The 144,179-nt window shown below is 42.0% G+C and overlaps 2 protein-coding genes across 3 annotated transcripts; one reads left to right on the forward strand and one right to left on the reverse strand.

The window, feature by feature from the left end:
• The first annotated feature begins 17,241 nt into the window (after nucleotides 1–17,241).
• On the forward strand, nucleotides 17,242–43,520 carry SERINC1 (serine incorporator 1). The gene is made up of 10 exons (XM_054022750.1): nucleotides 17,242–17,380; nucleotides 24,121–24,282; nucleotides 25,931–26,124; nucleotides 30,346–30,425; nucleotides 30,607–30,744; nucleotides 32,464–32,633; nucleotides 32,757–32,847; nucleotides 35,014–35,155; nucleotides 35,255–35,485; nucleotides 38,967–43,520. The coding sequence occupies exons 1-10, from the start codon at nucleotides 17,342–17,344 to the stop codon at nucleotides 39,103–39,105; spliced, it is 1,386 nt and encodes a 461-aa protein (XP_053878725.1). The 5' UTR covers nucleotides 17,242–17,341; the 3' UTR covers nucleotides 39,106–43,520.
• HSF2 (heat shock transcription factor 2) lies at nucleotides 43,162–81,912 on the reverse strand. 2 transcript variants are annotated; one of them, XM_054022749.1, is made up of 14 exons: nucleotides 81,720–81,806; nucleotides 70,032–70,097; nucleotides 63,928–64,036; nucleotides 63,629–63,756; nucleotides 62,689–62,813; nucleotides 56,881–56,956; nucleotides 55,324–55,385; nucleotides 55,079–55,163; nucleotides 54,236–54,405; nucleotides 51,993–52,262; nucleotides 48,223–48,328; nucleotides 45,929–45,983; nucleotides 44,574–44,654; nucleotides 43,162–44,131 (listed from the first exon to the last, which is right to left on the reverse strand). In XM_054022749.1, exons 3-14 carry the CDS (start codon nucleotides 63,956–63,958, stop codon nucleotides 43,842–43,844), a joined length of 1,479 nt encoding a protein of 492 aa, XP_053878724.1. In that variant the 5' UTR covers nucleotides 63,959–64,036; nucleotides 70,032–70,097; nucleotides 81,720–81,806; the 3' UTR covers nucleotides 43,162–43,841. The 2 variants fall into 2 exon arrangements, with proteins under 2 accessions (XP_053878724.1, XP_053878723.1); XM_054022748.1 differs by lacking the exon at nucleotides 70,032–70,097 and having other exon boundaries at nucleotides 44,574–44,652; nucleotides 45,930–45,983; nucleotides 81,720–81,912.
• Nucleotides 81,913–144,179: the final 62,267 nt, after the last annotated feature.

The following is a 144,179-nucleotide window of genomic DNA, read 5'->3' on the forward strand; positions in this document are numbered from 1 at the left end:
TCAGATAATTTGTGACATTCTTTTCAAAATATCCCTGTTAAATAAAGAAGGATAATTTGAGGTTCTGATTTCTTTCATTATAATAAACTTCAGTGTGTAGAATGGTTAATCACACTAAAATAGATTTGCTCTGCTCAGTTTTTTCTTTTTGTGTATAATAAATTAAAGATAGAGATATTCCAAAGCCCTCTTAGAAATATGTTCTTGGAGACTTTTTCTACCCTGTGGCTATTCCATCATTATAATGCTATCATGTCACTACCATTGCTCCAGTGCAGAATACCAGGAATGATTTAACAGTGCAAAAAACGCTGTTCAAACCAGCTTGTTAAGCCACTGATATGAAAAGGAAGGTGGAAGTGTGCATGCTTGTGTATGCTTTTTTTTTCTTCTCTTCCTTAGTATCAAATCAGTTTAACTTTGAAATGAGCTAGGAAAGCTCCTGTCTTACCTGATAGTTAACTTTTAGGGTCAAATTCTGTTTTACACAACTCCACTTTCCAGTCAAGTTTCATAGGGTGTAAACCAGGTCAGAACTGGATTCTTAGGCTAACGTTTTAAAATATGGGTACCTTAAATCAGGTGCATAATCTGAACACCTAATTTCTGGAGATCCAAAGCACCAACAAATTCCACTGAAGTCAATTGAAACAACTAGTCTATCAGCACTCCTGAAAATCAGACCACTTTTTTTTTTTATGTGCCTAATTTTAAGCACCCATGTTTGAATATGTTGGACCTAATGTCTCCAACATACTTAAAGAACAATGGTTCCTTAAGGAGACAATAGATTCTGAAAATAAACACGGAGTTTCTTCCTTGAATATATTGATCAGTTTGCCTGTGGACTCTATTACTATTAGATTTCACAAGAACAATTTGTTCTACTATAAGAGATGACAATGAACCATTATGTTTTGCCCAAACAGAGAAAATGCTGACAGCTTAATAGTCTGACATCATTTTTTCCATTTAGTACATAGTTTTAAAACATTTCTCTTAGTAATTTTGTCTGAGGCAGGACTCTGGTTCTATACCTGGCTACACAGTTCGTGACTTTGGGAGAAAATGTTTTGTTTTGCTTAAGTTTTCCCCTTTTTTCTAGAAAAACTGGAATAATACTTTCCTCTCTCACAGGAGTGTTTGGTACAGAAACAAAGGTCGGAGTTGCACCCAAACTTTAGCCAAGTTTAGTGGGGATTACATGTTTTGGTTTCTCTAGTTGAGGTTTAACTAAGGTCCCGTCTACACTGGCAAGTTTCTGCACAGTAAAGCAGCTTTCTGCACTGTAACTCCTGAGGTGTACATACTGCTAAGCCACTTAATGTGCAGAAAGTGCACAGTCGTAGCGCTATTAAAAAGAACACCCTGACGAGAGGTGTAGAGCTTTCTGCGCCGGGGCTACAGCACTGTGGTGCCAGTGTAGACACCATGGCAATTATAGTGCTGTCATTGGCCTCTGGGAGGTGTCCCACAATTCCTGTTCTTGGCTCTCTGGTCATCGGTTTGAACTCTACTGCCCTGCCCCCAGATGACCAACCGTCATCCCTACCCTGTACATTCCTTTGCAAATTTGAAAGTCACCTTCCTGTTTGCTCGCTGATGTGTGCAGTGGTCTCACCACATCTTTCCAGGTGGCCACCTGCTCCATGCACCAGGCGATTCCCCTCTTGGAACAATTCCGAGCTGCTGGACCTCATTGGCATTTGGGAAGAGGAGGCTGTGCAGTTCCAGCTGCACTCCAGCCATAGGAATTATGATACCTCTGGACAGATTTCACGATGCATGATAGAAAGGGGCCATGACCGGGACACATTGCAGTGTAGGGTAAAAGTAAAGGAGCAGCGGAACACCTACCACAAGGTGCGGGAGGCAAACCGCCGCTCTAGTGCGGCGCCCATGAGCTGCCTGTTCTACAAAGAGCTGGACGGGATACTCGGTGGCGACCCCACCTCCATTGTGAAGGAGCCTGTGGATACTTCGTTGGCTCGCGTGCCAGTAGAGAGTGGACCGAGCCAAGAGGAGGAAATCTTGGACGAAGAGGGGGAGGGGGACCCAGAACCAGAGGACAACTTGGAGGCAAGAGATGCATGCAGCCAAGAGCTCTTTTCTACCCTTAGCCAGTCACAGCTGTCAGATCTTGGCGAAGCACAAACAGGAGAGGAGGCCCCTGGTAAATGGATCTGATTTGGGAAATTGCTGAAGTGATTTGTTGGGGGCAGGAGGGTTGCAGAAAGCAGGCCTGCCTCCCACTGCATGCCTATTCTGAGTGGCAGAACAGGCTGTTGATAGACTCCCTCACTTCACGGGAATTGCCCTCAGAGATCTCCAGGAAACTCTTGTGTAGATTCTGAGCGATCCGCTGCCACAGGTTCCTCAGCAGAGCCGCTTTGTTTCTTGCCCCATTAACGGTAACCTTCCCACGCCACTGTGCCATCATGCGGGGGGGAGGCGACCATTGTTGCACACAGTCGAGCCGCAGAGGGGCCAGGGCAGAAGGCTTGGAGAAGACCCTCCCTTGATTCCCTGTTCACCTTCTGCAGTGAGATCTTCCATAATAATATATGGAGATATCCTATCTCCTAGAACTGGAAGGGCCCTCGAAAGGTCATTGAGTCCAGCCCCCTACCTTTACTAGCAGGACTAAGTACTGATTTTGCCCCAGATCGTTAAGTGACCTCCTCAAGGATTGAGCTCACAACCCTGGGTTTAGTAGGGCAATGCTCAAACCACTGAGCTATCCCTCCCCCCCATGATCACATTCTGTGGAAAGTGTGGGGACAGGAATGATTATCAGGCCCCCACTACAGTGCTAGCTCTTCCCAAGAGCCACATGCCCAGTGTACAGCAGGGTCTGGGAAGAGTGCTTTATCCTGCCCCTGCGGCTACTCACCATTTTGGGGGTCTTGTGGCTCATGTGTGCTTGCCTGGGGTCAGCCAGTTAGTGACATGTGTGTGAATACTGGTTGTGCTTTAAAGCACTGAATCAGTGTTGTCTGTGTTGCAATCAATACTGCTTCTGTAAAATGTTACATTTAAACTTCACAGAGATGATCTTGGGAGCCCAGCCTCCCTCTTTGTTATAGGCGGCAGAACGGCTGCGCAGAATTAGAAAGTGGCCAAGAAGAACTAAGGAGGGCTCTCTGCATGAGGTTATGATGCATTCCACCGCCAAGAAACAAGAGTTGAAGGAGTGGTGGGACAGTGAGAAGAGGGACTGAAAGGAGAACGCGGCACACCAGAAAGAAGCCACGGAGCGGCTCTTAAACATTATGGCGCACCAAGTGGACGCACTCCAGGCGATACTAGCTCTTCAAACCAAACAGCTCCACACCTCTCTCCCCTGCAGCCGCTGTTGCAAAACTCCCCCCCCCACACACACACACACCGCCAACACGCTGTTATCAACCTCCTGGCTCCACATTCTACCCACAGCATTCTACTCCTCCCTCCTCACAGTCCAGCACTGTGGACTCCCACTACCCACTGCACTCAACACCCATCCCTCTGCAGTCTGGCCCTGCTGAAGTACAGCACCCGCTGCATTGTACTCCGAAGGAGAAGGTTGGGTATGATCCCTAGACATACACAAATCTGTAGCTGTCCCGGGACCCCTCCTCCTCTTTAGACCTTCCCTTCCCCATCCCCCTCCCTGCTGATGATGTTTTTCATTTGACTCTCTCCTCTGATTGTTGTCTTTTAATAAAAGAATTGTTTGCTTGAAAGCAATCTTTATTCTATTATGTGAAAGCAAAAAGAGCACTGCAAAGCAACATACTATTATGTTAAGTTCACTTCTTGCATCATGTATCAGAGGGGTAGCCGTGTTAATCTGGATCTGTAAAAAGCAACAAAGAGTCCTGTGGCACCTTATAGACCAGGGGTCTCAAACCCACGAGGGCCACATGAGGATTAGTACATTGGCCCGAGGGCCGCATTACTGACACTTCCCCCGCACTGCCCTTGGCCCCGCCCCCACTCCACCCCTTCCATGAGGCCCCACCCCTGCCTTGCCTCTTCCCACCCCTTCCCTGCCCCCATTCAAACCCCTTCCCCAGGGCTCACAATGGGCATTTTGACTTCCCCTGTGGTGATCTTCTGGTCTGGGAAGAAAGTCCCTGCTTGCAGCTTCCTGAACAGGCCAGTGTTCTGAAAGATGCGTGCATCATGCACCTTTCTGGACCAGCCTGCACTAATGTCTGTGAAATGCCCACGGTGATCCACAAGCACCTGGAGAACCACTGAGAAATACCCCTTGCAATTAATGTACTCAGTGGCTGGGTGGTCTGATGCCAGAATTGGAATGTGCGTGCCATCTATCGCCCCTCCACATTTAGGGAAGCCCATTTGTGGAAAGCCATCCAGGATGCTATTAATGGCCCTGCACACTTCCATCAACATGACTCCAGTGGTGGACTTTCCCACTCTGAACTGGTTAGCGACTGATCGGTAGCAGTCTGGAGTAGCCAGCTTCCATAGTGCAATAGCCACGCGCTTCTCCAATGGCAGGACAGCTCTCATTTTTATGTCCTTGTACCGCAGGGTTGGGGCAAGCTCATCTCACAATCCCCTGAATGTGGCTCTCCTCATGCGAAAGTTCTGCAGCCACTGCTTGTCATCCCAGACGTGCACCATGATGTCATCCCGCCACTCAGTGCTTGTTTCCCGAGCCCAAAAGTGACATTCCACTATGGTCAGCACCTCTGTGAATGCCACAAGCAATCTTGTGTCATAGCTACTTCGCGTGGCGAGATCAAGATCGCACTCCTCTTGCCTTTGCAGTTTAAGGAATAACTCTACTACCACTCGTGACGTGTTGGTCAGAGCGAGCAGCATACTGGTTAGCAGTTTGGGATCCATTCCTGCAGCCCGAAAGAGACGTGCAGTACACAAACCATTGAAAGATGGGGCCAAATGTGGACAAAAGCACAGGGATTGCTGGCATGCAAAGCAATGCATCACAGGGCATTGGGCCTGGACCCAAGATGCCCCGCAAACCACTCCATGTCTTAGCGGCAAAAGAGAAAGAGGTGTTCTGTGGGATAGTTGCCCAGAGCGCACTGCTCCACATAGCGCTGCAAGTTTGAACACACTATTGCACAGGCAGCTGTCAGTGTGAACACACAACCGCGCTTTTCCTTCTGCACTCTCTGAGCGGTGCTGTAACTGCCGGCGCTGTAACTTTGCCAGTGTAGACTTCCCTAAGGCTCAATTGTTCCCAGCCCTGATCTGCAATGGGGAGAGGATGCAAGGAATCACTCCCTCTTCCCTGGCAGAACAGCAGCCCTTGTACTCAAGGATTGCTCCAGATTCACTACTACTGCTAGCCTTGCTAGAGCTGTGCAGAGCAGGCCCTCACAGAGCCAAACTGCAGTAGTGGTACAGAAGCGATGTTCCTATCTGCTCCTGTAGGCATTTTGCCTTCCTGAAGATACAGGCAATGTAACTCCACATTGCCCCCTACTATTAGTTCTGCTGTAATGTAACACTTGGAACCCTTAATGCCTGTGAAAAGCTTTGGTATCCTCCAATGAAACATGCTATACAAGAGAATATTGGATGGTATTGTTAAACAACAAAGTTATTAAGTTACTGAAAGAAATTTCCTTTTAGCATTTAAAAACAAAGTAAAATATATTTTTATAGCGTTAATGCCAAGAATGTATTTATACATCTAACAGACATTAATCTAATAAACCCTCTGAGAACTTCCTCTTCAACCATTACAGTAGAATGGTCCCTAACCTTTGGTGCCATGTCACTTCACCCAAAACAGCTACAGCAGTTGATGGCAAAATATTTTCTTCAGGACCTCTGAAAAATTAAATGAAAATATAAACAGAGGCCAGACCTCTGCTGGTGTAAATTGGCTTAGCTCCACTGACTCTGATAGTTATGCTGAGTTACACCAGCTGAAGATCTGACCCAAGATGCTGTCCTCTTCTTCATAAATGCTTGGACTCTCTGTAACAGTTTTGTGTTTGTGTATGCATTTTTCAAGGTCTACTGTAAGAACCCAGTTTTAATAATCAACTGGCTCAGTAATCTACTATCCAGAAAACAGATTAACTCAAGCACCATCTGGTCCTGCTGCTTGCATACAACCTAGGTCTTAATTAAGAGATGCAAAACTGCAAGGCCATTTAGTATTAAACTGTCTCCTTTGCAACTGGCCTATTAATCCATGGCTAAAAATAGCCAGATTCCCTGGCCTATTTTTAGATGATACATTTAACTGCATATTTTTTGTCAAATAAAGAGCTTATTTCTATAAAAGATACAACTGATCTCACGGTACATGCTGCCTACTGCATACCAAATGCCAGATTCTCAGCTGGTGTAAATTGGCATATGTAGCTCCACTGATTTCAATAAAGTTATGTCAATTTGCACTAATGCAAACTGTGTGTGTGCCTTGTACACATACACACACCTCTTTAACATCACTGCTGAGCTAACAATTTGAAATGACCAATTCAGTATTTTCCGTTTTGATTTATACAAATTTGCTCACTGTTAGAAACTGAATGTGTCATGCAACCATTAATCAGCATATGGATTGCTTGCAAAGTGTACTCTGCAAGCACTGTTGAATAATCAATATTTGTGATGCATTTCAGTTACCTGATTGGATGGGAGTAACTCATCAAATTGGGTTTCCAGAGCAAATATGAGTATAAATTTGAAATTCACTCTACAAATATTCTGCAGTATTGACTGAAGATTTTCTGTTTTGGCAAATTTTCTACTTAAAAATGTACATCTAGCTCATTGCCTACATTCCTGCCAGTAAACTTGCTCACTACGACATGCATAGAGAACAAACACGAGTGCAACCATACTTGATGTACGGCCCCCTCCCTTCCCCCGTGACATTCCCCAGGGCGAAGCCTTAGCTGCTGTGTCCCCTTAGCTCTCTAGCCTGGGACACTTTTTACATTGCTTTGCTAGTGAACAACAAACCTCTTCAGGTGCTGGTCACTCAGTCGCCATCATGCAAAGTCAAAGTTTTCCCAGCTGAGTACATTAATGCTATACCCAGTCATCCATGAATAGATACAGGGTTACACCCGAATATCCCTCAGTCACAGCTTTTCTTCCCAGAAATGTGCATCTTGCACCGTTCACTAGCCCACTGGACCCTACAAGCTCATAAATTAGTTTGTCATTCCAAAAAATGGTAATGCTGGTGAATTTCTGATTAGGCCGGTAATGGTCTTTTAGCACCTAGCTGGCATGTCAGTGTACCTTTGTCTTTGAGAAAATGGTCTCATTTGTGACCCATGTGACCCAATGCTGACCCAGAACTACAGCATATTTCAGTAACAATCATATAATAAAATCACATAGCTCCATATACAATGTTGAGACACACATTTTAAAAAGACAGTGATGTTCAGTAGATTGTTTTCAAATGATACATTACAAGGCATACTTTGAACAAAATATATCACCATATAAAAGTGGTGAACCTGGGGTACAGGTGTCACATGGGTAGGGCCCTACCAAATTCATGGCCATGAAAAATGCATCATGGACCACGAAATCTGGTCTTTTGTGTGCTTTTACCCTATACTATACAGATTTCATGGGGGAGACCAGCGTTTCTCAAACTGGGAGTCCTGACCCTAAAGGAAGTTACAGAGGGGTCGCAAAGTTATTTTTGGGGGGTTGCACTATTGCCACCCTTACTTCTGCGCTGCCTTCAGACCTGGGTGGCTGGAGAGCAGCAGCTGTTGGTCGGATGCCCAGCTCTAAAGGCAGCACCCCACCAGCATCAGGAATGCAGACGTAAGGGTAGCAATACCATATTATGCCATCCTTACTTCTGCGCTGCTGCTGGCAGCAGCTCTGCTTTCAGAGCTGGGATCTTGGTAGTAGCTGCTGCTCTCCAGCTGCCCAGCTCTGAAGGCAGCACCGCCACCAGCAGCAGTACAGAAGTAAGGGCAGCAGTCCCCCCCTACAATAACCTTGTGGGACCCCAAATCCTTTTTGGGTCAGGACCCCTACAATTACAACACTGTGAAATTTCAGATTTAAATAGCTGAAATCATGAAATTTACAATTTTTAAAATCCTATGACCATGAAATTGACCAAAATGGACTGTGAATTTGTTGGGTCCTGAACGTGGGGTAGTCTGTGTCTCTCAAACCCCACAAAAGTGAGAACTAGGAAGTCATTTATAGCGCACATATGAAGGGCCAGATTCTGCCTTCACTTAACAGGAAGGAGAAGGGGAGAACTTGGGAAACAACTGAATATCTACAGCATCAAGATGAAAACAATGGTTCCAAGGCTAAGAGAAAGCTATACAGTACTGATTTAGCATGGCAGAACAGTCTGATATTTTGCCAGTTGAGAAGAACATCATGCTGTGAAATATATTTCAAATGATGTTTAATTAAAATTTCCTTTCAGAACCTCTTGCTGGCAACATCTATCTTGCTGAAAAAACGGCATGTTTTGTGATGGGTGGAAGCCCAATATAACAGACTGAAAAAAGTTTCCATCAATTGTAGGTATGGTACTGATAATTTATTGGATTCTCAAAGCACAAATTGGAGTTATGCCCTTGAAAATCTCTCCTGTTGACATGAAATAACAGGTCAAATTCATTCCTGGTATAATTTCACTGGCATCAGTAGATTTACACCAAGGATGAATAATATAAACACAAAGGTTCAGATTGTTAAACCAGTAGCAAAGCAAAATGGGAACTGCCACAGATGATGTCCCTATCCACTAGACCATCCTTATGATTGCTGCAGAAATGCAAAATATTATTAAAACCAGTGGTTTGGCTTGGCTAAAAAATGATAGTATGAATTAACATTGCTTTTAATAGCAGAGTTGTGCCAGCATTGAATCACATTCAAGTAAATGGGGCACCATGATGATGTCATAGTTGTCATGAAAGTCATGACCATTAAACATTCAGCCTTAAAATTTCATCATAGAATTGCATATACAGTAGAACCTCAGTTACGAACATCTCGGGAATGGAGGTGGTTCATAACTCTGAAATGTTTGTAATTCTGAATAAAATGTTATGTTCCTTTCAAAAGTTTATAATTGAACATTGACTTAGTACAGCTTGAAACTTTACTATGTAGAAAAAAAACAATCTTAATTTAAATGAAACAAGCACAGAAACAGTTTCTTTATCTTGTCAATTTTTTTTTGTAAACTTAAGTTTAACACAGTACTGTCCTGTATTTGTGTGGCGTTTTTCCTTTTTGTTGTTGTTGTTGTTTTTTTGATCTTATCTCTGCTGCTGCCTGATTGTGTACTTCAGGTTCCAAATGAGGGGTGCAGTTGACCAGTCAGTTTGTAACTCTGAGCATTTGATGTACTTACTATAAATCCTAGAAAATGTTCAAAAGAGCATTTGTAAAACAAAAGAAGTTTAATCAGAGAGAAGTTTCTTTAGTTACATTACCTCCCTCCCCCATTTCTTCTAACAGGCATTTCTTTCAATACTAATGTAATTCTAGGTCAGACTTTAAAAACACAGCATTTGAACTCGTTTTAACTCTATAAATTTGCATCATGATTTCTTGTATGCTCTACTTGAAACAAGAGCTTTAGTCTCTTATAATCCACTCCTCCCACTATGAAGACTTAATCCTGCATATCAATCTGTTGTCATGGAAATTATTGAAATATTACAAATGCTGGGATGAGTCTTCAATACAGGATCAAGCAAAAGGAAATGAGTTGCAGACAAGGAAGGTTCACTTAAATGTGGTTTAAATATAAGTAAATGAAATATACAAGAGTATTGTACACACAAATTTATCCTAGAGAATATGTACTTATGGATTGCTTAAGGTGAAAAATCCCATCTTCAAATTGGCAATTGCAATTTAAATGCTGTCATCATAGTTCTGGCTCTTGTAGATGTTTCCATTTGTTAGTTTACACTGACCTCTAGGGGACACCATCCTCCGATATATTTCAGAGGCTACTTTTTATACATATAATATAGAATAGCATTGTAAAAGCTTTACTCCTTATTCATCAGGTTTGGAGTCAGGGAGAGTAATTTTTTCCATCTCAGACACAGACACTGTTTTTATATGGATATAAGAGAAATGTTGTATAATTACCTCAACCACTAAGCCTCTTGCCACTTAAAACAACAAATTAATGAAGTCTGAGAACTCAGCTGCTGAGGGCAGGAACCAATTAATACATATATCAACTTGTTGGTGCCACTAGTCATAGCTACCAGGTAACTCGGGGAAGTGGAAGGCCATAAGTGCCGATGAAACTCCCCTGCTCTGGGTCTAAGTGAGCCACAGTAACTCCATCTTGTGAACTTTCAACAGCCTCCATGCTAGCAGCCTAATGCTGACGCAGAATATGTAATGGTTAGCTTTTTAGCAGACAGCTGCAGTTTCGCTCACACTAGCAAACGTAGTGATAAGGACGGGGAAGAAAGGAGGAGGGAAAGGCCTATTACGTAGAGCTTGCAAGGCCGAAGATAAGCATGCGAATGGGAATTTTTCTAACAAGCCACAATGTGTACCTGCTGTAACTGCTCGGGACGGGAGGGGTAGGAGGAAGAAACCAGAACAAAGGAACAGAGGGTCCTGTGGCACCTTTAAGACTAACAGGAGTATTGGGAGCATAAGGTGCCACATGACCCTCTGTTGCTTTTTACAGATTCAGACTAACACGGCTACCCCTCTGATACAGAACAAAGGCTTACTCAAAACAGCTTGGAATATAAAAGGGAAAACTTGCTTGTATTTGCTGCGCTTCTGATTTGAGACATGCTGGTCTCCTGAGTGCCTTTTCGAGATCTTGAATAAATTTGGTTTGCTTCTCCACCCTGGTGTGTCTATTGGTGTGGTGCACACCGGGCAATGAACCCTGTTGCCCCCTTGGGGCCCTCGGGGCCGGCAACAAACTTCTTATGGAAATTATAAGGAAATGATGGCTTTTTTAACATTTAAGGGCCATATGTCCTAATGAGAAGGTGCAGAAAGAAAGCAACTCCGGAGAATCGCTAGCTTCTCCCTTTAGGGTTTCCATGTATTGATCCATCCTGACCAACTGTGAAAGTATCAAGGATACCATTCCTCTGGGGTCAGAGGCCTGCACCTGGCTGATTAGACCCATCTGCTGCACTTGAGAAAAGAGCTGGAAATTAATTGGCTGATGCTCATAAAAGAGGGCAACAGGAAGTGAAGGTGGGAGATAGTAATGCCCTTTGGAAAGCTGAGGGGGCTGGGTACCCAATGGACTGCTAGTGGAGCAACTGCAGTGAGGAATTGCTCCAGAAACCAAATGGACATCAGGGGGATGGTGTGAAGACAAGTCCTTTTATTACTGAGGCTCTGAGGTAAGAGTTAGGATGTTTTGGGTTGCTGAACTTACTGGTATGAGGGACAAACTTGGAGAAGGGACTACTCAGCCTACACCGACTTTGAGGGAGGAATCTGTGAGGTTTTGATAGCTTTTGTTAAGAAGGCTTAAAATAAAAACTAACCCTGTTGGAAACTGCTTCTCTGGGCTCTAAGAGAGAGCTTCAGGCAGAATCACCCCAGGGAGTGAGCTGGCTCAGCAAGAGGAGGAGGGCACTATAAGATAGGTCCCAGTTTTTCACAGATGGTGCCTGAATAGGGACGTGGCCTGAACTCTTCCATCAAGAAAGGCTAGAGAGGAGATACTCTGACTAATGGTGAATCTCCTGCAGATGGAGAATGAAAGGAACCACCAGTTCCAGGTGGGCACTCTTGGGCATGCAGCAGCACCTGCAGGAAGCCCAGCTGGCTAAGCATGACCAGGACAGTTCCAAGTAGAAATGGCCTACTTGCTCTCACAGCAACCACTGGGATATGGGAACAACCACGGAAGGGAGGCCTGCTCTGGAGCTTTACCCAGTCTTACCTTGACCAAGGTGGGTAGCATTATTGACCCAGAAGCTTACCTGACCACGTGCGAGCATGTCATCACCACAGTGGGCTGGGAAAGGAGGTCTTGGGGTGGGGTGCTACTAGCCTAGTACTTCACTGGAGAGGCCCAACCAGCTGACCAGGCCTTGAGTGTGAATCAGGCACAAGTCTATACAATGTTAAAGGCCATCATCATGGACCACCTTGGCCTTTCTAAAGGCTTAATGAAAGAAAGTTCAGTCAGAGCCATTCCTTAAGGCGGCATGCCCCTGGGCGGTAGCTCAGCAGAGCTGGGACCTGGCTACTCAATGGTTAAACCTAGAGGCTAAGACAGTGGTGGAGGTCATGGACAATATTGTCCTAGAAAAAAACCCTGCACATTTCCCCTGTGGTGTTATAAACCTGGGTTCAATGGTTTTGTCCCACATCCACTGAGGAGGCAGCTGAGACAACTGAGAGGTTCTTGGAGGCTGAATTACCTAGGAGTGGGAAGGCTAGTGTCATGGTAGGCTGGCTACACTTAGAATGTTGGTGAGAGACAACCTACCAACCCAGGGAGGGTTGTTGTAATGGTCATCCTTGAGCAACTGAAACTTTACCCTCATCAGAGGCCCATCGACAAAGAACAAGGGCCCTAAAGTCCCAGACTTTCAAGGGATCATCACCGTCCTATGGTGAAAGGCCAGTAGTATGTTATTGCTGTGGGCAACCTGGGCATATCCAACAGGAATGCCCTATGTTGGAATATTACTACTTAGGATGCCTTTGACCAAATTGTGGAGAACCCAAACCAACCAACAGAACTGACCCTGAGACCCTTTGTGGTCCTGTCTAAAAATAGGGCCAAACACAGAGGGATTGATAGACTCGAGGTGTGGGTAAATTCTACTTCACCAGGACTTAGACTCACTCACAGCCTTGGATCCAGAGAGAGCCATTCAGATTTCCTGCATATGTGGAGAAACTTCTACACACCCAATGGCTTCTGCCATTTTACAGGTAGCAGATCAGATAGGGCACCTCTGAGTAGGAGTGGCAGATCACCTATCCTGGCCAGTGACGCTGGGATGCAACTGGAAACATCTTTGGATGCTCCTGGCACGAGAATCAGTTCCCTCCATTCCCAGACCCTGTTCAGATGCAAGAAAAGAACCCCTCCCCCCAAAATGCCTCTCCATCACTCAGTCTGATCTTTTAGAAGTCTCATGAGGGTACCAGGGCTCACAAAAACAGCCAAAGAAATCTTGGAAGGGAGGACAAGCCTATGCGTGCCGGAGGCAACTCCATGGAGCCAGGAGAAAAATCTTCTGAAAGGGTAGACCCTAGGGAGGGAACATCCCAGCAATTGGTAGATTATCCCCCACCCAAGGACACTGCAGAGCCCCTTCCCATCCTAGACTACAGCATCCTGAGCAACTGCTTTGATGTTGTAGCAGCTCAACCCGACAGTCAGATGCTCTGGGAATGTTTCAACCAATTCACCACAGTCAACAAGGTGGTCATATCTGTACACTCACCAGTTTCCCCACTTTGAATTATGGGATTAGATTTTATTTTTTTAACCAAGAAGAGAGACATCCCAAAACTAAAGAACCCAGTTTATCAATTCCTAGTTCCCAGGCCTGCCTGTTGGGAGCTCCTACAGCTAGCCCATGCTTTGCCATGTCCAGACACTTACCTAAGGTGAAAACCTGAAAAAATATTGTTGGCCCAATTATTTTGGTCAGGGATAGATAAGGAAGTATATGATTTTTGCTTATCATCCTTAATTGATATCCAAATACTGAAGCAGCCTGGTTGCATTGTGAGCTCTCTGGAAGAAAACACCACCCATAGCCAAGAGAGATCAGCTCCTATTGTCTAGCCTAAAGAAAACCCTTGAGTCCGAAGAAGTGGGCTGTAGTCCACGAAAGCTTATGCTCTAATAAATTTGTTAGTCTCTAAGGTGCCACAAGTACTCCTGTTCTTCTTGAGTCATCAGTTTACCTATAAACAAATCTAGTGTTTTCCCTTGAACCATTGTATTTTTTTCTACAAAAATCCCTACTCACCCTCCAGTAAGTGTTCTGATGCTTAGATCCAAACTATGCATTAGTTCCACTGGGACTCCATCTTCTCCTGACTGATTGTGCTGGGGGCTCTGGCCTGTCTCCAGCACTCACGACCCTCTGCAACCACCATCACCTGGAAACCCCGACCAGTTCAAGCCTCATAGAGTGGGTGAGATCCCCCTGTTTCTCTCTCTCTCTGTTTTCCTTTCTACCTTAGGTATCAACTTTTAATAATGTATGTTATGTTGGTTTAGCCCTCCTTGTGTAGTTATCACTATTATTCAATAAATAACTTGTATGGTTAAGTTGGTTGCTTCTCTCTCTCTCTTGCTGACCTTTACTCTTTTGTGTTTTTAGTTTCCCCCATTCACTCTACAGCAACACTTCTTTTACCTATGTTAAAGATCCCTGCAGCACCCAAAATACTGTGGGGTTTGCTCACCAAGTAGGTTACTGCCAGTACAATTGTGATGTGAGAGTGGGAATAGGGACGTGCTGAATCTGGGACTCATAAGGGTAACAGCTTGAAAGTGCTGCTTGACCCAGTCCCTGGAGGCCAGGGGCATATAAGGAGAGGCAGCTTGAAAGTGCTGCTTCCTCCAGCCTGGTGAGCCCAAAAACATATAAGGGGTTAGCTTGACAATTCTGATTGACCTGGTCCTCTCAGACTTGCTGTGTGTGTGCGCGCGCATCTGGCTCTGGGGTTGGAGAAACCCAGCCCTAGGGAACCTAGGTCCTGCAGGATAGCTCCGTTGGGAGGGGACTTGCAGAAGGGAGAAGCAGAGCTCCATATGAAGACACAAGCAGTACATTGATAGAATTACAGAACTCCTCCCCGCCCCAGAAGAGTAATCTGAATAAATGAGCACACCCCCAAAGTAATGGGCAAATCTGGTAACAGTCCATAGGCATCGAGATCGGTGATCTCTTGCTCACAGACCTTAACTATGCTGCTGATGTTGCTCTTTTAGTACAGAGCCCCATCAGGTTTTGTGAGGCACTCCAGCATATGGAGGAGGAGTCAGCTAAGATTGGTCTCCATGTTTCATGGTCAAAGACAAAACTGCAAAATCTGGGACCAGGTCCATCCGTGACTCCAGTCTCTTTGAACAATGAAACCGTAAAACCAGTTTCCAGCTTTTGCTATCTGGGTTCTATACTTACCAGCTCTTCCAATTCTCACATGGAGGCTCTTCCTCGGATTGGCATTGCAGCATCTGCCATGGTCCATTTACAACAGGTATGGAATCAACATCATCTTAGTAGGACGACCAACTTCAGGATTTATTCGAGATGTATCCTTCCCATACAGTTGTACGGTTGTGAAACATAGACACTACACCGCTCAGACTGGACAAAGCTGGAGACAAAATGTCCACTTCATATATTGGGCATAAAGTGGAATGACTTCATCTGTAATGCAGATGTTTATGGTCGCCTAGGTCTACAGACTATTAGGGCCATTGTCTGCAGGCGGTGCCTTATGCTTTTTGGACATGTTACAAGGATGCCACAAGACATTCCAGCGAATGCCGTTCTCCGGGTGGCTTGTAACATCTGGGATAAAATTCCACCAAGTTAGGGGTGGAGGTGGCCCAAAGACAGATCCCCTATTACATGGGTTCATCAAGTCTGTTCCGATGTTGGACTCTCAGGCCATCAAAAAAACCTTTGTGTTTGTGCAGGAATGGACCAAATGGCAAACGATCGCTACAGCCAACTGTCTGGCTAAGCGTTGAAAAAAGTAGTATTGCACAGCCCCGATTTCTCTCAAGAATTCATCCTACAGATACCTCGCACGGTGCCATAGATGCTGTGCTATCCCAAACCTTCCATGTATAAGAGCACGCTATCCTTAATAAGTAGAAAACTCTTAGACCAGGAAACCTGGTACTCTGTCCTCGAGAAGGAATGCCTGTATACACTGGGCTGTAGAGGCGCTGAGACACCACCTATATGTGGTAAGTGCCCTAGCAGGCCCATTCAAGATGGGTGAAAGTATAAGGGATACCATTTTTTCTGGAGCCAGAGGCCTGCAGTTGGCTGGCTGATTAGCCTCACCTGCTGAATCAGAGAAATGAGCTGGAACTTAATTGGCAGATTCTCATAAAAGAGGGCAGCAGGAACAGGACGGGGGAGATGACAATGCCATCCAGAAAGTTGAGGGGCCAGGCAATACAGGTGACATATTAAACAATATTCTTAGATTTTTAACACCAGAAAGGACCATAATGACCTCCTGCATAACACAGGCCATAGAACCTCACCCAATACTTTTTATTTGTTAGTTTTGTTTAGAGAAACATGCAACTATTCAGTAATCAATTTTTTTTTATTTTGGGGAAAAACCAAGTCACACAATGTTTATTCCCTATACAGTTCAGTATTCCATGTTTCTAGATACTCTATTAAAAACTAAAAGATAATTCCTTCTCAACATTTTTAACAATTAAGTAGGACAGATTTGACTTATCAATAATCAAAGAAATTTGACAAATACAAGGGTTGGTCATTTGCAGGTGCATGTAACATCAAATTTATGATAACCAAGTATTTAACTCTGAGGTGAACAAACAAAGCATACACACAGTTGGGCCTCGATCCTACTGTGCGTTCGACAGTGGTGGATTTCTGGGTACATGTGGTGCACACTGCAAGACTGGAACCTGTTTTCATTTTCCCATAACAAGAACTTCTCATGTTGTCTGAAATCAGGCTTCTCACTTTGGGCAATTTTCTTTTCCATTATTATCAATTAATTTCTCACCTGGTAGTAGCTGCTAGATTAGTGGCAGTTTAGGGAGAAGGGACAATATCACCTCTGGTACCTGAAGGTAGGGAATAACCAGCTAGAGCAGGGCTGCTGGGCACATGCAGGAGACCACACAGAGCTGTGCCAAGGGCAGAAACTCTCAGCTGCAGTTCATGGTTGTCTGGGATCCTCACCCCAAGTTCCCCCCATATCACAGCCCACCCTCCTCCTGGAGCCCCAACCTCTTCCCAGAGCTTCTCCCCTCTGCCCAAGCACCGCCCCTCGCTATACCTTGCTCTGAAGCCCCGCCCTGCACAAAACTCCGCCCCTCGCTGGGGTTAGTTCTACTCTGAAGCCCGGCCCACTCCCCCGCCCACTCCTCTGAAGTCCCACCTCCTTGCGGCGCCCCTCCCGGCTCTGCACGCGATGCCCCCTCAACGCCTGCGCAGTGAGATTTCTCCTTCCGCGGCGCCGCTCGTTTTTAGTGGGTGACGCCTTCCGGAAGTGACGAATGCGCTAGCGTCAAAGAGGCCGGAAGTGCCCGTCTGGAGGGTAAACAACAAGCTGACTGAGGAAGAAGCTGCGGGACTCGCCTCCATCTTTAACGCTCCAGAGTCCGCCGCCCGCCTGGGAGATGGGGGGCGTCCTGGGCCTGTGCTCCATGGCGAGCTGGGTAACGTGGGGGCGGGTAGAGCGCGGTGTCTGGGCCCCGGCGCGGGGCGCGGTAATCCCCGGGCTCTGCGGGGGCCTCCGCGAACTGCGCCTGGCCCCGAGCTCCCGCCCAATGGGCCTCACGGAGCCTTTGCCGGGACTTTGCCCAGGCGGGATTTAATTCCCGAAAGCGGCGCTGCCGCCCCAGCGGAGCCGCGTGTCGCTGCAGGGCCGCGCTCCCTGCTCCGCCGTTACACTTCCCTTCAGTCCTCCTCGGACTCCGGATCGTCTCCCTCGCTGCTGCCGCCCTCAACACAGGGAAACGGCTTAACTCGGCGTGTCAGGCTGGCCACATGCCGGCTTGGGTCTTAGCCTAACTGCCCTGGCCGTTTGTCAGGAGATAGGGACATTTACTGCCCAGGAAAATGTGCTGGCTTTTCTTCAGATCTGCAAAAATAGTGAAAATGTAACTGATCCCAGTATTGAGTTTCACAGTGTTCTTCACCCTTACTGTGGGTACCCTGCAAAAATGCTACCTCCATCTTATTGAAATTAGACATGTCTAGTCTTTCCTCATGGCTCACTTAGCAGCAGCTGCATCCTCTGTAGCATCTTCTCTCTCACCAAGACTCTTCGGTTACTGCAGCACAGTCTACAATGATGTCACCATCACACTGAGCATTGTTAGGTGCCAGAAATTAATCCTGATTACTTAAAAATATGCTACTTAAAAACTGCTCTACTTAAGACTTAAAAACTCAGTGGAAAAATATATGAACTATTACAACTCCTCTGTGTGGAAAAGATTTTTTTTTTCTTAAGATATTACCTGCTTGCTAATTATCTTGAAGTCAGCTGTGTACCACTGCAATTTAGTTGCTGTGCAAATAGGAAGAATAGGGAAAAGAGTGGTTTTGGAGATCTTGGGTAAATATTTTTTTTTTAAAATCAATGGGACTTAGTGTCCTGAGTAACTTGGGTGCATTTAAAAAGTTTTTGCACCTTGTTTTGAATGAAATACCATTGGTTTAAAAACAAAAATGTGATGTACAGAATTCCATTTCTTTCTGTCTTCTGAAAAAAGTAAATATATGTACTAAGTGTAGAAATAAAACTAGTGAAAGTGAAGTGAGGGAAATACAGTAACTGTAATGAGGTTCTTGTAGGACATTTGTTGTTGGTTGTTTAGTAAAATCCATTTACAATTAACTGATCTGCCATTTATTTTCTCACTCATGCTTGCATGTGCAGCACACTATCATGATGCAAAAATCAACAGTGGGTCTCCCTTATTCAGGATTAGTTAAGGAAAGTAGAAACTTGAATTTTCTAATTTCTTGTTAAATTGATATGGTACTCATAGAATTGTTAAATTAATAAATGTAAGCTTTCTTGCTGATGTAGGTGTAAATATATTTGTTATATTATATAGATGTTATATTTCTAACGAGGCACAGATCCTTTTTAAGTGTGTGCAGTAGAAAAATGAAGTGTTAGAAAATATGTTAACTCACGTGTTAATGTGCTAAACAGCTTAGAGATGGTGACATGATTAGACATAGTCATGTTTAAAAATATGCTTCTTGGTCCTGCTTAACCCTTGGGTAACACTGTTTTTAAAATGACTATATTAGCCGCTAATGGTGTTACTAACATAAATCATGCTTTAATTCACTTTTGCTAACATAACTTATTTGCACAGTGTAGACTCAGCCTTTCTGACCTCTGAATTCTAGCTCTAACAAGGCCAGGATATTTAGATAAGTGTATGTTGAAAGTGACCCTTGTGCACTCTCTGCATGCAGTGTATGATGTCTTGTTAAAGTTACAGAGTTAGCTGTACCTCTCTCTGGTCTCTGTGAGACCTTTTGATGTCTTGCCCTCTTGCTTTTTCCTCTCCTGCGGTAGAATCACAAATTTCTCCCACTTTTAGAAGTGAATCAACCTGCTGACCCAGCATGTCTGACTGACGACATGTCTGACTGAGGCCATGTCTACACTTAGATTGACTCTGCTGTGATTGATGCAGCAGGGGTCGATTTAGCCGGTCTAATGAAGACCCACTGAATTGACTGCAGAGCGCTCTCTGTTCTAGTCTGGTACTCACCTTAATCTTTTCGTTCCAGTAGAGTCGACGGGAGAGCATCTCCCTTTGACGCAGTGTGGTGTAGACACCGCAGTAAGTCGACCTAAGCTACGTCAACTCTAGCTACGTTATTCACATAGCTGGAGTAAAGTAACATAGGTCAACTTTCCGCAGTAGTGTAGACAAGGCCTGAGTAAGAACGTGAGGTTCTCTCCTTCAGGAGTATGTGAATAGGTTAACCAGACTGCCTTTTAAACCAACGTATTGTTCAATCTTAATTGTAGGAACAAAGCATAACAAGAAGAAAATACTTTTAAAACAGTAAGCAGTCTGCATATATGTCTGTTACTTAAAGCCATACCATCCTCTGGTGGGTTCAAGACCTAACTTCTTCAGATACTTCAGCAGGTCCTGGATGTTTGTTTTTGTTCCTCTGAACAGCTCCCCAACAGTTGCCTTCCTCCTTAGAGAATCACTTTTTATCCATCCAGAGTTCTTTGGTCTCTTAGTTCCTGGGCTTTTTGGCCCTGCTGTCCTAAACCAGTTTGGTGGGCCTGAATGGGAGGTCAGTTCAGTTGCCTGGCCAATGGCTCTCCCATTGTCCTGGAATAACCCTCTGTGTTTGCTGAGGGAGAGTCATTGTTTCGCTTTCCTGTTAGTTTCGCAACAGCCCTGTTGATTTAACCCAGATAGTCATATAGTAAACATCCCAATATTTAACCGAATATTGTCATATGGTAACATTCCAATAACCAGATCAACATACAGCATACATAAATTGTTACAGAGCAGCTCCATGTCCACCACAATAACTATGTGGCTGATGAGTTCACTTGAAGTACAATAATTGCAGAATGAATCATAGCTGTGTGCCATGGACAAAAATTCTTTAAATCCTAAATTTAGGGCATTCTTACTACATATCATAAAATAATGCAAATGATAACAAGTTAGCTCATTTGTTGATACGTTCTTCCCAGATATGAGTGGAATTCAGTACATGAAGCACATACTTTGCCTGCTCAATTTGCACAAACACATTTACTTTCTAAAAACTGCTAATGGCCAATGAATTCCTTTTTGCTGTATTTCCCTGAAAACAGAGTGGCCTCAAGAAGCAATTGTAATATGATCTCTATTATAAACACATAATTTGCATGTCTTCACTTTCAAGGCCCTTCACAGCCTATCCCTACCCTCCCTGTCTCCTCTTATTCAGTTTCAAAAGGTCGGCTCCCACTGCTAATTGACCAATGATGCCAATCTCCATTGCCTGCTTGTTAAATTTTCAAACAAGCACCTTCATATTTTCTCCCATGCTCCCTTTCACACTTGGAACGAACTCCCTGTAAATGGCTGCAAAACTAACTCATTATCCCTCTTCAAATCCCTTCTTAAAATTCTCCTTTACCGTGGTGCCTGCAAAAAACTTGACAATGCTTAGGCTGCTGGTATGATGAGACCACTGCCTATTATGCTGACCAGTATTGTCTCTCTGTTTCCTTGTATTCCCCCGTTGGTTTGTCTGTATCCATACGGAGTCTCTTGTCTTATACATAGATTGTAAGTTCTTTGAGGTAGGGACAGTCTTTTTGTTCTGTTTACACAGTACCTAGCACAGTGTAGTCCTAGTTCATGGCTGGGTTTCACAGGTACTGTGATGCTACAACAATAAATACAGTAGAACCTAAAAGTTACGAACACAGTTGTGAACTGACCAGTCAACCACACACCTCATTTGGAACCAGAAGTATGCAATCAGGCAGCAGCAGAGACACTCCCCACTTCCCTTCCCTTCCCTTCCCTTCCCCCCCAAGCAAGTACAGTACTGTGTTAAATGTAAACAACTAAAAAAGGGAAAGCAGCATTTTTCCTCTGCATAGTAAAGCTGTATTAAGTTAATGTTCAGTTGTAAACGTCTTAACTTTGAACAAAATGTTTTGGTTGTTCTTTCATGAACATTTCAGAGTTATGAAAATATCCATTCCCAAGGTGCTCATAACTCTGAGGTTCTACTGTAATGTGTATGAGTAGTGTGCCTAGGAATCTCTTGTTCTGTGATGTGCATGTGTAATTGCTATTGACGCAAGCATGAACAATGTCAGGACATGATTTTTCAGAGTGAGGTTGTGGCCAAAAGTCACGATTTTAAAAAAAGAAAGCATCTGCCTGTGTGATAGTCAGGCATTGGGACCCAGGGACAAGGAGAAAATTGTTCTTTATTTATGCTACTGCTTTACACTTTTGCATTCTTAGTTACGGTAGGAGCAAGGTGCAGCAGTCACTTGAGCACTGAGTGAGTGACTTATGACAAAGGATCCTAGTTTTCTGTGATAAAAAGCCCAAAATTCTCCAATTAAAAAAATCCATTAAAATTCGTGTTTTCCTGTGATTAAAATGAATAGCTGAACTTTAGTTCCCCGTGCCACAATATGTATAGGTATCGGTTGAACGCAATGTTTCTTGGTATATAGTAGAACTCCATTTATCCAAATGTCCATTATCCATCTCTCTGTATTAACTGAAACATCAGCCGCATAGAGCTGGCAGTATCTGGGGCTCGGGCAGTCAGTCGGAGCCCCCTCCCATCGTAAATAAGGGAAAGAAAGCTCTTTGCCAATTCTCCTGATTATCTCAATTTTTGATGATCTGATCTGGCCCCAGTTCCAATTAGATCAGCTAAATAGGGTTCCACTGTAAATTTAAAGCGCATTCAAAAATCAACCACAAGAAGTGGAGGTTGCACACATTGAATAAGTGACACTGGTACTTTAAGTAAAATTTAGTTAATCGTTAATGTTTTTATTTTTTCACAAAATGTGAATACTAAAGATCTCTGTACAAACACAAATTCCACTTTTTTCCATGGAAAATTGATTTCTAGGATCCCTGCTTATGACCCAGGGCTTCATCAGAGCAGTGATTCTTGCACAGATAGTCCCTGCAGCGAGTCCCTAGCAGAAGCTGGTGAAGCAATTCCTTCTCTGCCAAGCCCCCATTCAGCCCAACAGCAGCCAAAAATCTTGGAAAAAGGATTCGGTGCAAATGACTCAGATGTGGAAAAAATAATCTGGGTTATGGGTGTTGCTTGAGGAACAAGTTGGTTTTGGAGCATCATGTAGGGAAAGGTTAAGATCTATGTTAGAGCATCAAGTGTTGGCTATATAGCTTAAGCCAGTGTTTGTCATACCCTATCACATTACCAGTCTGTTGCCTGCCATCTGCCCAAACACATCTTGAGATGTAGCTTTTAGTGGAAAAATCAATAGCAGAAGCAAAAGATTATTGCAGCCTTTTATGTGCGGAAGTGGAGGGGAAATGGACTAGGATTGTGCTCTCTAAGTGCTGTAACTCTCCTTCTGTGGCTTTATTTATACTCTCTGAAAGGTGTTTCTCTAGTAGAGTACTGTGATAGCTCTTGGCTGCTCCAACCTTGAAGAACAGCAAATACAGATGAAGAGGGTAAAAAAGATTGGGGATGACTACAAGACCACAGGAAACACTGAGCTAGCATTGAGTGATTCTGATATGGGTAACCTAACATTTCCACTGGAAACTACATGACCACCAAAGTTTAGATATTAATCACCCGCCCGCACTACCTACCATAGAATAAAACAATGTTATTCCCTTTTAACTAAGTTATGAAGAAAACTACATTTAAAAAGAAAATATCTTGGGGTGATCCATATTCCTAGATATTTGTTATCTGATTGACATTCACTTGTGCAGTCCCAACCACATTTAATGCAATCTGTGGGTGGGAGAACCCTGCTAAGAGATAAAACGTTATAGGTTTACAATGAAATAATATATATTTTCCTATTTAAGAGCAAACTGCATCTAGATGTGCTAAAGCAATGAGTGAGTTATTTTGTCCTCAAATATAACACTTTTTCTCAAGATATCTGCAAAGGTAGAGAGGAATACCGTACAACTGAAAATACTTGCTAGATATGAACTAATTATGTATGTGTTCCATTTTTGTTTTACTCTTGGATTTTTGAATCCTTTCTATATTGTGCAAATTAATCAAGTAATTGGGAATTACCTGATGTGTCTTGGTTTGAATAGCTACCAAACTCTGTCAATAAGCAATATTTTTTTAACAGAAGGATTGGACCATTTTATTTCTATTACAGAGGTGCTGAGAAAGCTAAGTAACTGGCATGAATAGCCCTTAAACTGTAATGTACAAGCATATAGAAACTGACAGTCCTTCCCTAAAATATCTGAGTATATAAATAAAAAACCCCTAGAACAGCAAAATGTTAAACAGATTTCACAGGCAGAGATTTCCTTAGCTAAATAAGAACTGACCATGGTGCAACATTTAGGGCCCCCTCTGCACCAAAATAACCCCAAACCTGTGAACTTCCCCCAAAGAAGTTAACTAGTGTCCTTGGAAAAACAGAAGTAATCTGCCTTGTGCATTGATGCAGACTTTAACATTTGCAATGGTAGGTTTTAGTGTAGAAACCTAATTCCTTGGAACATTCACTGGGCTAGACAAAACAATGTAACATGCTATAGGGAATGATCTTGCATTGTTAAGGAGGTGGGCTAGATTTTTCCATCACTAAAAATCCACACACCCTGCGTAAATCTTTGAATAACGTAATAAACAGCTCATAATTGTTTAAAGTAAACTGTTCTATAATCTATCTTTCCTCCAGATACCATGTTTATGTGGCAGTGCCCCATGTCTGCTGTGCCGATGCTGCCCCAGTGGAAACAACTCCACCATAACTAGGCTGATTTATGCTTTCATCTTGCTCCTTGGAGTGAGTGTTGCCTGTGTCATGCTAATGCCAGGAATGGAGGAACAGCTGAAGAAGGTCATTATTTTTCTGCTTTCATGTTTTGGTAGAACAGATGTTGCAAAATAGTTAAGAGTCACATACTTTCATGGTGTCATGCTTCATGCTGTGAAGTACTTGCATTGCTACTAGTAAACATGCTTGTAATATTATTTGGAGTCATCAGATAATCTTACAAGTTCTGTTTAAGTATAAGCAGCTAAATCTTGGAAGAAGGGCAAAGTTAATTGGTATGCAGTTGTCATATAAGCCGCAGCCTTCAGAAGTAAAGTTTAGTCTCTTGAATTACTACTTAGGTCCATGAGCTGCTCCAACACAACACATTTGTATGTAGAATAATAAATTGTCTGATTTCATTGTGTTCTACTTGCTAAATTTTAGCTTTTAAATCTGGGAATATATAAAGTGAAATCATTTTTCTTAGTGACACATTTTTCTAATGGTAATAAGTAATTTGTACTGAAATTAATTCAACTGATTAAAAGAATTGTGACTTTTCTAATATGGCTTGCTAGTCATGTATTGAACAGACTGCTGTAATTACATCAGAGGTCCCTAAACTGGGGCATCCCTCCCCCCGCTCCGGGGTGCATGTGAAGGAACATCTGGGGGCATGGTGGGGCCCAGGCCAGCCCCCACCGGGAATTGGGGAGGGAGCACCATTCAGCCCCGCCTCTGGCTCCCGGCCCTGCACCTGTCCCTGTCCCCAGCCTTGGCTGTGGCCCCAGACCCACCCCCAGCTGCAACCCCAGCCTCAGCCCCCTTACTTCATCCATGTTGCAGATAGGAGTAAGGGGGGGCATGACCCTCAAAAGTTTGGGGACCACTGTCCATTTAAATACTTAATCGATTCTAGTATCCTTCATTTTGTTGAATCTTAATTTTCCGAATTAAATGTTACACTCCTTAACCCACATCAGATGTGTATCTTGTGGTCTCGTCCTTTGTTAAAATCAAAGTGTTTGTAAATGCTCTTTATGCTATGGGAGAGTAACCACTTTAGAACTTGGGGAAAGCCATTTTAACCACTTGGGAAAGATATAGTATGGCTTTGTAAAGTGTGGTTTACAGTACATCAGACTTTAAAGAGTTGTGGCTAATATCCTGATATGGACAGAAACAGCTACTATCAGCTATATTTTTGTAGTTGTCCCTGGTACTTTGCTCTTAATTGACTGCAGTGCCTTTTTGGAGGCTTTTATTTTTCGTGTGTCCAAATAGACCTAAGAATGTCTGCCTTTTGTTTTGTTTCATTACCATCATAATAGTTGTCATCAGTACGCAACTCTGGGGCTGTTATTAGTGTTGTTTCAGACCAGCAAATGGAACTTAAGTTACCTTGTGAGTCCCAAAAGATTGATGGTGGCTCAGTTGTGTTGTTTGAATTCTCTTGGGGGGGTGTGTGTGTGTGATTTTTAGTAAGTTTGTTTTATAATTCTAACCCACACATTAAATTAATTGTTTTTAAAGCAAACCTAATCTGTTTAGTGGACTGTCTGTTTGCATAATTCATGCAGCTATGCAATGTTTGTATTTTTAAGTGATGTATTGTGGTGTAAATAATTTTACAGAATTAAATGATGTATATTTTTATTAATAAAATGAAAAATATGTATTTCTTCAGAAGCATCTAAGAGATCATTGAAACATATTGTGTTAATCATAGATTCCTGGATTTTGTGATGGAGGGATTGGAACAACCATTCCTGGTGTGCATGGTCATGTGAATTGTGATGTCTTAGTCGGATACAAAGCGGTGTACCGTGTGTGCTTTGGTATGGCCATGTTCTTCCTTCTGTTCTCCTTGTTGATGATCAAAGTAAAGAGCAGCAATGATCCAAGAGCAGCAGTGCACAATGGGTAAGATACGAGAACAACAACTGTGACTGTTTGGTGTGTATGTATGATATAGCTGTTTGTGAAAATAATAACTATTAGGTAAACACTCCAGTGAGATTGACTGTGATATGAAAAAGGAATTCTTTAGCAGATGGAAGTATAGTTCAGGCCAAATCAAATATTTTAACGAAGTGAGGGAGGAGGGAGATGAACATGAACACACCCTTCAGTTGTAAAAGCTTACTATCAGAATTTGAATTATAGTTATGGAAGATCTGAAGGTGAGGGATAGCTCAGTGGTTTGAGTATTGGCCTGTTAAACCCAGGGTTGTGAGTTTAATCCTTGAGGGGGCCATTTAGGGATCTGGGGCAAAAATCTGTCTGGGGATTGGTCCTGCTTTGAGCAGGGGGTTGGACTAGATGACCTCCTGAGGTCCCTTCCAACCCTGATATTCTATGAGTCTGTTCAAAGTCATCTTGAAATTATAGTTATTTCCACCCCATTCAATAACAAGTCTGCAAAAAGAAGAACAGGAGTACTTGTGGCACCTTAGAGACTAACAAATTTATTAGAGCATAAGCTTATGCTCTCTGTATGTGTGTATATATATCTCCTCATTATATGTTCCATTCTATATGCATCCGAAGAAGTGGGCTGTAGTCCACGAAAGCTTATGCTCTAATAAATTTGTTAGTCTCTAAGGTGCCACAAGTACTCCTGTTCTTCTTTTTGCGGATACAGACTAACACGGCTGTTACTCTGAAATAACAAGTCTGTTATTCTTCCCCTTCTTTCTTTTTTTGATAGAGAGAAATTATTTTGTACTTTTTGAACTTCCAGATGGTTTTCCCCCCATATTTTATTATATTCATATCTAGGATAACCTAACCAAACATAATGGTAAAATACTAGTTCTTTGAGAAGCTGGCTGATTCTATTGGAGGTCTTTCCATGGCTCCGCTTGTGCACAGTATAGTTGTTAAAACAGTGGAATCCAAACTGCTGTCATTAGAACATGGCTCAAAACACATAAGACAGTTTCTACAGTGCAAACTCTTAGCACCCATAGTGATAGCTGCTGAACAGAGTGTTTACAAGATGTTTATATCGCGGAAGATGAAGATTCACCTGCTGTTACCCACAAACAACCGCATAATATGGAAAAAGTGATTCATTAAAATAGGAAAGACTAGGCAATCTCCAGGGATTAGCTGCTTGGGTTCTACTGAGCTCACTTTGACAATTTGGACTTCATTGTATAAATCTCCTGAAATTAATAAAGCTGTACAGAATTGCATTCCCATGTTGCAGGGGGAAAATCAGTTTAGACAGACCACGACAGCCAACTATGCTTTATTTACTTGTGTTTTTTTTTTTTGTTTCTTTAGATTTAAATAATAAAAAGACACCTATACAGGTTCTAGGTTCTATATTGTAAATGCAATGGTCAGAGTAATATCCTCTGCATTAAAAAGCAGATATGAACAACAATGAGACATGAACAATAATTCAACTAAGCCAGCCATGTACAAAAATCTCCTTTCTACTTCCCATCATTCTTGGACCATACCCTCAAACCTTTCTAAAATAAATGGCTTTTGCAGCATGCCTTTTATATAAGCAAGAGGAGGAAGTATCCACCATCCCAGGAGATGATTTAGCATCTTTGATTTTGCATACTAATTATGGCAAACTCACACTGTGGTATAGGTACTTAGGAGTACCAACAACTGTTGCATCCCTTGAGCTGTCATCTTTCTTGCACATATATCATCTTCTGGCATGGATGAAATTGAAAAGGACACCTTTTAACAGTGCATTTTTTAAGGCATTTTTCTTATTAAAAATATATACAAATTCTGCATGGTGTGAAACCTTTTAACCTAAGAGACCACTTCTCAAATAACCTGTTGTGGCAGATGTCTTTGTCCTGGAGGCTCATGTTGTCTGCTCCTGAGGCTGAACTGTCAAATCAATTGCTGTCCTGTTTCAGTCCTACCACTGGAATTTACTCCTCGTGGTAGCCTGTCAGAGTTAGTCTAGCAAGATTCTGGGGTAAAAATCTGTCTGGGGATTGGTCCTGCTTTGAGCAGGGGGTTGGACTAGATGACCTCCCAAGGTCCCTTCCAAACCTAATACTCTATGATTCTATGAAAAGCCTACAGAACTCCAGCAGTAATCCTTGGAATGCTTAGCAATTTTAGATTGTAGGAATATAGTATTCTTCCCCAAAGTTAAACCAGGTAGGTACACATAGGTACTCTAAACTTTTAGGTAATCTGAAAAGGATCTGGAATTAAGCATGTTATTTATGCAAAGCTTGGACCTACTCTTCGTTTATCAAGGTTATTCTTCCAAGTCGATGAGGAGGAAATCAAATTCCTCACATGGATACAGAAACTGGAATTAATGCATTATTAGATTGTGTGATTAGTGCACTGAACCATCCAGATTTTAAAATAAGCTTTGCTTGCTTTTAAAACTCAAATAGAGCCCCTCTCCTTCTATGTGCTCCTCCCCCACTCAGTTTGATAATGTTAAAAAAAATCCCCCCAAATTGAAATTTATTCCTCTATAGAACTGGATCATGTTCTCTCAAGCTGGGGTGTCGGAGAATCTCATCATGGAAAGGTGAAGAACCACTCAACTAGATTTTTACCTCTGATATTCTTGCTTGTTGCTTTGTATGTGTTACTGGACATATACCTCTGTATTATTATTATTTATGTTACCATACTACTTAAGAACCCTAGGCATGGACCAGGACCCTATTATTTTGCTTTGTCTTTTGAGCTATATTAATTTTTTATAGATGGAACTGGTAGTACCACCTATAGTTAAGGTTGCCGAACACTTCCTATTATAACAAACTGGAGACAGGATTTTATAACTTTGCCCAGCTTTGACTATTCAGACTGAAATTTTCCATGCTGGGTGTCTACCTGAGGCTGAATTTTTAAAGAAAATTTAGCAAAAGTGTTCAGCCAGTTCTGAGAACAAGATTAGGGAAATACCCACACACACAGGCAAAACAATGTGTTACAGCCATTTTGTTGAAGATCTAGTCCCTCCTTGCTTTGGAGTAGGGGCTTGGAATTTGGAGGGCAGTTTTCTATGTGATTAGATGTTCCTTTTGTTGTACCTGTGGAGGGGAAATACCAAAGTATAGCTAAATTACAAGCCTTTCAAAAATCTGCTTGTGTATGCTCAGGAGACACTTGCTGGTTTGGCAGCTAAATTCTTCAGATTCCATCTGCACTGAGCATGCTCCCTTTCACTCCAGGTCTGCAGGGGCTGAGAAGAACTTTCCCTACAGTTGCTATTGCTGGTTGTGGGCACAGAAACTGAGAGCAGGTAGACTTTCTGTCCTGGGAGCCAAAAGGGGAAGGGAACTGGAACTAAGGGCCATTTCGGGTGAAGACAGATTTCATGAGGTGGAGTGAGGGGAAGATTGGAACTGGTTGGTCAGGGAGATTGGGTGAAGGAGTCTGAACAGGGTGTGGGGGATTGGGATGAGAAGCCTAGAGAGGGAGACCGTCAATGGGAGTGGGTGGGGGTTGTGGGAGTGGACCGCCAACGTGGAGCCTATGGGGTAGAATAGAACTGTCTAGATTAGGAGTCTAGGAAACAAGTACAAAAATCCACTTTAGCAATTTAAGATTCTAAAATGGCAAGACAGTGTTAACCCCCCGTCCCTGCACTCCCTAGCAATGTGTAAATAAATACAAAAAAAAATTAAAAAAGGGAATCAAATAAAAGTGGATTTTTTTTTTTAAATTAAAAACATTGTAATTTTTATCCACCCTGGATTCAACTGTATGGTACTATGGGTGGGGCATCAGAACAGGAGTTTGAACTAACATCACTCAGAAGCTGTGTGTGTACACTCGGGAGTAAGAACAAAAACTGCCTAGTCTAAACTTTTCTCTTCTTGATGCTTCTCTTTGCCTCATTACAAAAGATATTTTAATTTAGTGAGCAGTATCTCCTGTGTTTTGCAGGAGTAGTTAATGAATACATTTCTCAGATATGCACAAACAAGGAAGCAAAGATTATGTATTTGAAATGAAAGCTAAAATAGGCAAACTTTAAATCCTGTCATTTCAAATCATTAACTTTCATCTAAATTGTCCTCTTTTGAATGCTTATAAAATACATCAGTTATGTGAGCACAAACACAGATTAAAGTTTTTTTTACCCTAAATCCCTTGATGTCTTTTTGTTTTTGATTTCTTCTTTAGATTCTGGTTCTTCAAATTTGCTATAGCAGTAGCAATTAATGTTGGAGCTTTTTTCATCCCAGAGGGACCCTTTACGACTGGTAAGATAACACTGAATTACATCTTATTGCATGTGATGCAGTATAACTTACTTTAAAATAAACCTCTTTAAATGTAGCTGCAAACCCTCTTTCTCACTACTGTTTTTTCCCCCCTACCCCTAAGATTGAGCGGTAAAACTTCCATTGCTCTGACTGGATTGCATCTGATTTTTCTTTACAGTGTGGTTTTATGTCGGCATGGCTGGGGCCTTCTGCTTCATTCTTATTCAGCTGGTCTTGCTTATTGACTTTGCTCACTCTTGGAATGAATCTTGGGTTGAAAAAATGGAGGAAGGAAATTCAAGATGTTGGTATGCAGGTAACAGAACTTTTATACCATTTCGGTGTACATTTTGAAAGCCTAGTGGAGGTGAGATGTACCAGTGTAGTATATAATGCCATTTTGCCAGGAATGTAATGTACAGAAGAGATTCTGCTTTCATAAACAGCATTTTCTCTCATTCCATAAATTCCAGCCCTATTGTTTGTTATATCTGTATTTTTACCTGATACCAAAAAACTTCAGTAATCAAATGTAACCTAAAATAAATCTACATTGTTGCAGAGGTTAATGTTAACTATGAAACTTTATAGTGCTTTTTTAATTCACAAGCCTTGACTTTCAACACTTCACTGTTCTGTTTAGTGATTATAAAAATAAAGCAGGCTATAGCTGCTCCCTATTGATGATGAACATTATCATTAGGGTGACAAGATATCCCATTTTTATGTGGGCAGGAAGGGACAAGCTGCTTCCAGCCACAGGGGAGCGGGGGGAGGGGTGGGAGGGAGGAAGAGATGAGCTCTGCAAACACGGGCCGGGCCAGGTCATCCCTCCCCTGCTCCCCTGTGGCTGGAAGCAGTGTTCCTTCCCTCCTGCACATTGCCAAAAGGCTGCTGCTGGCCATATTCTGGTGTGAACTCTAGCAGAAATCTGGAGGGGGGCATGTGACTCTGTGTGGTGCCGCCCGCCCCTCCCCCATCCCCCAGAGAGGTGTCCGGGAGTGTGGGTGTGTCACTTCTCCTCGTGTGTCGGGGAGGGGAGGAGTGGGAGGGTGACCCCTCCCTGTGTGAACCCTAGGGCCTTAAAGATAAGGTAAATAAAAAAAAAAATCCAACTAGGCAGTATTTCTTTTTAACACGGGCTCAGTCAACTTGATGTTAATTTGAACGTTTGTACTGCGTAGTTTTGATTGATTACCATTGATATCACTTCAATATGAGTAATTTTACCAGGTGTCCTGTATTCAGCATAGAGAAATATGGTCACCCTAATTATCACAACTAATTTTTTTTCTGTAAGACCTTTCCTCTTTGGGTATGTATGGTGAGTGGGGCAAAATAGAGGAAGACAGTTAAAATCACTGCACTGGAGTAATGAGATCGTAAAACTTACGCTTTAGTTTATTTCAGGAGGCAAAAATGGCCTAGTTAGCTAGTTTTCTGTTTGCCTGGCAAGTCTGCTTTTTGAAAATGTGATTTAACAGATTCTTATAAGCCTACATAATTCTACAGAAGATATGTTGAATAAGTATATTGAGAAATAAGCTGCTTATAAATTCTTCTCAACAGATCCAGATTTTATTGATTTTATTTGGGGACAGTGCTGTTAATTAAATTAAATGTAGATACATTGCTACTGGTTTGCCTATCTTGCTTTAACAAACTCCTTGGTAAAGAAGCCTGTACAAATACCCAGTTGAAGTGTTGGAGCATAACTAAAGCCTCAAGTTTCCCATTGGTGGTGGTACTTGTCTTTATGATAGCGCCTTGAGGCATCAGGCAGAATTGGGGACCCATTGTGCTAGGTGCTATTCAAACAATGTAAAAAAATATCCCTACCCTAAAGAATGTATCTAATTTAAATTTTTAAAACATTTTTCTTTAAGTTTCAGTGTTTTAAATGTGTCCATAACCATTATCTGATACAATTTTGTGGATTCTTAATATAGCAGCATAATCATAAAATATTCTTTAAAGCTAATAATGTATACTTCTTTTAAGCAAATTTAACTGTCTTGTTTGTCTCCCTTCACAGCTCTGCTGTCAGCTACGGCTCTAAATTACCTGCTGTCTCTGGTTGCTGTTGTCTTGTTTTATGTTTATTACACTCGTCCAGAAGACTGCTCCGAAAATAAGGCATTCATCAGTGTTAATATGTTGCTGTGTATTGGTGCCTCTGTAATGTCAATTCTGCCTAAGATCCAGGTATGCTATGTTATTCAGTGAATGTTTGGTTTTTTTAACCCAGAAGCATCTCTCTAGCTAACATTTTAACCATGGACATTTTGTCAGCTGCCCAATTTAGTTTTCTCTGTTTCTTGCATATAGGAATCTCAGCCAAGATCTGGTTTGTTGCAGTCCTCAGTGATCACAATTTATACAATGTATCTAACCTGGTCAGCTATGACTAATGAACCAGGTAAGCTTGGCAGACTTCATTTTTTTTTAAAAAAAGGTTATATTCTTTGTAAAGCTGTCATTTACCATTTTGAACAGGAAGAAAATTCTAGACTAAGAAGAAAATACTCTCCATCATAGTCTTCTCTTCCTGCCTATATACATCAAAAACCTTAACTTATATTTCTCATATATTTGGGGGACCCATTTCATAGAAATGTAAGGTTAGAATGGGTCCATCCCTCTGCACTGAAGTAGGATAAAATATACCTACACCAGCCCTCTCAGGTGTTTTTCTAACATATTCATAAATAGGGAGTCTTGGACCGCTCTAGGTAACTTTTTCTAATACTTAACTATCCTTTACAGTTAGAAAGCTTTTCCTAAAACTGAATCTCCTTTGCTGTAAAGTAAGTACATATGTTGCCTTGTGGATAAAATAGTATGTGAAAATGTAATGAAAGACTATCATGCATAAGGGCAGTTAAGAGTGTTCAGGGCTTTTTCATTTCTCAACTTCCCGGAACTTCATTTTGCAACCTTAATGTTCTTTTAATGTGATGTGAAGGAAGGGAGAGTATGTATGGAATTTCCTAGTGTTCTTAAAAGAAAAACAAGAAACAAAAATTCCACCATGTTCAACTCTTTGCTAGATAGCATTAAAACGCAGTATTGTGCAATACGTATAGTCAGAGGCAGGACCCTTGTCTCAGTCCATGCACAACTTTCTATACCTTAGCTCTGAAGGAGTCTTATTTTCTTCAGTTTGTCCTTTCATATGTATCTATGCTTTATTGTATGGAAGGATGCAGACTCACTACAGATGTTCCTATTCTTTCTCTCAAAAAAACAGAGATCTTTGGCTAACTGTTAAGAGATCATATGACATCGTTTTTGTACATAGGAAAATTCTTTTAAAAACAAACCCAAACCTCTAGAAATTACATAAATTGCAAAATTTTACGAGAACACTAGATGGCCTCTTTCCCTGGTAAATTTTTAAGTTCCTACTTGGGTACTACAGCTGTTTAAAAAAAAAGTGTCATTTTTTTATATTAATGGATAAATGCAGGGGGTTTATGCTCTTTTCAGTTTGAAACAACTGAACTCTTTGCTCAAACATTCAAAAATTCCACTGTAGAAAACAGATTTGAAAATCTGCCAAATACTAGCCTTCAGGGTAAAAAACAAACAAAAAAAAAATCATGACTTTTTAGAATGTAAGGCTTATGCATCCTTAACTATAGGTATTACTTTATGCTTCACCTATGCTGGTGCCATTCGGAGACGCTAGCCATGGGCTATAACTGCAATAATTACAGGAAAGTAGGAGCACATATTCACTTAGGTTTCTCTCTTCTGTGTTTTATCAGAGCTCACTGCAGTTTGGTAAGTTAGTGTGTGTATATATAGTTGAGCTTTTAAAAACATTTATAGCATTCTTTCACGTAGCTTAAATCTTCAAAATGAGTGTATTTGAGGTAATACTGGTTAGTACTTACTGGCTAGCCTAAACAGAGCAGGAATGCGCATCACGAAAGTGTGATTTCTAAAGCGCACAAATAGATCTGCGTAGACCCTACTGGCATGTATTAAAAGTTCCCTAGTGCATTTTAACATAGTGTGACATAGTATAAGCATGTTAAAGTGCACTAGGGAAATTTTAATGCATGTCAGGAGGGTCTACACAGATCTATTAATGTTCTTGCACTTCAGAAATCACACCCCCTTAGCATACATGAATATTGCTGCTCTGTGTAAACAACCCCTAAATGACTGTCATGTTTGGCTGCTGGTGGTGTAAAATTTTAGGAATTCTGAAGAAAATGCGGTGTATTTTTGCCACAGTTCAGAAAAGGAATGGAACAGGATCAGTAAAACACTTCATGCATCTTTTAAATGAAGAAACATTAACTTCAGAATATTTCCTTGTCTCCTCTAACACTTATCTTGTATTGACGTGACATAATTATCACTAGCTTGCTTTACTTTTTTTGTCCTATCCATGATCTTTAAGTCATCTTTATGTTTCACAAAGTTCTGAACTTTCAAAACTTTTGCATTTACGTTGGACATGAAAATTCCTTGTATTACTGTGTGTTCAGTGTGGAAATAAAAATATTTTCCAAAACCATTTACCCTGTTCTTGTTTTGTTTAATTTCTAATGTAATCTCCTTCCCAACTCAGAAAGGAAGTGCAATCCAAGCTTGCTGCGCATAATTGGCTACAACATCACCACCATTCCAAGCCAAGGTCAGGTTGTCCAGTGGTGGGATGCACAAGGAATTGTAGGACTTATTCTGTTTTTGCTGTGTGTTCTGTATTCAAGGTGAGATGAATTAATTGGGATTTAAGTGACTTGTGCTACTGCTAATGATCAGATTACTACAATTTTATTTTTATTTGTATTCATTCCCCTGAAATACAGCATCCGGACATCCAGTAACAGCCAGGTGAACAAATTGACGCTAACCAATGATGAATCAACACTGATAGAAGATGGGGTACCCAGAAGTGATGGCTCTTTGGATGATGGAGATGATAGCCACCGTGCTGTAGATAATGAAAGGGATGGAGTTACTTACAGTTATTCCTTCTTTCACTTCATGCTTTTCCTGGCCTCATTGTATATCATGATGACCCTCACCAACTGGTACAGGTACACACACTTGAGATGTTGTACTAGTAATGAATGCGCAAGATACTACAGTTTTTGGGATTCAAGTTATATTTTCAGATGTCTCAAAAGAGATGCATCCTTTAGTATACGTACCGGTGTGACAGGAATTCTCAAGGGGTAGCATTTATTGCTATGTATGAAATGAATTTGTAGTTAAAAACTAAGCTCTTATTTAATGGCAATGGTCATCATTGTTAAGGGTGAGGTTCTGCCAACCTCAGTTAAGTGGAGTAGTCCCAGTAGATCAATGGAACTTCTATTGTAGTAAGGTACTACCTGAATAAGGATGGTAGAGCCACATTTAACTTGTGACCAACTCACTGAGAGTTCATTATAACATATAGGAAACTATTAAAGAGTCTATTTTGAACAAAAGGAATTTTTTGTTTAAAAACAAACCAATTAAATTGTAGACCGTTATGTGGGATTATGGCTAAATGTTTGTCTTGGGTTTCACAGAATACTCAGAACTCAAAAAGGTGTGAGTGTTTAAAAAGAAAAAACACAAACATACACAAACATAAATTTAATGCTAGGGAAAAGAGTAGGAAAAGAGACCGACAGAATCAGGAAGATTATAGATATCTGCACAGTGAAATAATTATATGTATTCTGAAATTTCATTGCAAAAGATGCATATACATATATATGGTGTGTGTGTATACTTTTCTATTTATATAAATAAATATAATTGTGAATCATGGGGCAGTAATTCCATCAACGGGATCAACCAATATAATGTAGAAGCAATAACTAAGATTGTGCAAGAACAGCAAAGAGAAACTTAAAAAAAAAAAAAAATTCTAAAGAAAATAACTTGCAGTATAGTCCCACTCTGGATCTGTTGCTTCTGAGTCATTATTGGTTTGATTTGACTTACCCCAAAGTGTTCAGCATCTTTGGAACACCTTTTGAAAAGGGCAAAAGTCATCCTGCATGATTGTTGTTTCATAGCCAGTAAATACCATTCAGGTCTTGTCTGTCCACAAGTTCCTTGCAGCTACATTTGCTTTTGTGCCTGGTTCATTTTTGCAGTTGTTTGACTAGCCTGTTGTGTTATCTTACACTCCACTGACATTCTTCAATTTTATTTCTAATTTTCTTAACTTAGATTTGAAAGCTGGGCTATGTTTGCCCCATGTGTCTAGACTGATGCACTGCTTGTTGATTTTCTATTTTTTACTGTTGCTGGTTGTTTTGTATTGTGTCTTGTTTCTTTGGAATTTTTTAGTTTAGGAAAGCTTCTGAGGGGTTTCAAAACGTAGCTCAGTGTACAATTTGAAAATATCTGTACCTGACCAACATAACTGGTATTTGCATCTTGAGGATGATAGAAAGTACACATGAAGATGTTGTCCCAGGCTGTCAATACCTTGGGCAAGCACTTTGCTGTCTTCCCTTGAAGTTTTTTCAGTAAATCTAAGTTGGCATTGAGTGTTTTGAAGAGTAAGGGAGACTAGCTTAATATGAGTTATCAAGAGCTTCCCATGAAGTAGTCTGTTTAAAACAGGCTTGTAGTGCCTTGAGGCATTGGAACGCTATTATTCAGAGGGATTCCTCTTAAGGGGATACCAAGGCAGCTGATTCTTGCTACCTAGGAAATCAAAGTAGAATCTGGAGGTACTCCTCAGGTACTATTTCTCTTTCTGCACAAAGGAGAAGGAAGAAAAAGCTGACCCATCTTCAGGGGGCTTAAGGTTCCCACTTTTTTCTATGAGAATCTTAGAATTCCTATGGAAATTGGAAAGGTCAAATAACTCTAGGGTGGGTATCATGGGGTTTCTTGTAACTTTGATCCTCGAGGATCTGATATCCAAGCTCCTTTATCTAATCGTAGACCAGATGGTGCGGGTGTAGGATTGCACTCTGAATACAGCAGACTGCCACTTCCAAAGTACTGAGTGTAGTTGATGGGTGTTCTTCCCAACCTTCTAATGAGAGGCAAAGTAGAGAAAGTATTATCCAATTTCACTGTCTGTTTGGCATCCCTGGACCTTGCGGTTAGACGTTACCACCCAGAAGGTGTACCCATCTTTTTCAATTGGTGGTCTCAAAAACCTCTAACTACCTGCAATAGTGACTTCATAATAAAGTGGGTTTATAGTTATCATAGACTCTTGCCACGAGGATTTTTCAGAATTTCACTCTAATCATTCCGTTAATTTTTTCATGTCTGTGCTGTTGAAACTCTTCACCATAAATGTTGATGTAAAAACACTTTTCTGATTAACTGTTGTGCACCTAGCCCCTGAATGTTCCAGCAAACAGGTTTTTTTTTTTGACATTTTGTTGCTGAGAAAATGTCAGAGAACTGTATTTAAATAACTGGATGATCATATCCCTCATAATAGTTCTTCAGGTCTACAACTCCAAGATGGTGTAATGGCAAACTCAGTCAGAAGATGGTTGTTAGCCTCAGATCTCTTCCCATTCAGGAGATTTGTAGGGAAGCCAAATAGAGCTCTGTGCGCAGTTGACGTTTTGAAGTTTATTTATAATTACAGGGATCAGATTCTTTATTTTTGAGACATCTTAATCTGAGACTATGCCTATTGTTCATAACAGTAATGCTAAGGTATCACATTTAAGGGGAAAGTTTATACTAGGTAACTGCAAGAACATTGAACTGATACTAGGATTTTAGGATATGTTCGCAAATCCTTTATCTGCAAATTTGCTTTGGCAAGGAATTGACTTCTATAATGAGTTGAAATTAATAATATGCTAACCTATAGGGTAAAGATACTCCAACATTATTAGTTAAATATGGACAAGGGAGGCTGGGCATTTGTATGACTATTCATGACAGCCCCTCGGTCCCATAATAGGTGAGACCACCATGTAAGAGGGAGACCTGGTCCATCAGACTCGTTTGGTATGCCAGGTTAGAGGGCTGGACCCTTGCCTCTTACCACCAGATCCCCAAGGAAGGGTGTAAATATATGATCTTGTGTGTGAGGAATGGTTAAGATAGCAAAAATATAATTAAAAGTGATATCTTTTGATGTGGTTTGGAGCTTTTTTCTTTGCTAATTGAGCTAATAAAAGTAGTTACACTGTGGGCATAGCAAAGCTTTATCTCCAGTGTGCACACCTCCCAAATAGACATTGAATGTAATAACCTTGATTCTATTGTGCTGATTCTTGAACTAAATCTTACAATCCCCCAGTTCTGTAAATCAGTAATAATCAATAACCACTAATGAATCAGTCTGTTTGAAAGGAACAGGGAAAAAGCAGTTATTGATAATGGAATTGTCATGCAGGCTTGCTTGTGCTTCCTGAAGAACAGGGAAGGTATTATAGGGGTTTAAAACTTTGAGCTAAATCAAACCCAATGTATAATGAGCCTGAGGCACAGAGGTAATCTATTACACCAGTTTACCTTCAGAGAACAAAAATCACAGATAAGTGACTCTGCCTGTAACCAACTTTTTTTTTTTCTTTTCTTCTTTTTCAGTCCTGACTCTTCCTATGAGACTATGATTAGTAAATGGCCATCTGTCTGGGTGAAGATATCTTCCAGCTGGATTGGCATTGTGCTGTATGTGTGGACTCTGGTGGCTCCGCTGGTTCTTACAAACCGTGACTTCGACTGAGCTGTGCTTCTCCTTGAACGCTTCAGTTCATTTCACCATTTGTTGAAATTAACAGTATTCCAGACTAAAATGTAGTTGTAAATATGTGCGTGCTTGCTGCCCATGTAGTAGACCGTGCCTTGTTCTGCATGATTACCATTAGATCATGTCCTCTTGCCATTTCACTAAATGACTTTTCTAGCCAAGCTCAGTGATTAATTACTATGCCATTGGTTTTCATAGGAGTACTTTAGGTTTAGTGCTGTGGGTGAGGTAGATGTAAAATCAGTCAGTTTGTTGTATTCCCCTCCCTCCCCCAATGCTGCGAGTAGCAAAGGGTACAAGAACAATTGGGTTGGAACTTTATTTAATTAGATGGAGTTAAAAACAGGTTTTATAGGAGGAATTTTAAGCAAATTAGGGCTACTTTTGACAATTCGTGTTGCCTTGTTTTCAAAGTCAGCCTTCAGTAAGTATTGAGCATTTAGGTCAATTCAAAAGGTGCATGTTACACTTCTGTCTGATATCTTGCAGCCTTTTGGCTATGTCTTGTTTTCACCACGTAATATTATGTTAATGTATTTAGCTTGAGTCCTAAATGGAAGGAATTTGAACCTACACTTCTCTGAACATTCTCTTCGGAGCTAGTGTATTAGATGTGCCCTATTCCTGACAAAAGGACACAGAAAAAATAAACATGCTGTGAAGGTTTGGCCCCAGGAGTCAAAGATGTATATTGTAAACCTGTCTTAAAGTATTTAAAAAATACTTTATATATTGCTAAGTTATACTCTGACTCTAATCAAGCTGAGAGGTTGCAAGGAAAGTAGCAAACCTGTTCGCAAAGGATAATGTGTCACTGGCTGGGTGTGACAGCACATGCTTATGATCAGAAGTTTGGAGAAAAAGGAGTACTGAAGTTAGTCATTAGAGACTTGCATTTTATAGCTGGCTTCTACAAAATTATTTAATCTTTAAGTTCAGGGTATTAGAAACTGATCTGATCTGTTTTAATATCTTATGGTACCTGTTTCTGCTGGTGTGGACATGTGCCTGGAAAATAGATGTGGGCATCAAGTTAACTAGTTGGGCTGATTTAAAAAAAACCAACTTGTACAGTTTTGTGCAGTTCTTGAAAATTTTAAATGCTATTGTGCTTGTTGCTTTGTAATTAAATAAGCTGTGGTGTGTGTATGTATGTGTGCATGCTCTGCTGGTGGTTATGTTGAGACTGACAATCTCAGTGGGAGTGAACCCAGAGCTGTACTTCAGCAGTCATCATATAAACTACCATATGGTGTTTCTACTGCTGTCTCATGTAGCTAATTCTTATCTCATATAAGAGTTTTATTTTAAATTGCTCAAACACATTGGCATAGGCTAAGTAAGACTGACTTGTTAGTCAGAGCCAGTGACATTTGGAGGCAGCTGAAGCCAATACTGTGTACAGTCATTTTGAATATATTACCTATCAATAAACAACTTCAGATAAAGATGTGGTTTTATTTTCTGATGGCTACAAATTAGTCAGGGGATGCAGTTTGTATTGAAGACTAAACTACTAGGGTAAAAAGTGCTACAAACTGGTGTTTAGAAAGTTCATATTACATGAAGAGCTTTTTCAACAGCAGGGTTCATGAGGGGTTCCACCCCTTTCTGCCTCCCAGTGTAGTGACTTGCACCCAATGGGGATAAACTGCTATAGTGCAAATTGCCTGCACTCAACATTTGCATAGGTGGTTAACTTCCTACTCCAGATAAGGCTATAGGTAGATGACACCATCTGACACTTGGTTTATAATTGTAGCTTGAATCACATACTTCATTAACATTAAATAGTGGCAACAAATTAGGCTGCTGATTAAAGGAAGGATAAATGGAGCATTGTATGATTGAGGGACAGGCTTTAAGTCCTGAGCCACTGAAAACAGAAGCAAATATGTCTTGACTCATGTTTACTGTTATTAGACTACACTTATTGGGCTCATTTGGTTCCATCTAGTACAATTAGCAGTAGCAACAAAGGAGCAGTGCTCACTTTCATTTGGAATGACTTTTCAGTCTTTCCTTTACTGCTTCCAGGTTCTATACTCCTACCTAGCTTAAATAGCTAAGGGTTTTCTTCACTGCACTAGTTACCTCAAGCTTTTTAATTATACATTGAGTAATATTAAGGACAGCAAGAGAACACTTAAGTTGCATTTCAGCCAGCTGTCTGTACCTTCACTACATTCAAATTAAATGTCATCTTGTACATCATCCCCCTGAGGACAGGTGCCCAAACTTTGGTTTTAACCACTTCTTATGGTTTGAACTCCCTTCTTTAAATAGAAGGGATAGAATAAACTCACCCAATGTTAGGTGACCTTATGCAGGAGCAGTGAACAACCTGAACACTGTGAAAACTACTAAGCACATGCAGCTCTTCAACATGCTATGCCTAGTCTCTGGGTTGTAATGAACACTGCAGGTGTGGTGCTACCATATTTGGAGGAGGGGAATATGTGTAATTAAAACAAATCTCTTAAATGGTCTAACCTCCATCAATATACCTTTCCATTCAATTGTTTCTTCTAGGTCTGCCTTTCATTAGATACTCTAAGCCAGTGGTTCTCAAACTTTTGTACTGGTGACCCTTTTCACATAGTAAGCCTGAGTACACCCCCCCTTATAAATTAAACACTAATTTCACACAATTATAAATGCTGGATGCAAAGTGGAATGTTGTGTGCTGTTGAAGAGCTACTTCCTTCAAACCCAGAGGTGGCTGTATTTCAGTGGAGGCTGAAAACTTTCATGTGCATACTGGCTTCATATAGAGTCTCATAGTATTACAAATACCCACTGCTAACTCAAATGCAGGTCTCTTGCCAGAGCAAGAGACTCAGTTCTCTACTCAGGCAAATATCCATTGACATCAAGGGTTTGGGGTGGAGGCTGACAGCTTGTGACCTTCTGAGGGGTCCCAACCCCCGGTCTGAGAACCTCTGCTCTAAGCAATATTTAGTGAAATTAACTTGATAAACTAGCAACTCAGCTAACCCATTAAGAATGTTTAAATAGCACATCTTTTCATGCCACAACATCAAAGTTGTTTACAAGGTGAGTCCTCCTGTGGTACAACAGTACATATACCAAATAGAGGCACCCTCAAGAGGTGAAGCCAGTGGCCTCTGATAGTGAGGAGTGCTATATACTGAGCTGCTTCCATGTTAGTTGACTTATTTTTTGACTAGCTGAGAGGAAACTAAGTGCTATATGAACTTTTATTTACCAGTAGGTCTTAATGTATTAAGAGCACTTACTGCTATGCTTGCCAAAAGGTACTTGTTTGAATAGGATAGTGCCTTCTGAATGAGTATACAGTAGTAGCTTTCTAGATACATTTTACAAATTCCATTAATGAAAATATACTCAGTTACTATGGTTACATCTACACAGGGATAACCCCCCTCCCCATGGCTGGCTGGCTCAGGCTCAGAGTGAAAGGTCCCAGAGCATAGGTTCCAGTCCAAGCCCAATTTTTAGCCCTATGAGTTCAAGTCCACTGACCTGAGCCAACTCCAGCCATGCTATTTTATCCTTGAGCAGATGTACTCTACATCTACAATACATTTGTTTACTGGTGATAGAAGATGAGTCAATGCACAGAAACTGGTGAGAATGAGATTTTTCTCTGCCTGATTCAAGTAGCTTGAAAACAGGTATTTAACTCAAATGCTACAAGATCCCTACCTAACAGGTAACACAGTATTATCTATATATAAAAAACAGCATATTTCATGCTCAATGGTATCAAAACAACCTATTTTTATTACTCTCTCAGCATATTAATGGAGTAAAGTGTACATCTTTCACTTAATACATAGCTCATGTAGAGTCTGACCTGACCTCTTGAAATTTATCCTACCCAATTACTGGTTTTAAAAAAAAATTGTTCTGAAACTGAAAACAGAGTATTTTGTGGCATATACTAGCATGAATTAAAGTTATTTCATGTACAGTAGTTCATCTGAAAATATGTTCTAAGCATTGACTCAAAGTGTAGACAATGTAAAAGATGACCTCTAACAAAAGTCACACCTAGATAACATTTATTTTATCAAAGTGGATGGTTCAGGTTAGAACTCATGCATGCAAGTGGCTCCTGTCTTAATAAATAAAAACTTCCATTTCTCTCCTATCATGTATGATTACACTCACTGAAAAAACTAAGGCAGAACCAAAGAGTCAACTAGGTAACAGGCACTTTGTTCCCAATTCAACCAGAAAAAAATACAGCTCAACTCAGGTCTTGATGCGCCCCTCCCCCCCCAATCCATTTTTTAAACAAAAGGTTGTAAAAATAGAAAACCAAAATACAGAAAACATTCAGAGTTCTACACGATACAGAGTTATTCTACTCAATCATACATAGAACCAAAAAGTCTAAGAGTGTAAAACAATGGTCATTCTGACATGAATTTTCATTACTTGGGATATTTTGTATTCTCTATAAATACCAAATATTTAAGAAATTAAAAAGGTTGGTAACTTAGTTGCATATACCAAGTCATACTGTGTCTATGATGTCTTGTATAAGTACACAACTACTTACACATATTCAAAGAGCAGTTTGTGGGGAGAAGGATAGGAGAGAGATTCCACAATAGCTGGTTATACTAACCAAAGAATTTACCAAAAAACCCAGGAAGATACCAAATGATATCCTAAATAAATAGTTTGTTTTGATGAATATATACAAAGTTCCTGCTATGTTAGTTATCCAAGAATGGCATATCTGTGTCCATGGGTGCAGGAGCAAGTTCACATAAATAAAACAGTGTGGCTTCACTTGCTTCCGCCTCAGTCAGTGGCTCCAGCCGCACTAACTTGCTTTGAGTTGGTTCAGGGTCCAGGCTGCTTTCCAGAAGCTCATCCACTTCTAAGGGTTTGTCTAGGGAGGACATTGTTTCAGATGTGGAATTTCCACCCTCAACAGTTGCACCTGGACTCCCATCAAGGAATGCAAGGAGTGGAAAGGCAGTATATTGAATGAGCTGTTTATCTACAAGGGAAGAAAAATAATACTTCAGAAACTCACTGTTAGTTTACATGCACAGTCCTAATTCCAAAAATTTTAGTGTACTTTTTACAAAGCAAACCACATTATAAAAATATTTTTGAACAAAAATGGTTACTTTTTAAAAAAATTGGGCATACTATTGAAGTGTTGCAAGAAACAAAGTAAACAATTTATTGTCCAGATTTGTCAGAAACACCAACATTTAATCAGTTTTGTCTTTGCATCTGGTGCAATGCAAATTCTTCACAGTTAACATGACAAGAACCAAAATAGTTATCAGCATGAAACAATCAAGCAGATAAGACCTGACTAAGCAGGATCTTTGTTTTAACAAGAACTTCACAATTTTGCCTCTTACATCTTTTCAGCTGAACAACTACGAAGCTCTTCCTGCGAAGAAAGCCATGCCATTCGCTGTACTAACCTGATTTGGGCTTAGAACTCTGTGTGTCCTGTGAAGCAGGCTGAGGTCCATTACTCTTCGTAGTTTCTATTCCTTTTGTCTCCAAATGAAAAAAGAAATTGAAGTCAAAACTTAATCTGAAATAGGCTTTAAAAAACCCAGTCTGCATAAGTAACAAAAAGGTAACAACTGACGAATCTTGACAAAGTCTAACTAACTATTAAAATAACCTGCACTAGCCTGTAAAAACATGTTACAACTGTATGGCAACTATTCATGTAGCTTAATGGATGCTGGTCTAGAAAATAACAGGAAGTGAAACAGTGGTACCATCCAAGTAGGAACTGAGACAGATTAACATTTAGGGAGGATTACTGTTCTACAGTTAGACCTCAAATCGGAGGAGCATTAGCTTCTCTTCTTGGTTCTGCTATAGGCGCTAGTTTCACTTTCCTCATCTTTAAAAATGTTTCCCCTAGATACCATCGTGATGAGCATGGTATAAAACTTTTACCCATCCACCCCTCCCCCCAATTTGTGCTGTTTTTCCCTTCCAGCTACAAAGCAGAATAGGAATAAGTTCAACTGTAGTTTTTGCATCCAAATTAGAGGTTTTATTAACAAAATATGAAAATGTTTGTTCACTTCAGTAATGGGCACAGCTAAAGGACAAATTGTTCACCAACCTCCAACTGTGGCCTTGGCTACACTTGCGAGTTAAGCGCAATAAAGCAGCCCACAGCGCTGTACCTCACTCTCCGTCCACACTGGCAAGGCACGTACAGCGCTGTATCTCCCTGGCTACAGCGCTGCAGGTACTCCACCTCCCCAAGAGGAATGAGAGATGCAGAGTAGTGGCTACAACTCCCTGGCATCAGTGTGAACGAGGAGTTAACTTGCTGCGCTGTGATAATCCCCTTATCAAGTGGCCACTCTTTTCATTGTTGCGATCTGTGGAAGTGCGGTTTCAAAGCTCCATGCCAGAGAGAAAAAGCAAACATTTTGCGGTTTGCTTTGAGTGAGTGAATGAGAAGCAGGGGGAACAGGGGGGTCAGAACTTGCAAGGCAGCGTGCTGACACTCAGCACCCCAAAACCCACTCTCTCTCCCCACACACCCTGTCACACTACACCCCACCCCCCTTTTGAAAAGCACGTTGCAGCCACATGAATGCTCGGATAGCTGCCCATAATGCACCGCTCCCAATGCAGCTGCAAATGTGGCCACGCCAGTGCGCTGGCAGCGGTCAGTGTGGACAGACTGCAGTGCTTTCCCTACTCAGCTGTACAAAGGTGGGTTTAACTCACAGCGCTGTACAGCTGCAAGTGTAGCACACCCTGTATTTGTATTTCTCGCTACTGTGGGCTTTGGAACTTACTTTTGTATTACTGATATGATCTGTGGGATTCATCTGCACGGAGCTTGTAAAAAGCTGAACAAGACAAAACACAGTTTTAAAAAATTCCAAATGTTGGTATATATTAAGTATAGGTCACTAAAGATATGGGTGTAAATATTTTACTATACTTTATTAATTGTTTATATTATAGGATCTGAGCAGGACTGGGTCCCCTTTTAAAAGTTTGCCATTTTGTGCAAAACGTTTGCTAAGGAAAAGCCTAATTGTGGAGTAGACCTGCGACGTTTTGAGACTGCAGGGCACTGGTAACGCCCACACCATGGCAACGTCTGTACCATATCTAGCTCAGAACATTGCTGTATGTTAGTCCTCCAGTTTCAGAAACATCAGATTCAGAAAAGTGTGAACCGCCAAACAGCTGACCAGTTAGAGAGGAATGATACAAAGGAATAATAAAAAGAACAGGAGTACTTGTGGCACCTTAGAGACTAACAAATTTATTAGAGCATAAGCTTTTGTGAAATTTGTTAGTCTCTAAGGTGCCACAAGTACTCCTGTTCTTTTTGCGGTTACAGACTAACACAGCTGCTACTCTGAAAAGGAATAATAGGTAAGAGAACTAAGGACCGGTGGACTGAAACTGCATGTGGCAAAAAAATTCCACTCTTCTCTACCCCGCTGCTTAACTTTGAAACTTTTCATTTGGAAATCAAACCTATGAACACTAACATAGAATTCACAATTGTACAACGTCTGCCTGGGCATGCATAGGTTTTTCCCTGAACAGCACACTTTTCAATATATACGGGCAGACACCAGCCACTAAAACTGGATCTCCAGTCACCTTATTCCCTTCTGTTTCCTCCTCTCCAAGTGTGTCATTTTCAGGCACAATTTGGAACCATTAGAATACATACTCAGTTCAAAATTTTGTGGCCCAGAATACACTTGTCCCTTGAGCCTTGGGAGTCTGATAAAGACTCAGATCAGAGTCCCTGCTTCCCCATTTACGAAGCAGGTCCTAGAACAGTGGTTTTCAAGCTTTTTTTCTGGCAACCCAGTTGAAGAAAATTGTTGATGCCCACGACCCAACGGAGCTGGGGATGAGGGCTGGGGCAGGAGATTGGGGTGCAGGAGGGGGTCAGGGCTCTGGGCTGCGAGCTCTGGGGGTGGGTCCAGGGATGAGGGGGTTTGGGTGCAGGAAAGGGCTCCAGGTTGGGAAGAGTGGGGTGCTCAGGGCTGGGGATTGGGCCAAGGGCTTACCTCTGGCGGCTCCCGGTCAGCGGCGCAGCCAGCATGCAGTGGCAGGCTTCCTGCCTGTCCTGGCACCGCGAACTGCGCTGCGCCCCAGAAGCGGCCAGCAGGTCTGGCTCTTAGACGGAGGCACGCAAGTGGCTCCACGCAGCTCTTGCCTGCAAACACTGCCCCCCCCAGCTCCCACTGGCCGGAGCCAGTGCTCAGGGCAAGGGCAGCGCATGAAGCTCTGTGGCCCTGCCTACTACCTGGACCTGCTGCTGGCCACTTCTAGGGTGCAGTGTGGGGTCAGAACAGGTAGAAACTACTAGTTTTTACTGGCCGGCTGCCAGGGTCCCTGGGTGCTGAGCAAGATGATCCACTGCCTTGCATTCCACGACCCAGTATTGGGTTGCGACCCAAACTTTGAAAACCACTGTGCTAGAAAAATCTACCTCATGGATCAGGCCTGAAGCCAATCTTTTGTTCCCTTCTTTTGGAAGTACACATGCAGTTCTAGTCAACAGCACCAGTTCTTCTACTAAACATACATAAATTGGTGTAGCAGTTAAAAGAGCTAGCACTTCAGGGGCATTTAAAGCACTACACCAGTACTGAAGCATGCACTACTCTTTGTTTCCTTCCTCCCCCACTCCCACTTTTTTTTTTTTTATATAAAAAGGGAACAAAATTAACTGCCACATTTGTCCATGTGGCACAGCTAAAGAAATAAGCATCAGGAAATACAAGAGATTTCTACAGTAATATTAATTCTGCTATTTTGAAGACAGAACCTTTGCATAGCGGTTTCCTTGTTATAAAGGCTGTGTGTTAACATTTTTAGTATGCAATATACAGGATGAGCAATAAGATTAAATTATAACTCTAGAAATGTTTGAGTCTTCTGATTTTAAATTTTATAATTGTGCAGGCTTTATAAAAAGGTGCATGAACTTTTTTGAATTAACATTTTAAATTAAGCTTTAAGATATCCTCTTGAGAAATGTGTATTTGCATCCTCAATGATCTTGTTCATTACAAAATAAAAAAAACAGAGGAAGTTACTAGAAATACATACATCAACCAGAAGATCTGGGTCTATGCTGAACTGTCGTCCTGACAGCATGGCTTGGAAGTCCTCTAAACTGCAATCAATACTGTCAAGATAATCCAATAGCTCAACTCTGGAAGATGGAAAAGAAAGAGGATTTTGTGTTCTGAAATAGCCATGACACTTCTACTGACAAGGTGAAAAAAAATCACCCGTTGGAATAGATATATGCAACAGTACCATCATCACTGCTTGTTTAAAACTGCACTGGCAAGTGCTGACAGGATATTTCTCTCTGCCTGGTGTCAAACAGTTAAGAATGTCTGACAGGATTGTCAATTTATACATCTGACATTCACAAATCAATTTTTTACATTGTGACAGCACAGGAAGGCAACAGGCTGTGACCCATTTACAAAGCTGCTGTCTCCACAATAAAGAAGAGCAGAATTCACTTTCAGTTAATTAGAATTATTTTTAAAGCTGGAAGTAGATCCTTGTACTGTTACCTTGTAATATAAAAAGTGTTTGCATATGGGGATGAAACAGAAGAATGCACAAATGATTCATAAGAATTAAAAAAAAAATTCCACCAGCAAGTGCTGATTGCAACTAACATTGTAAATAAGTTATTTCCTCTGCTATACAATATATATCCTAAAGACAAAATGTAGTAGCCTTTAGCTTGTTTTAACTTAAACCATTTAAAAAAAAAAAAAAAAAAAAACCCCATCACACCTTTAGAGTGCAATAATAAAAGTCTGTCAGAGGCTTTAAAGAAAAAAACAAAAAAACAAAAAAAAAAAAACCAACAACACCACCACAACCATCCTTAAGGTGACCTTGCAGGGAGGGAGGGACTGATTTTGTGCCCTTGTTTGATTTTTTATGATACATAAAGAGGGCCTGAAAGAGCAAAATACACATTACAAAGATGTTTCAAATTTAAGATTCAGATTGCGTCTATCTAGGCTGGAAGTCTATGACCAGAGAACCAGTAAAATACCGTCATCACAAAAGTAAAGAAAGTGCAAATATAGCATTTGTAAAAAGGGAATCTTAGACTAATAAACAAATAAAAATTTTAAAAGGTCACCTATTTAACTGAAGTAACATTTTGGATAAAGGAAGTCTTTAATTTTAACAAATACCTCCACTGTCCAAATTAAGGTGCAAGAGGTAAATATTTTTAAGACCTCCCAAGAGCAGCCCTCCAGCAAAAACAGGGAAGACCAGGATTCCTGATATTTATATGATCAAACACATTTCTGAACAATATTTTTAAATATTGTCCAGAACTTCTTTATATATAGTATTCCGCATTTTCAGTTTTTAAACCAATTTTCACCAAGTTACCTTTTTTTTTTTTTAAATTAAAGGAGTTCAGGTTTTACTGGTTAACACATGTATCAATCCAATCCACTCAATTCTCCCTCCCTCCAGTACTTAATTTTGTTAACAATCGTGTAAAGCATTAGTGTTTATGTCCTACAGCTCTGAGATTGAAGCAGTTCTGCAGGGTAAAACACAGCACGCACACAGTGAAGGTCAGAAAAAAACAATGTTAATATTGTGCTAAGATGTTGCCTGCCTATTTCTTTGCTTCTATTTAGTGCGGCACTAAGTTTAAACAATCTATCCTCCACAGATAAAGAGACGGTAAAAAAGGTAAACATGGGGTAAAAACACAAATATATGCCTGAATATCAACAAGAAAATCAGTGCTTAGAAATTTTCAAGAAGAGTAAAGATGGAAGGGAAGAGGATGCATTGTGCTGCAAGGACTACAGTACTGAGGTCAGGGTTCATGCTGACAGAATAAAGGAGCATGTTGAAAGCGAACGACAAGAAGCTTAAAGGAAGTGAGCTTCCGGATAAACAGTCAGTATCAGGAGCTTTCACCAAGGCTTCCATGAAAGGGAAAAGAGACAGCACAATTATGTCAATGAATTTGTGCATGCTCTTTGTTTCACTGGACAACCGCTGTTAATTGCAGAGGGGCCTCCTGGTGACTACGTGACAATACTGTCCACAGCAGCAAAAACCCTTCCTAATGCAGACAACCTCACTCATAAGTATCTAAAAGAAAAATGACAATGCTTTAGTGTATAAACACATGGAATGAATTGATGGAAACGTGGTGTCTACATTGATTTTTGACAAGTCTGATGCTTTGGCCTATCCAATTCTTGGCCTTTTGTTTTTGTTTTTTTTTATTTCACTGACATGTTTGAAATGTACCAACAAATGTGGGAAAATGTGGCCACAATAAATACAGATTCTGCTTCCGACATGGCTAAGTTTGCATGGGAGATTAAACTCAATCGGAAACCGGAGCAGCTACGTATTACCTGTCCTGCTCATCTGACTACTGTTGTTCTGTCAGCAGCTACTGCTACAGAAGAAATGAAGGACGTGAAATCTTAGATCACTGGATTTGGGGCCATTTTCAAAAATACGAACAAGCTGAAGACTTTGCTTTACATAGTGCGAAATGAGTGCAGAGCTGATTGCCGATTACCTACTCCTGCTGTGCCACATAGGTGGATGAGCTTGTACTTCACTGCTTGCCATGTAAATAATGTGTGAACTGTGCTAATGTGTCTCTAGATCATCCTGAGTTTGTTGGTTCTAAAACAGACACACTGAAAAAACTGACAACCAAAATGACCACCAGATTCTGTGCACCCAGGCAATGTTTGTTGTTGAAAACTTGGAATCACTGTGGAACACTTAGAAAACACTGGAGTTTTCTGCGACTACTGCCAACGTGTTTGCTAATACAGATGTTTACTAGATCCTGACGATCAAAATCTCAGCTGAATTGAGCACAAAAGCTGCAGGAGAAACATACGGTGAGAAAACACTGCTGTTTCTGGAAATCCTTGTGATTCTGGAACATGAGAAAAATAAAAAACAGTTCAAAGCCTTCACAGTACTCAGAGTGAACTGGTAGACGACCGTGGCCATAATTTGAACCCTGATTGGGTGTTTGGTGCCAAAGATTCTTTTTGGAATGTCATACAGGTGTTGCACCCCTTTCTCAAGGTTAATTTTGCAATAGACTACGACCATTATGCCAGAGTGTTCCAGCCATTTGCTTCTAAAGATGACATTTCAAATCTGAAAGGGGACTTTACTACTGACATAAATGTGCCTAACCCTGACAGTGTGAAACTGTATGTACTGGCTTTTTGGAAAAGTCATCAAGACACTTCCCAACTTCAGCAAAGTGGCACGGTGAGCTTTGAGTGTGCCCCCTGGATATATTGGTGAAGAGTGCTCACTTGCAAAGTTGGCCTACCTCCAAGACAGGAAGAGGCTCCACATGAGTGAGGATACTTCGAAGAAAATTATGCGAGCATACCTAACCCAGGATTTCTGGAAAACTACTAGCTCTAAGAAAAGCAAAAAGCATCTTTGTACATAAAAAAAGTTTCAGTTATACTGTAGTAAAATGTGCATATTATGAAAGTTTTTTTTTGTTTTTCCCTTTCCCCAGATTTTTTTGTTATTGTTTTTAAAAAACAATTTCATCTCTGTTTTAAATGTTTGGAAAATAAATACCCAAAAATTCCTGGAGTGTTTTTAAAATCAAAACAAACAAACGAACCTGAAAAATGTGGAACACTATTTATATACCATAAAGCAGCAAAAGAGCACAAACTCAATCTTTGAAGAATCCATTGCAGGGCCTCTAAGAGTCTTTCAGTGAAAATAGTTAAAGAGGCAGTTGATATGAAGGTATCAACAACTTTAATTTAGTCAATTGTTTTAAAAGCATCAAAGCTACTCACTTTCCAAGAAGGTTGATGTTCTGTGAAATTACACCATTCTCACTGAGTATGGAATCCATCATTGAGACAGGGTCTTCTGCAGTTAGAGTTGACTGGTTGTTCAGTTGAACAGCACTAGACATGAGGGGGCTTGCACTGTCACTGACAGGACTGAGGGGATCACTGGCTGGGATAGTGATTGGTTCGATATTTTTATCCCCTTGAATTACAGGGATGTTGTCATCCTCATTATCATCTTCTACAATTACAATATCAGGAGAATGACTACAGCTGCAATACATAAAACAGACAATAAACGGGTTAAACTCTGAAGAGGCAACAACTACCTCCTTCAAAGTCCTGCTGTAAGGATTAAATAGCTGCAAAGCACTTTGAATATGTAAATAGTGGCTAACTCTTTAGTTAAGGGAGTCTAGATTTCCAGTTTAAGGCCCATTTTAACCTCTCACCATCTCCTCAAATTTTGACGGCAGTAACAAAAACATGTTTAAAATACAGTAAAAAGAATCAAGAAATTGGAAAAATGAAGATTAAGAAGCTAACAACCATCTTTAATCAAAAATACTTGGTTTTAAAGTTTCCCTGTTGTCTTACATTTTAATACAACTCAGCAAAGTACGTTAGAAGGACAATTCCAAGCTTCACATTCAGATGAAGCTTGTTAGGCGACAGTTTTAGGGCATTTTCCAGGGATTAAATACTTCAAAATCATTATGGAATCTTAATTCTTATGGACTGGAACTAGAAAGGCTGAAGGTATCAGGCTAGACAAAGCCAGTTTTATTTTGAGTCATGCCTGTTTGCTACTATTTTCTGATTCTGGAGGATTAAGTTTTACAGGACCAGGAGAAAAACAAAACAAAAAAATACTGAGAGGAACGCCAGTAGGTGGTTATGAGAGAAGGTGGGTATTAAGAATGGGAACTGAAGGGGCCGGTGAAGAAAAGCCAATCTTGTCATGGCTGATGAGCTTAATTACGCTCATTGGGCAGTTTAAGCATTTAAGTCTCACAGATGCAAGGGCTAATAGGATCCTGGGAAGTTTACTCTTCTCCCCTTTTACTGCATTCTGATGCTCTCCTGGCCCTATGCAAAGGATCCCAGAAATGAAAAAACCCGGCCCCCCAATTCTCACAATGTCCTTCTACCCACAACTCATTATTATGCAGCAGGTCACAGACAATGAAGCATCATTTCCCTCCATAATGCCAGGGAGAAAACACAACTTTCACAAGTGTTTAAAGTATTAAGGAAATGCCACACTTTTAAATGGGTATTTTTTTAAAAACTAATCTTCACTCTAAACTTACTGAATTTCTAATGCTCTTTTTAAATATATATATATATATAAAAAATCTTATTGTTGTAGTTTAAACCCTTAAATTACTGATGTATACTCCCACTTAATGTCATTTTTCTGTGGGGGGTGAGGGGAGGAGTAAGCATCAATTTGCCAAAACCAAATCAGTGGTTTAAGTCTCAGACAACAAAATCTGGATTTCAAATCCATAAAGCATAAAATATACACTATTATGCAGTGTAAACCAAGGGTGACATTGGGAGACAATTCTTGAGCCAGAAGGACTGGGATGATCACCTGCTTGTACCCGAGAGTGTACTATAAACATAGGTGTGACAACAGGTAACGTATATAGCACAGAATTAAGGAGTAAAATGGGGAGAATGCACACAAGACTCCTCTTCAACTATAGAACTGAGAAGGCTGGAGGACTTCCAGTCTCTAAAAGAAATCAATGATGGTGGCGGCTTGCAGTCAGCAAAAAATGCCTGAAATGTTCAGAGGGCACCATTTATACTTGGCAGAGATAGCAGGACAGCTACCTTCAACAGCATAAAAAACATTAAACTAGGGGGGTTCCAAGCTTGTGCTAAGGAAGTAAAGACCAAGAAATGAGAATAGCATACAGATGGCACTTCTAGAAAAGTAGTATGTGCCCCAGTGATCCTTCATTTTTAAAATATTTTATTTTAGCTGAATTCTCATCCTAGCCACACTAAGCTACAACGGCTAAATTGTCCTGTGAAGCCAGTGCAGAGGCCTGGAATGCAAAGGATTTGCATATGTATAGTAACTTTCAGTAACTTGCTTCCTTTACTGAAATTGAATTATTCAAGATATATCTCAACTGTATTATGTAGATCTGAATTAGATTTTAAGGTAGGATTTCCCTGTCTATACTGAACTGCTGAGTGCCTTCTGCACTCATACAAACATTTCTTACTTGGAAGAGTCTGACGTAGCATCCTCATTTGTTTCTGGAGTAATGGGAGCACTTTCTTCTTCACCCATAGTATTTTCTTCCTCACCAATATCATCAGTGACATCATAAATAATTATGTCATCTGAAATCTGCTCCCTCTGCTCCAGTCCCTCAGTTCTGCTGAGTGGTACCTGAGAATTATAAAAGCACAACTACTATATAGAAAAAGAACCAAATTTCCAAACTAAAAATCAGACCCAAATATAACACTTCAATTAAGAGCCTTAACTGAATACCTAATTTTTAAAAAAAGTTCTAGATATCCTAGAAAAACCCTTAAGACACAAGACACTTTTTCCACACAGATTTTTATTCATATTTTAATTATTTGGCATAAATAATTTTGTAACAGAACATTTAAACAATTAGGCATATAGCTGTAAATTTTGCTGAGTGATGAATTTATTTTGGGAAAGTAGTTAAAGATGATTATAACAGTTATAATCCAACCAAGGATCAGACAGTGAAAAACAAAATAAGCCAAAAACCTTGGAGAGTGATACAAAAATATATCAGCACTGTAAATCAACAAGAATAGTGTCACAACAAGAGCTGGAAATTTACACACACATTACAATGGAAACAGTTTAACTATCAATCCTAATCTGCCATGAAAGTAGTTCATTGGCATGCAGCTGCTATTCACTTCAGAACACTCTTCTCTCCCCCTTTTGCCTCATTTTTAGCTGATAAATACAGCACAACTACAGCCACTATAGGGCACTCCTGTTAATACTGGTTTACCTTTTTCCATCCCTCCAGCTGCCACATGAACAAATAATGTCCACTTCAAAATGAACTTACATGATGGTTTTTGTCAGCTGATTCTTTGACGATCTGCTGAAACATAGTGGTCTTTGGAGGTCCATTGGTATTCAGAAGTAGTGGTCTAAATCAAAGGGGGGTGGGGGAGAGAAAGTCAGTTGCATGAACACTACTAAAGCATGAATAATGTTTCTAAAGAGAAAAACAGCCCAGCAAAAGAAACCTGTATTAGCTGGTTAACATTTACAACATTCCTCCCCCCACACCCCCAATTCTGTACTTACCGTTTGCGTTTTAGACTCACTAGCTGGTTATTCTGCACCAGAGTAACAATGAACTGTACAATCTACAAGACAAGGAAGATAAGTAAACACTACCATGCCAGGGTTTGTCAAAAAACAAAAACAAAACAAAAAACAATGGTAGCCCACAGCAGTACAAACTACAAAGTTTACCATACTTAGAATCACAGACTTCGGAGGGACTGCAAAGGTCACCTAGCCTAACCCCCTGCCAAGATGCAGGATTTGTGCCTAAACCATCCAAGACAGATGGCTATCGAGCCTCCTTTTGAAAACCTCCAGTGAAGGAGCTTCCACAACCTCCCTAGGCAGTCTATTTCATTGTCTTACTGTTCTTACAGTTAGGAATTTTTTTCCTAAGATTTAATCTAAATCTTCTAAATCTTCCACAAACGTAAGAGTCTTTGTTGAGGGACCTTGTCAAATGCTTTCTGACAATCTAAGTACACTATATCCACTGGATCCCCTTGGTCCACATGCTTGTTGACCCCCTCAAAGAATTCTAGAAGATTGGTGAGGCATGATTTCCCTTTACTAAAAATCATGTTGACTCTTCCAACAAAATTATGTTCGTCTATATGTCTGACAATATTGTTCTTTATTATAGTTTCTACCAGTTAGCCCAGTACTGAAGTCAGGTTTACAGGCCTGTAATTGCCAGGATCACCTCTGGAGCCCTTTTTAAAAATTGGCATCACATTAGCTATCCTACAGTCATCTGGTACAGAAGCTGATTAAAATGATAGGTTACAGACTACAGTTAGGCAACTGATATGCTGTAAAAACAGTCAAACAAAATAATTTGATAAAAGAGGATTAATGTATTTTAAAACTAATTTTGTAATTTAATATTTTAAAATAAAAGTTCAATAAAGTATTTGCTTCTATGTCCTACCTACCATCAAATCTACTGATCTTCCTCTACAAAAGCAAAAACCCTATTCCCTGAGACCTTGGAAAATCCTGTCCACCATTGTAGTTTTTTCAGTTGACAACTATGTCTTTAAATCTTTAACTACGTACTATATGGCTTAACTCAAATTAACTTTTTAATTGTATTTCATTTTCAGCATCAACAAACCATGTCATGTTGACATCAGCTAATAAGTGACCAAAAACATTACTTTGTTCCTAAAATGTATTTTAGAATTTAATCACTTGAAATGCTGCTAGTGCAGCAAGTTATTCACACAGAATTCTGCTGGGGATTCTACCAATGGAGGCCATCTCCAAAACTGGGGAGGGAGGGAGGGAAGGAAGGAAGCCAATTTAGAGTTGCACTGGAGAGGGTTTTCCTAGGAAAGTAAAGAGGCAAACATGATGTCATCCCTGTAATCCTTCCGTGTCTTTATAGACTGCCACATGCTGAGTTAATGCTCATTTTACAAAGATTAAAAGATCTGGCTATTTTGAAGAAAACTAGATTTCACATAGCATAGTACCGAGGTAGTCAGAGTAAGGACAACATAAGTCATATGTGCACATAAAATATATCTAATCAGACAGAAGCAGCTGTATAATCCACAAATGAAGTCTTACCTTTCGAATAACCTGTTGCTGCTGCAAGTGTTTTGCTCTCAATTCTGCCACTTCCCTCCAAAGAGATTCATTTTCCCTGTTTCAACAAAAGTGATTTAGAAAGCTAAACTCAAACTTAAGAAGCCCTTATTTTTTGTGAAACTGTATTAATGTAATACAGGCTCATAAAGACATTTCACAAAGCTATACATCCTTCCTATGAAGTACCATTGGCAGTAGCCTTGGAAGAAAGTCACATAGCACAGAACTAGGGTGACCACACAGCAAGTGTGAAAAATCAGGACGGGGTGGGAGGTAATAGGAGCCTATATAAGAAAAAGACCCAAAAATTGGGACTGTCCCGATTTTATAGGGACATCTGGTCACCCTAAACAGAACCCAAAGCAGCCCATGGGAATGGTCGGATTAGAGCTGGCAAAATTTGAAAAAATAATTTGCCAGAAAATGCTATTTCGGTCAACACGAAACTATTCACAAATCTGATGCAAATTACCTAAATAATTTCAGCCAGAAGCATGGGTGGCACCGCTGCCTCTCCTGTAAATTTTAGCCTGGCAGTTAGGGCACTTGTCTGGGCTATTGGAGACTCCTCCAGTTCAGTTCCCCTTTCTGCCTGATATGGATTAGGAATTTGAACTGCGGTGTGGAAGACCAGAGGAGAGTGCCCTAACCCCTGGGATACTGGACAACATGGAGTGGGCATGTCTCAACTCTCTTGTCAAAGCTGTTCCACTTTGTATAAGATACCTGAACAATCACCGGGCCAGAGACAGAGTGAGTATTCTTTAGCCTGGAGGTCAGGGCACTCACATTGACGGGAGACCACGTATATGTCCGTTTCAATAATGAATTTATACACTGTGAAATAGCTTCAACAGGACAGACAGATCCACAACAGAATATGCAATAGCCTAGTGATAGAGCACTCTCCTGCAATCCCCAAGACCCAGTTTCAAATTGCTTTTCCATATCAGGCTGAAGGGGAAATGAACCCATGTCTCCCAATCTTAGGTGAGTGCCCTAGCCACTGACAGCTAAAGGTTATGAGAGGCAATACCACCTTCCTCCTGTCATTCTAGCCCTTCTATTCCTTTGTTTTTATGCTAAAAGCTGCCTGGAAACAAAATGGTTCATTTCAGGACAAAACACAATGTTTTGTTCAACTCCACACAAAATTTGCTGAGTTTTTCAATTTGCCCAAGTTTTTCTGGGAATTTTCAGTTTCTGTTCAACCCTTTATTTCTTCTTTGGAACTACCAGTGAACCAAAAACAGATATCCTCCCTCATCAAATTATCTGAGTGCCTTCATTCCTTTCAGCTATTATTCTATAGTGTAATCTCTCTAAATTAAGTAGATCTTCAAAAGATTAAAAAAAAAAAGTTTCTGGGGGCATAGACAGTAGTCAAAGGGAATATGAGCCCACATGAATATAAGCAGCTGTCTATCTCAAATTGCCAGTTTGCCGACTGGACTTTTACATTCAGAGCCTGTGACCTGTCCATGACTTATTATGTACCCCTAACTAAAACTTGGGCTGTAGACCAGGGGTGCTTGGGGGGAGGGAGCAGGGAGAGAAACTGTCTGGGACTCCCGCGGGTGCTGGCCCAGAACCACCACTGGTGATTGGGGGGGGGGGGGGGGGGGCGGCATTGGCGGGCTGGCAGGGTCTCCCTACCCAGCTCCGCATGTCCTTGCAGCTCCCAGCTAAAACAAACAATCGCACTGTTAAACAATAGAAAACCATTTATTTAAATATTTTTCAGTATTTTCTACATTTTCAAATATTTTTATTTCAATTACAACACAGAATATAAAGTGTACAGTGCTAACTTTATATTTATTTTTTTAAATATTTGCTTTGTAAAACAAAAAACAGTATTTTTCAATTCACCTAATACAAGTATTGTAGTGCAATCTCTATCATGAAAGTTAAACTTACAAATTAGAATTATGTACAAAAAATAACTGCATTCAAAAATAAAACAATGTAAAACTAGATCCTAGAAGGTCCCCTCAGTCCTACTTCTTGTACAGCCAATCACTCAAACAAGTTTGTTTACATTTTCAGGAAATAATGCTGCCCACTTCTTGTTTACAATGTCATCTGAAAGTGAGAATGGGGGTGTAGCAAGTTATTTACGTGCCAGATAAAGATTCACATCCCTTCATGCTTCAACCACGATTCCAGAGGACGTGTGTCCATGCTGATGACGGGTTCAGCTAGATAACAATCCAAAACAGTGCAGACCGACCCATGTTCATCTTCATCATCTGACTCAGATGCCAGCAGCGAAAGGTTGAGTTTCCTTTTTGGTGGTGCGGGTTCTGTAGTTTCCGCATCAGAGTGTTGTGCTTTTAAGATTTTTGAAAGCGTGCTCCACACTTTGTTCCTCTCAGATTTTGGAAGGCACTTCAGATTCTTAAGCCTTGGGTAGCTGTAGCGATCTTTAGAAATTTCACATTGGTACCTTCTTTGCATTTTGTCAAATCGGAAGTGAAAGTGTTCTTAAAATAAAGAACATGTGCTAGGTCACCATCTGAGACTACTATAACATGAAATATATGTAAAACAACAGGAAACATACAATTCTACCCCAAGGATTCAGTCATAGATTTAATTAAAAGCATTATTTTTTGAACGAGCATCGTCAACATGGAAGCATGTCCTCTGGAATGGTGGCCAAAGCATGAAGAGGTATACAAATGTTTAGCCTATCTGACATGTAAATACCTTGCAATGCCAGCTACAAAGTAGAATGTGAATGCTTGTTATCACTTTCAGGTGACGTAAATAAGAAGAGGACAGCATTATCTCCCATAAATGTAAACAAACTTGTTTCTCTTAGTGATTGGCTGAACAAGAAGTAGGACTGGGTGGACTTGAAGGCTCTAAAGTTTAACACAGTTTTGTTTTTTAATGCAGTTATGTAACAAAAAAAATCTACATATGTAAATTGCACTTTCACGATAAATAGATTATACTACAGTACTTGTATGAGGTGAACTGAAAAATACTATTTCTTTTATCATTTTTACAGTACAAATATTTGTAATAAAAAATATAAATGAGCACTGTACATTCTGTATTCTGTGTTGTAATTGAAATCCATATATTTAAAAATGTAGAAAAATATTTAATACATCCCAATTGGTATTCTACTGTTTAACAGTGTGATTAAAACGGCGATTAATCGCGATTAATTTTTTTAACTATTAAATAACTACTATAGATGAAAAGAGATGCTAATGTTAGTGTTTTCACTATATATATATATATATATATATATATATATATATATATATATATATCCTCTATGTAAGAGCTATAGTATTACATTGCATATACCCCTGTAATTACGTTTACATTATGTATACTCCAGTAATTAGCTAACCCTAGATTAAAGTGTGTGTTAATATAAAAATGTATTCAGGTGTTCAATTAATAAGCGCTAGTGAAATATCCTATTGTTTGCTATTACATACATGCAAATGTTTGTATAACTAACTAAATTACTCAGAGATCGTGTGAAATGCTAATGAAGTACTTAAGGATGGTAACAGGAAATGCTAATTTCAAACTAAGGGTACGTCTATACTTACCTCTGGGTTCGGCGGTAAGCAATCGATCTTCTGGGATCGATTTATCGCGTCGATCTCGGAAGTGCTCGCCGTCGACGCTGGTACTCCTGCTCTGTGAGAGGAGTACACGGAGTCGACAGGGGAGCCTGCCTGCCACGTGTGGACCTTTGGTAAGTACCTTTAAGTTCGAACGAAGGTACTTCGACTTCAGCTACGTTATTCATGCAGCTGAAGTTGCATATCTTAGTTCGAACTGGGGGATTAGTGTGGACCAGCCCTAAGTGGCCATGGAGTGAATAAAAGCCCTTGTCAGATTGTTATCTGTAAAAAGCAGCTGTAAAATTGATTTCAAGAAATGATCCTTTATCTCTGGACTGTTTGGATTCTAACAGGGTAGAATAACTGAAGATGACAGATCCTCAGAATTATTCTGGGCAGCCCTGAAAAGACTTTTGGGAAACTGGCAAAAAAACTCTCTGCTATCTTTCTGGATTTATGAACTTTGACTCACCTGTTATTCTATCTTACCTGCTTTAACCTCTCAATAACTCATTCTTAAAAAACAAAAAAAAAGCTAATATACCTATAGTTAGTTTACTATAGAATTGGCTGCCAGCATTGTCTTTGGCGTAAGATCTGACATACCAACTAATTTGGGGTAAGTGACTGATCCTTTGTAATTGGGTAACCTGATGAGGTGTGATTTTTGGTTTATGTAACTATTATCACTAAGTCCAGCTTGTCTGGGTGGCAAGGCTGGAGAGCCTAAGGGGACTGTCTGTGACTCCATGGTAATAAGGGTATAGTGATCCAGGAGTACATATTTGTAGATTGGTGAAATCTAATTATAGAACATACCACCAGTTTGGAAAGTCTGCCCTTGTTTTCTGACAGTCTGTCCTGAGATAGTCACTCTCAGTGATGAGCCACTCCAGAGAGGTGTCACTCACTGACATTAATAGGTGGCAGGTTTAAATAAAACATAAGGAAGAACTTCTTCACACAACGCACAATCAAGCTGTGGAACTTGTTGCCAGGGGATGTTGTGAAGGCCAAAAGCATAACTGGGTTCAAAAAAGAATTAGATAAGTTCATGGACGACAGGTCCACTAATGGTTATCAGGAAAGATGGTCAGGGATGCAACACCATACTCTGGATGTCCCCAAGCCTCAGACTGCTAGAAGCTGGGACTCTAGATGACAGGGGATGGATCACTCGATAATTGCCCCGTTAATTCCCTCTGCAGTATCTGGCACTGGCCACTGTCTGAAGACAGGATACTGGGTTCGATGGACCATTTGTCTGACCCAGTATAGCCAGTCTTATTTTCTTAATTCCAAACAGAGCTATCCAAATCACTTTTGCCAATAATTTTTAGAGTGTAAATATCAGGTATTAAGAACTATAGTATTCCCACTCATGGTTGCTAGGGGGTTAGTAATTCTAATCTATTTTAATCTCTGTAGAAATTAACAGAAGCACCAATGACTAGTCTATTTAGAGTGAAAAGCTTTACTATTGCTCAACAAGTAGATGAAACTTCTGAACTGTTTAAACCGTAGTATCCAAATTCCAGCATGATACTAGGGGTCTCAGAAAAACTTCAGAAGGGTGTTCCAAGTCAAACTTAAAAAAAAAAAAAAAATCATCAGTAGAGCACATCTTTCTGGGAATTTAACAGTGGGGGAGTGAAATAAAAAAATTAAATAAATCACGTTCAAATAACTGGTAGGACTGTACCACAAAAATTTTGTTCTGTCTCCCAAACTGGAGCACCAGAATCACTACCTACAATATAAAACTTCATAACACTAATTTTCAAATCTTTTATTTTGAAGGGAAAGTCTGATTATTCATCCTAAGTATTTTAAAACTGTAATCATCAAGTTGTTTAATTGCCACTCCCAGACAACTGCTCAACCACCAACTCACATGGCTGATAAACTGTGTACATTTTATTTCGGTAAAAATTCTATTTCCATTTAAACTCTCCTTCCCAAACATGAGAAATATTTAAAATTAAATCTGATCTTTTTGCAAAACAGAACTTTTATACACTGCAGCAGTCTCACAATCAAGCCCCAGTGACACATGCAAAGAGTAGACTTTAAACACCAATGTCTTTCTTACTATATTTGCAACTTCAAACAGATCAAATTCATTGCCCTTAGTGCTATTTGTGACTACTAATGCAAGTTAACAGTTCTCTCACAAAGTAATATTTACCTCTTTAAGGCAGACAGCCTGGATTCAATGGTCTCGTGTTTAATTTGCACCTTCTGAGCACTGCTTATGATTTTAGACAGGTCTTCCTGACGGATTTTATTTTCTTCGGGTCTTGAAGAGGAAACCTTTAAAAGTAAAATAACCCCCTGATGCAATATGAAATTCTGAATGCTAAATGTGATTTCTCTCCTACTACTCAAAAGAAATTGGTATTTATAAAACAGGCTGAATAACCGGCACTAGAAATCATTCTCTTTTATTTATCCTACAATGTCATCATATATATTTTAATAATTTCTACATCACTGGGCATGTTGAAAATTAAAATTGTAAAATTACTATATATCTACAGTATTCTCCGTTTTATCATACCTGACTTGTATTTAAAAAAAGTCAAAGGTTTATAAACACAGTTCTATTCTACTCTATAGAGGTTCTTACATAGCACCTTCCAGTATCATATTAAGTGACATACATAACATCCTCTCCCCAGGGGAAGCGCTGCATGGTTTTTTAAAAGGTTAAGTAAACTGTGCTATATATTTATATTAGTGAATGCAAGATCAAAATAGTACGATTTGTAGTTGGAACAAAAAAAAAAAAAAAAAAGGCAACTGTTTTATAAAAAATTAAGAATACATTTGTTTTGTAATTTTCTCACCCCTTCGGTGGGCTGCTGATTTATTATAATGAATAATAGTTAAGGATAAACAAAGAGTGAATGACATAAAAAAATAAATAAAAACAAAAAGGGGGATTACTTGGAAGTGCAATTCATTTCATTTTCTCTTTAAAAGTAAAATCCAAAATTCCTTTATGACTGCAGGCCTCTGTGTCAACAGTAGCCAGTTGTGCCTGACTGACATGCCCACCCCATCTGTTCACAAGATTAACCAAAAGCAGTCAATGCTCCATGTGTTTTGTACGACCTTTCACTCACCTTCCTTTTAATATGCTCCAACAAGTCATCACGGCCCTGCTTAAAGTATGGGTGCTGGAACTCCACAGGACCATCCCGTTCCAATTTGACAATGCCAGAGTCAACATGGACTACTTTACGGAAGCCATCTGAAAAACAGTTTAACCATGAAGAAAACACAACACTACAGAATTCAGAACTTTACTGCCGCAACCCCCAAACCCATTTTTAAGGGTTGGGTGAAAAACAAAAAGAAAAAGAAAAAAAGTAGGATATTCTTAAATAGTTTTTAAGAAAGATAGCTATGCTAAAAAACTTACACATATTTAGCTGTCTCACAAAGCTCGCCATGTTGTTGTGCTTGAAGTACTTAGGAAGAATCTCTTTTGCAAATCTTTGTTCATCCAACACCAGGAAACTCTGGCCATTCTAAAACGAAGAGCACATTTTTAAAAATCTGTTTTTATAAAGGGGCACAATAGATACATAACATCTTATGAGAGGATATCCTTTTCCTCACATGACACTACGAACTTTACTATGCAAACTGCTGCATCATGAGTAAGGCTAAGATTTTGTCACAGATATTTTTAATAAAAGTCAGACAGATCACAGGCAAAATAGAAACATTAATGGAAGCCGTGACCTGTCCCTAACTTTTACGTAAAATATCCCTGACAAAATGGGGATCTGTGAATCCCCACACTACTTCAAGTGGGGCAACTGCAGAGACTAGGAGCTGCCTGTAGCAGCTGGGGGTGCGGGGTACCCCTGCAGCCTGCAGTTCCTGGCATCCCCTGCTGCTCACAGGGGCTGAGAGCTCCGGGGGTTCCTGCTGTCTATGGGGGCCAGGAGCTTGGGTTCCTCCACAGCAGCTTGGAGTTGCGCACCACCCGTAGCAGCCCAAAGCAGTAGGGCGCTCTGGGGTTGGTCCTGGCAGAGGTGGCAGGGATACCCACAGCTTCCTGCCCTAGCGGTGGGGAACTCTGCAGCTCCCGACCACCGTAGGCTGAAGTCATGGAGGCCGCTGGAAGTCACGGATTCCAGGACTGCCCACCATCCGTGCCTAAATCAGAGCCTTAATCATGACTGCCTCTATGTATATGGATCCACCACTGCTGATAGGACCTGTAGCAACCTCACACCACTCAAGGACAATGGGGAATACTTAAGATTAATGATAGTACTTAGACCATACAAGTTATGCTTAAAAAAAAAAAAAAAGCAGCTACATATTTGGAAAATTAGTTCAATCTTACCCCTCTGGAGGGAATGGGGGAAGATAGGAACAGGACAAAAGAGGCCAAAGAAACAGGCGAGGTTTAAATAGTAAACCACAGAAACAGAGGGAGCCAGACAGGAAAAGGTGGAAAGAGAAAAGTCACACAAAACTGGAGAAGTGACTGCATGAGGGAGAGACCGATCAGCATGTAACAGCCTGCCTGAGGCAGGGAACACCCTGCTTGCCTAGACAGCAATAGTTCCCCAAAAAAGAGCGAGCTAGCAAGACGCACTGTGTTAAGGATGTTTGTTGTTTTCTATTTAATTTGTACTCTCTCATGCTTCATATGATTAAATATAAACTGCAAAAAATTACTCCTGACGGAATTCTGCACCAAAAAAAGTTATAAATTCTGTGCACAATATTTTAAAATTCTGCATATTTTCTTTGTCAAAACAATAATATAATCACCCCAGTTTCAGGTTTTTTAGTAATTTATTTCAAGATACCCATCAGCATGTATGTCTGTAACAATACAGACAAAAAGAAAGATTCAGGAAATTTTTTTTTGGCAAACAAACAGATTCCTTACAAGGCATGTTAGTACAGAGCTCTAAGTAATTCATTTAAAATACGATACAAAAATATATTTCCTGCACCCCTCAGAAGCAGTGCAAAAGGCCTGGGGGAGTCAGGGGTAATGGAAGAGCTGAGGGAGAGGGAAGTAATCTGGAGGGTGGTTGGAAGTAGTATGGAACAGGGTGGGTTTGGGGGGGGGGGGGGAAGAGAAGAGAGATTGTTAGGGAGTCTCCCCCATGCAGACCTTGGTTGACCCCTACTCTCTCCCATTCAGCTAGGCACATCTGCCTCTGTCCCTGTGTGGCCCTGCAGCCCCACCTCTAGCTCCTGAGCCCACATCCCAGTTTGTCCCCTCCACTAGCCCTTCTGAACCCCAGTCTGAGACACCCCCCCCCCCCCCCCAAGCAACCCCACGTGCCCTGCTCGGTCAGTCCGGTGCTGCCTCTCCTGGCCCTGCTGTGAGGAACACAGCCTCCCCAGCTAGCTGCCCTCTTTTCTGGTCCAACAGGAGCTCCTGGTCGGGGAAAGGTGTAACTGCAGCACCTCTCCAGCAGAATCTATATTCTGCAGAGAAAAAACAATCTGCAGGGGCCCTGAATTCTGCATGTGCACAGAATTGCCCCATGAGTAAAAAAAAATGTGTTAGACTTGGGCGAAGTGCCCGAGTGCAATAACTGCATCACAATCATGGTGTGCATCCACAGAGAGAGAGAGACAGAAATGGTTACCAGAAGCTTTCACTCCTCTGGCGTGGAGTTCTGGAAGAGGTTGTGTTTAGGTACAGGATTACCACTGAACCCAAGGGGACTAGACAGCTGGCAGTGGGTTCCAGTTCTCAGAAGGAATTGTTGGAGTGCAGGTTTGCCAATGGACTCTGAGATTGGGGCAGTGGCGAGACATCATTAAGGCTCTGGAAGTTAAAACACTTGGTGATCCATGGACACAGAGGCTTGGATTTCCTTTACAGCAGGCCAATGGGTGGCCAGCAACATGTGCCCAGCTGGATCTCTGACACCTGCTGAATATGAATAGAATCTAAAGTGATATCTTCCTGAGTGCACAGACAGTTATCTCCATTGTTTCTGCTGTTGCTCATAGCTTCCTCAAGCACAGGAGAACAAATTACCATGATTTATCAGTTGCATTGCTCCAATATGGTTCAGTGTAACTGTATAGAATCCTGTCAGTTTCATTTGCTGCTTGGGAAAGGTCTGGGAAGGAGTGAAGTCTTAGGGACCCTCTTCCTCATAGCAGCCAAGAGGTTCTGGATGGAAAGAAAAGAGACCGAGAACTCTTTCTCCCCTCTAGTAGCTAGAAAAGGGTAGGAATTTCAAGTTTATCAAATACCAGTTAGCCAGAGACTAATGTACAAGATGAAGCTGTTAAGTCCAGGAACAGCAGTTTGGTAGCAATCTCTGCACTCATCATTTCCATGCAGCTGGGTGTGAGGGAGGCTAGTTTTCTCACCAGTACACTGATCCTGAACTTTGATGAAGACTTTGCTGTCACTGTCAGACCTTGTCTATAGTAGAGCATTCAGCTGTTTGTGCTTCAAATAACCGTATTGCACCAAGTGACGCACAACGACTGAATACATCCCAACCGATTACCTTAGTTGGTTTATTTTGCCCTTGCATACATCAGGCTTGCCCTCAATTTAAGATGCGGGCTGTCATCTTTGACAGATGTCATTGATGAAAGCTCCAGATGACAAGCCTCCACTTCTCAACACAAAAATCTCTGCAGCCAGGGTCCATCCTAGCTTAATAGGGAGAATTGAGAGACCATTAGGAATATCATTTACCATATGTGGTTCCTCAGAATGGGATTTACAATTGGCAAATCACGAGAGGTTCCCCATCTAAGAAGTCACAGAGCTCAAATTTGGGGGCACGGCTGAGGGGCAGGGGACACTTTGCAAGGGTATGGCAGAAGGCAAAGCACAGCGTCATCACTGGCAGTGGACCTAAGGAACAGACCATGAGAAGAGACACTCGGGGCAGGAGGGGGCTTGGCTGAAAGGGACAGAGAAAGGACTCTTAGCTGGTGTAACTAAGGAGGTTCACTACCTGAGAGAGCTGTTAAAGATTACACTGACTAACAGGAACGGTGTCTATGGTGGCACTCAATCTGAGAGTCAGCTGATTGAATCACAATTCAGATCTGCCTCTACAAATTCCAGGGTTACTTCCACCACTAGTTGCTCCCCTGCATCATTTAAAGAGCTTTTTATTTGGATGAAAAGCACACTTGAAATGATGGGAACAATTAGTGCTTAGACAGGTAAATTTCTCCTGTGTAGAAAAGGCCTTCTTTAGTACCCAGTTGTTAGGTTTCTGGGAAATTTTCCAAATCCCATTGAACTCACTGTACCTCAAAAGAAAAGTGATGTAAATATCAAAGCCTGAAACACAGTATACCAGATTTTATTCTCTACAGATCAATATCCCTACACCATATCAATGAAAATAGTCAGAACCAGAGGTTAACACAAGTGCAACAATGTTGTTCTTCCATTGTTACAATAAGGGGAACAGGTATCTGTTGAAATTCACAACTATTAGTGCTGTAAAATGTGACATTAAATCAAAGGTCTGACTACTTATATCCCAATGCCTTTTTGATCAAATTCCAAATCTGATCATTAGTTTCTGCTTCGACAAACTGCCCTAAACAGTTACAAATGAACAAATTATTCTTCACTTCCCGGAAAAAATAACTAATGCAGTGTTATCTTACACCAGCTATTGTGTATCCATTTAAGAGACGGAAGTATTGTATGTAATGTTTTAGGGATGAGTTGTACCACATTTGGAATCCTCCTAGATAAAACATCCATTATGAATGTAAAGTGTCACAACAGTATTTCTGTTAAGAATAGAGGTCCCTAAGGTAAATTAAAACTAAACAACACTGAGTGGTCAGTTAAAGCATTTAGAGAGAGTTTTCATTCTCAAATAAGGGAAACTAATATTAAACAAAAAACAAATTAACCAAAAAAAAAAAAATTAATTCACACCAGGTGGGATCTCCAACTCCTGTTTCTCCTACTGGAAGTTCTGGTGGAGACGATCAGTGATTCATATAATACCACAGCAAACTATATACTAAAAATCAACATTGTTTAAAGATGTTTCTGACACAGTACAAGTGCCTACAGCGCTCTATTGTGAATAGGACTTGTATCTCAGTGGGAAATGACACGGTAATACTTCAGAGAAGGCCCATATAACTAGGACTAGCTGGATCAGCTTCCCTTTCAAAAAGCACTGGAAAGTTTGAGCCCTGGTCTACACTACATGGTTAGGTCGATGCAAGGCAGCTTACATCAACCTAGCTGTGCATGTGTCTATGCTCAAATTACTCTCCCACCACTGTAAATTCCCCATTACGCCAACATAGTAACACCACCTCCCTGTACACCTCCATGTACAGACATGATTGATATACTTAGGTTGGTGGGAATGCAGACTCTGCATTACTTATTTCAACCTTAACTGTCCTCCAACAACTGTCCCACAACTGACCTCTCTGGACACCATTTTTAATTCCTCCAGCCAGGGGTTACAGAGACCAAAAGCCCCCCTTCTAAAGCCCTGCAAATTTTTGAAATTCCTTTTCCTGATTGCCCAGCTTGGCGAGCACACCTAGCAGCTCTCCATAGTTAAGTGCAACTGCCCAGCTGAACACGCCAGCTGCATGCTCCAGACACACTTCCACCTGGAGAAGACAGGAAATATTGGCTCTCCTGGGCCTGTGGAAAGAAAAGGCTGTGCAGGCACAGCTCCAATCCAGCCTTAGAAATTTCAACATGTACAAGCAGATTGTTCAGGGGATGCAGAAGGGCTACAAGAACAAGCTGCAGTGTCACTGCTCCTTGCTTTTCATGCTGAGCAATTTATGTAGTGTAAAAATATCATTAGGAAGGCCAAAAAATTTGAAAAAACAGCTAGGCAAAGACTCAAAAATTAATAGCATTTTTTTTTTTAAAGTACTTCAGAAGTAGGAAGCCTGCTAAACAACCAGTGGGGCTACTGGACGATCAAGATGCTAAAGGAACACTCAAGGATGGTAAGGCCATTGCGGGGAAACTAAATGAATTCTTTGCCTCTATCTTCCTGGCTGAGGATGTGAGGGAGATTCCCAAACCTGAGCCATTTGTCACCTAAAAAGAATCTGAGGACTTGTCTTAGATTGAGGTGTCATTACTGGAGGTTTTGGGTGAATACGATCTGTTCCAAAGAGTTCTGTAGGAACTCATATGTGAAATTGCAGAACTACTAACTGTAGTTTGTAACCAATCATTCAAACTGGCTTCTGTACCAGATGACTGGAGGATAGCCAACGTGAGGCCAATTTTTAAAGAGGGCTTCAGAGGTGATCCCAGCAATTACAGGCCGTTAAGCCTGACTTCAGTACTGGGCAAACTGGCTGAAACTAAAATAAAGGACAGAATTGTCAGTCACATAGATGAACATAATTTGTTGGGGACTAGACAAGGGAAATAATGCCTCACCAATCTGCTAGAATTCTTTGAGGGGGTCAACAAGCATGTGGACAAGGGGGAATCCAGTGAATGTAGTGTACTTAGATTTTCAGAAAGCCTTTGACAAGGCCCCTCACCAAAGGCTCTTAGGCAAAGTAAGATGTCACAGGAAAAGGAAGGAAGGTCCTCTCATGGATCAGTACCTGGTTAAAAGAGAGGAAACAAAGGGTAGGAATAAATGCTCAATTTTCAGAATGGAGAGAGGTAAATAGTGGTGTCCCCCAGGGGTCGGTACTACTCAACATTTTCATAAATGATCTGGAAAAAAAGGGTAAACAGTGAGGTAGTTATGTCATCTGCAAATTTTGCTTTCTTGAGTAGTTTTAAGTTCAAAGTAGACTGTGAAGAGCTACAAAAGGATCTCTCAGAACTGGGTGACTGAGCAACAAAATGGCAGATAAAATTCAATGTTGATAAATGCAAAGTAATGCACATTGGAAAACAATCCCAACTATACATACAAAATGATGGGGTCTAAATTAGCTGTTATAACTCAAGAAAAGATCTTGGAGTCATTGAGTCTAGCTCTCTGAAAACATCCACTCAATGCACAGCAGCAGTCAAAAAAGCTTACAATATTGGGGATCATTAAGAAAGGGATAGACAGAAAATATATTGCCTACATAGAAATCCCTGGTACGCCCGCCCCATCTCAAAAAAAGGTATTTGGAATTGGAAAAGGTTCAGAAAAGGGCAAAAAAAAAAAAACTATCAGGGGTATGGAATGGCTTCCTTAGGAGAAGAGACTAATAAGACTGGGAATTTTCAGCTTGGAAAAGAGATTACTAAGGGGTGTGTGTGTGTGTGTGGGGGGGGGGGGGAAATATGATAGAGGTCTATAAAATCATGACTGGGGTGGCATTATTAAGTGCCATTGCCCTATACTACTGGAATCATGCAACCAAGCAATTCCCTTATTTCCCTTCTCCCAGTGGGCCATACTCACCACAGCTGGGGCAGTGACTGATGCTCCCCATCTATTTTAAACACTACATTCTCACTTCTGCTTGGGATTGCTTGTGGACAGCAAGGGGAGTAACTTAAGATTCTGAAGTCTTGCTTTCTGTAGTGAAATGGTACCTGTGTGTGTTTTACGTTCAGCTGCTGCCATTGCAGCATTCGGGGTCTGCCCCTCCATACCCACAGAACACCCGAGCCAGACAAAGAGAAAAAAGAAGACTACTTGGGATAATATGTTTCAGGAGATCCTGCAAGCCAGCGCTGCATAGGACCATGAGCACAGGGTCTGAAGGAGGAACACTGCAGACAGACTGGAGAAGGAAAGAGCGGAGAGGAGAAAGGCCCAGGAGTCCAAGCAGGAAAAGGAGAGGGAGATGCACCAGGATATAATGGGGCTTCTCAGGCAATCAGCACAGATGCTGCAGTCTGGTAGACCTGCAGGTTCAATAATCCTGAGCTTACCTTCCTCTGCAGACCACTGAGAACTCAATATCAGAACCTCCCTACACTGCCTGCCCACCATGCATCATTCCATGTGGCTGCAGTACCCCTACTACTCCACCCTCGGGGTGGTTACAGACAATCTCAGTTTGACCCACACAGACTTGTGAAAGCCAAGGTTGATGTATGCATAGCTGAAATGGACATGAAAATTCTTTCCCCTTCATAATTTCTGTTCTTAATGTATTAAGTTTTTAACATACTGTATTTATTTTAAAATTGCACAGGGTTTTTTTTTGCACTGATCATTACAGAATAAAAAATTAATTATTTCCAAACAATATCAGAGGGGTAGCCGTGTTAATCTGGATCTGTAAAATGCAACAGAGTCCTGTGGCACCTTATAGACTATAGATGTATTGGAGCATAAGCTTTCGTGGATGAATACCCACTTCGTCTCACATGCATCTGACGAAGTGGGTATTCACCCATGAAAGCTTATGCTCCAATACATCTATTAGTCTATAAGATGTCACAGGACTCTTTGTTGCTTTTAGAACTGCTGAGCACTCCACAGCTTATGTTTTGAACTAATAAATTCTATTGTTTGGAAAAAAGCAACCAATTACCTGTTACTGCACAATGTCATACAACTCATAGGATCATTCACAAACAACCTGAACAGGTGCACTGTCGATGTTATATTCCTTCACAGTAACCACCACAGGACTCCTCTCAGGCCACAAAAGAGCAGGGCCAGGTAGAGCATACAACACCCCACACTATTCTTGCTCACTCTTAAAAATGGTTTTTCAAAGCCTCCCTGAGCTCTTCTAATAGCCCTTGTATCTGGATGTTCAAATTCAGCAGATAGCTGTTCCACCTTGGCAGAAACTCCCTCCTCTGCCCCTTGCTTCACATACATTATGCAGGACATAGCAAGCAGCAATAACCCCATTTGGATGTTTTTCTCATTGAGGTCCAATCTTGTAAGTAAGCAATATCAGCGACCTTTCAAATGACCAAAAGCACATTCAACTGTCATTCTACACCCACTGAGCTGATAGTTGAATCATTCCCTGATGCTATCAGCTTCATGAGCCAAGGGGGTAAAGGGTAAGCTGGGTCTCCCAGGATCACTATTGACATTTTAACATTCCCAATAGTAATCTGACGGTCAGGAAAGGAAGTCTATACTTGTAGCTTTTTGTAACTGTCCTGTGTTCTTAAAGCTGTAAGTGTCAGGCACCTTCCCTGAGCAGCCCACACTGATGTCAGTGAAGAGGTCCCCTGCGATCCATCAGTGGTTGCATAATCATAGAAAAGTAGCCCTTTCTATTGAAGTACTCTGTGGCAAGGTGGTCTGGTGTCAAAATAGGGATATGCATCCCATCTATCACTCCACTGCAGTTCAGGAACCCCACTGCTACAAATCCATCTACTATGTCCTGCACATTGCCACTTACAGTCCTGCTTAGCAGGAAGTGATTAATTACCCTGCAGACTTACATCACAACGTCTCCCGCGGTGCATTTCCTAACACCAAACTGATTTCTGACTGACTGGTGGCAATCTGGCATTGCAAGTGTCTATAGTATGATAGCCATTTGCTTCTCCACTGTCAAAGCAGCTCTCATTTTCGTGTCCCACTGCTGGAGCACTGGGGCGAGCTTGGCATACAGATCCAGGAATGTGGCCCTGAGAAACCAAAAGTTCTGCAGCCACTGATAGTCATCCCAAACCTACATTACCACATGATCCCACCAGTCAGTGCTTGTTTCTCAGGGCGAGAAACAGTGCTCCACCACCTGCAGCTGCTAAGTGAATGTCACCAACAACCTTGAACTGGTTCTCGCTATCTCCCACAGCAATCTATCCTTCAAGGGAATCATCATGTTCCTCACTGATTTGGTTCTTGTGGCTCTGCAAAGACTCCAGGATTGTGTGCCGTGTGCTTGCAATCCTCATGACAACAGTGCAGAGTTGTGCAGGCTCCATGATTCTGTCAGAGATGATGAACAAGGAGAAGGGACACATGGGTTTGTGGGATTTTGAAAAAAAGGTACAAAAAACTGTGCGACACACAACATTATCCAATGGAGACAGCTGAAAACTGGGAAGTTATAAATTAATAAATAAATAAGTTAATGGAGATATCCCATCTCCTAGAACGGAAGGGATCTTGAAAGGTCATCGAGTCCAGCCCCCTGCCTTCACTAGCAGGACCAAGTACTGATTTTGCCCCAGATCCCTAAGTGGCCCCCTCAAGGATTGAACTCACAACCCTGGGTTTAGCAGGCCAATGCTCAAACCACTGAGCTATCCCTCCCCCCATGCCAGTCACCCCTGCACAACTTGTTTCGTCCCCATCATGCATTGCCAAAGCTTCCCAAAAGAGGCACACTGGATGGTGGCTAATTGCACAATGGTATACCTACCCAGGGTGCACCGCACTCCGCATCGATACAAGCACTCGCATGAGTATGTGCACTGTCAACACAAGGAGCAAAGTATGCATGTGCACAAGCCACATACTAACTGCGGCGGCTGTATGCTGATATAACTTAAGTTTACAACGCAGAGGTGACCTAAGTTAAAATATTTGCTTAACAGTTGGCTTAACAGAAAATTACAGAACAGAAACATTTAAATTTTAAATGCAGAGAGCCTGCCCTCAGTTGCATCATAAACTAGTAAATATGACCATGGACAAGTCAATTGGGTTCTAATCTTCCAGAGTGCTTCAACTTACTTAAATAAGACAACAAAACAAACTCATTTGTAAGAATGGCATCTTAACCTCTGTGACTGTTATCCCCTCTTTAAAACTGACATTTACCTATCTTTGTAAAGTGCTTTAAACTCTATAGATTGAAAATGCTATGTAAATGCAAAACATTACTTAACTTTATGATCCACAGTAGAAAGAAATTTAGTGAAGCACAACATAGTTGTCGCCCCATTCCTCTAGCAGAGGAGAAATGCTTGTCATAGTTACATTAGAGTATAAGAAAATAAGCATTGGTCTGATCCAGTATAGCCATTATTGGTCTAGCCCGGTAGTATCCTGTCTTCCAACTGGGTCCAGTGCCAGATGCTTCAGAGGGAATGGACAGAACAAGGCAATTTATCAGGTCATCCATCCTGTCATTCAGTCCCAGCTTCTGGCAGTCAGAGATTTAGGGACACACAGAGCATGGGGTTGTGTCCTCTGTGTGACCATCACGGCCAACAGACATTGATGGACCTATCCTCCATGAACTTATCTAATTCTTTTTTGAACCCAGTTATACCTTTGGCCTTCACAACATCCCCTGGCAATGAGTTCCACAGCTTGACTGTGTCTTGTGTGAAGTAGAACTTAGTAGTTTTAATCTTGCTGCCTATTACAGGTCTGTCTCATCTTACGCTGAAGTTACGTTCTGCGGTCAGCGCGTAAAGTGAAAACCGCGTATAGTCAAAATTACATTGAGTGTAATGGCAGGCGGAATCACCCGCACGGCAGGAACAGTATTTAAATTATTTTTCTTTTTTGTTTTTGTCAACAGCGTAAAGCTGAATTCGCACATGTTAAATGCGCGTAAGGTGTGACAGACCTGTAATTTTACTGGGTGGCCCCTGGTTCTTGTTAATTACCTCTTCATATAATACACTTCCCCAGCGTTTTCTCAATACCACTCACAATTTCATAGACCTCTATCATAACCCGCCTTAGTCATCTCTTTTCTAAGCTGAACAGTCCCAGTCATTTTAAATCTCTCCTCACAGGGAAGCTGTTCCATACCCCAACTCATTTTTGTTGCCTCTCTCTGTACCTTTTCCAATTCTAATATACTTTTTTGAGGTTAGGTGACCAGTACTCACAATATTCAAGGTGTGGGAGTACCACGAATTTATTTAGTGGTATTATATTTTCTGTCCTATCTATTGCTCTCCTAATAGTTCCTAGCACTATTAGCTTTTCCAACTGCTGCTGCACATTAAGCAGATGTCTTTAGAGAACTATCCATGATAACTCCAAAATCTCTTTGAGCAGTTGCTAACCAGTAGCAAGTATTTTTAAACAACATTTCTTGCTTTCTCTGTCATCACTAGTTTGCTCATGCTATAAGTTCACTTGTCCCAAACTGTTCCTACTGAAAACAAACCATCTCCTAAAAAAAACCACACCATATGGTAATGTTAGAAGAGCTGGTCCAATGAGTCTTAGGCCTTGGCTACACCTGCGAGTTACAGCGCTGTAACGCCGCCCCCAGCACTGTAACTCACTCCCCGTCCACACTGGCAAGGCATTTGCAGTGCTGTATCTCTGTGGTTGCAGCGCAGCATGTACTCCACCTCTCTGACAGGAATAGAGAGTATTGCGCTGCCGCTGCAGCACTGCGGCGCCAGCGTGGCCGCCCAATGCACTGTGAATGGCCTCCAGAATTATTCGGCAGTATCCCACAATGCTTCTTCTAGCCACTCTGGTCATCAGTTCAAACTCTACTGCCCTGGCCTCAGGTATCCAACCATGTGACCCACCCTTTACATTCCCCGGGAATTTTAAAAATCCCCTTCCTGTTTGCTCAGCCCGGCGTGGCGTGGAGTGCTATCAGTAAATCTTTCCAGGTGACCCATGCCTCCACGTGCCAAGCGAGCCCCAGCATGGAGCAATGGCGAGTTGCTGGACCTCATCAGTGTTTGGGGGGAGGAAGCTGTACAATCCCAGCTGCGCTCCAGCCGTAGGAATTACGATACCTTTGGGAAGGTATCAAAGGACATGATGGAAAGGGGCCATGACCGGGATGCTCTGCAGTGCAGGATTAAAGTGAAGGAGCTGCAGAGTGCCTACCACAAAGCCCGCGACACAAATGGCTGCTCGGGTGCTCCCCCCATGACCTGCCGATTCTACAAAGAATTGGATGTGATACTTGGGGTTAACCCCACCTCCACTCTGAGCACCACCATGGACACTTCAGAGCAGGTGTGGGGGGGGAGGAGGAAGAGGAGGAGGAAGAAAACGGGAGTGATGATGGTGGGCCGGATGGAGACACCCCAGAATCCCTGGAGCCATGCAGCCAGGAGCTCGGTAGCCAGTCGCAGCGGCCGGTACTTGGTGGAGGACAAACAGAAGAGCAAGTTCCTGGTAAGCGGGTTTTCTTCCCCCCCGCCCCGGAAGGAATTTTTTCAGTGCAGGCTCTTTGGGAGAGGAGGGTTAGGCATGCATGCCTAGATGCAGAATAGTGCATTGATGTGGTTTATCACATCGCGGTAATCGGCCTCGGTAATCTCCTCAAATGTCTCATCCAGAACGTATGCAAAGCGCTTGCGCAGGTTTATCGGGAGAGCCACCGTGGTCCTTGTCCCAGCCAGGCTAATATGTCCGTGCCACTGTGCCGCAAGGAGCAGCGGGGACCATTGCTGCACACAGGCAAGCTGCATATGGGCCAGGGCGGAAGCCGCATTGCAGTAGAAGACCCTCCCTCAGGTCACCCTCAGCAGCGAGATATCATCCAGGACGAACTCCCGTGGAAAATGTTGGGACAAGTGTTCAGTGTAGGTGTCCCCTGAAGCTGTTGGCTCTCTCCAAGGCACAGAAACCCAGAGGACAGTGCAGCCCTGAAAGAATCAGTCCCCCTTACTCACCATTTTGAGGCTCCCATGGGATATGTGTGCTCTGTTTCGGACGGGAAAATTATGCTATTGTGTAGACCCTGTGTGTTTTCTACTCCTTAAGTGCGGGGGGAATCATTACTCTGTCTGGTATAAACAATGCTGCCTCTGTTAAATGTTGCGTTTTGCCTATACAGCTGCATCAACCTTGAGACCTCAGCCGTCCCTCTTATCGACTGCAAAGACTCAGGAAGAGACAGCGAAAAAGCAAAGAAGACATGCTGCAAGAAGTGATGCAGCAATCTATTAAAGAGAATGAGAAAGCACAGAACTGGAGGGAGAGAGAAAGCAGGATCCGCAAGGAAAATGCATCGCACCGGCGGCAAAGCACCGCGCACCGGCATCAAAGCACTGATCGGCTCATAAGCATCCTGGAGCGCCAAGCAGATGCTATCCAGGAGCTCGTAGCCATGCAGAAAGAGGAGCAGTACCGCAAACGCCACCCTTCCGCTACAGCCCTTGTCCCAAAACTCTTTCCATTGTGCCCCACTGTCACCTCCAACCCACTTTCCCCAACTTCCGTGTTCTTCACGCCACCCGCTGCCTCCAACACCAGTATCTTCACCACCCAGCCCTGAAAAGCACGACCCTTACCCTCTGCACTCAACCCCCATCACCATGCAGTATAGCTATCCTGAAGTGCAGCACTCACTGCACAGACAGGACATACACGAAACTGTGATTGTACTGTTCCCCACTCCACCCCCTTGTTTCTTTTCAATAAATGGATTTTTTTGGCTTTGAAAACATTCTTTATTATTGCATAAAGTAAAAGACTCCTTAGCCCAAGAAATAAACAGGCACTGCAAGTCTGCTTGTCTGCTTAGCAAACACTGATTCCTAAAGATTGGAACTACTGCACTTCACTCCCGTGCAGGGCACCAGATCTCTCTGCTGATTTTCAGCCTCAAATTGCTCCCTCAAGGCATCTCTAATCCTTGCAGCCCCACGCTGGGCCCCTGTAATAGCCCTGCTCTCTGGCTGTGCAAATTCAGTCTCCAGGTGTTGAACCTCAGAGGTCCATGCCTGAGTGAAGCTTTCACTCTTCCCTTCACAAATATTATGGAGGGCACAACACGCAGATATAACCGCGGGGATGCTGTTTTCGGCCAAGTCCAGCTTCCCATACAGAGATCGCAGGTGGGCCTTTAAACGGCCAAATGCACACGCCACAGTCATTCGGCACCAGCTCAGCCTGTAGTTGAACCGTTCCTTGCTGCTGTCAAGGCTCCCTGTGTAGGGTTTCATGAGCCACGGCATTAACGGGTAAGCGGGATCTCCAAGGATCACAATGGGCATTTCAACTTCCCCTACCGTGATCTCCCGCTCTGGGAAAAAAGTCCCGGTCTGCATCTTCCTGAACAGCCAAGTGTTCCGAAAGATGCGTGCATCATGCACCTTTCCGGGCCAGCCTGTGTTAATGTCAATAAAACGCCCATGGTGATCCACAAGCGCCTGGAGAATCATAAAGAAATACCCCTTCCGATTAACGTACTCAGATCCTAGGTGGGGTGGTGCCAGAATAGGAATGTGCGTCCCATCTATCACCCCTCCACACAATTAGGGAACCCCATTTGTGCAAAGCCATCCACTATGTCCTACAAGTTACCCAGAGTCACGGTTCTTCTGAGTAGGATGTGATTAATGGCCTTGTAAACTTGCATCAACAATTGCAACGGTCGACTTTCCCACTCCAAACTGGTTTGCGACCGACCGGAAGCTGTCTGGAGTTGCCAGCTTCCAGATTGCAATAGCCACCCGCTTCTCCACTGGCAGGGCAGCTCTCAATCTCGTGTCCTTGCGCCGCAGGGTGGGGGCAAGGTCCTCACACAGTCCCATGAAAGTGGCTTTTCTCATCTGAAAGTTCTGCAGCCACTGCTCATCATCCCAGGCTTCCATGACGATGTGATCCCACCACTCGGTGCTTGTTTCCCGAGCCCAAAAGCGGCGTTCCATGGTGCTGAGCATGTCCATGAATGCCACAAGCAATTTCGTGTCATACGCATTACACGGCTCGATAGCATTGTCGGACTCCTCACTCTCACTATCACTTTGGATCTTAAGGAATAGTTCGACAGCCAAACGTGATGTGCTGGCGAGATAAGTCAGCATACGCCTCATCAGTTCGGGCTCCATTTCCTGCAGACATCGCGCTGCACAGAAACCGTTGAAAGATGGCGCCAAAGGTAGACGAAAACAAAGGATTTCGGAGATGCGAAGTGATGCATCATGGGGCGTTGGGACAGGACCCAGCATGCCCTGTACCTACGCCCCCTTCCCACAACCCACGGCGCCAGAATGGGAAGAGGTGCTCTGTGGGATAGCTGCCCATAATGCACCGCTCCCAACAGCACTGCAATTGCTGCAAATGTGGCCATGACAGTGCGCTGGGCAGCTGTCAGTTTGGACAGACTGCAGCGCTTTCCCTACTCAGCTGCACGAAGTCAGGTTTAACTCACAGCGCTGTACATCTGCAAGTGTAGCCAAGGCCTTGGTGGTAGGACTGGCACAATGTAAAAGAACTTGAGAATAAAAGTGCTTACTGGTCCCTTAACACGCCTTTAACTCAGGGTTCTCAAACTTAATTGCACTGTGACCCCCTTCTGACAACAAAAATTACTACACGACCCCGGGGGGATACTGCCGCTTAAGGTTGGCGGTTGTCTGTGGGCGAAGACTGGCCTGCCTCCCAAGGTCTGTGAAAGTGAGGGATCATTGTCCAGGATGGGTTGTAGATCACTAATGATGCGTTGGAGAGGTTTAAGCTGAGGACTGTAGGTGATGGCCAGTGGAGTTCTGTTGGTTTCTTTTTTGGGCCTGTCTTGAAGCAGGAGGCTTCTGGGTACACGTCTGGCTCTGTTGATTTGTTTCTTTATTTCCTTATGTGGGTATCGTAGTTTTGAGAATGCTTGGTGAAGATCTTGTAGGTGTTGGTCTCTGTCTGAGGGGCTGGAGCAGATGAGGTTGTATCCCGCCAACCTTAAGCATATTCTCACCAGCAACCACACAACGCACCATAACAACTCTAACTCAGGAACCAACCCATGCAACAAACCTCGATACCAACTCTACCCACATATCTACACCAGCAACACCATCACAGGACCTAACCAGATCAGTTACAACATCACCGGCTCATTCACCTGCATGTCCACCAATGTTATATGCGCCATCATGTGCCAGCAATGCCCCTCTGCTATTACATTGGCCAAACTGGACAGTCACTACGCAAGAGGATAAATGACACAAGTCAGATATCAGGAATGGCAATATACAAAAACCTGTAGGAGAACACTTCAACCCCCCTGGCCACACTATAGCAGATGTAAAGGTAGCCATCTTACAGCAAAAAAATTTCAGGACCAGACTCCAAAAGGAAACTGCTGAGCTCCAGTTCATTTGCAAATTTGACACCATCAGATCAGGATTAAACAAAGACTGTGAATGGCTATCCAACTACAGAAGCAGTTTCTCCTCCCTTGGTGTTCACACCTCAACTGCTAGCAGAGCACCTCACCCTCCCTGATTGAACTAACCTTGTTATCTCCATACTGATTTATACCTGCCTCTGGAAATTTCCATTACTTGCATCTGAAGAAGCGGGCATTCACCCACGAAAGCCTATGCTCCAATACTTCTGTTACTCTTAAAGGTGCCACAGGACCCTCTATTACTTTTTAGAGTTGACTATTATGTTTTACATGTGGAAGAGATTGGACAACTAATTCCTACATCCTTATCAAGCTAAGGAGAAAAACATTTTATAAGAATAGATATTCAGTAAGTTTGCATAGGCAACCTCTCCTCCTGTGGTCCTACCCTTGCAACTGGAAACAACGATGTGAATAAGCATCATCATATAATAAAACTAAAACGGCTATGGAGTAGGGACACGGAGAGAAAGACAGAAACCTGGAAACTCTCTAAGTTCCAGCTGAAAGTCTCTCACTAAAACATTTTAAGAAACCAAATCACCTTCAGACTCCAGTTGTGCCCCACCACCTATCCACCCCAAAACAAGGCCACACAATCTCCTCTAAAAGCCACCCCTGAAAGCGGGAACCTGCTGATCTGGGGTAAGCAACCCTTTCGTCTACAGCCCCGCACCCCCCACCAAAACTTTAGCCTGCGGGGTGCGGGCAGGAGACTGAACCCGCTGCGGAGCGGGACTCTCCAACGCACACGCGGTGTAAATCTGCTCCCTGAGCAAGGCCAGGTCGGTGCCCAAAACCAAGAAACCCCCGCCCGCCCCCCGCCGAGCGGCGGCAGCTCGGGGCCGGGGAGGGGGAGCGGACACGCACGAGGAGTTTCTGGGTCACCGACAGGAAAGGAAGGGACCTGGCTTGAAGGAAGTTCCGGGTTTGTCCTTCCCCCCGCGAGCGGGCAAGGCGCTGCGGGCCCCTCTGTGCTGGGGGGGGGGGCTCTCAGTGCAGCTACTCCTGGGGGGCGGCAGCGCTGCCCCCCTCAGTGCAGGACGCACTAGGCCCGCGGAGGGGGGGGGCACAAGGCCTTGGGGAGGGCGTCAGGCCCCTCTTGCCTCAGGCTATAGGGAGAGAGGCGCGGCCGCCCCGAGCGGCTCCTCTCCTCTGCGGGCCCGTCTCCCCAGCTCAGGCCGCCCTCATCTTCCCGTGGGAGGGGGGGGAGCGGGCGAGACGCGTCTCTTGCCCGGTGGGGGGGGGGTTCCCACTCTCCGTGGGCGGGGGCCCTACCTGGCTCCAGGTGATGAGCTGGTTGCTGGGCGCCTCCCCCAGCAGCGCCCACAGTTTGCTCAGGAAGGCCGGGACGCTCGCGGCCGCCAGCTGCTGCTGCTGCTGCTTCATTGTCGTTGTAGTAGGACCAGGACGGAGCTAGGCTGGCGTGGACGGGCCGCGTGCGCGCATGCGCACCTACCTCCGCAGAACACTGACCTCACACGCCTGCGCGCGTGTGTGGCGTTCCCCTATACCGCCACACGCCCTTTACATAACAGGTCCACGTGCACCGCCCTCACGTGCAACAACAGTGCCAGCCCAGCGTTCCTATTGGACGGAACGCGGAACGGCGCAGGGAATCTTTGCGACCCTCAGCGGGAGGGCGGAGCCTCAACCTGAGATTCTATGTAAATGACGAGTCGCCCCAGCCAATCGGGAAGTGACTCTCTACAGGGCCGGGTGAACGTGCGTGCTGTGCACGTGAGCGACAAGGCGGGGGGGAGCAGCCTAGACCAGGAGTGGACGGGGCCTGGCCTCGCGGGACAAAGGCGCGGGGGTGAGGAGCAGCTGCAGGGGCTGGCACGGTTAGGGAAGGAACCTGCTCTTCCCTGTCCCGATCAAGAAACTACCTAGCTGAAGAATCAATAAATGAACACTGGAGATACTGCTTGCAGGAGGTGATGCAGCCATAATTGTGCCCTTATACCAGGGGTGGCAAAATATGGCCTGCAGGTCAGATTCATCCCGTCTAACATTTCTGTCTGGCCTGCCGTGACTCTAGCGGCACAGCAGGGTGCTCAGGGAGGCTGCCTGCATGCCATGGACCCATGCCACTCCTGCAAGTGGGCAGCTGCTGCTGTTGCTGGTATGTCTCTGTGCGCCCCTGCAGGGGAAGCAGCTTTGTGTGCTGCCCATGTCCCCAGCACCATCCTCACAGCTCCCATTGACTGGAAAATGGCCAATGGGTGCTGCAGGGGCGGGACTTGCGGGGCACAGAGACCTGCTGCCCCTTTCCTCCCAAGGTGTGCGCAGAGATGTGCCAGCAGCAGCTGCTTCTAGGAGCAGTGTGGTAAGCACCTCCTACCTAGCTCCTGCACCTCGCGCGCCTTCTGACACCCCGTCCCAAGTCTGAACCCCCATCCTGCATTCAAACTCCCTCCCAGAGCTCACACCCCTCACCGTCTCCTGCAGCCCACCACTCAGCACCATCCTGGAGCTCCCTCCTGCACTCAAACTCCCTCCCAGAAACCCACACCATCTCCATTAATATAGCAGAAATGTGCGGCCCGTGATGACTTACCAAAAGTTGTGGAGTGGCCCCCCTGCAAAAATTATTGCCCACCCCTGCCTTATACCTTGCAGTCAGCATTGCTACTGGACTGCTTCTTAATCTTGGCTACACTATTTCACTTATACCTTCAGATGCAGACTGCATATTTTAATCCCCCTTCTTTTCCCCTAATTTCACTGGCACTAGGGGCTTAGATGTCCACACATTCTTTTTGCTAAGACACATCACATTGGTGCTGTAGTATCACTGCTGATGGACTGTCTCCATGCTTTAGTTTTTCCTTTTGAATAAATCAGCAATGGTTGGTGTTTGTTGTAAAAAGGTACAGTAACATTTTTGCAGTGAGGAGGGTAGATGGGGACTGATAAAGAGACAAAGTGGATGAGGTAATGTCATTTATTGGACCAATGGCTGTCTCTCTGACAAACAGAAGTTGGTCCAATAAATGACAAAGCAAAATATTTATGTGAACTTGCTTCTGCACCTGTGGACACCGATATACCATTCTTGCATAACTAGCATAACAGACTCTCTGTATAATCATCAAAATGAACTATTTAGAATATCATTTTGATATCCTCGTGCTTTTTTTTTTTTTGCAACTTAGTTTGGTGGAATCTAAAGCATCTTTCCCACCCTCCTTCACAAAAAAACCATTCAAACAACTGTCTAAGAAATTGTACATCATAGACGGTAGATGCCAAGTTAGACTTATACTTTTTTACTGTTGTCAAATACTTGGTATTGTAGACACACAAAAACTATCCCGAATCTCAGACTTCTGGTCTTGTGGATAATAGGACTGAATAATTCAGTGCACTGACAGGGGTTATAAGACTGAATATTTTCTTTATTTTCATATCTTGGCTTTTCACACCACTTTGTTTAAATAGATAATTTAGAGGGCAATCAAGACCCAAACTGGGCTTTATTTTTTTCTGGTGAAGTAGGAACAAAACATGTTTACTCAGTTGACTCTAATTCTGTAGTAACTACTTCAGTGGGAGTCGTCATCACACAGCACAAAGGAGAGAGAGAAGGAATTTTTATTCCTTATAAAAACAAAGAAGACACTTGCCTCCCTTCTCTTAGTATAAGATTACAAAAGATTATTTTTTTATATCTGGAACCATCTTTGATAAAGAAATGTTATCTATGCTAACTGACTTTTGTAAGCGTGTTTTTTAATTAAAAAAAAACACATTCGCTTAAACAAGTTTTCAGATGAAATATGCAGTACTTTAAGTACCTTAATTCAAGCTAACTAGTGGCACAAAACAAATAGCCTCATCTTTCTAGTTCATAAAGAATAATTCTGTTCTACCTGTAACTGAGTGAGATAACATGAATGTCTGTTGGTCAATTGGAAGTATACAGGAGTTGTGTACGTCAGTACAAAGAATTAATAGGGCACCATGTTGAACAAATTCTGAAACAACAATTTGTATTAAGTGCTTTCATGCTGTAGTGGTAGCTTTTCAGACTTGAAGAGCAGGTCTTTGTAAGCTCAAAAACTTCTCTCTCTCATCAACAGAAGTTGGTCCAATAAAAGGTATTACCTCACCAACCATGTCTCTTAAATGCTAATAGGTCACTTTCAAGGGGAGAGGAAGGAGGCCCCCTTTTACAGGGTTTTAGGTTTCCAGAAAAGTTCTCCAGCCTAGTTTCAAGACATTGGAGGAAACAGCCAATTTGCTGAAAACATAGGCATGCCTAGTACATTGTTCTTCATGCATAAACATAATGAGCTTAGCAAAAGCAAAAAAAAAAAAAAAAAAAACCAAAACCCCTCTCCTCTAAGTGTAATCAGTATTCAGTTTTAAAACATGCATACCTTGATTATATTGAAGCCAGTTTTCTCCAGAACAAAGTGATGCATCTGTCAAGGAGATCTATTTCCTAGTCAAATAGCAACTTCTAAACTTCAGACCTTTAATAATGGAGCTATTAAAAAAGTCAAACTGGAAATGAATCTCAAGGAGAGGCTGAACAGCTTTTACTCAGACTTCATCATAAAGAAAGCAACAACTAGGATTGCCAGATTTGGTTGGACGTGTTCCTAGAGGTTTCTTTGCATGACATAATCTTTAATTAAAGATTAATCTTTAATACCTGGAGACACCAGGCCAATCCTGAAGGGTTGGCAACTGTAGCAACAACCCCAGTTTCACCACACACTATTGTTCTCAGATCACCTTTAAAGAAGCTAGTTTTCTAAATCCTTCGTGCCCTCTTAAACAACTGGTCTAAAGAATAACGAAATGCTCTACTAGAACCCATTTCCTTCTCTACATTAAACAAACCTTTAAAAAATACAGAGGAGAACTTAAAACTGATATTTACAATGAAATTGGTGTCTAAGAAGCTATTTTGTGTTTAACTCACCCATGTATGTGTCTGGGTATTTTCATGTAACATTTTAGTGCCACAATACCCAGATCCAACAAAATCAGCGAATGGCAATCTTACTATTGATGGTTTGTTTAGTCAACAGGTGTCAGAAAAAAGAAAGTCAAAATTTACAGTCTTCTTAAAACAAAGACTAACAAGGTCATCTTGATGCTATTTCCACTAAGATTGAAACCCATCTGATATACAAGGCAATACCATGGAAAAGAGTATTTAAGATCTATTACTTTAAAAATCGTTTCCTTTCCACTGCACAAATTTTATGCTAAAGAAATGGACATTGATTTCAAGCTGTATCATGCAGTTGCCCTCTTTAAATAGCAGGCAATTTCAGCAGTCCACACAATTCTTTAGCAGACCACTTTTTCAGCCATTAGCTTCCTTGTGAAAAGAGATGTCCTGATTATCATCAGTTTTATGGGATATCTTTTCAGTGTCACTACTGGAATGACAAATGTATCCTTATAGCGTAACGCATAGTGTAATCCAACTTCATAAAGGTTATAACAAAGCAGTTGTGGTAGAGAAGGTTGAATGGGTTGTTCATGCTGAGTAGCAGATTTCTTTTAAATAAATATTATTTTGTTTTCAAAGAATTACTGCTTGTGTGTCCATCCTTGAGCAGAAGGCTGTATCCAGGTCCTTTCAAGGGTTAGCAAGATTAGCTTGCTCTGGGGAGGCCTTTGTGGGATGGAGACAAGCCCCCTGGTAACACCCCTGGCAATTCTTCTAGGGTGAACCACCATCTTATCACCCCTTTGGATAAAGCAAATTGCATAGTCTTAGGCAAACCATTATTGGAGTGCTTGAGGTCCATATTCTGGGGTACCAAATTGGTGTCCCTGAAAGGGTGGGCTCGAGGCACTGTTTGAATCCTGGAGCTAGTTGTAGTGTCCCATGCCAGTTTGAGAGCTAACAAATTGGCATCCCTGAATTGGTGGGCTTGAGGCACTATTTAAAACCCTAAGGCTTGAAAGCATTATTTTAAGGTCTAGAGGTTACAGTGCCCCTTATCGGATATGAGGAAATTGATACCAAGCAGGATTTTTTTTTCTCTTCTTTCTTTCCTTTCTTTCTGTTTTCTTTTCTCTGTTGTTTGTTTCATGATTGTTCTAAGAACAACCAGTTTTTCGATGAAGTACATTGAAGGTAAGTGAATATAGTTATAAGATAAGCTTAGGACTTTTATTGTAGGATTTGAAAGGTACCTATTAGGAATAGTTGTTGATTATACCGATGCTGGCGCTGCAATCCTAATAGAATTAGGAAGCCCAGGTAAATGTTTTAGGCTGATGGAAAGGTCAGCAGTGCAATTGACGCTGGAGCAAATTACCCCAATAAATCAGGGAGCTTAGAATAATTAGGGCTGGTGGAAGGGTCAGTATAGTGTTGTAGGTTAAGTGTAAAAGATAAAATTGCAAGTGCAAATCAAGGATCGCAACCGAGATTTTCATCTGGCAGAGTAGCTTGAATAAAGGTAGTTAGGCCAAAAGAATGACAATTCAGCTAAAGGAGACAAAATTGGGCAGCTAAGGTCTAAGGGAGGCAGATTCTGGGGTCAGGCACCAAGGATAGGAAGGTCTTGGGAGGCAGACTTTATCCCACAAACTCAGATAAAGTCAAGCACCAACAGCAGAAGCTGGAAGGAGGCAGACTTTATTCCAAGGGAATTGTAGAAACTCATTGCTGAGATCACTGGAGTCCTAGTCCTGAGCAAGGATAAGATTGGTGGTATAAGAGGCCAAAAGTGGTTGTCCAAGTAACAGGCGATCACAGCCTGTGTAAGGATTGGTGCCTAAGAGGCAGAGCTAACTTGCCAATTAACTACGATTGTAGTAAGTGAAAAAGGTAGGAACTTGGGTCAATATTTGGCTAGCCGCTTGCAGCAGTACGTAAATTCGTTAAAGAACTTATGATTCAGGTGTGGCCGGGATTATTCTATGCCCAAGACCATTACTTGGCAAGTAAGGTTTTGAAGGACTGGGAGTGGTGTGTAAGTTTGCGAACAACTTACCACTCAGGTATGGCCAAAGTTGTACCCGGAAACCATTACCTGGTCAGTAAGATTGGCAGCAGTTTGTGAGCTTTGAGGAAGCTTACAAACCCGGGTGACCGGGGTTGTAATTATACATTGGAGAGCATTACCTGGCCAAGCGGGTAGCGTCAGCATGATGACAAAAGGGAAAACAAGGCATTATAATAGTTTAGAAATAATGCTGGGAAACAGCTTAGAAGATTTTGTTAAAAAGGTAGGACATGATCCTTGGAAGGAGAATGCATTTGTTGGGCCTGGTGCTTACCAGCAACTGTGCAGGCAATGGGAACAATGGATTCAACCCAAGAGAAATGTTTTTTTTCTCAGGAGAACTAAGCAAAAAGAATTAAAAACAAGCAGCTTTACAAGGGTTACAGCCTGTGGCCTGTACTACTGATGAAGAAATAGATAGATTAATAAACAGAATACAAGACCTAAAGACGGGGGGGGGGGGGGCGGGGGAAGATGAAGAACAAAGAATTAGCTAATTTAAAAGCAGAAGCTGATATATTAAGAGCAACCATTGACTCAAAAAGTACAGATTGTTGAGTCACAAAATGAGTTTAATAAAATAAACGAATAAATGAAAGAAGTTGAAAAATGGAAGCAGAAAGTGATGGACAGACAAGCTGCAATGAGAGTGGTACTCTCAGACAGAGAAGAAAAGAAATAAATAAATCATGCCGTTTGTAAAAGACGGAACTGCGCATTAAAGGAGGAATTAAGAGCAAGCAAAGGAATAATAGCTACAATAAAAGCTGGAAATAATGAAGAGGTGGAATTGGATGAAGAGAACTTAGGTCCTCCTGGTTATGAAGATTACTCCAAAGAACACTTTCTGGAACTCTAAAAACCATTAAACGAGGAGCTGGAAGAATTGCAGAGGCCACCTCCCTTAGTTACTGTGGCGGTAATAATTGGAGCTAAAACCACTGTGAAAGGAAACCAGAGAGGTCAAGAAGAAAGAGTAGAAGAAAGACCATATATCCCTCAATGGGTTAGGGCTTTGGGAACGTCTATGGGACCCTTAAATAAGAATACAGTGGTTGGTTGGTTATCCAAGACATCAGGGATACCTGGGTTAACAAGGAGGGATCTCTCATCAGCCAGGTGTGACCAAGGTGAGAATCACGAGTAGTGAGGAATTGTGCCAGGATGAAGAAATGTGGGCTCAGTGTCCTGAAGGGAAAAGCCTTGAGCCAGCACTGGACAAGACCACACACTCCTTGGACTCACCAAATTATGAAATGTTTGATTTGTAAACAAGTTTAGAACCCAGCAAGGAAGGGATTGTAATGAAGGATTTTGCTTTTAGATGCTCTAAAAGACTTTGCAACCTTGAAGAGAAACTGAAAAAGAGGTTTAAATATTGTAAAAATTTCACTTCTCCCAATTGATATAATTAAGGTGGTGACAATATCAGGACACTTTGACTTGCATAAAACAGCAGTTAGTTTTAAGATTAAGGCTTTAGATAAATAGTAATTAGTTATAGTTTAGAGTTAGAAATCCAAAATGGTGAACTCAATAATCCTCTATGAAAGACATTGGATTAGGGTATGGAAAATTCTGTCAACTAATAGGGAATGATTCAGCATTTCTCCCAAGACCTCAAGGGGAGAAGCTAAGGCTAAATATGATGTTAGAGGAAGGCGCTCTACCCAAAATGGCATCAGGCGAGGAGCTTTGCTATCTAAAAATAGGATGATGTAAGAGGGGAGAGAGAGAGAGAAATAGCAATTATGGTAATGTCTGGAAACTAATTGGCTAAGCCAGGCTAATTATCTGTGCTAATGAGCTGACCGTAAGAAAGCAACCAGCATATAAGGCCGACAGCTAGCATTGTCTATTGTATTCAATCAGTTGAAATCAGTAAATTTGACACTAAAAGTTCTCTACAAATAAATTAAGTCATCCGTGACTCAACTTGCTACAGTAACCGATATACATAACATTTCATAAATTACTTTAGAAAACAAGTTCATTATTTAGTGCATGTTCATTAGCCTCATCAATTGGGGATACCTACTGCATTTATCCTTCAGTTTAGTTAGCTAAAGTAGTTGCAGTTTTTTTTTCTATATATATATATTTTTAAAGCTGGTGTTATGGGCACATCATTGGTTGATGCAATGGACTGGCATGGTGACTCTGGAAAATTTCAGTGGAGCATGTAAATACATTTTTAGTGTTCTGAGTAGGGAATGTCATGGTGTATAATAGACTGGTTGCAAACACCAAACAGATTAACAAGATTTCTCTGTTTAAAGAGAATACAGGGACTATGTCTAGAATTTCATAGAAGGGGAGTGCCAAACAAATTATATCTTTAGTTCTTTCCTGCCATTTTCCCCTAAAAATTCCTATCCCCTCTTTCTTCCCCCGCCATCTTCCATCTTGCTCCCTCTGTCTAGCAGGATAAATATTTTTAGAATAGTTACCATCAGCTCTATCATGGGGTAACCTCCACTGACCATATTTAGCTGCTCTATTGCTGCTGACAGGATAATTCTAGCTTTATTTCCAGCAGTATGCCATGCTGTAATTAATTTCTAATTTGATGGTGTAATGAATGGCTTCCAGTCCTTCAAAGTTAAGTATCACTTAGAGGAGAAACAGCACATTTTGGCATATTTACATTTGTTTTTGGTATCTTTACAATCTACTATCAATTTTACAACTGTCATAACTATAAAGGGAAGGGTAACAGCCCTCCTGTGTACAATACTATAAAATCCTTCCTGGCTAGAGACACCAAAATCTTTTTACCTGTAAAGGATTAAGAAGCTCAGATAACCTAGCTGACACCTGACCCAAAGGACCAATAAGGGGACAAGATACTTTCAAATCTTGGTGGGGGAAAGGTTTATGTTTGTGCTCTTTGGTTTGGGGGTTGTTTGCTCTTGGGACTAAGAGGAACCAGACATCAATTCATGCTCTCCAAATCTTTCTGAACAAGTCTCTCATATTTCAAACTTGTAAGTAACAGCCAGGCAAGGCGTGTTAGTTTTGTCTTTGTTTTCTCAACTTGTAAATGTTCCTTTTACTAGAGGGTTTACCTCTGGTTGCTGTACCTTTGAACCTAAGGCTAGAGGGGGGTCCTCTGGGCTCTTTGAATCTGATTACCCTGTAAAGTTATTTTCCATCCTGATTTTACAGAGATGATTTTTACTTTTCTTTCTTTAATTAAAAGCCTTCTTTTTAAGAACCTGATTGATTTTTCCTTGTGTCCTTTTTCCAAGGGGATTGAATCTGGACTCACCAGGAATTGGTGGGGGAAAGGAGGGGTGATGGTTAAATTCTCCTTGTGTTAAGATCCAAGGGTTTGGATCGGTGTTCACCAGGAAATTGGTAAAGAAGTCTCTCAAGGCTACCCAGGGAAGGGAGTTAGCACTTGGGAGTGGTGGCAGCAAAACTAGATTTAAGCTGGTAGTTCAATTTGGGGGTTCACATGCAGGCCCCCATATCTGTACTCTAAAGTTCAGAGTGGGGAAGGAACCTTGACAACAGCATACACATAAGAATAGTGGAATCTGGCCTCCACCTTCAAATAATCAATAAAATACTGGTACTGTACTTAATGCCCCTTTATGGCTATGTTTTTGTTCTCCTCTTTTTTTTTTTATTAATGGAGATATCCTAGAACTGGAAAGGACCTTGAAAGGTCATTGAGTCCAGCCCCCTGCCTTCACTAGCAGGACCAAGTACTGATTTTTCCCCAGATCTCTAAGTGGCCCCCTCAAGGATTGAACTCACAACCCTGGGTTTAGCAGGCCAATGCTCAAACCACTGAGCTATCCCTCCCTCTAAAATTGCATATTTTGATTGTGAATTTTGGAAATGGTACATTGCTTTTTCCACGGTTATATGTAAAAGCCTGCTAGATGAGCCTTCATTCTCTGGATACCAACGATTATCCTCTTATTTCAATTTCCCTCCGTGTTCAGTTTTAGTCTGGTTTTCCAGGCTAACCTAGCTCCTAGTTTCAATCTGAAGAATATTGCCGCAAGAAAGAGATTTATTATAATTAGTGCCCTCTTGAGGTGCTGGGGTTACTGTCATTAAGGTTTCGTTAAGAGAAAAACAGATGTCATATTACTGGCTTTCGTTATGTGGTAAGAACTAGGTTGAAATTGGAATGTGAGAAATCAATGATACAATTAATGAACTCAATGCATTTTAAAATAACTTGGAAGTAGTCTATTCTCAAATTCATCTGAATTATTTTTGTTTTTAGAACACTGCATCACAGACTTGTAGCCAAACTGTCAACTTGCCCCCAACACAGTGAAACAAGCAACCTTTACTAATGTAATCACTTTAATTTTTGTGCTGATTATACAAAGCTTCTATCCATTAACTTCTTGGAAATGATTGTGCCAGATGGTCACTGCATTGGCCTAAAAGATTAAAATCTATTGTCCAGTGTAGAGGGCTTTGGGAACAGGATTTTGCCATGTCCAATACAGGGAGCTTTTTCTGCTTCTACGTGATTTGAAATAGATTTTAGTTCACTGTGCAAAACTGTAGTTTTTAATTCACATTATGAAAGCTTTATCTTAGCAGATGATATGATATAAAAATGTAAAATTGAAATCAGGGCTCAGATAGTTCAGGAGAAACTTTAATACTCAAACAAATGGGAAAACATCCTGGAAACTAAATACTATTTTTAAATTCACCACAAAAATAAACTTGACATTTTAAATCTTTATCGAGATCTTCCATAAAATCTCTTATTTTTTTGCTGAATGTACAGCAGGTAGCTGTTTTGACAGCAAAACCCTGTTTTCTACTTATGTTGACACCAAGGATGGAGTCTTGTGAATAACTATTAAAATTACCCTATAAACAAAGGCCACATAAAATTCAAGCTCTGTTGGAGAAAAATCATGTTGATAGAACTGATGTGAAAAGTGTGCTTATTTTTATGGTTTTTTTTCCAAAAGGAGGATTAACTTCCCAATCTTTTTTATTTAATACAGAACATCCCTCATCCAAATCAGTGTCTTTATTGAAAATTCAGCTTTTAAATAGTTACTTCAGGGTTGCCATGATAAACATATGGGAAAAGTAGGAAACAGAAAATTATACTGTCCAAAACCCAGCAAATAAAACCTATATGCTATATCTCTTCTAATCTGAATTGTGACATTCTAACTGGTGCCTGTTCCTATGCACACTCCAAAAGAGAAATCTAGCCCCATTCTGTGTTTTGCAGTGGACATGATGCTCCAGCCTTTTCTGTAACTGCACCAGACACACTACTGGGAATATAAATCAAAATTGGACCAATTTACACAGGCTCTACTACTGAGAACTTTCTATACGTATAATCACCTCTTCACACGTATAATAATTCAGTGAGATTTTACACAATTACATTAAAAAAGCAACTTATAGAAAAATCAAGTTTCATTTTGCCAGCAGCAAACCTAAATTGTTACAATTATATTAGGTCTGTCAAGCAATTTAAAAAATTAATCACGAGATTAAAAAAATTAATCACAGTTTTAATCACTGTTAGATAATAGCATGCCATTTATTTATTTATTTATTTAATGTTTTCTACATTTTCAAATGTATTGATTACAATTACAACACAGAATACCAAATGTACAGTGCTCGCTTTATATTTTTATTTCAAATATTTGCACTGTAAAAAAAAACCAAAGTATTTCAATTCACCTCATACAAGTACTGTATTGCAATCTCTTTATCGTGAAAGTACAACTTACAAATGTTGAAATTTTTTTTACATAACTGCACTCAAATTACACAATGTAAAACTTTAGAGCAGTGTTTCTTAAACTTTTTATGCTGGCAACTCCATTTGGACTTAAAAAATCATGACCTGCCCACTAGAAAAAACTATGATCCCCTACTTTCAGCCTTGTGAGGCTCCAACCTTCAGGCCCCTTTGGGGCACGGGGCTGCAGCCTTCGGCCCTCCGCAGGACTCAATTCTTCAGCTCCCCTGCCACCTCCAGTCTCCCGACTTCAGCCCCCCCTCAGGGCTCCAGGCTTCCACCCCACTTGGGATACAGGACTCTGGGCTCCAGCTCCTCTGCGGGTGTGGGGCTCAGGGCTCCAATCCCCACACTGCCTCTGGAGTGTGATTAATGCATTTAAAAAAATAACATGTTACTTGTGCTGTGAATTAATCCTTAATTGACAGCCCTAGTGCAAAGTGAAAGGTCATGGGGACTTATCAGTTGGAAGTGACAGAGGAGGAGTAAGACCTAGGTGTGTTGGTTGATGACTGAGCTGCCCATGTGATGCAGCAGATGCAGCTGTGAAAAAGGCTAATTCAATCCCTTGGATGCATCAGGCAAGGGATTTCCGTAGAGATAGGGAAGTGTTATTACCATTGTACAAGGCACTGGTGAGACCTCATGTGGAATACTGAATGCAATTCTGGTCTCCCATGTTTGCAATTTAAATTGCTGAATTGCAAGTAATTTTATTTTAAATTACAAAAAATATTTAGTTTAGAGAACCAAGAAATGGTAGGCCAGCTCTTACTAATTGTTTCTTGTAATGCCAACTCAGGAATGTGGCTCCCACTGTTTTAGTCACAGGGGTTCTCTTACACACCTTATGGGATGCCCTGATTAAAATCAAGCAGAATTAACAACCATGGCTATCTTATTAAAGAAAGGAAAAGAAAACATTAAACAAAACAACACCAATGACAGCCCACGAAAGCTTATGCTCAAATAAATTTGTTAGTCTCTAAGGTGCCACAAGTACTCCTGTTCTTATTGCTTAACTGATTACTTCTGTTACAATCTCTGCTGTATGTCTCTCTGTGGAGAACTTCAGTAGAGATTACAATTTTGAGTAGACTGTCTCTGGAGGTATTCTTTGTTGGACAAGTTAACACCAAAGTATATTGTTTCCCAAATTTATTGTGAGCCCAGCTTATTATTTTGTTCAATACTTAAGATGTTTTTGGGCAAATAATTTAAGGGCAGGTGAAACCCATCTAGTTATTAGTAACCAGTTCAGAATTGGGCAATGTAAACAATCTTAACTAGATCCTATGAAAATGAAGAAAACATTTTGATCAGTTACTTAGAAGAAAGAAGCCATTTAAAGGGCGGTCTTGTGATAGGCCAGTCACTAACATTAAGACTCTTGAATCCAATTAAATCCCACTGTTTCTTTGTTTACCAAAGTTTACCCCCATCTCCTCTGCAGAAACACATGATCTAACTATGTGGTGATTAACAAGAGAAACAGTTAATGTTTTAATCTACAATAATATTTCCATATCTCAATAAATTATTACAAGTGGTTTCAGAGTAGCAGCCATGTTAGTCTGTATCCGCAAAAAGAACAGGAGTACTTGTGGCACCTTAGAGACTAACAAATTTATTAGAGCATAAGCTTTTGTGGACTACAGCCCACTTCTTCGGATGCATATAGAGTGGAATAAATATTGAGGAGATATATATACACACATACAGAGAGCATAAACAGGTGGGAGTTGTCTTACCAACTCTGAGAGGCCAATTAAGAGGAAAAAAAAAACTTTTGAAGTGATAATCAAGATAGCTCAGTACAGACAGTTTGATAAGAAGTGTGAGAATACTTACAAGGGGAGATGATTCAATGTTTGTAATGGCTCAGCTGGGAATGGCTCAGTTGGAGACTAGCTTAGGTGACACCTTCAGCTTCTGAATATGGAGTCTGTTTAATGAATATGCAACACTTCTAATTTCCTTTGTTCTTCTTGTGGTGGAAAAATCCCAAATAACATTTTAAAGTTAGAGTTTAATTTTTTTTTATTTTTTATTCAATTCTTTTTCTGAGATATTCCTTCAATTTATTAGAGTTCCAGGAAATAAAATTCAGTTTTCAGAAAGTCAAATGCGCCTGTTCTTTATGTAACCCTTCTGCCAGGTGGAGCCGACAGCAACCAGGGCTGCCAGGTTCAATATCTAGGGATTCCTTCCCATCCATACAACACACGACCACTTCAGCCCCCACCCAGTAACCTGGGAAAATTACACACCACCCCTGGGTGCCTCTGAGAAGCAATATTTCCCCACTCACAAGCACAGAATCTGAGTGTAGAAAATAAACTTTTAATAAAAGGAGAGAAGTAACTCAGAATTAGTTTGGAAAAACACCTCAAACAGGGTTCATAAACATAAATTATGAGCAAAAGACCACCCTCATGTAAGTTGGGCTGTGTCTTTTTCCCCTCAGGTTCTTAAGTCCAGCAACCCAAAAGTCCCTTTCACATGCCCTATACTTCTCTGCACCACACTCATGGTTGTGGTTCTAGGTCAGTGCAGACCCAGGGTTCAGAGGTGCGAATGCAGAATTCAACTTCCACCCTGGGTGGAGGGGAGGGTTAAGAGGCACCTTACTTGCTCCACTACTGGGACATTCGCTCGCTTCCCCTCTCTGCTAACTACCCGATCGCTGCACCTCTCTGCCAGACGCCCTGCTGGCCAGTCACTGGCTGCTCCCACCGGCCGCTTGCTCACCATTCCTGTCATGCCTCTCTGCCAGCCGCCCCACTGGCTACTCACCACCTACTTGTTCACCAGCTATCAGTTACCTTCTGCCACCTGCCTCTCTACTAAGAGACGGACATGCAGAGGTCACAGCAATTTTCAGCTCGTTGAAGGCTGGACAGAAACACTGCCCCATTTCATGTGATTTCAGCTCTTAATGATTGTTTAGCTCTTAGCAGGAAGGGCAGAAATACATTCCTACCACAAGAGGTTTCAGCTTTTAAATGAACATTTAAAATAATAAAGAGGCTCCTAAGAAAGCCTATTTAACTCTTCCTTTGAACTGGGGGCGGGGGGAGAAAGAAAGGTTAAACCAGTCCAGGAAGGACCCTTGGGGGATAGCTCACACCTCCTGGCTAAGACACCTGTCCCCCACCCCCTCTTACTTTCACAGGCTCTGGCATTTGAGCCCCTGGCTTAACGAGGTTCTTTCAGCTGAGGGTGACCCCCTCATTTGGGACAGGTTAAGCACAGTCCTGCTTCCCTGTATTCCTGCAATAATTACAACATTGGTAACAGCATTTCACTACCCCTGCATTCAGTACTAAAGTGATTTGTAACCCAACACCAGCCAAAGTTGATTACTTTGAGCAAAAAACTACTCTCCCTGCTGGATGTCTAAGCAGAGCAGGAGCAAACTGTATTTACATAAACACCCTTTCCAAAGTCTCTACCCTTTCCAGCTAGCTGTCAGGGAAGAATTCATTCAGACCCTGCATACATTTACATAAAAGTGTTTTAATGCTCAGAACAGTCTTTTCAAATTAAATACCTCTTAAGTCTTAAATGGCAGTGATCCATGAAAAACTCTTTGGTCAGAGTGGTTTTCATCAGCAATTCACAAAAAAAACAGCCTTTAAAAAAATCAATCAACCACAGTCACTTTTGACTCTGTTTTCACAACACACAAAAGCTGTAATGTAAATGTGGCAGAATTATAGAGCTAGAGTAACCCTGTTTATCTGACTTTTCATTACCCAGCTGCCCATATTAATGAAATAACAGGCACACACAGGTCCAGAAGTGGGTGATCTCTCCAGTGGCTACTAGATGGCACTACAGCCTCACACTTTCCCATTCTCTAGCTTATCTGATTTTTTGATTATCTGATCTGGCCCTGGTCCCAGTTAGATCAGATTAACAAGGTTCTGCTGTATAATACATGATGGTTGATAAAGAGTAGAAACTTTTCTTCCCCATAGCAGTGCTCTACAGCCAAAATGCTTCTGAAATAAATGTAGTCAAACTTTACTAATTCTGGGTCACTGAGAACGAAAATGATGCTTAAAATTGTTGATTGGCTCTAGTTTTCAAGATATGCTATTGGGTCAGTATATACGACCCTTGACTTGGGAATGGCGGAGTTATAAAGGGAAGGGATCTCAATTTAAACCAGAAATGACTAAAATACATCTTTGACTGGATCTATGAATAAATCTATGACTGGGTTTGGACAGTACTTGCTTTTTAGGCAAAACAATGAATGATGCAATCTGAAGCTGGTATTGCGTTATATATGGTATGAATTGCATCATGTTATTCCTAGAAGTCATGGATGATGCAATCATAACAAAGCTTACATCACTCTGCTGAACAAATTGCCCTAGATCAACTCTAGAAATCATAAGTGTCATGCTCTCTTATTTGTCAGTGTTTGATTTTGCAAAGGGACACATTTCTGTTTAGCCAAAGTGAGCAGAGATGCCTCGTACTTGTGTGAACAGTGCAGATAACTTCTGCTATGTTTGTGGTGAAGTGACTTTTGCATCACAAAAGCGCAGTATAATCACTATGGTTAAGAAAGCCTATCATCTTTATTTTGGCTGCAAAATTGGAGATCAGGACTAGAGGTGGGCCCCACACATATGCTGCAACACTTGTGCAACAAATCTTCGCCAGTGGTTGAACAGGAAAAGGAAATCTATGCCTTTTGCAGTGCCAATGATTTGGAGAGAGCCAACAGATCATACCAGCAATTGTTACTTCTGCATGGTGCCTCCAGTTGGGAAAGGTGTGTCAAAGAAGAAAAAGTGGACTGTGCATTATCCAAAAATTCCATCAGCCCAGTACCCCACAGAGAAGGACTGCCAGTTCCTGATGCACCAGAATCATTCTCACTTGAGTCAGACGAGGAAGAGGATGAAACTTCTGGTCCTGAACCATCAATGTCACAGGACCCACATTTTCTCCCATCCTCCTCCTCTGAACCACACCTCATAACACACGGTGAACTGAATGACCTTGTCAGGGATTTGGAACTACCCAAGAGTAAGGCAGAGCTGTTGGGCTCCAGACTACAGCAGTGGAATCTCCTGGCAGGTGATGTTAGGGTTTCCATGTTCCGTGACCGTCAAAAGGATCTTGTCCCATTCTTCTTCATGGAAGGTGATCTTGTAGCCTGCAACAACATCGATGGTGTGATGGCAGCCCTCAACATCGTTCACGATCCAGATGAGTGGAGACTGCTCATTGATTCATCGAAGACGAGTCTTAAAGCTGTTTTACTGCATAACAGCAATGTTTTGACATCAATTCCAGTTGGTCATGCAGTCCATGTGAAGGAAACCTATGACAACATGAAACAACTTTTGAGGTGCATAAACTATGACCAACATCAGTGGCAGCTTTGTGGCGATTTGAAGGTTGTTGCTCTCTTGCTTGGTCTGCAGACTGGATACACAAAGTACTGCTGTTTTCTCTGCTAATGGGATAGTTGTGCAAGAGATTCCCTCTACATCAAGAAAGATTGGCCACTCCGACAGTCATTGGCGCCTGGGAGGAAAAGTGTTCAGCATCCACCACTTTGTTGAATCAAGGAAGATTTTATTACCACCCTTACACCTCAAGCTGGGTCTGATGAAGAACTTTGTCAAGGCCATTGACAAAACACAAGCAGCTTTCAAGTACCTCCGTGGAAAATTTCCAAGGTTAAGTGAAGCGAAGATAAAGGAAGGTGTCTTTGTGGTCCTCAGATTTGTGAACTTCTTCGAGATGATGCATTTGACCATGCACTGCGTGGCAAGGAAAAGACGGGATGGAAAGCCTTCTAGTTAGTGGCAATAAATTTTCTTGGAAACAACAAGGCAGACAACTACAGGTTGTTGGTGGAAAACCTCCTCAAGGCATACAAAAGCCTTGGTTGCAACATGTCACTAAAGATACATTTTTTGCACTCTCATCTAGATTTTTTTCCCACCGAACTGCGGAGCAATGAGCGACGAGCACGGCGAGCGATTTCACCAGGACATTGCAACAATGGAGAAACGCTATCAGGGCAAATGGAGCCCATCAATGCTTGCAGACTATTGCTGGACAGTGACAAGAGATGCTCCATTTAATGAATACAAGAGACAAGCCAAGAAGCGCCGAGTAAACACTGAATAGGACTAAACTATGTACATAATAGTTTTTTGCCTTTTGTGTCATAATAAATTTTATTTATATAACCCTTTTGCTGATTTTTAAAGTGTTACATAAACAGGACAGGTGACATATTATCATGTAAAGCAACCATAAACACATGAAAGACCTAGGTTTACAATTTATGATTAAAACTCTATTATCTACAAAATATAGATAGACATAAAATGTAAAAACTTAAATATCTTAGAAACAGTAGCCAATCAGTTGTTTTAATTGTCATATTTGAATTCAGTACATCAAAATACATAATAAATAGCACATTTTATCTCTGAAGCAGACGACTTCTCAAAAATTGTAGACCAGTGTAATGAAACAGTTAGCATATCTCAGCACCAGACTTACTTTTGGGATTTCAAAGTGTCAGCTTTGGTAACTGAAATTTGGCCACCTGCAATATTATATAGAATAACCCCTTTCCTCACCTCACCCTCTCCATTTTATAGAGAGTCAAACTAGCAACCAAAAATTACATTAGGCTAAGAACTGCTGTACTGAACTGTCTTGAGCTAGTGAAAGGACTCATGACGTTATCCTTTTACTAGCTTTTCTGTTAAGATAAAGTCTTCCACAGTAAACAAGACTGAATTTCTAATGCAATAAAAATTGAGGAAAAACCCCCAGATAAAAGACCCCATCCATCTCCCTTTACCTGCTCACATCTGCATTTGGATATCTCCAACTTACTCTAAATCAACCTTCTGATCAAAAGCTCAGAAGGAAAGTTGGGCTTTTCAGCATGCCCCAAAACAAATCAAGGCTCCATCCCCACTCAGGAAAATGACAGTGCTCCAGACCAGCCTCCAGCACCACAGACACACAGCGGAGCAGCAGCTAGAGTGCTGTTCGGGGGTCAGACTCCTCTTGATCCCTTATAAAAACTCTGCTGCCACTACAAAATGAGGTGGGGTAGCCATCTTTGATGAGGGCGGAAGTGTTTCTCAACATACATTACCATTCCCGTTTCCCTTAGTAAAGATGGCGGACAAGTGGGTGAATAGAGAGTCACATGACCTGGTCTCATGGTCTCCCTCTGGCCGCACAAGCGGGCTGGGACTGGGAGCCAAGGTGTGTGTTGGTCCTGTTCTGGGCAGAATAGTGGCCTGCGCCTAGCAGTGGCTAGCAGCAAATGGCCTGACATATTTAAAGAATTCTTTGTTGTTGTTCTTAACTCTACTGGCCATAATTTTTGCATTGATACCTTTAGCTTTCCTTATTAATAGTCTGCATTTCATGACTGCTAATGTATAGTCATTGCTATTAACTTTCCCTTTTTTCCATATATATAATTGTTGCTTTCTTTTCTTAACCAGGATGGATTTTTAACTGACTAAGGCTTTTTTTGATTGCAGAATTGTGATTTTTGGACATCTATAGTAACGTTTTCTTAACCAACTATCAATTATCATATGTATTGTATGGTTGTCTTATACCCAGAAGCTTGAAGGTCCAGTATATGCTATTATATATTTTTGTCCCATATAGTGTAAATCTGGATGTTTTCATTATTCACATACATGCCCAATTGCTGCAGGGACCATCATCATGGCTGCCATCCTCCACTGTTCCCTGATACCCTAGAATCCACTATGACACCATTGGGCCTTCATCCTGAGAGGTGTCCTGACCAGACCAAACCAAAGAGAGGGACCCATATGACATTGCCACTTCTACCAGCTCTGGCTAAGAACCAAGCACCACCTGGGATGTGAGACTTTGTTGTTCCCTGCTGCTCCAACCCCCATGTGTCCTTTTCCTTCCCTGCCTTATTTCTTCTATTTAATAAGAGTCTGGTTTATCTGGCCACGACTGTATATTTTGCAACACTTCTGTAAGCCTGTGATGAGAAAGGCAGCTGAAAACAATGCCCAAAACAGCTTGATGCTTGTCTAAGGGTATGTCTACACTACGAAATTAGTTCGAATTTATAGAAGCCGGTTTTATTGAAATCGGTTGTATACAGCCGATTGTGTGTGTCCACACAATAAAATGCTCTAGGTGCTCTAGTCGGCGGACCGCGTCCACAGTACGAGGCTAGCGTCGACTTCCGGAGCATTGCACTATGGGTAGCTATCCCACAGTTCCCGCAGTCTCTGCCGCCCCTTGGAATTCTGGGTTGAGATCCCAATGCCCGGATGATGCAAAACAGTGTCGCGGGCGGTTCTGGGTACATGTCGTCAGGCCCCTCCCTCCCCCGTCACAGCAACGGCAGACAATAGATTCGCGCCTTTTTACCTGGGTTACCTGGGTTACCTGTGCAGACAACATGGAGCTCGCTCAGCTCAGCTGAGCTCACCATCACCATATGTCCTCTGGGTGCCGGCAGACGTGGGACTGCATTGCTACACAGCAGCAGCTGCTAACTGCCTTTTGGCGGTAGACGGTGTAGCATGAGTGATAGCCGTGGGGCTGGCAGCCATAGGGCTGCATTGCACCAGCCCCTTGCAGGCGATGGTATATTATGACTGGTACCCGTCGTCGTCATACTGGTATGGCTGTCAATCATGGCCACCTGGGCAGACATGCTACTGTTTTGATGATGACGGTTACCAGTCGTAATATACTATTTTCTGCCAATTGCCCAATATTGTCTGCTAAGCACCCAGAAGAGGCCGAGGGCGATGCTGGGTGCTGGCGGACGTGGGGCTGGCAGACGTGGGGCTGCATTGCTACACAGCAGCAGCCCCTTGCCTTTTGGCAGATGATGGTATATTATGATTGGTACCCATCGTCATCGTACTGGTATGGCTGTCACTCATGCTGCACCGTCGGCTGCCACCTTAAGATGTAAAAAATAGATTTGTTCTGTGTTCATTTGCTTCCCCTTCCTCCGTGAAATCAACGGCCTGCTAAGCCTAGGGTTTCCAGTTTCATCTTTGGGGGGACCATTCTGTGTGACAGTTGTTTGTGTTTCTCCCTGTTCCTGTACCTGTACGCCATGTCATCACTCGGCCCTCCCTCCCTCCCTCCCTCCCGCCCTCCTTCTCCTGGTCCATCAGATACTACTTTCGCGCCTTTTTTCTGACCAGGCGCCATAGCTAGCACTGGGATCATGGAGCCCGCTCAGATCACCGCGGCAATTATGAGCACTATGAACACCACGGGCATTGTCCTGGAGTATATGCAGAGCCAGAACATGCCAAGGCGAAACCCGGACCAGGCGAGGAGGCGATTGCAGCGCGGCGACGAGAGTGATGAGGAAATTGACATGGACATAGACCTCTCACAAGGCACAGGCCCCAGCAATGTGGAAATCATGGTGTCACTGGGGCAGGTTGATACCGTTGAACGCCGATTCTGGGCCCGGGAAACAAGCACAGACTGGTGGGATCGCATCATGCTGCAGGTATGGGACGATTCCCAGTGGCTGCGAAACTTTCGCATGCGTAAGGCCACTTTCATGGAACTTTGTGACTTGCTTTCCCCTGCCCTGAAACGCCAGGATACCAAGATGAGAGCAGCCCTCACAGTTGAGAAGCGAGTGGCGATAGCCCTGTGGAAGCTTGCAACGCCAGACAGCTACCGGTCAGTCGGGAATCAATTTGGAGTGAGCAAATCTACGGTGGGGGCTGCTGTGATCCAATTTGCCAGGGCAATGAAAGACCTGGTGATAGCAAGGGTAGTGACTCTGGGCAACGTGCAGTCAATAGTGGATGGTTTTGCTGAAATGGGATTCCCAAACTGTGGCGGGGCCATAGACGGAACCCATATCCCTATCTTGTCACCGGAGCACCAAGCCACCGACTACGTAAACCGCAAGGGGTACTTTTCAATGCTGCTGCAAGCCCTGGTGGATCACAAGGGACGTTTCACCAACATCAACGTGGGATGGCCGGGAAAGGTACATGATGCTCGCGTCTTCAGGAACTCTGCTCTGTTTCGAAAGCTGGAGGAAGGGACTTTCTTCCTGGACCAGAAAGTGACCATTGGGGATGTTGAAATGCCTATCGTGATCCTTGGGGACCCAGCCTACCCCTTAATGCCATGGCTCATGAAGCTGTACACAGGCAGCCTGGACAGTAGTCAGGACCTGTTCAACTACAGGCTGAGCAAGTGCCGAATGGTGGTGGAATGTGCATTTGGACGTTTAAAAGCGCGCTGGCGCAGCTTACTGACTCGCTCAGACCTCAGCGAAAAGAATATCCCCATTGTTATTGCTGCTTGCTGTGCGCTCCACAATATCTGTGAGAGTAAGGGGGAGACCTTTATGGCGGGGTGGGAGGTTGAGGCAACTCGCCTGGCCGCTGATTACGCGCAGCCAGACACCAGGGCGGTTAGAGGAGCACAGCAGGGCGCGGTGCGCATCAGAGAAGCTTTGAAAACGAGTTTTGTGACTGGCCAGGCTACTGTGTGAAACTTCTGTTTGTTTCTCCTTGATGATGAACCCTCCAACACCCCCCCCCCCGACCCGGTTCACTCTACTTCCCTGTAAACCAACCACCCCACCCCACCCTCCCCTCCCCTCCCGCTTGCAGAGGCAATAAAGTCATTGTTTTTTCACATTCATGCATTCTTTATTAGTTCCTTACAGAGGTAGGGGGATAATTGCCAAGGTAGCCTGGGATGGGTGGGGGAGGAGGGATGGAAAAGGACACACTGCATTTTAAAACTTTAACTCTTATTGAAGGCCAGCCTTCTGATGCTTGGGCGATCATCTGGGGTGGAGTGACTGGGTGGACGGAGGCCCCCCCACCGTGTTCTTGGGCGTCTTGGTGAGGAGGCTATGGAACTTGGGGAGGAGGGCTGTTGGTTAAACAGGGGCTGTAGCGGCGGTCTCTGCTCCTGCTGCCTTTCCTGCAACTCAACCATACGCTCGAGCATATCACTTTGATGCTCCAGCAGACGGAGCATTGCCTCTTGCCGTCTGTCTGCAAGCTGACGCCACCTATCGTCTTCAGCCCGCCACTTGCTCTGTTCTTCCCGCGATTCAGCCCGCCACCTCTCCTCTCGTTCATATTGGGCTTTTCTCATCTCCGACATTGACTGCCTCCACGCATTCTGCTGTGCTCTATCAGCCTGGGCGGACATCTGCAGCTCCGTGAACATCTCGTCCCTCGTCTTACGTTTTCTCTTTCTAATGTTCACGAGCCTCTGCGAAGGAGAAACATTTGCAGCTGGTGGAGGAGAAGGGAGAGGTGGTTAAAAAAGACACATTTTAGGGAACAATGGAAACACTCTTTCATTACAAGGTCGCATATTTCGGCTTGCAGGCAGCCATCGTAGGCCACAGTGTTTTGGCTTTTTTAACCTTCTTAACATGCGGGAAAGGTTGCAAACAGCAGCGCATTTCCCATATCAAGGATGAATTGGGTTGTCCATTTAAAATGGGGTTTCAATGTAAAAGGAGGGGGCTGCGGTTTCCAGGTTAACATGTGGCACAAACACAAGTAAACCACCCCCCCCCACACACACACACACGATTCTCTGGGATGATCACTTCACCCCTCCCCCTCACCGCGTGGTTAACAGCGGGGAACATTTCTGGTCAGAAGAGCAGGAACGGGCGCCTCTGAATGTCCCCCTTAATAAAATCACCCCATTTCAACCAGGAGAGCTTTCTGGAGATGTCCCTGGAGGATTTCCGCTCCATCCCCATACACGTTAACAGACTTGCTTGCTTTTTTTTGGTAATGTTTACAAATATTTACAAAGTTACACTCACCAGAGGTCTCCTGTGTGTCCTGAGGGTCTTGGGTGAGTTCGGGGGTTACTGGTTCCAGGTCCAGGGTCACAAACATATCCTGGCTGTTGGGGAAACCGGTTTCTCCGCTTCCTTGCTGCTGTGAGCTACCTACAGTACCTCCATCCTCATCTTCCTTGTTCCCCGAACTGTCTTCCCTGTGTGTTTCTCCAGTGAGAGAGTCATAGCACACGGTTGGGGTAGTGGTGGCTGCACCCCCTAGGATCGCATGCAGCTCCACGTAGTAGCGGCAAGTTTGCGGCTCTGCCCCGGACCTTCCGTTTGCTTCTCTGGCTTTGTGGTAAGCTTGCCGTAGCTCCTTAATTTTCACGCGGCACTGCTGTGTGTCCCTGTTATGGCCTCGGTCCTTCATGGCCTTGGAGATCTTTTCTAATACTTTTCCATTTCTTTTACTGCTACAGAGTTCAGCTATCACTGCTTCATCTCCCCATATGGCGAGCAGATCTTGTACCTTCCGTTCGGTCCATGCTGGAGCTCTTTTGCGATCCTGGGAGGACTCCATGACGGTTACCTGTGCTGATGAGCTCTGCGTGGTCACCTGTGCTCTCCACGCTGGGCAAACAGGAAATGAAATTCAAACCTTCGCGGCTCTTTTCCTGTCTACCTGGTCAGTGCATCTGAGTTGAGAGCGCTGTCCAGAGCGGTCACAATGAAGCACTGTGGGATAGCTCCCGGAGGCCAATAACATCGAATTCCGTCCACACTACCCCAATTCCGACTCGCAAAGGCCGGTTTTATCGCTAATCCCCTCGTCGGAGGTGGTGTAAAGAAACCGGTTTAAAGGGCCCTTTAAGTCGAAAGAAAGGGCCTCGTTGTGTGGACGTGTCCAGGCTTAATTCGGTTTAACGCTGCTAAAGTCGACCTAAACCCGTAGTGTAGACCAGGCCTAAGTTGTCAGGTCTTTGAGTGACTAGTATAACCATATGCCTTGCTTGCAGGAAACACACGGGGTTAACACCAGAAACAGGAATTACATTTTCTATTTTCGCTGTTCTTTTCTTTTTCTTCTTGTGTGGGTTTGTCTTGTTTTGTCTTCTAGGAAATGGGATCACACTTTAACAACAACTCCTGCCCAGCTCACCTAACTTATTTTCTTTTCTGCAAAAAGGGCAGTTATTGCCATCTCTAATACTAGATAAAAATCAATCAAGAGTTTTTAAAAAAATAAACACTCTACAGTTAAAGGGAACAAGAAATGTTGTTAAAATGAAAGCCTTAATACTTTACACTTCAAAAGCTTTAACTGTTTTTCTTTCTTTTTCTGTATCTGTAATAAAAGGCTAAATTAATTTGAATAGTGTGTTTGTCATAGTACTAAGGAGGCTAAAAATCTCTGTATACCAAACTTATCTTTTACTGAACCAACTTCTGTCAGTGAGAGAGACAAACTTTTGAGCTTACACAGAGCTCTTCTTTCTCTCATGAGTACTTAGTTTCCTTAACAGTCTTTTTGGAGGAACTTTCTATCTATCTTAGGATGCTTATATGTCTCCTACTGTAGTAGCTGGGCACCTCCCAGTCTTTAATATTTATTCCCCACAATACCTTTGCGAGTTAGGAAAGTGCAATTAACAGACTAGAGACTGCTCTAAATGGAAGGGGGACTGGTTTAAGGAAAGAAGTCAGAGGCTGCCTGTAAGTAGGAACAGCAGCCTGGGAGTCAGCTGGGGAGGGAAGGCCAGACAGCAAGTAGTAGGGGTACAGCCAGAATTTTCCTAAGGAGGGGACCAAGTTTACCTGCCAAGGAGCAGTTGTCACAGCATGTGCTACATTCCCAAATTTCTCATGGGTGGGATCCCACTTTATGCATGTGTTGCATTCTGAGAGGCACGCACATATGCATGGGATTCCCATCGCTTGTGTCCTCATCAAGCTGCCCTCTCTCCTTCTGAAGCAGGCCTGGAAGTGGAACGGATGGAGGAGGCAGCATTAGGAGGAGATGGTGGCTTGGGAAGTACTGAGGACACCTGGGATCTCTTCCCTCCCACTGGAGAGATTGGACAGGACCTCCCCTCCTCATCCCCCAAGAGACTACTATCGTTTGCTAGCAAAGGTGCGTGGGGCTGGGCTCCCTTGTCTCGCCCCTTCATTGAGGAGCTGCCCCATAGTGTGGGAGAACTAGACCTGGAAGACTGGGAACTAGTCAGAGACATGCTGTGGCTGGTAGGGGCCAGATGTAGCTAAAAGATACAGGGCTGTGAGGGAGGTATAGTCTGTTTTGAGAAATGTTTTGTTTGTTTTTCCATGTAGAGTGAAGATAAGTGGGTATTAGGTTAGGTAAAATTAGTTAGGAAAATGTTTGCTAGATGGGCTAGGATAGTAAATAGGGTAGTGGCTGGGTCTGTGATTAAATGTGCTTTGGTATCCTGGGATCAGATATTTTAGAATAGGTGTGCCTGCAATTAGGTTTCTGTTTACTCTGTGGTAACTTGGAACTAATGTCTGCTGCAGGGTTCCTGGATTGTGCAGCAGACTGTAAATTCTGAAGTAGTAACTTAATTTAAAATGTTAGATTGTTTTTAATTAAATGACATAATATGAAAAGAATAATGCAATCATTCCAAAGGGTCCTGAATTGTTTATTTTTAATATTAAATTTGTTGGAATAATTATGCAGGGCATTATCATAACCCTAATTTAACAATAAATTCCTTTATTAAATCCAAAAGCCAAATAGTATTTATACAATTGCTCTAAACATGCCTAAAAAGCCTAAATAATAAGCAATTTACTACATCCAAATAGTAACAAAACATATATTGGATCAAGATACTTACAAACAGGCTAAACTCAGGGTGCTTAGATCCATATTGGTTATCTCTACCATGGTGAGGCAGGTATTAGCAATGAACCTTTTAAGCATTTATTTTGTATACACTTTAACAAACAGGTGATGTCATTGCCAATTACTAACTTCAGCTAAAAAACAATTTGACACAATTCACCCTTATTTCCAGTCTTGATCCAGATAAGATTTACAATCTCCTTTCTACCCAAAGCTTTTTTTCCTTATCTCTTCTTGTATACAAGAAGGTATTAAGACAGAATCTCTTTGTCTTATTTAAAACCATCTGCAGTCACTCCTATTGGTCAGATGCCTTCATTTTAGAAACCCTCCCTTATTTCCTTAGTTATTCTTTGAAGCAGACATTCTCCCTACTTCATTCTTTGTGGCATTATAAGTCACTATTTTCAAGGCTTTTCCTTACAACACGTATTTCCTTAGCCAGACATACGTTAACCCTAAGTCTTTAATTTCATATTTATCTTACAGTTCTGTCACTACATTTTCACTTTTCAATATTCCATAGATATTTGTCATGACAATGCATAATTTCACTGTAGAAGTTGTCGGAGGATGAAGGTAGAGGTTTTGTCAGCTGTCTTGGGACAGGTGGGGTTTTTATGACAAGTGGAGACATAACTAATTAAGTGGGTGTTTCTCGATAAAATAATCAGCAGTAATATAGATAAAAGTGTTGTCATTTACATTGTCTTGCTTAGGCTTCTGACTTAACCTGTTGAGGTGAATGGAGCAGTTTGCTCTCAGAATGTAGTGCTTCAGATTGTCTACAGACTCAGTAAGACAACACTGCATCCTTTACAGTTGTTTTGTTTTCAGGATGTTCTTTGCAACCATGAAGTCTAGAAATAAATATTTTTAAAAATGGAAGTTTAGATTCTGGAACACAATTCTGCTGTGGGTTCCACAGCAAATTCCAAAGCCAAAAATCATCACATAATAAATGGGGAACTGCTGATTATGCCTAGTTAGGGAGTTAACTACCTGATGGATGTTGCTATCTAGTTAAATAGCAGTGAAAGGATGCAATGACACTGGCTCAGAAGTAGTTCCCTCCCTACACATAGAAAAAAACACCTGGATAGCATAGGAGTGTGGTGGTAGCATTTTTTTTTAAATCTGCTATTATTGAATGCCAATTGAGTAGGGCAGCTGCATAATTCAAAAGGACTCTCTCATTAACTGAATGGGTGAGAACTACCAGCAACTGTTTGTATTAAAGCCCCTAAGCTGAAGAAAGAATATTCTGCTGAGCTGTGCTGGCTTGAAGAGGTCTGCCACAAGTATTTTTTTTTTGTCTCTGCATTAATACGATATGTGCAACAGTAAGTATTTGACCCCTTGTTCTTATGCTAATAGGTGGTTGGCTACAGCATGGTTATCACCATATGGATCTGTGTTGTGACATCCAGCCAGTTGCCCATTTTCAGGATGGCTAGGGAGACTTGATAGTTCCCCAAAATTTTCTTGTAGTGTCAGCTCAAATTAATTGTTTGAATGGGTATTCGCCTGTCAAAAGGCATATGGGCTAGAATGAGAGAGAGAGTGTAAAGGAGGCTTGAGAAGAAAATTCCAGCTAGAGGTTTTAGGGATGGAATTAAGTCAATTTTTTGTCAATCTTTCCTTACAATGGCAGCTGAGCTTCACTGTTCTTTTGGTTGATGGAATCTTGAGCAGAACTCTGGAGAGAAACATCTTAACTAGTTGAGGTTAGTGTGGATAATGTAATTTTCAATGACACAATATTGGACACACATCTTAGAAGTCACACGTTCACTAAGGAGCATAACTCTTACTACAGATCAAATTTCATTTTTAATAGCAAAGTATTTAAATTACTAATATTCTTAGACTAGTAATTAATATGATAAAGTGATGCAATAATAAAAGGCAAACGTATTTTAATTGAGGGAGTCTTCATAGTTAATATGGTATTTAATCTTACTTAAATGGAATATTATGATGATGAACTTGTCTTATTGTTTTACTGAAGTCAGGCTCAATTTCCTAGAAAAGCCTGAAAGAGCTATTTTAAATAGGAAATCAAAATACATGCTTAAAAATTATTTAGAAGGTATTGATGTTGCTATCTTTGCTCTGTCTCTCATCTTTCCTTGTTGAGGGGAAGTCTCCCTTTGCCCACTGTAGTTATATATCTGAAATGAAGAACTTTTTGTTTTCTTACAATTGATTTTCTATCAGTATGATTTCTGTTTTTTATGCAAAAGAAAGTGTATTGTATTGCAATTAAAAAATACCTGTTTGAAGCTGTTGGTGCACTTTTATATCAGAAGGATCCTCCAAACCCCACATGCTAAAGTGGAGCCTGATTATAATTATTAAAATTAAAAAGATATAATGTATGACAACTTACAAATTTATTTCTTCAGTAGGTAAAATAAAAGTCTGGTTTTAATATTTGCCTCTAGATGGTGCTAGTGTTATTCCAGTGTCCAAAATCATAGTTGTAAGTAATGCTTCAAATGACGATAAAAACATTCTGCTTCTAGTTTTTGAATACAGTGAGCCTGGTTTATTCAACATACCTTATGTTGATGGTTTGTATACAAGAAGGCCTCATGACTATAATTTCCATTGAGTGAACCACCCCAAAATCTATGTTCACATAACACTTAAAGTTTTGATTTAAATGAACAGGAGCCAGTATGTTACAATTAGGGCTAAAACTCTATGCTTAAGGAAATGTTGAATATAAGGATTGTGGCACATGTTGGATGTAATCTACCCACTAGCTGGAGCTCCCTCTTTCCAAGCCATTAGTCTATCATATAAAAATGCATAAAGCTTGTTTTTATAATAGAATTGTGCAAAAAATATTTCACATATGTAAACCATATTGTATGTGATGTGCCTGTTTCTGTACTATTATCTATGCAAAGCATTTATGCTTACCTGGTGTTTCCCTGATGCTCTCCTGGAAACAAGATGTTTTCTCTTAAGAGGTTATCCTGGTCAGCAAAACAAACCAGAATTTATTGTATTAAAATAACTTTGTGTATAGATTTCAGAATAGCAGCCGTGTTAGTCTGTATCCGCAAAAAGAACAGGAGTACTTGTGGCACCTTAGAGACTAACAAATTTATTAGAGCATAAGCTTTCGTGGACTACAGCCCACTTCTTCGGATGCATATAGCTGTATGCATATATGCTATATGCATCCGAAGAAGTGGGCTGTAGTCCACGAAAGCTTATGCTCTAATAAATTTGTTAGTCTCTAAGGTGCCACAAGTACTCCTGTTCTTTTTGTGTATAGATGTTAGTACAGAGTTGGCGAAATGGCATTGTTTCATATCAGGTATGAAACGCTGTTTTCTACTTGTTGTTATACAGTTACCAGTAACTGTTGTTTACTTTATCCACTCTGCTTTTAAATAGTATGCCATATAGGGCTTTTGATATATTCCAGGAAGGGTTCCCCTCCTCGCCCAACCCTCCTTCATTTTGGGCACCAATGGGCACTGCTGCTCACTGTTGATCAGTATTGGCTTTCAGATATGGAAAAATCTTAACTCAGCTCTTCTCTGGGCCATTGTTTCTGACTAGCACATTTCTGTCTTGCAGGATAGAGACGTCCATCTTAGGTTTGGCCCAGAGGGTGGGCTGCTCTGTCACCTGGTAGAGATATTCTGTATGGATCACATCTGTTGCCATTCAAGTCTCATCTGTGGTAATATACAGGACTTGCATACACACAGTGACCGTGGGTGAAATCCTGGTCCTATTGGAGACAATGGCAAAACTCCCAGGATTGCATCCACTGAATTCAGCTGAAGATCTCTACTTCAGGGGAAAACTGCAAATTTTCTGTTGAAGGGACCAGATACAAAAATGGATTTAACCACTTAGAGTCATTTTGTCCTGTTTTAGCAGAATAGAAAGTTAATACAAGTAACTATCATTAAACATAGAATATCAGGGTTTGGAAGGGACCTCAGGAGGTCATCTAATCCACCCCCCTGCTCAAAGCAGGGCCAATCCCCAGACAGATTTTTACCCCAGTTCCCTAAATGGCCCCCTCAAGGATTGAGCTCACAACCCTGGGTTTAGTAGGCCAATGCTCAAGCCACTGAGCTATCCCTCCCAGAACTAGTTTATTGCTGTCTGGTGAGGGTTAGTTACTTAATCTTTCTCCTTCCCCACACCTCTGTGTCTGATTTACTGCCCAGTGTCCCTAATGCAAACTGTCCTAGGGTATGCAATCTGTAGTTCATAAAATGTCTGTTGTCCCTTAAGGCTCAAACCTGTGAGATGCTGTGCATCAATGGGAATTGAGGATGTGCAGTGCCTCCGTGGATTGATTGATTAATTTGCAAGGCAAGTCGGACATGTGCGGGAAACATAGATTCTGGTCTGGTGAGCTAACCACATAGGTCACACAGATTACCCATGGCTTATGGGTAATTAACTTGCTAATTATTCACAGATCATTTTGCCATGTGGTGGTTTTCTGAAATGTCAGGAATTATTGAAGCTGAAAGAAACATTGTGGTTTTGTTGTTTGTTTGTTTTTTTTTACTGTACCTCACTTTGTCAGATCACAGCCTATCCCAGCACGATGTTTTTGTATGTATGAGATAAAAGCCAAAAAACCCTAAGCCGCCCTTCCTTCCACTTGGATGCCACCTGTCATCTCAAAAAATGAGAGACCCCACCAAATGAAGTAAAAAATCAGTAGTATGCTTTTGAGACTGAGATACTTTTTCTTAATTCAGGTTTTAGTACCAGAATAAATTTTAGATGAGAGATTAAAACTGGGATCCTGATTACTTCTGGTCTTTAAAGATCCCATAGCATTTTTTTGCAAAAGTAAGGGAGTCTTCACATGCTATTTCATTATTATTATTTATTATTTATTTTATATTTTGGCTCACATTGTTGTATCCCTCTTTTACATAGGGAAACAAGTTTCCCTATCATCAAAGGTCTGTGGTTGCATCTGACCTGAGTTCTGGACCACCACGTCTAGTTCCAGCTAACGTCTGTGGATGAGTGTAAATCCATCAGGCCAAAATCTTGCTTAGCAATTCACAACAGTCAATTGGGGGAAAACTAGTTTTCTTCAGCCTCAAACTTTTAGCACTTCAAACCAGACTTTTGAACTTCAGGGATTATTAATTTATAAAAATCAGCTTCAGTAACAAACAAACAATACCCCACAAATCCATTTTGAACCAAATTCATAGGTGTTCCTCAGTACTCATATGTGTTATGTGTTCTGCCTACTCCACTTGCAATTTAACTTGAATTGGATTTTTTTCTTTATTTCCTTTGGTAAGATTTTGCATGGCTGTGTATTGTTTGTGCTGTTAGTGGCTTACCTCAGAGATACAGATGCATTTCAATGATAGGCAAAGTGATTTGGGTACATATTATTTTTAAGGCACTTTGTGATCCTTCAGGATGGAAAAGTACTATATAAATGCAAATCATTATAAATTAAGTTAGTTTATTAAATGACTTCTCTCTTTCCGCCCTGCCCCTCCCCCCCACTATGTGTATGGAACTTTGTAACGGCATATGAGTGGCAATAAATATAAAAGTTATTTATTTTTTTTTTTTTAAATATTTATTCCCCTTCAAAATGGCAAAACAACTACAGCAGAACATCAGAGTTACGAACACCAGAGTTACGAACTGACCAGTCAACTACATACCTCATTTGGAACCTGATGTATGTAATCAGGTTGCAGCAGAGACCAAAAACAAAAAAGAGGCAAATACAGTACAGTGTTAAACTACTAAAAAAAATGGAAAGTTTTAAAAAAAAATTTGGTAAGGTAACTGTTTCTGTGCTTGTTTCATTTAAATTAAGATGGTTAAAAGCAGCATCTTTCTTCTACATAGTAAAGTTTCAAAGCTGTAGTTGAGTTCTGACATTGTCCAATGAGTGTTAACGGCTTTTAATAAAATCAATAAAGTCAATATCACTAATCTTAGGAAAAATTTGGAAAAAAACTTCTTATCTTAACATCAATGTTCATTTGTAAACTTTTGAAAGAACAACCATAATGTTTTGTTCAGAGTTACAAACAACTTCCATTCCCAAGGTGCTCATAACTGAGGTTCTACTGTAGTTGAATGTTGTATTTCTGAGGAGGTTTGCAAAAGAAACTAAGTGAGTTGGACACCCAAATCCCACTAAAATTCAGTGCGAGTTGGGTACCCAACTCCCTCAAGCTGCTTTAAAATTCCTAGCCTTGGATTTGTGTAGTAAAATATCTTAGACATATTAGAATAGCACTACAGTATATGGCATACACCATTGCTTAAATAATAGTTGCACTCTTTTACTCAGCAGGAATCTCGCTCTTAAAATGAAAAATGTGAGGATTTATCTTTTAAAACTCCCAGATGCTGTAATGGTGAGTGTGGCAATAAATAATTAGACAGGGGCAATAGATACACCACATAAGATGAAAGACTCCTTTCTAAAGATTCCCATTTCTAAAACTTTTATAGTGGAATGAGGCAGACAAGCATGGGATTTTTTGGGCTACATCAGATCACTGATCCATCCAGGGGGAAAAAATATTCTTCCTGACCTCTGTGGTCACTAAATATTTTGAGGCAGTTTAACAAGATTTGGTAACATTAGCCAAAGCATCTGGGGCAAATTTCAGTTTTGAAATGGGTGTGTACTACCCAGATTCCAATTTGGGTACATCAGAGACTTGATGAGTGTGATGCTAAATGTATTTGAGTTCTGACATTGTCCACTGAGTGCCAACGGCTTTTTATAAAGTCAATCTGGTCAATATCACTAATCTTAGGGGAAAAAATTGAAAAAGTTATCTTACTGCAAAAATACTTGTTCATATTTTGAAACCACTTACATGTCTTCCATTTAGTATCAGAGGAATTTCCAAATATAATATGAGACCAAAATTTCACTCACAATTTGATTCCATCATAGGTGGATGGTGGAAACTGGGCATAAACTTGCACCTACAGTTATTTGCATTTGCATTTTGTGGGTTCAGAAAGGGCTCATTGTGAATGCTAGGCTAAATATTTGACCCTTTTCTGCGTTTGTTCTTCTGTACCAGATATGGACTGGTCAGAGTTTGCTTGTACACACCAGATATGTTCATCATAAGATCCGTTAGTGCTCTGCCAGGTATGGCTGTGATTGAGCCTACATGGCACTGCGTGTAAAATACCATTGTTAAATGAACAGTATCATACAGCATAGCACCCCATTACAGGAAGGAAGATTCTCTCATAGATTGGTAACTGGTTAAAAGATAGGAAACAAAGGATAAGAATAAATGGTCAGTTTTCAGAATGGAGAGGGGAAAATAGTGGTGTCCCCTAGGGGTCGGTACTGGACCGAGTCCTATTCAACATATTCATAAATGATCTGGAAAAAGGGATAAATAGTGAGGTGGCAAAATTTGCAGATGATACAAAATTACTCAAGATAGTTCAGTCCCAGGCAGACTGCAAAGAGCTACAAAAGGATCTCTCAAAACTGGGTGACTGGGCAACAAAATGGCAGATTAAATTAAATGTTGATAAATGCAAAATAATGCACTTTGGAAAATATAATCCGAATTGTACATATAAAATGATGGGGATCTAAATTAGCTGTTACCACTCAAGAAAGAGATCTTGGAGTAATTGTGGATAGTTCTCTGAAAACATTCAATCAATGTGCATGGGCAGTCAAAAAAGTGAATAGAATGTTGGGAATCATCGAGAAAGGGATAGATAATAAGACAGAAAATATCATATTGCCTCTATGTAAATCCATGGTATGCCCATACCTTGAATACTTCATGCAAATGTGGTCGTCCCATCTCAAAAAAGATATATTGGACTTGGAAAAGGTTCAGAAAAGGGTAATAAAAATGATTAGGGGTATGGAATGGCTGCCATGGGACTTTTCAGCTTGGAAAAGAGACAACTGGGGGAGGGGGGGTAATCATAGAGGTCTATAAAATCATGATTGGTGTGGAAAAAATAAATAAGGAAGTGTTATTTACTCCTTCTCATAACACAAGAACTAGGGCTCTCCAAATGAAATTAATAGGCAGCAGGTTTACAACAAACAAAGGAAGTATTTCTTCATACAACGCACCGTCAACCTGTGGAACTCCTTGCCAGAGGATGTTGCGAAGGCCAAGACTATAACAGGGTTCAAAGAAGGACTTATCCTCCTTGAAATTATCTAGTTCATCAATGTCTATTAGCCAGGATAGGCAAGGATGGTGTTCCTAGCCTCTGTGTGCCAGTAGCTGGGAATGGGAGACGGGATAGATCACTTGATTACCTGTTCTATTCCTTCTGGGGTACCTGGCATTGGCCACTATCAGAAGACCGGATACTGGGATACCTAGTATGGCCATTCTTATGTTCTTGCATTCTTATTCTTTTTTGGGAGGAAAAGAAGCTTAAAGTTATCAATTTGGAATACATGTGATTATTCCTTGTTAGCTTGAAGACTTCCTTACTAGCTTGAATTGTGAAGGGTGTAATTATCCATTTCCAGTGCTAGCAAAAATTTTCCTCATTTGCTCAGGCTTAAATGTGGAGTTCATTTGATATCTTTGAATGTATTCTACTATGAGCCTCATCCTACACAATGTAGGGATGAAGTATCCAGTATGCCCATGTTATGGTACAGTTTTTGTTGAGTGCTGTGTTAAATGGTTCATCAACTTGATTATTTTTCTTTTCTTTTGTCTGGGAAGTACTACTAATATTTTCAGAGCAGCTATGTCACTGTCATGATTTCTGACCTCTAGTATGTAATTAAGGTTCTCATCCAACTTTCAGGATTCAGGACATTTGGTGAAATGCTGTGCTGAAGGGCATGGGCTGGTCGCCTTTATCACCGATTTTAAGGGCAGAAGGGACCATTATGGTCATCTGGTCTGACCTCCTGCATAACCGGCCATAGCATTTAAGAACATAAGAATGGCCATACTGGGTCAGACCAAAGGTCCATCTAGCACAGTATCCTGTCTTCTGACAGTGGCCAATGCCAGGTGCCCCAGAGGGAATGAACAGAACAGGTAATCATCAAGTGATCCATTCCATGTCCATCCTAGCTAATAGCCATTGATGGACCTATCCTCCATGAATTTATCTAGTTCTTTTTTGAACCCTGTTATAGTCTTGGCCTTTCACTCAGTAATTCCTTCATCAAGCCCATTGCTTTTGGTTGAGCTAGAGTATATATGTGGTCATTTGATGCCTTTACTATTTGTGTATGTACCATGGGGTGTGTGTGTGTGTGTGTGTGTGTGTGTGTACATCAGTAGCTAGACTGAGATCTCAGTGCCACAGTGGAGTTACTGCATGCTTACACCATTGTAACTAAGATCACAATAAGATACTAAGTGTCTGTGGCCCCATCTACACAGGGTAAATTTACTTTAAAAAAATCCTATGGGTTTTAACACTGGTTCAGGTGAGAGCTGTATTGTAGGCAATGCTGAAGCTGCTATTGCCATTAGTTGTTGTTTGGTAAGGTTAACTATAACAGCAGTAAAAATTATTCTGTCCATGAGAGCCTTGACTACATTATGGCTCCTACTAATATTAACTGGTTCAGAGAGAATTTTTTTTTTGTAAACTTCCTCAAAATAGACATGGCCCATGCCATCTGTGTGTCTAAAGTAGAAGTCTTCATGAGTCACACAGTTACCTTAATAGAAAACTTAAAAAGGTTGAATAGCAACATATATTTCTTATGTATTTTAGGTAGCACAATGAACAAGAAACAGGAAACTCAAAAATAAAAACTAAGCAGCCAGCACGTCACACAGAAGAACAATCAGTTACAGCTTGTGGTGGCAGCTGGAACACAACAGTGATTTGTCCAAACATTCCTGGACATCAGTGACTTTGTTTGTTTTTTACTAACCAAGAAAAGATGCCCTTGCTCTAATTAGAACAGTTTGCTAATCTTTCTTGTATCTTGCATAAAATAACAACATAACAGGCATATGAGGCATAATGGGAAAGGCAATGTGATCCAATAGCTAAGGCACTAGAATCGCTGGTTTTATTCTCAACTTTGCCACTGACCTGCCATGTGAACTTGAACAAGTTATGTCACCCTTCTGTGCCTCTTTTCCTCTTCCCCTCCCCTATCTGTCTTGTCTGTATGCTCTTCCAGGCAGGGACTGTCTCTTGCTATATCAAGCCACATAGGGCCATGATTTTGGTTTGGGGTCTCTAGACACTACAAATAAGAATTGTAACAACATTCTCTGTTTAATTGAGTAGAAACAAAAGGCTCTCCTCTTCCAAGGTCCATGGCAGTCACATGCAAATAAGAGCCAAAGATGAAATATGTAATTGTCAACAAAACTGTTTGTTTTAATTAGTCTTCAAATGCGGGGGAGGGAATTGTAATATCCTGTTGTTTTTAGAAGTGAGAACTGCAAAGTTCAGGCCTGTTGTGTGGTTCCACCCCTTATAGACATAGTGACCACCTTCAAAAGTTAGAACCACATCTGAACTTCTTCAGTGATTTTGTTTGGGGAAAATTGTCTTTCTTTAGGGGTTTATTGTCATTATTTTAGATACATACTGCAGAGGGCACTAGTGTTATACAGAGTTTACCTTGAATTGGTATGTATGACACTCAGATACAGAGGAAGCAGAAAAGAAGGTTATAGGTTAATGATGGAATAATAAAGAAGCTGACTGGTAACTCATGCATACTGTTTCCTTTTTGGAGGTATCTTGAAGCTCAGATGTAAACTTTTTTATATCCCTCTAGAGAAACAAAGATAATACAATGGACAACTTCTGTATTATGCTGCAGTTTTCTCATTTGTTGAGGTTAAGACATCAAGCTTGATTCGTCCTGGTTTATGTTAGCATTCTCTGACTCAACCCAGGTCTTTGAGCAGTGGAACACCTGCCTAGAGCAGGGCTGGCTCTAGGCACGAGCAAAGCAAGCAGTTGCTTGGGGCGGCAAATTTGCAGGTAGGGTGACCAGACGTCCCGATTTTATCGGGACTGTCCTGATTTTTGCTTCTTTGTCCCGCGTCCCGAACGATGTTTGGTCGGGACACTGGACAAAAAAGAAATGTTGTGCTCCGCCCCCCTTTCCCCCCATTGGCTCCCTCCCCAAATCCCCGCCCTGGCCCCGCCTCTTCCCCAACCACGCAGCATTCCTCCTCCCTCCCAGGCTTGCAGCATGGCGGCGCAAGCCTGGGAGGGAGGGGATGGTGGCGGTGCCTGGATCCTGGAGCTGGTGAGTCAGCTCCGGCACCCAGGAACCCTACGGGCAAAGGGGGGCTGGCAAGGAAGGGAGACGGGGGGGCTCAGCTTTGAGCACCCTGGCGCAACAGAGGGCTCCTGCCCGGGCCGCTGCACCCGGGGCCGGGAGCGCAGCCTGGAGGCTGCTCCAGCCCTGCAGCCCGCGGGGTAGCGCGGTGGGTCCGGGCGGGGGCAGCGTGGAGCGGGCAGGGGCCGGTTGGGTGGCGTGGGCCGAATCCCTGCTGCTGCCAGGGAGCCCTGTGCCTCTCCCTCCCGCTCGCGGCTGCGGCTCCTTCCCGGTGGGACGCGCCCCCTGGCCTGCCCCGGCCACAGGCGGCACGTGTCCAGCTGCTCCTTCCCGGTGAGAGGGAGAGTTGGCGCGGGGGACGAGCGCCATATGTGGCCAGGGCGCGTCCCACCGGGAAGGAGCCGCAGCCGCGAGAGGGTGGGAGAGGTGCGGGGCTCCCTGGCAGCAGCGGGGATTCGGCCCCTGCCACCCACCCGGCTCCTGCCCGCTCCGCGCTGCCCCCACTCGGATCCACCACATGCCGCATATGCCCGTGGCGGGGCGGGAGGCTCCGCGGGGAGGGCAGCGCGCGGGGCCGGGGCCTGCTAATGCCCCCGTCCCCTTTTAAACACTTAGAGCCAGCCCTGGCCTAGCGTAGGGGATGTTGTGGCACAAGTTCCTTTCCACTGGTGGGTCCGAAGTTAGTTAGACAATACAGTCTCAGAAGTATAAAGGACTGGCTGAAGAGGAGACCTATCAAAAGCAGCCAGTCCCTGCTGCAGGGACTCTTGTGGAGCCTCGGTGGCTAATTAAAGTTGTCCTTATGGAGCAGAAACCCCTCTCCCAGGGGTGCATCCCCTCTGGGTCACAGTATTATTTACTGGCTCACTGAGGGGCAGTTTGTACCTCCCTGCACCACAGGTGGGTGATTTGACTTCATTGTCTGGTTTTGAAAAGCCCTGGCTCATTGTTGAGAAGACATGATGGCTGATTCTCCTATCATGCTGGTTTTGCAGTGGTATAACTCCATTGACTTCAGAGGAGTTATTTCTGGATTTGACCATTGTAACTGGGGCCCCCAGAAACAGGAGTCGGGGTGAGATCCTGGGCCCAGTGAAGTCCATATCAAAATGTCTGACTTGAAGGGGCCAGGATTTCATTCAAGGAGTACAGTGGTCTTTAGTACTCAACTATTTCTCTTTCTCTAGGTTTTCAATCACATTGGCTAGCAACTTATACTGAATATAAAGAATAATCTAGGTAAATTCATCTCCATTAGGGCAGAAAATCCAAAATGACATCCCCCATCCTCGCAATCTAGGTTTTCATAATACGTTGTTGCAGTTTTTTTTTTTTTTTTTTTTGCATAGAACTTGTTTCTGTGCAGATAGTTCCTGATCATGAAAGCTGCTGATCCTTTGGCTTCAGCTGTGAATATTTCAACAGAATGTAATGTGGTAGCATGCAGAGGAGTTTACAGCCTTCATTTGCTCAGTAAGTTGACCACAAATCACTGATGTGATTGGGTTTTGAGTATCCAGCCCTCGTGTGTGTGTGTGTGTGTGTGTGTGTGTGTGTGTAATGCGCCTGCTTCTACTTTCCTATTGATATAAAGCAGGAGCAATTCCACTGAAGGCACTAGTCTAAAGCTGGTGGAAGTGAGATCCAAATGAAGCCCATATATTTCTCTAAGTGAATAGGTTGTGGACCAGCAGCCAGGGTTATGGCTCCAGCTTCTTTGTGCTGGAAGAGTGGGGAAAAAAGCCATAAGCCTGCAGATCAGGCCAGCTGGGGCTAGGAGAAGCTAACACCATCCTATCCAGTCACCAGGCATAGGGTGTGTTTGTTAGGGGAGTGGCCAAAACAGTGCTGCATGCTGATCATCCCTGGCTGGTGTTCTATTGGGTGCAAGAGAGAGAACGGCAGCTCTGCCTTCAACTGAGGGCCAAAGGGACTCTGACTGGTCCAAGGAAGCACAAAAGTGGATGAAGCATCAGATTTCAAATGTCTAGTGTCCTTGGACCCACCACTTCAAATCCCAACACTGTGTCTTTCACAAACTTAATTCCATTGTGTGGGTCTCTTTCGGCAGAAACTCTAAAACAGTTTTCTGGGGATAATTAAAGTCCCTTTGCCACACTTTGCAGGTGTATAGGTTTGCAAAATTTTGGCAACATTCCTCTGTACCTCACAATTGTGTAGCCTTACCATGTCCCAGTTGTTTGGTTTGCTCTTTCCTTCCATGTCTGACTGGCTGCATTTCAGTGGTGAACAGATTCCTGTTTGGAAAGTGTTTTTATGTTCATTCAAGATGAAAAACACTATATAAATCTAAAGTGCTGTTATGATGACTGGCCATGATGAGGAACAAAAACATTTGAATGCAGAATATTTTCAGTGACATAATTTCCCCCTCAATGTTTTTGGAAAGATTTTATGAGGACAAAGCTAATTTTTGTGGTTAACTATATGCTTTTTATTTTAAGTCTAACTGGCTACAAAACTATGAAACAGATGTACTGCTGTTTAATTCTTTCCAGACATTGGCAATAGTAAGTTTGTTCACAATTTTTCAATGGGACTTGAAAGTTAATGACGTGGAAGCAAATATTGTGCCTGTTGAGTTAGTACAATAAAAGACTCCATTATTTGGTATAAAGTGAATGCTTGCCAGGGAGATTGAACTGAAAAACATACTATGACTGATTAGATCACAGAACCCCCCTTGGGAGCTGCCATCTGATGTGCCAAAACTACCTCTGCTCCTGCTTTCCCTGCCAGCTCGGGACCCCAGCAGCCTGTCTTGCTGAGCCAGACACGCCCGTCTCCTCCAACACAGACCCAGGGTCTGAATTACTTGCCCCAAAGCTGCAGACTTAACTAAAAGTAGCTTACAGAAGTGTTCTTGTCTTTAACACTCAGATGCTCAACTCCCAATGGGGTCTAAAACCAAATAAATCTGTTTTACCCTGTATAAAGTTTATGCAGGGTAAACTCATGAATTGTTCGCCCTCTATAACACTGATAGAGAGGTATGCACAGCTGTTTTCCCCACCCCCAGATATTAATTAACCCAGAGTATATATTAATAAGTAAAAAGTGATTTTATTAAATACAGAAAGTAGGATTTAAGTGGTTCCAAATAGTAACAGACAGAACAAATTGAATTACTAAGTAAAATAAAACAAAACACGCAAATCTATGTCTAATACAGTAAGAAACTGAATACAGGTAAGATCCTCACCAGTTCCAGAATGCTTCCTTTTACAGACTAATCTCCTTTTAGTCTGGGTCCAGCAATCACTCACACCCCATGCAGTCACTGTCCTTTGTTCCAGTTTCTTTCAGGTATCTTTGGGGGTGGAGAGGCTTTCTCTTTAGCCAGCTGAAGACCAAATGGAGGGGTCTCCCACAGGCTGAAATAGACTCTCTTGTGGGTGGAGACCCCCTCCTCTCTCCTGTGCAAAGTCCAGCTCCAAGATGGAGTTCTGGAGTCACCTGGGCAAGTCACATGTCCATGCATGACTCACAGTTTTTACAGGCAGAAGCCATTGCCCACATGGTATCTTGAATGTCTCCAGGAAGACTTCTTATGTGGATTGGTGCATTCCAAGATGCATTGTTCCTTAAGCGCTTCCTGATTGGGCACTTAACTTTGCGAATTCCTTTCTCCAGGAACTGACCAAATGCTCTTCTAAGGTTATTTAGAAATCAAGCCAGTACATGGCCAATATTCATAACTTTGAGTACAAAAATTATACATGCATACAAATAGGATTAATAGATTCAGTAAATCATAACCTTTACATAGATATGTTACATGGCATATGTAGCACAGAATATATTCCAGTTATGTCATATATATTCATAAGCATATTTCCATAAAGCCTTATGGGATACATCATGACACATACTTTAGACTTGACTGACCATGTTATTCTTGTCTTACAGCTGTGTAACTCCATTAGTTTCAATAGTTACACTGGCATCAGTCTGGAATAATAGAATAGTGAATTGAACCTTTCATGGTTTTTCTGACACACACACACACACGTTCAGACAAGTGCAGTTCTTCCTTTTAGGTCAAATTCAGCCCTGGTATAAGCAGATGCACTGTGACTTTAGTGGCTGATAGAAGATATTCATGTGTTGCACAGGTATATAATTCCTGGCTCATGCTGGGTATGTATACTATTGGGGGCTATCCGTCTAGCAACCTCCCTATCCTTCCTCTTCGTGGTAATGCTCTTGGGGTCTGCCTGCTACATCTTGGTCCATCTGGGTACTGATTACTTGAAAATCAGGTAAGTATTCAACAAATTCTTAATTAAAGATGCAAGAAGTTCTACTTCAAGCAAAGTCATGGTGGCCTAACCGGACCAGCAGAGAGCTCCAAAGACCTGATAACAACATAATATATACACACACACACACACACACACACACGTACAATGTGTAACCAATCAGTATGCAGCCTAAGCTTTTGTTAGGTGACCTGATTAACCAGTCAAGAACTGTTGTTGGGTGAATAATTACCTTTCGAATGAATCATAACGATAAGCAAGCTTCTGAGTCCTGTGTAACTCAGACCAGGAGTCCGTTCTGCACATGTGCAGACCTACAAAGCTTACAACAGCGAACATCTTGATTCACAGCCGTAGGCTGCCCTTACTCTGCGAGCCATCTCCTGGAGCACAGCCTACATGTACTACCTTTTTTTTTATGCCAGTTCTGTGTCAGGAAAGGGAAAGGACCTTCAATTCCTTATGCTACAGTAACCTCTGTTTCTTCAGCATCTACTTCCTTTTCTGGTACTCCTGCACTCAAGAAATTTAGGGTCAGATCCTCAGCTGGTGTAAGTCATCAGCACTTAATTGAAGTCAACTCAGCAACTCCAGAACATCACCTGCCTTAAACAGCATCTAAGCTTCTGGGTTAAACTGGCTTTTTGTACTTTTTCATTGACTTTGTATGAATATGGTCATACGCTAATCATAAGCTATGAAGGAAAAAGACAAGCCAACTTTTCCACTCAGAGGCTTGTCTACACTGACAATTTACAGTGCTGCAACTTTCTCGCTCAGGGGTGTGAAAAAACACACCCTGGAGTGCTGCAAGTTTCAGCGCTGTAAAGCGCAGCGTAGACAGTGCACCAGTGTTGGGAGCTACGCCCCTCGTGGAAGTGGATTTTTCTTAGAGCGCTGGGAAAGCTCTCTCCCAGCGCTCTGCCACAACCACACACGCCACTTTAAAGCGCTGCCATGGCAGCACTTTAGCATTGCCAGTGTAGACTAGCCCTCAGTCTGCCTGTATTCACTTAAAGGCCTACCATAGGAGGCTTGAAATCCTGGAGAAACGAAGTGGACAAAGATCCAGTGGTGTCAACGATATGTCATTTACTTATATTTCTTAAACAACTTCTTATCTGAATCTTGGTTTAGTTCCCCAACAAAAAATCACTTGTAAAAAGTAACTTATCGGATTATCCGAACCTCTGTGTCACTACTGTTTTGGACATCCCCAGATCTTCTCAGATTGGGTTGCACTATATACCCCCCAAATCTGTAGAAACCATTCAATCTTTCTGCCTTTCTGTTTATGTAGTTTTGTTGATTAGAACAGCGTTAAGAAGTATATCTTCAGAAGCTTGAAGAGGCTTTTCATGGCATTGTAGTTAAATGGATTTATCTGAGCAATTAAAAATGGTCACCACAGTTACAGGAAAACTAGCTTTGCCATTATTGAATCAAGCTGCTATGTGTGATGAGTCTTTATAAATGGAACATTTGCTACCTCACAGAACAACCCCACAGTGCCTCTATATTTTGTCTAATTTTCTGATACATGGTCTAGTTCAGGGGTCAGCAACGTTTGGCATGCAGCTCACCATGGTAAGCACCCTGGCGGGCCGGGCCAGTTTTATTTACCTGCTGACGGGGCAGGTTCGGCCGATCGCGGTCCCCACTGGCCGCGGTTCACCGTCTCGGGTCAATGGGAGCGGTGCGAAGTGGCGCGGGCGAGTGATGTGCTGGCCGCGGCTTCTCGCCGCCCCCATTGGCCCGGGACGGCAAACTGCGGCCAGTGGGGGCCGCGATCGGCCAAACCTGCCGCGTCAGCAGGTAAATAAAACTGGCCCAGCCCGCCAGGGTGCTTACCATGGTGAGCTGCATGCCAAACGTTGCTGACCCCTGGTCTAGTTATATGCATACACATACACCTTCCATCATTTTCTGCATTACATCAGATCTGCCAAAGATTTTCAAAGAATAAAGAGCACATAGGGTGATAGAAATTATGACTTGTTATTTCTATCAGTTTTATTTCAAGAGAACTACCACTTAACCTGAGTACCATGTCAAGGATGTGATGTGGAGAAAGCTGATTCTAGGGCCCAGTCCTGAAGTCCTTATTCAAGAAGAATTCCCTTCAGAGTAAGGAGTCGAAGAAGGGTCCCTTGGTGGACTAAGAAAAAATGAAACATCATTTTAATGGTGAAGGCAGAATTAAAGTCCCAAACTGTTCTAGTATATTGCAAAATGCTTACTGCAATTCCAGTTACAAAATTAAGCTCCACTCATAATGAAGCTGTTCTATGTAAAAACTTCACTGTAGGAAGTTTGCACTGTTCAGTTGATATCGGAGGGGTTGTTTCTTTGAGGCCTTGTCAGCTCATTGAAGTCACTGGAAAAACTCCCATTGATTTGATGATCAAGCTCTAGGATAGAGGGCAGTATATGTCCACAAAAAAACAAAACTAGTTTATACCAAACTAAAACCTGACTTAAAGGGCCCTGAGAAGACCCATCTAGTGCTACTTCTATGCAATTTTAACTTACAAAAATGAAACTGACAGCTGAGCATTTCAGGGCACTAAGCCACTATGTAGTAGTAGCCTTGTTTCAAAAAGCTCTAACTGCAGTAGTAACTGTTGAGTTGAGATTTCTCACTCTCTGTCCCGTAATGCTTTGTCTGTTCCTTCAGGATAAAGATTAGACAATCGTTATACAAGAAGTGTCTGTGCTTTTGTTAAGGTTTTACGCTGACAGATATCAAGAGTTATTTGATAACTCAGCAAGACATATGTACAGTTAATGAGAAATGAATGTGATATTACATCAAAAGGCTTCAAATGTTAATTTTTAAATGATGATAATTAACTTGCTCCTTGATTCTAAGATAGATTGACTAAAGAGACAATGAAGGTCAATTTCAGTTCACTAGAAAAAGTGAAAATAGAATAACTGAGTTGTTTAAAAAGAAAAGGTAATCTCTCAATTTTGGATTTATTCTGTTTATAGCTGTATTGGTCTGGTATAAAGGTGACACACTTAAAATCATTTTAATAGCCAACATTTTCACTTATTGAAGCGTATTTTCTTTACGATAAAAATGGATGGCTTGATTCTCTATTCACTTGCACTGCTGTAAATGAGCAACTCAGCAGAAATCAATGAGGTTGTGCAGGTGTAAAATTAGTGTGTATGGAGAAGCAGGCTTGTATCGCTTAATCTATCTTGTGAAACTTTAGACATACCTATATATTTGAAGACTAGGGAGCTGTACAGACTATCCATTTTCATTTTGTGAAATTTCAGTGGTGAAAACTGCCTTTCTGAGAATTTAACTAGTGGTAATACTATCTGGTTTCTACACACACCATTTTTTAAAGAGAAAAAAATGGTAAAATGGCACACCTGGAACAACTTACAAATTGCCACCAGTTTGCTTAAACAAAAAGTTTATCTTTGATTAGCAAATGTCTCTCTTCTTTCTTCTGTAAAATTGCTGTGTGTGTTTTTGGGGGGTGGCGTGGCAGACAGGCTAGATGTGAAAATAAAGCTGACCAGGTCCTCAACTAAAAATCCCACCATTGCAGCCCTTGGTGGAGCTGCACTGATGGTAGTATAATGAGGGGAGATCTTCTTTTTTAAAAAAATCCAGTGTTGGCAGAGATTTAGCTTATTTTGGCTACCCAAAACCTTGTCAGCATCTGGGCACCAAGTCTCCTTATTAAAATGATCTTACATTTAATACTTATCATCCAGAAGGCTCACAGGATACTTTACAGATTATGGCTCTAGTCATACATCAGATTCGCTATTGTGGAGTTCTGTGCCTGTGTGGTGTCGGCTTTGCATGGGCACGGGAATTTGTGGTAGCAGATCCTTATCCTTAGTGTTAAGGTTAGTATTCTATGTATTGGTGGTAATCTGTGCACTGCTAAATTGAAGATGCTACTGAGGAAATACTCAATTGTGCACAGCAGCACTACACAGCATCTCAGGACAGGAATGAAGAATACCATCACCAAATGAAACTACAGGAACAGATTTAGGTTGGCAGAATATACGGTAATTACCCAAATTGGAATTCCACCAGGGCAACAGAGCTTACAGATCTACCCTTATAAAAATGTCATGGGATGTTTTAATGACCACAGCCAGTAAAGACTTCAGTTTTATATATCTCATCCACTAGACAGCAGTAGCAACAGCACAGTGCCTCTAAACCCATTCTCAGATATTGCTCCAGTTCAGAGCCAGAAGGATTAGTGCTATCTATGATTTCTCCAATACTTCTTCCTGAGTTGTTCATGGTCTTCTGCTAGACACAGACTTAGCTCAGTTTGAGATGTGACAGGAACATACTCTGAGTACAGTTGCAGTCCTTTCTGCCTGCCTGCCTTAGTTTGCCCATGTTTTACAATTGAGCTCATTGAGTCTCTATCAATACTGTGATAACATTCTCTGCTTTATTTAATTTACACTGATATTTGCAGGCACATCACCCAGGCAGGCCCAGACTGTAACTAAAAATCTTCAGACTTTGAGGATGTTTAGATCTGATCCATATTTGGATGCCCACCTCAGAGCTTGGGCCTAATTTCTATCATGTAATGGGCCAAACCTGAACAGTCACACTGAACATTTTTATCAAGTTTGGATTCAGATCTGATCCTGGATCAAAACTCCATGGTGTGGGTCCATATCTAGTATCATAGTTACAGGCAGAAAAAGATTAGTTAATCATCTAACCAATCTTTCTGCCATTGTTGGATTGTTTTCTACAACCATCCAGTCCAGATTTAAATGTCCCAAGCCATAGACCTTCCTCTGTGTCACTTGGGATAAGTTATTTCTGATTTTTGTCTCTGACATCACATTCACTGTCACATACACAGAATTAAAAGGGAGAAGCTGGGCATGCAGGGAGAAGGATCTTAAACACAAATATCCAAAATAATAACAGGGACAATAGAGTGTCAATGGTTAAATGTTAATAGCACATTGCTTTGTGTATACATGATTTTTCTTTTATATATACACCAGGAAAAAGTCTTTCTTTAAGAAAGTACTTCACTGTACTTAAGACGTGAGAATAGCCCTTATGAAACACATCCAGTTGTTGTGAAAGTCTGCACATTTTTGTTCTCTGCATGTGTCCTGGGAGGACCAAGTCTGGGGAAGAGGCATGCTTTAGGCAGAGCATTTACCAGGAGTAAATAAATTAATTTGCAGGAATTTCTGAGCCATCCTGATAGTATTAGAATATATTTTTTTTTACTCTTCTCTGGAAATCCCTTCCCATCTAGAAGTTGAGCTTTCCAAGGTGAAAACAAATAAAGTGCTCATCTGAATGCCACTCCTTGCTTAACCAGTTAATCATAGTTACTCTTATTTAAACAGTTAACTTAGTTTTAAAAGACTAAGAGTTAAGGAGGTAACTAGTTAAGGAAGATTTTTAACAGTGCACAGCATTTCCACACCATTGCTCTTCCATGTATATGGAATGCTTCTGAATGCTCTAGATGTTCAGTTTGATGTTAAAAGTGGATCATTTTTTTTTCAGTGAAATGCTGGAATATCATTGGAGTGCTGCCACAGTGCAGAAACTGTAGCCATGAATCAATAGGGAAGTGGTTATCGAAATAAAATATGGAAAACTGTCCTGTAAGAATGCATTTTGATGTACGGACAAATAATTGAGAAACAGGCACCACCAATGTGAAGAGGCCTTAAAATGGGCGTGAAAAAGGCCTATGTATAACTGAGAAGCATGCCCCCTATTCTCTAGAAAATTGTATACAAACTTGAGTAACTAAAGGAAATACTGGTAGTTCAAAGCTCAATGGAAAGAACAGCTTCTACCTTTAAGGGACATTGGCTCTGATTCAGCACAGCACTTAAATACATTGCTCAAAGTTAAAGATGTGCTTAAGCGTTTTGCTAAACTGGGGACATTGGTGGGTTAAATCATGAACAGGATTCACCTCTTAATTACACCAGTATAATGCCACAGTCCTACCCTGAGAATGGTGCATGTGGGCTCCTGTGTTCTGTGATGGGATGTAAGCCCCACATCAGCACTGAAGGGGCTAAAAGGATCTGGAGAGCTCAATAAGTGCATCCGGTTGCATCTAGATGATGGGTTAGGACCAATTTTGGGATGAGACCCAGCTGGAGAGGGCTGGATGGCTATTATATTGGTAGGCTTCTGGGTGGAAGAGGAGGAGGTGGACCGGGGAGAAATAGGGCTTGAGATCCTCCCCTGGGAGGAAGCTCTGGAAAGGGGTCAAGAAACTGGGCTGTAGGGGAAGAGATACAAGGAGAAGGCTTGGACGGCTGTAGGGGAAGACAGTATCACTGGGGAATGGACTCTGACAGACAGGCAAGTCAGAGTCGGGGCTTTTAACCAAATCTGACAGCGTCCCTTTAGGTTTGCATATGTATTTTTCAAAGGAAAGCTTCTTGCATAAAACTGTGACTCCCTAATAGAGCATTGGAGATGGTTGTTATCCACTAGTGCAGTAAAATATATCTAGTCTTGCAAAAATCTCAGTGAATGGAAAGACTTTTGCCTTAAAATGATCAAATCCAAAGAATAGTAGCAGTATGTTATATTTCTTTCCTGTTGACTGAACTGCTCTGTCCAGAACATACAGAATTATTGTCTTATGAAAACAATTAGTATCAATTATTGCACTAGCTTTACAAGAGAAGGATTAAAGGGTAAGTGAACAGAATGTACTGGCTGATGTTACTACATTCGCTTTAACAGTTTATTTTCTAATAACCTGGCATAGCAGGAAAAGAGACTATTATGAAATAACTGTGGTGATATTTTTCCTTTGCTGTGGAATGCTTTGGCTGTGTGTAGTTCATAACCTTAAGCAAATCTGAACCATAAGATAAAGATTATGAGAACTGAACTAGCTTTATCAGATTAAAAATCTTGATAAAAGAGGATTAGCACTGCAAAATAATCACGGAGTGATGTAATTAAACACCCTCCCCCCAATTTTTTTTAATTTAAAATTATTTGGACAGTAATATGTCTCTCTGGTGCAGAGCAAACCCTTCCATAGGAGCTTTGTCTGAGTGTGGTATGTGGGGCTTCTCTGATTATAGCCAGCATATCATTTCTTTTCCTCCCCTGGGATCCTCAACAGGGTGGGAAGAGGGATGTGTTCACCCAGTCCCACCCCGATCCACCTAGAACCACTTCCAACCCTCTTATTCTTCCCCCTGGCCTTCCTAGTCTCTGCCCCTTCCCCTGTGTAGATGCTGGACCTGCACGGCTCAGACCTGGCAAAGACAAAACTGGATTATGGTACTGTAATATTAAATTCTAAATATCATACCCCACCACAGAATTGTATATGGAACACAGGTTATTAATACCTGATTGTAGGAATGTTTTTTTAGAGAATTTTTACTAATTCTCTTGACACATTTTTTTCATACCCTTTCACTTGTAAATAGAGTCTTTATGATGATTAATCCAAATGTAGATGGCTTGGAGGGAACCATAAAGCCTACTACAATAACTTTAAAATAGCTTTTTCTAATACCTAAAAATGTTACAACTTTAAAGTCCATTATTTTGGGACCTTCCTGTGCTACATCAAGAAAGCTGGGAATGTCCCCTTTCTAATAGCACAGACTTAAGCTTCCAGAGTCATAAGATACGAGATTTAAAGTTGTGGCATTTTCAGCTATAGCGATGCCCTACCCTCCAGCATATCTACCACTTCTCCCACTTTAGTGTAATCTGCAAACTTGCTGATAGTGCAGTCCACGCCATCCTCCAGATCATTAATGAAGATATTGAACAAAACAGGCCCCAGGACCGATCCTTGGGGCACTCCGCTTGAAACCAGCTGCCAACTAGATATGGAGCCATTGATCACTCCCTGTTGAGCCCAACGATCTAGCCAGATTTCTATCCACCTTACAGTCCATTCATCCAGCCCATACGTCTTTAACTTGCCAGCAAGAATACTGTGGGAGACCGTATCAAAAGCTTTGCTAAATTCAAGGAATAACCCATCCACTGCTTTCCCCTCATCCACAGACCCAGTTATCTCCTCATAGAAGGCAATTAGGTTAGTCAGACATGACTTGCCCTTGGTGAATCCATGCTGACTGTTTCTGATCACTTTCCTCTCCTCGAAGTGCTTCAGAATTGATTCCTTGAGGACCTGCTCTATGATTTTTTCCAGGGACTGAGGTGAGGCTGACTGGCCTGTAGTTCCCCGGATCCTCCTTCTTCCCTTTTTTGAAGATGGGCACTACATTAGCCTTTTTCCAGTCATCTGGGACCTCCCCCAATCGCCATGAGTTTTCAAAGATAATGGCCAATGGCTCTGCAATCACATCCGCCAACTCCTTTAGCACCCTCGGATGCAGTGCATCCAGACCCATGGACTTGTGCTCATCCAGTTTTTCTAAATAGTCCAGAACCACTTCTTTCTCCACAGAGGGCTGGTCACCTTCTCCCCATACTGTGCTGCCCAGTGCAGCAGTCTAGGAGCTGACATCTTCATATGAGAGAGAGAGAGAGTGTACTTTTCCTGGTCTACTTCCCCTCTAACAGTCACTCCCTCACAGCTTTGTTCTTAAAATGTTCCAGGAGAGACTTCATAAACAACAAATTGAAAATCACTGGATTAGAGAGAATGTGATTGATATATTGGGAGGCTGAATCTGCAAAAAAAAAAAAGACTAAAAAAATTGTAAAAGGTTATGTAGAACAATATTTTACAAATGTACTTCATTACCCAGGATGGTCCTTATATGAAACCCAGACTTCCCTCCATCTCGCATACAAATCAACAACCTCTTATAACTATTAGCATTTCTGACTGTGATAACTTCTAACTCTTGAAACAAAGCATACGAGTCAAGTTTAAAGAATTCATGCTTAAAGAATTAATCCCACAAAAAAAGAACACAAAAGGCTGCCATCTAACAGACCATCCCTAATACATTAATATGAGTATAGTTGTGATATTGAAATTAAGTAAAGGTAGCCATGATGAACTGGAATTAATAAATGTTCCTGCATTGCTCAATAATGGGAAAGCTGTATTTTGAGAAGTGTCCCTTCCATGGCTATTCCTAATTTTATTTGTACTGTATGGTTGAATACTTGTATGGTGTTCTTGGTGATAAGAACTACCAGGGATTGGTAGAATTTTCCCCTCATTTATCCCTCATTATGTCTTGGCTACATAGCCTCACTCCATCCATGTGGAACAAAATTGATACGTGTGTGTCCCATACAAATTTTATATATGGGCTTGTATATAAACTAATATAAAACAGTTTCTTTTAATAAACAATGTACAAACATATTATATAAAATATGCTTTATTGTAGTGCATGGGAAATCCCAATGTCTTTTCTATTTGGGCAGTGGCATAGGCCATGAGGTAGCTTCCCATAACAACAAGGGAGATACAGCCACTGGGGTAGCATTTGTTGTAGAGTAATAAAGTGATCTGTTTGTTAAGTTATTGATCCTGGTTGGGGTTTTGGAGTGGGTCTTTGAGAGTAATTTCTGATTTTATTTGTTTTTATTTATTTATTTTTGGTAAGATGTTTGTGGCAGGTGTTGATATACCTATAGACAGTCTTTACTCTCTGTCCTCAAAGTCCATCCTTGGGAACCTGGTTGTGATGCCAAGCTTGGGAGAAAACAACTTAAAAACATCAGCTTAAGCTTTTTAAGTGAACAATAAAGGCAAACCACAGAAAGGAGTAAGTTTTTAATATAGATCCACAGTACATATATATATATTTTTTTTGTTCATAGTAGGGTGGGAATGCCACCTGCTTACACTGAGGTGTTTGCTTCTTACTTTGGGTGAAGGAGGCAACTCCCCCCATTGTTTTATTTATATATATATATATATGTTTACCTTGAATGTGAGTTCCTAGATAGGGTTTCTTGGGAATAATTATGGTATTCGGGCCACCTGCAGTTCTGACTTCCTATCCAATTTAATTTTGGTATTCTTTATGTCAGAAGCATTTTATTGATTGAGAGCTTTAATGCAAGAGAGAATCTAGGATTACAAGAATATACTTTGCAGTTTCCTATTACATTCAAGACAGGATATGATCAAGCCAAGAGACAGAGATCTGAATGAAAGAAAAGGAATCCGAGTGAGGTTTTTATCCAGCCTAATGCTGCAGTCATGCAGACTTATTATACTGGGATACTTCAGCATAGTTTATGGAGTGGTTCATCTGGATAACTTGAGCTCTTCTTGCTGCCATGACCTTTGTCAAACAGTCTCTGCAAAACAATTCAATTTTGAGGAATCAGCAAATTTGAGATGGGGGGAAAAATGTTTTACTGGATTTTTTTTTCTGACCAGTTCTATGTATTTTATCATTGCTGTTAAGAAAGTATCTATTGCCCAAAGGTGAATGGTGGGGGTTGGGGAAAGATGCTTTGGACTCCAAAGATGTTTATGAAACCTTGCTAAATGGTTCCCTAACTATATTAGGTTTCAGAGTAGCAGCCGTGTTAGTCTGTATCCGCAAAAGGAACAGGAGTACTTGTGGCACCTTAGAGACTAACAAATTTATGTGAGCATAAGCTTTCGTGGGCTACAACCCACTTCATTGGATGCATAGAGTGGAACATATAGTGAGGATATATATATATATATATATACACAGAGAATATGAAAAGGTGGGAGTTGCCCTACCAACTCTAAGAGGCTAATTAATTAAGAGAAAAAATGTAGTGATAGCCCATTTCAGACAGTTTGACAAGAAGGTGTGAGGATACTTAGCATGGGGAAATAGATTCAATGTGTGTAATGACTCCGGCATTACCAGTCTCTATTCAAGCCTAAATTGATGGTATCTAGTTTGCATATTAATTCAAGTTCAGCAGTTTCTTGTTGGAGTCTGTTTTTGAAACTTTAGTGTTGCAAAATTGCCACCTTTTAAGTCTGTTACTGAGTGACCAGAGAGGTTGAAGTGTTCTCCTACTGGTTTTTGAATGTTAGGATTCCTGATGTCAGATTTGTATCCATTTATTTTCTTTTGCGTAGAGACTGTCTGGTTTGGCCAATGTACATGGCAGAGGGGCATTGCTGGCACATGATGGCATATATCACATTGGTAGATGTGCAGGTGAACGAGCCCCTGGTGGCATGGCTGATGTGATTAGGTCCTATGATGATGTCACTTGAATAGATATGTGGACAGAGTTGGCATCGGGCTACTACTACATCTACTACAGGACAGGCCCAACAAAGAAAATAACAGAATGCCACTAGCCATCACCTTCAGCCCCCAACTAAAACCTCTCCAGCACATCATCAAAGATCTACAACCTATCCTGAAAGATGATTCCTCACTCTCACAGATCTTGGGAGCCAGACCTGTCCTTGCTCACAGACAGTCCCCCAACCTGAAGCAAATACTCACCAGCAACCACACACCACAGAACAAAAACACTAACCTAAGAACCTATCTTTGCAACAAAGCCTGATGCCAACTCTGTCCACATATCTATTCAAGTGACCTCATCATAAGCAGAAGTCCAGCAATAGAGTGGGAGCTACCCAGTTTATTGCACCCAATGCAGCATGTATGATTACCTGCCCTATGGGCTGGTGGTGTATGTATGCATTCGGTGCAAGGAGCTTAGAGACTGTGTATGGACTTTGGAGACTAGGGTGGCTGAGCTGGAGGAGCTAAGGGAGACAGAGGGGTACATAGATGAGACTTTCCAGGACACAGTAGAATGGTCCCACCCCCAGTCTGACAGCCTCTGTGCTGTTGAGGAGGATGAAAGCCTCAGGGAAGGAGAACATCCAAGTGGAGCAGAGGGAAACGATCCCATAGTTGGGACCCTCCTCCCAGATGACGATGTGGTATCCTCTTGTATTGAGGATACTTCTCCGGGGGAGGGAACTCCAGTTATTAGGCAGAGACCGGTATTAGTAATGGGCGATTCGATCATTAGAAACATAAATAGCTGGGTTTGCGATGATTGGGAAAACCGCATGGTGACTTGCCTGCCTGGTGTGACGGTTGCGGATCTCTCAGGACATCTAGATAGGCTTACGTGTAGTGCTGGGGAGGAGCCGGTGGTCGTGGTACATGTAGGTACCAATGACATGGGGAAGGATAGGAGAGAGGTCCTGGAGGCCAAATTTAGGCTACTAGGCAAGATATTGAAGTCCAGGACCTCCATGGAAGCATTCTTTGAAATGCTTCTAGTTCCACGTGCAGGGCCAGTTAGACAGGCAGAACTGCAGGGTCTCAATGCGTGGATGAGACGATGGTGTAGGGAGGAGGGGTTTGGATTTATTAGGAACTGGGGAAGCTTTTGGGAGAGGGAGAGCCTATACAGGAAGGATGGGCTCCACCTAAACCAAAATGGAACCAAATTGCTGGCGCTTAAAATTAAAAACGTTGTAGAACAGTTTTTAAACTAAGGGCTGGGGGAAAGCCGACAGGTGCAGAGGAGCATGTGGTTTGGACATCTCTTAGGGGAAGATCTATAAATGGAGATTCCCTATGTCCTAATAAGGAGGAGAGGATTGAAAATGATAAAATACAGGGAGGATCTGATGAGAAACAGTCAAATGAAAAAAAGTCCCATTCAATTATGTCATGCAATAGGGGACAGCCAAAAACTGACAAGTTTTTAAAATGCTTATATACCAATGCTAGAAGTCTAAATAATAAGATGGGTGAATAGAGTGCCTAGGTATTAAATGAGGTTATTGATATATAGGCATCACAGAAACCTGGTGGAATGAGAATAATCAATGGGACCCAGTACTGCCAGAGTACAAAATATATCGGAAGAACAGAACAGGGCGTGCTGGTGGGGGAGTGGCACTATATGTGACAGAAAGCGTAGAATCAAATGAAGTAAAAATCTTAAATGAACTAAATTGTACTATAGAATCTCTATGGATAGTAATTCCATGCTTGAAAAATAAAATAAAGCAGAAGGGCTATGTTACAGACCACCTGCCCAGGATGTGTTAGTGACTCTGAAATGCTCAGGAAGATTAGAGAGGTTATTAAAATAAAAAAAACCTCAATAATAATAATAATAATAGATAATAATGGGGGATTTCAACTATCCCCATATTGACTGGATACCTATCACCTCAGGAAGGGATGCTGAGATAAAGTTTATTGACACCTAAATGACTGCTTCTTGGAGCAGCTAGTCCTGGAACCCACAAGAGGAGAGGCAATTCTTGATTCAGTCCTAAGTGGAGCACAGGATCAGGTCCAAGAGGTGAATATAGCTGGACCGCTTGGTAATAGTGACCGTAATATAATTAAATTTAACATCCCTGTGGCAGGGAAAACTCCACAGCGGCCCAACACTGTAGCATTTAATTTCAGAAAGGGGAACTGCACAAAAACGAGGAGGTTAGTGAAACAGAAATTAAAAGGTACAGTACTAAAAGTAAAATCCCTGCAAGCTGTGTGGAAACTTTTTAAAGACACCATAATAGAGGCTCAACTTACTCATAGACTTTAAGGTCAGAAGGGACCATTATGATCATCTAGTCTGACCTCCCGCATGATGCGGGCCACAAAAGCTGACCCACCCACTCCTCGAATAATTCTCTCCCTTGACTCAGCTGTTGAAGTCCCCAAATCGTGATTTAAAGACTTCAAATCGCAGAGAATCCTCCAGCAAGCGACCCCTGCCCCATGCTGCGGAGAAGGCGAAAAACCTCCAGGGCCTCTGCCAATCTATCCTGGAGGAAAATTCCTTCCCAACCCCAAATATGGCGATCAGCTGAACCCCGAGCATGCGGGTAAGATTCTCTAGCCAGACCCTCCTGAAAAAGTTCTCTGTAGTAACTTTTAATATCCCATCATTGACCATTGTTACTAATTACCAGCGATGGTACGTTATTGACCTATTGACTAAAATCACTTTATCCCATCAAACCATCCCCTTCACAAACTTATCAAGCTTGATCTTAAAGCCAGAGAGGTCTTTCGCCCCAACTGTTTCCCTCGGAAGGCTGTTCCAAAACTTCACCCCTCTGATGGTTAGAAACCTTCGTCTAATTTCAAGCCTAAACTTCCCAATGGCCAGTTTATATCCATTTGTTCTCATGTCCACATTAGTACCAAGCTGAAATAATTTCTTTCCCTCCCTGGTATTTATCCCTATGATATATTTAAAGAGAGCAATCATATTCCCCCTCAGCCTACTTTTGGTTAAGGTAAATAAACCAAGCTCCTCGAGTCTCCTTTCATATGACAGATTTTCCATTCCTCGGATCATCCTAGTGGCCCTTCTCTGTACCGGTTCCAGTTTGATTTCATCCTTTTTAAACATGGGAGACCAGAACTGCACACAGTACTCCAAATGAGGTCTCACCAGTGCCTTGTATAACGGAACCAGCACCTCCTTATCCCTACTAGAAATACCTCGCCTAATGCATCCCAAGACTGCATTAGCTTTTTTCACGGCCACGTCACATTGCCAACTCATAGTCATCCTGCGATCAACCAGGACTCCGAGGTCCTTCTCCTCTTCCGTTACTTCCAACTGATGCATCCCCAGCTTATAACTAAAATTCTTACTAGTCATCCCTAAATGCATAACCTTACACTTCTCACTATTAAATTGCATCCTATTACTATTACTCCAGTTTACAAGGTCATCCAAATCTCCCTGCAGGATATCCCGATCCTTCTCCGAATTGGCAATACCTCCCAACTTTGTGTCATCCGCAGACTTTATCAGCCCACTCCTACATGTCGTTCCGAGGTCAGTAATAAATAGATTAAATAAAATTGGACCCAAAACCGAACCTTGAGGAACTCCACTGGTAACCTCCCTCCATCCTGACAGTTCACCTTTCAGTATGACCCGCTACAGTCTCCCCTTTAACCAGTTCTTTATCCACCTCTGGATTTTCATATCGATCCCCATCTTTTCCAATTTAACCAATAATTCCTCGTGCGGTACCGTATCAAACGCTTTACTGAAATCGAGGTATATTAGATCCACCACATTTCCTTTACCTAAAAAATCTGTTACTTTCTCAAAGAAGGAGATCAGGTTGGTTTGGCACGATCTACCTTTTGTAAAACCGTGTTGTAATTTGTCCCAATTGGCATTGACCTCAAGGTCCTTAACTACTTTCTCCTTCAAAATTTTTTCCAAGACCTTGCATATTACAGATATTAAACTAACAGGCCTGTAGTTACCCGGGTCACTTTTTTTTCCCCTTCTTGAAAATAGGAACCACATTAGCTATTCTCCAGTCAAACAGTACCACCCCCGAGTTTACAGATTCATTAAAAATTATCGCTAATGGGCTTGCAGTTTCTCGCGCCAGTTCCTTTAATATTCTCGGGTGAAGATCATTCGGTCCGCCCAATTTAGTCCCGTTAAGCTGTTCGAGTTTGGCTTCTACCTCGGATACAGTAATGTCAACCCCCCCTCCTTTATTCCCATCCGTCATGCTGCCACTATTCCTAAGCCCTTCATTAGCCTCATTAAAGACAGATGCAAAATATTCATTTTGATATTGTGCCATGCCTAGATTATCCTTAATCTCCACTCCATCCACAGTCTTAAGCGGTCCCACTTCTTCTTTCTTTGTTTTCTTCCTATTTATATGGCTATAAAACCTCTTACTATTGGTTTTAATTCCCCTTGCAAGGTCCAACTCTACACGGCTTTTGGCTTTTCTCACTCCATCACTACATGCTCTGATCTCAATAAGGTAGATTTCTTTGATGATCCCTCCCATCTTCCACTCCCTGTACGCTTTCTGTTTTTTCTTAATCACCCTTCTGAGATGCTCACTCATCCAGCTCTGTCTAAATCTCTTGCCTACGAACCGTTTTCCCTTTCTCGGGATACAGGCCTCCGACAGCTCCTGCAACTTCAACTTGAAATAATCCCAGGCGCCTTCCGCCTTTAGATCCCTAAATATGTTAGTCCAATCCACTTCCCTAACTAGTCCCCTTAATTTATTAAAGTTAGCCCTTTTGAAATCGTAAACCTTAGTCTCCAATTTAATTCTGTTAATCTTTCCATTTAGTTTAAACTGAATTAGCTCATGATCACTCGAGTCAAGGTTGTCCCTTACAACCATTTCCTCAACGAGGTCCTCACTACTCACCAAAACCAAATCTAAAATGGCATCCCCCCTCGTTGGTTCAGCAACTATTTGATGAAGGAATTCATCAGCTATCACGTCTAGGAAAAGCTGAGCCCTATTATTGTTACTAGCATTTGTTCCCCAATCTATATCCGGGAAGTTAAAGTCTCCCAAGATTACACAGTTCCTATTAGTATTTACTTCCCTAAAAACATTAAAGAGTTCTCTGTCCATATCCAGGCTAGATCCTGGCGGTCTATAGCACACCCCAAGCACTATCCCAGGGGAGGCTCTAGTAGTTCTTTTACCCAATGTGAGTATTGGCCAGACAGACTCCGTCTTATCCATTCCATCACTTATTATTTCTTTACAGTTTACCTCATTATTGACATACAATGCTACTCCCCCACCTTTACCTTTGTTCCGGTCTTTCCTAAACAGCACATACCCTTCCATACCTGTACTCCAGTCATGACTACCATTCCACCATGTTTCAGTTATTCCTACGATATCCGGTTTCATTTCTCGGACCAGGAGCTCCAATTCTTCCATTTTGTTACCTAGGCTTCTCGCATTGGTGTATAAACATCTTAATTTATGCCGTTTGGCCTCTCTCACATTCGTTATCCCATTTGATATGGACACCATACCGCCAGTATGACCTATTAGTCTAGTATCCATCCCGCCCCTCCTCCTTATGTCCAATTTCTTCCCCCCAGCTATATCCGTTCTTATCTCATCGTCCTCCCTCTCAATGTTCTAATCTGGTGTGGAGATTAACTGGACATCTCCCAACTGTCTCCCCCAAATTCCTAGTTTAAAGCTCTTTTGATGAGATGAGCCAGCCTCCCTCCCAGAAGTCTATTTCCTTCCCTACTTAGGTGAAGTCCGTCCCGTGAGAACAGTTTTCTGTCCCCGAAATCCTCCCAGTGGCCATACATCCCAAAGCCCTCTTTATAGCACCACTCCCTTAGCCAACTATTTATCATCACAATCCTGTCACCCCTTTGCTGCCCTTCTCTAGGAACAGGCAGAATCCCACTGGAGATGATCTGAGCCTCGATTTCCTTAAGCGTCTTCCCCAGCCTGGCATAATCTCCCTTGATTCTCTCCAGCGAGAACCTAGCCGTGTCATTCATTCCTACATGAAGGATGATCAAGGGGTTCTTACCTGCTCCTTTTAGGATCCTTTTCAGCCGCAGGTCCACATCCTGTATCTTAGTGCCCAATAGACAGCACACCCTTCTGTTCTCTGGGTCTGCCCTGGTCACAGGCCTGTCTAACCTCAGTAAGGAGTCCCCAATCACGTAAACCTGCCTTTGCCTGGTGACAGTGCGATCTACTAATCTATCCCCTGATCCCTCTAGTTGCAACCCCTGTCCATTCCTATTTACTTTTATAATCCCTTTCATGCCATCCTGTATCTTCCCAGGGCCCAGATTTGGTGCTGTCTCCATCAACTCCTCCCCTCTTTCAATGGGACTAGCCACTCTTCTCTTCTTCCTCACCCTCCCACCTTCAGTTACCACCTGCTGCACCCCTTACTCGTTTTCCAAACACCCAAACCTGTTCCTGAAGCTCTCTTTCTCCTTCACTGGCCCTCCTTTTCCTTGGCCTGCTTCTCTCGGTCACATGCTTCCACTGCCCTTGTTCTCCCCCCGGCATTCCCCCCTCCCAGGACTTTGCCCGTGCTTCCACCTGTACCCCTGAGCATTCCCCTTCAGCCTCTCCTTGCCTTTGCTCCATCAGCTGCCCGACCCTCCCCCCCCCCCCCCTTCTAAACTCTACCAGGGTATCTACCTGCATCTCCAAACCTTGGACCTTTTCTTCCAGCAGCTCTATTAGGGGGCACTTCATGCAGACATACCTCTGTTCAGGCACCCCCGCTAGTACCATGTACATACCGCAGCTGCCAGATGCAATCATCGGCATTGTGTCCCCTGCTGCTTGGCTCATGGCTGCTGTTGTCTGTTATCTCTGCACCTGGGGTAACACAGCACACGGGGCACCACACCCTCCTGCCTCTCCTTCCACCTCCCCCTATAAACTCCCACTCAAACTCCCCTGTTAGCAGCCCTGTTCGCCAGCTCCTGTGCCGCTACTCGCCTCTATACTTACTATGTTTTTAAATTGGGTTCTACATTTAAGAGAACCAAAAAAGAGCCACCGTGGTTAAACACCAAAGTAAAAGAAGCAGTGAGAGGAAGAAGTGGAAGCTAAATCCTAATGAGGAAAATAGAAAAGAGCATAAAATCTGGTAAATGAAGTGTAAAAATATAATTAGAAAGACCAAAAAAGAATTTGAAGAACAGCTAGTCAAAGACTCCAAAAGTAATAGCAAAAATTTTTTTAAATACATCAGAAGCAGAAAGCCTGCTAAACAACCAGTTGGGCCACTGGATGATCGAGATGCTAAAGGAGCACTCAAAGACGATAAGGCCGTTGCGGAGAAACTAAATGAATTCTTTGCATCAGTCTTCATTGTTGAAGGTGTGAGGAAGATTCCCAAACCTGAGCCATTCTTTTTGGGTGACAGATCTGAGAAACTGTCCCAAATTGAGGTGTCATTAGAGGAGGTTTTGGAACAAATTGATAAGCTAAACAGTAAGGGTTTACTTACAGCTCAGTGGTTTGGGCATTGGCCTGCTAAACCCAGGGTTGTGAGTTCAATCCTTGAGGGGGCCACTTAGGGATCTGGGGCAAAATCAGTACTTGGTCCTGCTAGTGAAGGCAGGGGGCTGGACTCAATGACCTTTCAAGGTCCCTTCCAGTTCTAGGAGATATCCTATCTCCATTATTATTATTATTATTATTATTAAATAAGTCTCCAGGACCTGATGGTATTCACCCAAGAGTTCTGAAGGAACTCAAATGTGAAATTGCAGGACTGCTAACTGTCATCTGTAACCTATCATTTAAATCAGATTTTGTACCAAATGACTGGAGGATAGCTAATGTGATGCCAATTTTTAAAAAGGGCCCCAGAGGTGACCTTGGCAACTACAGGCCAGTAAGCTTCACTTCAGTACTGGGTAAATTGGTTGAAACTATCGTATAGAACAAAATTGTCAGACACATAGATTAACATAATTTGTTGGGAAATAGTCAACATAGTTTTTGTAAAGGGAAATCATGCCTCACCAATCTACTAGAATTCTTCAAGGGAATCAACAAGCATGCGGACAAAGGAGATTCAGTGGATATAGTGTATTTTGATTTTCAGAAAGCCTTTGACAAGGTCCCTCACCAAAGGCTCTTAAGCAAAATAAGAGGGAAGGTTCTCGCATGGATTGGTAACTGGTTAAAAGATGGGAAACAAAGGGTAGGAATAAATGGTCAGTTTTCAGAATGGAGAGAGGTAAATAGTGGTGTCCCCCAGGGGTCTGTAATGGACCCAGTCCTATTTAACATATTCATAAACGATCTGGAAAAAGGGGTAAAAGTGAGGTGGCAAAATTTGCAGATGATACAAAACTACTCAAGATAGTTCAGTCTCCGGCAGACTGCGAAGAGCTACAAAAGGATCTCACAAAACTGGGTGACAGGGCAACAAAATGGCAGATATTGAATGTTGATAAATGCAAAGTAATGCACATTGGAAAACAGAATCCTAACTATACATATACAATGATGGGGTCTAAATTAGCTGTTACCACTCAAGAAAGAGATCTTGGAGTCACTGTGGATAGTTCTCTGAAATCATCCACTCAATGTGCTGTGGCAGTGAAAAAACCAAACAGAATGTTGGGAATCATCAAGAAAGGGATAGAAAAAGACAGAAAATATCATATTGCCTCTATATAAATCCATGGTACACCCACACCTTAAATACTGTGTGCAGATGTGGAAAAAAAGATATATTGGAATTGGAAAAGGTTCAGAAAAGTGCAACAAAAATGATTAGGGGTATAGAACAGCTTCCTTATGAGGAGAGATTAATAAGACTGGGACTTTTCAGCTTGGAAAAGAGGCGATTAAGGGGGGATATAATAAAGCTCTATAAAATCATGAGTGGTATAGAGAAAGTAAATAAGGAAGTGGTGTTTACTCCTCATAATACAAGAACAAGGGGCCACCAAATGAAATTAATAGGTAGCAGGTTTAAAACAAACACAAGAAAGTATTTTTTCATGCAGTGCACTGTCAACCTCTGGAACTCCTTGCCAGAGAGTGTTGTGAAGGCCAATACTATAATGGGGTTCAAAAGGGAGCTAGATAGATTCATGGAAGATAGATGCATCAATGGCTATTAGCCAGGATGGGCAGGAATGGTGTCCCTAGCTTCTGTTTGCCAGAAGCTGGGATTGGGTGACAGGGCATGGATCACTTGATGATAACCTGTCTGTTCATTCCCTTTGGGGCACCTGCCATTGGCCACTGTCAGAGGACAGGATACTGGGCTTGATAGACCTTTGGTCTGACCCAGTATGGCCGTTCTTATGTTCTTATGCCACTTCCTTCTCCCTCCACTGTACCCCACCCACAGTTGCTATCGTTGGTCAGAGAAGACCAGAGTTGATTTAAAGCCTGCAGCTGGCCTGGCTCGCAGGGCTATTTAATTGCGGGGTAGACATTTGGGCTTGGGCTGGAGCCCAGGTTCTGGGACCCTCCCACTGTGTGGAAACTAA

This window comes from Malaclemys terrapin, chromosome 3, assembly GCF_027887155.1.
Source record: "Malaclemys terrapin pileata isolate rMalTer1 chromosome 3, rMalTer1.hap1, whole genome shotgun sequence".
Taxonomy (NCBI): Eukaryota; Metazoa; Chordata; order Testudines; family Emydidae; genus Malaclemys; species Malaclemys terrapin.

Bases quoted from the DNA above. Each gene is read 5' to 3' on its own strand.
- SERINC1 (XM_054022750.1), top strand. From the start codon at position 17,342: ATGGGGGGCGTCCTGGGCCTGTGCTCCATGGCGAGCTGG. The intron at 30,426-30,606 runs GTAAGATAACAC...TTTTCTTTACAG, and splicing joins AGAGGGACCCTTTACGACTG to TGTGGTTTTATGTCGGCATG. The intron at 32,634-32,756 runs GTATGCTATGTT...TCTTGCATATAG, and splicing joins CAATTCTGCCTAAGATCCAG to GAATCTCAGCCAAGATCTGG.
- HSF2 (XM_054022748.1), bottom strand. From the start codon at position 81,830: ATGAAGCAGCAGCAGCAGCAGCTGGCGGCCGCGAGCGTCCCGGCCTTC. The intron at 54,406-55,078 runs GTAAGTTCATTT...TATAATTCTCAG, and splicing joins CAGCTGACAAAAACCATCAT to GTACCACTCAGCAGAACTGA. The intron at 44,132-44,573 runs GTTAGTACAGCG...CTTCCCTTGTAG, and splicing joins GAGTTCTAAGCCCAAATCAG to ATAAACAGCTCATTCAATAT.